The 127,666-nt window shown below is 41.3% G+C and overlaps 1 protein-coding gene across 5 annotated transcripts; it reads left to right on the top strand.

The window, feature by feature from the left end:
* Positions 1-19,794: 19,794 nt before the first annotated feature.
* On the top strand, positions 19,795-116,487 carry ADGRF5 (adhesion G protein-coupled receptor F5). Of its 5 annotated transcripts, none has more exons than XM_010333976.3 (22): positions 19,795-20,042; positions 64,646-64,771; positions 71,297-71,351; positions 82,991-83,161; positions 87,312-87,488; positions 87,924-88,030; positions 89,462-89,520; positions 89,972-90,114; positions 91,541-91,759; positions 93,161-93,364; positions 96,841-97,011; positions 99,428-99,547; positions 99,723-99,932; positions 101,956-102,168; positions 104,010-104,165; positions 105,867-106,075; positions 108,079-108,258; positions 111,034-112,431; positions 113,648-113,689; positions 113,779-113,838; positions 114,481-114,565; positions 116,217-116,487. In XM_010333976.3, the coding sequence occupies exons 2-22, from the start codon at positions 64,670-64,672 to the stop codon at positions 116,294-116,296; spliced, it is 4,161 nt and encodes a 1,386-aa protein (XP_010332278.1). In that variant the 5' UTR covers positions 19,795-20,042; positions 64,646-64,669; the 3' UTR covers positions 116,297-116,487. The 5 variants fall into 5 exon arrangements, with proteins under 5 accessions (XP_010332278.1, XP_003923135.1, XP_074253972.1 ...); XM_074397871.1 differs by lacking the exons at positions 19,795-20,042; positions 116,217-116,487 and adding exons at positions 49,068-49,671; positions 115,506-116,206; XM_010333975.3 differs by lacking the exon at positions 19,795-20,042 and adding an exon at positions 49,071-49,671.
* Positions 116,488-127,666: the final 11,179 nt, after the last annotated feature.

The following is a 127,666-nucleotide window of genomic DNA, read 5'->3' as shown; positions in this document are numbered from 1 at the left end:
CATTTGGAGGCTATACAGTAAATAATTAATCTTACCCAAAGAGAGATCTGGCCATTGCCCTTGGCTACTAGGACATGATTTCTAGGCCCTTGGACTGTCCTTCTGAGAAAACTATCTTTGTTTTCCTGGGGTTTTGAGCCACACTGAACAGCCTAACAATGTGATTTGTAGTGGGGGCTATGGACCATGTGGTATCCATTCTACCTCAAGAGGGGCTGGAGACAAAAAATTATCAGTTCAGTCTCTGGAGGGGCAGGAGACTAAAGGTCAGCTTCATGGACAGTCACTTATGTCTATGTGATCAAAACCCAATAAAAAATCTGGACTCCCAAGGATCAAGTAGCCTCCTCTGGTTGACAATACTCTGTACATATTGTCACACATCATTGCTAGAGGAGCCACATTTCTCACTCTACTGGGAGAGGACCCATGGGAATTCCATGCTGGGAACATTTCTGTATTCTGCCCTGTGTGCATCTTACTTTAGCTGATTTTATCCTTTATTCTTTCCAACAGCTTTCAGTGAGTTCTGTCATTCCTTCCAGAGAACTAATTAAAACTGAGAGGGGTCTTGAGAATCCTGCCACTCTGTAATTGTCATCAGAAATGGAGGTGGCTTTGTGGACTGTACTTCCTCACTTTGTAGGGGCATTAGTGATATTTCCCTTTATTCTAAGTCACCAATGATTTTTAAGTGAAACATGGGTTTTAAAATAGCATTTTTTAGAATGAAGAAAATTGCATTAAGTATACATCACTTGCAATATGCATGAGAAAGACTGTTAAAGTGTGACTCTTAAAGTTAAGAGATCAAGACAAATTGCTTTGATTTTTATAATATAAATCATACAGTAATATAGTGTGTGTGTGTGTGTGTGTGTATGTGTGTGTGTGTGCGTTTTCTTGATCATTTTCTTTAATTAGATTCATAAAAGTGGGATTAATGGGTTTAAAGTCCTGGTCATCAAGCTTGAAGGATGTGAAGCATTTAGATGTGTAGCTTTGGAGTGAGGAAAAAGCCTTCCAGGAGGGCCGACAAGAATAGGCAAATGCACAGAGGTGGGAAAGGATAAGATTCTTTTGGAGGTCAGTGACAAAACAATCTGGGCTGAACAAAATAAAAGTTTGGGCAGTCAAGTACTGGAGAGGACTAAGAAAATAAATCCCATTTGACAGTTAATCATCCAGGATGCTTAGAGGTCTACAAGACAGAAGATATTGAGACTCTCAGGCCTTCTAAGAGGCTAGTTGTCACTGAATCCCACTCCACAAAGGATCTGAGGGAGGCAGAGCTCCTATAAAAGTCTGTGTTTAAAGTTAATAATGCCAGACCATCTAGAGGAAATAGGTAGCAAACAGATGATGTGTCATATGGACCAAGTCTAGACTCAGGGGCTTCTTAATATAAGAATACTTACTACGGCCTCAAACACTTTAAAGTTCTTATACGAATTTTTTTCTTCTGAAAAATAATGATAAGGAAGTGTTTCTAAAACCTTGTCAGGAAAGTATCTTAACACTTTTAGTGAAGACTTCCAGCTAGCTCTCCACCTCCCATGATAAGCTCTTGCACATGGTGGGTACGTTTTCAATGTTATGCCAAAGAATAAATGGGTGAATGCACAGATGGAAGCAATTACCCAAAATTCTAGGCCTAGGATTAGAGGAAATCTATACCTTCTGAAAGTGTAAAGTGTTCAAATATTGTGAGCATTCCAAGGGTTCTTTTCTAGATAATTTTTGGAAAGACTGATGGAAATTACTGTATTTTGAGAAGAGATGCTCCGTGGGCCTAGAAAGAGATGAGAAACAGATGTGGGCTTTCCAATATGGCCTTCGTCACTGACATTGTAGCCCAGGACATAATTCTTTCTGAGTATCCCTATCAAGGACAGCTTCATGGGTGTGTGACCTGTGAGTCATACAGGCTCTCACATTCAGAATGGCCATGCTTAATGCTATACTGTTGCTGTCTTGAAATTCTTGATAATTTTTTAACAAAGGGACCACATTTTCATTTTGCATTGTGTCAGGTGCTGCTTCCTACTGAATGATGGATCCCCCAGAGGCTCCGGGAAGAGCAATTGACAAGAGCAACTGAAAAGCTGTCAACATTGGCTAAATTGATAATAAGCATTTCAAAGTTTACGTAACTCTGAAGAATATAATCAAGGGAAATACATAGCATCTTACCAAAATGATTTTCTTTATGTACATTAACAATTACTTCAAAATCTACTAAGGATTTTTTTTAGCCTTTTTTCTGTCCTGTCTCTTAATATCTGAATATTTTTCACTCTGTGGTTATCTAGGTCTGCCTTCTCTTCCTGTTCTTCTTCTTCTTCTTTTTTTTTTTTTTTTTTTTTTTTTCTGAGATAGGGTCCCTCTCTGTTGCCCAGGCTGGAGTGCAGTGGGTGTGGTCTTGGCTCACTGCAACCTTGACCTCTCCGGGCTCAGGTGATTCTCCCACCTCAGCCCCTCAAGTAGCTGGGACCACAAATGCATGTCACCACACTCAGCTAATTTTTATATATTTTTTGTAGAGATGGGGTTTCTCCATGTTGCCCATGCTGGTGTCAAATTCCTGGACTCAAGAGAAGCACCTGTCTCAGCCTCCCAAGGTGCTGAGATTACAGGTGTGTGCCACCATGCCCAGCCTTGTTTGGGACCTTTTAGTCCTCCAGTGCCATAAATGTTACTGCAAATAATAGAATTTCATTCTTTTTTATGGTCAAATACAAATAGTATTTCATTCTATGTATATACCACATTTTCTTTTTCCATTCATCTATTGATGGGCACTTACGCTGGGTGCATATCTTGGCCATGGTGAATAGTGCTGCAATTAACATGGGGTGCAGGGTATCACTCTGATATACTAATTCTTGCTTTTGATTATAATTCAAAGGATTTAAGAAATGATAGGTATATGAGAACTGCATGCAGCATGAAACTGCATCGTACAAGAAAGCAACATAACCTGTGGTTCTGGGTCTGCATGACATGACAGTACAGTTCAAATACCAGCTTCATCACTTACTAACTGTGTGGCTTTGGGCGAGTATTTAACCTCTCCAAGCCTCAATTAAAATGTACATATTCACACCCATATTGAAAAGTATTTATGAGCATTGAATAAAATAAGGCAGTCTACATGAAATGCGTAGCACAGCATCTGCTACACAATATATTATAACCATCGTAACTGTAATAATTATTGTTTAAAGTATACATGGAACATGATTTTTTCACTTATGTCCAAAAATACGCTGTTCTAGGCTGCAGGAAATGTAGTATGTTCCAAGAAAGCTAAATATGTCTCTCAATCTACTAAGAAAGTAAATAATAAACAATAATATTAACAATCGTCAAGTTAGGACTGCCCTGGACAATCCTTACATTTTCAGCAGCAGGCGGCCAGTTTTAAAGTGAAGACTCAGTTCTCTTTGAATGTGTACTACCCTGTCTTTTCAAATCTCCCTTGGATAAACTCAATTATCGGCACCGTTATCTTTCTTAAATCAATTTTGCTTTTCCCAGGCCTTGAAAATCAGCTCTTGCAGATTCAGTAACCACTGTCTTTCTCTCCAACAGTTTGTTTCCAGGACACGTGCTTAGAAGCATCAAAATAAACCACTTTTCAGCAGAAAGTGGGCCTGGACTTCAATTCAAGGCATGGGAGCTGTATCCCTGGGCTTAAGGTGGGTGCCAAGGTTTACTTGTGACTTTTTATCAAACAGCAGAGGATTCAATCTTTAAAATGGGATTTTAGAAGTCAACATTTTATTGTTTTTCTCCCTTTTATATAAATAGAATTATTCACCCTATCCTTGGAATATTTCCCTCTCTGCCCTAACCGATCGATTTAGAATTAGATAAATGAGAGGGTTGATATTGGATGCCTTCCTCATGCTCAAGAGAGTCTGTTGCCATCCCATTGTCTTTGAGCTACCAGATGAATAAAAGGTCTAAATTATTCTGCATCTTTTATTTTTCTCCCAATTGAAATCATGCCCAAATTATCCCATTTATGTTTTTTCCCTTTGTACTTCAATGATGAGCACCTTTGTCTGATAATCATTCTATATGCCTGATAATCATTTGGATCAGCATGTATATGTAACTAGAGCAAAAATAAAATACAGTCAATATTACCCTTGGCTAATCCCATAATAATACATAGATAGCAGTGCAAATGCCCATGTTACAGGCCAGATTAAAGGCTGACATGACACACTGTCAGTAAGTCCGTGAGGGCCAGTGTTTTCTCAAGGTTGGAAATGATGGCTGTCCTAGTTGGTATCAGACGAAGTAGCTGACTTGCATTTAAGGCCTATGTGAAATGAGTGGTGTGTATCTTTTTTTTTTTTTTTTTTTTTTTTGAGACGGAGTTTCGCCCTTGTTACCCAGGCTGGAGTGCAATGGCACGATCTCGGCTCACCGCAACCTCCGCCTCCTGGGGTCAGGCAATTCTCCTGCCTCAGCCTCCTGAGTAGCTGGGATTACAGGCACGTGCCACCATGCCCAGCTAATTTTTTGCACTTTTAGTAGAGACGGGGTTTCACCATGTTGACCAGGATGGTCTCGATCTCTCGACCTCGTGATCCACCCGCCTCGGCCTCCCAAAGTGCTGGGATTACAGGCTTGAGCCACCGCGCCCGGCGCAGTGTGTATCTTTTAATCCCAGAAACACATTCAGTGTGTCAACAGTCACCTTTATTGCAAGAGGAACATGGGGACTGAACCCATCAGAGGAAATAGCTGTGTCAGGTCTCTCTTCTTCAGACCTTACTCCTAATATTTGTGGAAATTGGGACAAGAATATAAATAGTGGCCACATAATGCATCTATAAATTCTGAAGCTATACATCAAGGGAACAAACTGTTAAAAGATATTTAAGACTTCTTTTTTGACCAACTGCCTTTTATAATGGGCTGAATGGCCAGATTTAAATTGGGAAATGTTCAGATTCCTTGGAATTCTGTATCAGAATGTGGCAGTGCAGGGAGGTCACCCTCCAGCCACACTCTTCCTCCTAGGGCCAATGACTCACATGCCCTATACCTCACCCCAGCAACCCAGGACTCTGAAACTCTCTGGCAAAGATCTCAATCTAGTTTTCTGGGGCCGAATTCCAGATTTTTCTGGAATAGACTGTACCATTGTTGTGTGCACCCTTAACCCTAAAGGATGACCGCAATGTGATTGTTTCCAGATGGTTGGGTAGAGTTTAGACATGCTGACCTAGGTGTCCATACCCCTACGCATGAGGCCTCCTATGGTGCAGGTAGGGGTCAGGAGTGGGCAGGTGCCCTGATCAGATCTAGAGTGGCTCCTGCTCATCTCTGACTTACTAGAAGGCCCATGTTGATTACACAGGGTGGCAGTAGAATCCCCAGAGCTTTTGAAAGAATTTTGTTCTCTTTATTCCTGTGCTGATGGTGTATAATTGAGTAAGTTTACCTTTAATAGTGAAATGTGTTGTGGTTACCCATCTGGCAAGCTGAAGGCACAAGTGTGCGTGGGCAAAGTGTGAGGTACAGGGAGACTTCCACAGTCTGAGGGGGACAGCTGAGGATCTCTGCTTACTTCCAGGTTCTGTGCTGATGTCCTCTATTCACACCCTCTGGAGGAAGCCTTGGTTAGTGAATGCAGGCATCTGTGATTCTCTCTTGGTATCAAACAACAAGCAGGATCCTCTTCTTTTTCCCTTGTCTCAGGAGACGTCTCCATCACTGATCTCCTCAGTCTACCCAGGCATCTTGAGCATTGCTTTCAGTCACTTCCTTTCACCATACTGCCTCCTGACCATCTACTAACACATTCCTTTCACCTCCGAAATATTTCTCACACGTACCTCTCCTATTTATTCTCACTTCAACCACCCGTTCAGAGAAGAACCTCGGAAAGGAAAGTAGAAAGCCCGGTATTGTTTAAGCCAAAGGCTCTCAAAGCAAGGTGATGACTGGAAGTTCCCAAGGTGGCCAAAGACTGAAGAACAATTCAAGGTTATAACACTCTTGCTTTGTTCTACTGCCCTTTACAGGTGTGTTATACTGTTGTTTCTGCAAATATTTTGTATTATGTCAGAATTTTATGGTGGACTCAGGCATAAATCACATAAGATAATAAATAATTGCAGACATTTAATTTTTTTATTTAGTATTTAAAATTATATACACGCTCTTTGAAAACTCCCTTCCCTCAAACTAAGAGAAAATAGCTTCTTATAAGAAAATAGCTTTCCATTCCAAATGTTTACCAAGTTCCCAATGTACATATCAATCTACTCTTTTATAATTTACCTTTCTGAGACTAATTTGTAGGCAAAAAATCAATTGCGTGTTGGTCACAGTCATATTTCCTGATGAGCGGGGTAAATATTTGCCTTACTGTTTCAGAGGAATAGGAACAAAGTGTTGAAATACGTGTATCATTTGCCTTCAATATGAATTGCCCTGATAAATTTCAAAATGTTTGCTTTCTTGAGGTAGGAACTTCTCAGTTTCCTTATTTGATCCACAACTTATCTGGAGGTATCTGTACTTTGGGGGCCCAGTAAGAGCATTACAGAAAACATCCACCATGTTAAAATACAGATGATCTTTGTGAAGAGGGAATTAATTATCTGCCATGAACAACGTGTCGTATTTACAGCTCTGCAAGGAGATTAGCTTTAGGGAAAAAAAAAATTACTTCCGCTTTTCCCAGGATCAAGCTTGTGATTTTCTTCCTTCTAGAGCACAGAATGTCCCTTAGCATAGAAGCAATCAGGCTGCATAGCCAAATATCTTAGAATATTCTCTTTTAAACAAGCAGGAACAAACATGCATAAAGAGAGTTTCACCTATTTGATGCTGGTACCAGTTGAGATTTTTCAAACAGAAGTTTTGAAAACAAATGAATTCCACGACCTCCCACCCCTGCAAAGCAGTAGCCACTCCTTCCTACAGGTGCTTTCACACCCATGAAAATTGACAGATCTTTCCCTGAATCAGCATTTAAATCGTGACCCCAGCTTGTGTTCTTTAGAAGTCATTTTCTCCCCAAACTGAAGATTCTAATTGTCAATGCCATCCGGCATAACTGTGCAGATGAATATCAGCATCATGAAGTAGAAATGAAAGTTCTCTATGCAGCCAAAGTTCTGGATTCTAGTAAAGATGCCCATTAAAAAAAATCTTAATTTTCAGGATCTCTGCATGGAAGTGTCTGCTCTTTTTTGTTTGTTTGTTGTTTGTTTTTTCATGGAGACAGTCTTGCTCTGTTGCACAGGTTGGAGTGCAGTGGCACCATCTTGGCTCACTGCAACCTCTGCCTCTTGCATTCAAGGGATTCTCCTACCTCAGCCTCCTGAGTAGCTGGGATTACAGGTGCCTGCCACCACACCGGGCTAATTTTCGTATTTTTGGTAGAGCCAAGGTTTCATCATGTTCGTCAGGCTAGTCTTGAACTCCCGACCTCAAGTGATCCTCCTGCCTCAGCCTCCCAAAGTGCTGGGATTAAAGGTGTGAGCCATCATGCCCAGCCTGGATGTTTTAACAAAGCAAATAAAACTTCAGCTAATAAATTCATTTTTATATTTTAAATTCAAAGACAAGATATTTTGTTACTACTGGTGTATATTTTTAAATCTATTTTCAGGATCAGTGTTGGCCAATGAAGAAAACTGTGACTGGAAACTCTAGGCTGTCAATAAGAAGAACATACAAGATGCATTAAAAAAAAAAAAAAGCAAATAGTGATTTTTATTATAACTGAAATGGTTGAATAAATGAAAAACAGTCAATAGTATTTAAAAACCGAAATAGAACATTGGGCATTAGATGAGATTTTTTCAAAAGAATAATATTATGAGCAGTATGTACCCAAGCATAATGATGTTTTCTGTGGCAATAGCAGAACAATATTTACAGAAAACAATGGAAAATTTCTAGGTTAAATAGAAACGATTTTGAAATTCGATGTTTAAATGGCCAAACACGTAAGACAGATAAAAAGAAAATGAAATAAATGATCACTCTCTAGAATGCAGAATTTTAAGAGATTGTTAATGAGTAATAAAATAATATTTAACACATAAACATTTTAGTAGTCAACTGGATTAGACCAGTGATAAAAGTCACATTGTATACCTACATTTTTCATGCGAAGTATTCAAAACTACCAGATGAAGATACAAGGAAGTTAAAAATTACAAACGTTTCGTTAGTTTTTACATCTGTTGTAAAAAGTAAGAGTTTTGACTTTTATGAAAAGATGAAGAAACAACTCTCAATTTTAGGCATTGATCTGAAAGTTTGTTAACAACTGTGCTCAGGTGGTTGTTGAAGAAAAAAACAATAAGCCAGATTACTCAACATAGTTTGAATTTGTTACCAGGAGAGAAACCCTTAGCTTCTGCATAACAGTGTCATTCTGTGGAACACTTTGAAGCTTATATATGATATAGTCTTTATCTGTAAAAAGATGAGAAACCAAAGAAACTAATATCAAATTTGGCCATGCAGTCGTCCTTTGACACATCATAGCAATGCTGACTGAATGCTGTTAAGGCAATTAGATTTAATTTAGGCAAGATGTCAGATATAGTAAGAGTTAAGTAAAACAACAGAGGAGCTTCAAGTAAACAGGAAATTATGATCTTCAACAGAAAATTAAATTAATTTTGAACATGAGTGGCTCATGTTATTTTGTTATTCATAATACATTGTTTATTTGGCAAAATCTTACAAAAATAAAAATCCAAGTTGTGTCATTTTACTTATAAAAGGGTTACAAATGTTTTTAATTTTTAAAAAGTTTGTTTCAGGAAATCACTGATTCATATATTTAGTCATCCATTTCTTCATTTATTTATTCAGTACTTACTAGGAGAGCCAAAAAGTCAGTCTATATATTCTTAAACACAGGTAAGTGGCCATAAGCAAATTACATTATCTTTCTGAATTTTAGTCTCCTATAAAAGATAGGAAATCCTCACATCCACCTTTCAGAATTGTTACCAGAATTGAGTGAAATAAAATCATTCAACCCAGCATAGTACCTTGTACAGAATATATACTCAATAAAGGATAGCAATTATTATTGTTGCAATTATTTTAGAAATTTTGTTTTTCTTAAAAATGCATTCCCAAATAAACGACTGTGTTTTGGATTTGAATTTTCCATGACTTCCAAATTGCCTTATCATAATTTCCATCAGATATGAAAATATGGGGAGGGCTGTTGAAGTAACAGCAGGTAGTAATTCTTTCCAAATGGCCTTAAAGTTGTATTCAGAATCTCAAAGAGGTCAGCACTCTGAGGTTAAAGTGTTTCTAAATTTAAAGAGTTATGAAATTGAGAAATTGCTTGGACCATGAGCTGTTTGGGTTCGGAATGTGTCTCATTTGCCTCTAGCGCTGGAATAAAACCTGGCACCAAGTATGGAAGAGACTTGTCAAATTCTTGGTGCTGTTGGTAGGTTTTCTCTCTCAGGTGCTGGGAATGATAGGGAACAAGCCATCTTAGATGGAGTCCTCGTGATTCTCAGAGAGCAATAAAGGGCGTGCTTTTGTAAATTCCAGTGAAGAATTAATAGCTGGGAAATTTACTGTTTCTGTGAGAAGAAATGACAGTTTATTGAGGCAGAGAGAGTGTGGAAGCCATCCGTTGGGAATAAACTGAAATAGCTTCAGAATCATTGTGATAACCCAGAGGAAGTGCAGCCCACACCCTGGCGGGAGGTTTGGCCCAGAGAGACTCTGAAGGCAGCTTTCTTTGCCTGTATTTCTCATTCCAGAAAAGAAGAGTCGGGGGAGAATACCTCCCATTGTTCTCTAATGTGTTCGGTATTTATGGAGTACATTTAGTAATCTAGACCCAAGCAAAGAAACAGTGCATTCTGGAAAAAGTACAGAACTTGAAAGACTTTGTCGAATTTAACTTCTGTGTGCTTTTCTATCTCCCAGCGTTTGCGTCATTTACAACTTTGAAGAAGATGCTTTCCGGGTTTCCCCAGTCATTGATAGAAACGTGTTCCCTTCTCTTCGTCCATCCTAAATGCTCACTGTCTTCATGCTCTTTCTTACTGATTTGTTTACTCGACACGTATGTGGCACAAAGAAGCATACAAATCTGGAGTCGACATGCTTAAAAATGATACGAAAAATAAGACGCATAGAAGCAAGGAAGGTAAGATATGCAAAAGCTCAGGAAGAAAAATAAAATGTTGCTGTTTAAATTGATAAACGTGTTGCGGATTTCTAAGGGAATAGCATAAAGATGGATGCTTTTTTTTTTTTTTTTTTTTTTTTTTTTTTTTTTTTTTTTAAGAAGATATCCCAATTGGGTCATTTGGAGGTGAAAGCTGAAACCCCCTGGGCATTTGGACTAAGCAAAACAGGAAGAGAGCTGAATTACTCTGCATCATGAAGTAAAGAGAAATTAACAATTTACACCACAGTGAAAGTATAGGACCCAGAAGAGAGGGAGAAAAAGGGCAGTGCCAGGAGCTTCTGAAAAGGCAGAGGAGCATACACAATATGATGTAGATGGAGACTGGAGGGGAACATTGGCCAGAAAAATTCCCTGTGGAGCGGTGGGAGAGGGACGTTAGGGCAGTAATGACCTGGGAATAATTTAAGTGGTTTTCAGCTCTGTGATGTAACCATCCTTCTTAGATCGTCAATAAAAGCCTATTCTACTTAACAGCCTGTGATAATAGGGCTTTGGGGAAATGGAGGACGTGAGGTTCAACTGCAGAAACCTAGAGTGATGGCTAGGTGGTGAATCATTCAGGGCCCATTCCAGTGCGGCCTACAGCAAGAATGGCTCAGAAGAATGCAACTCTCCCCCACACACCCTTCTCTAAGAATCCCATAGGAATGGAGCGTGGGAGGGTTGGGCTTTTGTGGATTTCCCCCAATACGTGGGATGGGACATCCAGCCATTCCTTTTTTCTTTATTAAAGGAAAGGCTGTAAGCATCCATAGGGTTGTATTTGGGGGAGAATTAAATAAGTTAGTCCATGTCAAGGGCTGGGCATATAGTAAGTACTCAATGCATTTTCGATATTATTTTTATTAATGTTTGAATAGCTGGATTATAAATTCACCAATAGATGATATGTAAGACTGAGAAGGGCTACTAAAGACAATAGTAGCAAAATACTGAAGATAATATATAAGACTGAGAAGGCCTGCTGAGAAGGGATACAGACCATCCGTGCTCTAGCATACTAATGATGGGAGAGATTACTTGCCATCGTTTATGAGAGAAGGGTTTGTGGAGGAGATGGACTTCATGCTGGGCATGTGAATCTGTTTGAGACTCAGATGTTTAACTCTAGCTCCTTGCAGAAGAGGAAAAGACAAGGTTTGCTGGAGAGAGAGGAGATTCATTTGGGTCTGGAGCTAAGGCTAAGTACAGAAGAACAGAGGAAGCTGTGTTGGAAAGATAAACTAGGCGGAGACTGGGGCAGCTTTGAATGACAATAGGCATTCAACAGGCAGAGAACCAGTGCAGCACAGGTATCATGGAAGGATTTTCAAGGAGAAAGTACAAAAATAATAGCAGTCTTATAAGGAAATTAACCTGGTAAAAAAACAGTAAATGACTGGGAAAATGGAGTTCAGGAGTCGGAAAGATGAAGAATAATTTCTCAGTGGTTTAGGCAAAAAGAAATAAAGGTAGGCGTGGAGTTGTGGTACCGGATACATAAATATAGAGACCTATGGAAAAGATCTGCCAAAGTGAGGATCAGTGGTTCCTGGAGGCTGACTTGGGCCTGAGGAAAGAATGTGGGCCTGGGAAAATAAAGGAGGAAGTAAAGCTAGTTATCACACTCTAGATTTGAACCTGCTAACTAGAAGAATGGTGGGTACCAAAAGCAGGACAAGAGGTATTAAGTACTTTGGGAAATGCTGTCAGTTAAAGAAGAATGAGGAAGAGTAGCCAGATGAGGAGGAAGAAGATGGGTAGAGGGGAGACACTTTAGGTGGTGCAGATGCAAAGAAGACGAGAGAAGAGTTTCAAGAAAAGATCGACACACATACAAAAGTTTCAGGGTGAGAAAGATGAGAACTTAGAGAAACTTTTGTTAGCCCAGAGTTGTTTAAAGAGAGTGGCTTAGGGAGAGGGAAGTTTACCAGAGTTTTGAAGAGAGGAGGAAGAGACTGGGTGATGACCAATCAGTTTTTTGGGAAGTTTGGAGGCAAATTGAAGGGGAAAATTTAGGATGGAAATCCAGGAGTGGGAAAAATTATGTAAGGTTTGTTGGTGAAGATTTTGGGGACAGAAATTTCAGGCAAAGGACTTAAGGAGTAATGAGGGAATCAAATCTCAAGAGCTAGGCCACTGAGCCCTGGAAATCTCTGTTAAGCAGCTGTGACAACCCAGGTGTGGCTTGCTCTTTATAACATTTCATGTCCTTCTCCACTGGTCTCAGAGAGAGCAGGGCAGATGGATTGCTAGGTGCTCCCAGACTGGAGTTTGCCAGTAGCATAGCAGATGTCAAGAAATAAAGATATAATAAAAAGTTGGCAAAGATTATATTTAAATAGCTATCCATGGCATCTGGGTTTGGCAGGAAGGTAAGGGTAGCTTGCAGTAGTGGGAAGGCTACAAATGAGGTATAGAAGAACTGGGCTTTCTATAAAGGCAGAGGTACCATGGCAGTGAGGAAGGATGGTAACATAGTATATGCCCTCCCTATCACCCTCGCAAATTCAGACTTAATCATCTATTTTGAAATTATAGCAGTCCCAGATGGTGACATTCTGGGACACAACAATCACTACACACAGTGATGTGCTGAAGTAGGATGGAAGTCGTTGGTATTGGGAAGCTCAGGGAAGTGAGAAACATCTTAAAAGCAAGGATCCAGAAATGATAGACAGCGATTGCAGAGCAAGGCGTAAAACTGAGCCAGGTGCCAGTATTCAGGGAACGGTGGAAGAGCAGGGATGATGGATAAAAATGAAAGGAATTGAGGGCGGACAAGGAGGGGAAAGAATTCATGCCTCAGGTGGCAGAGGCACAGTGATCAGAGGGACACCCAAGGAGAATGGAAGGGTATCTGAAGACAGAGGCTCCAAAAGGGAAGGAAGCTTGAATTCATTTTTCATTGTGCAAGCTGGTGGGGCACAGAAATGTCTCGAGAGGAAGCATTTCAGAGCTTTGACATTATTACTGCAATGTGTCTTGGATGGTGAGGCGATGTCCCACAGTCACATCTTTAAAGAGACATGGCCTCTGTTTGTTTGACTTTTCCATCTGAGACACCCAATGGCAAAGTTTAGCGTGAAGCTGAGACCAGGGCCATGCCTTCCCTCATAGGAAAGTCAGAGGTTAGAGAAATTTGGAACATTTTTCACAAAGCCACAGCTTCCTCCTCTATCCCTATAACAAAAAGAAGAAAAAGGGTTTTGGTGTATTCCCAACCCACATTGGTTTGTTGCTAAACTCTACTAACCAAACCAACCACCCAAACAAAACAAACAGAGTTTATACTCTGGTGCAGAATGCCTGAGTTGTTACGTACTCTGGTGCAGAATGCCTGAGTTGTTACATACTCTGATGCAGAATGCCTGAGTTGTCATATAGTCTGATGTAGAATACCTAAGTTTCATTGTTAAAAACAAGTTCCTCTTTACATCATCTAAATACAATTATATCCAGTTTAAAATTCCAAAGACACATAGATTTTTAAAGCAAGTTGTCTTTGGGAAATGTTTAGATGTAGTTATTGAGGTTTTGCACATTCTCTCATGAATTATAGTAAAGGGTGTTTGGAGTAGACAACCCCAAGCTGTCAGTAAATGCAGATACCAGCTTCCCTCTAACAAGCAGGATGCTTGTCCTTAACTCTAAGGACGAAAGTCTTCATTTCACGTGGGAAGAGTGAGTGAATCTAAGATGGAGCCAAGGACAGTACTCCCATTTCATCAAGGACTGAAGATAGTTGTGACTGTTCCTAGGCTTCTTTTCCTAGAAACTTTTTTCTACCTCCAGTATTAAGTATAGAGTGAAAAAGAACATGTCTACTCTATGACCCAAAATGAGTCTGTTTTTTAAAAAGAATACTTTAGTGACTGCTTTTTCTTTCTTTAAAAGACAACCCGCAGAGAACAAACATCTATTATTACATGCCATGCAGAATTAAACATTGGTATTTTGATATTTTTGTTTCTTTTTTATTTCAAAGACACAGAATACAATGAAAACCTCTTTATTTCCTGCTTAGTTTTAGTGCAGGCATTCTTCCCCCTAGACTGCATTGTGTAGTTTTTCATTATATAGCACTATGTATGCATTTTTTCTGCAACTGACCTTTTTCCCTCTGGCTTTAAAAAAAAAATTTACATGTTTTTTTATTTTTTTATTTTATTTATTTATTTATTTATTTATTTATTTATTTATTTATTTTGGAGACGGAGTTTCGCTCTTGTTACCCAGGTTGGAGTGCAATGGCACGATCTCGGCTCACCGCAACCTCCGCCTCCTGGGTTCAGGCAATTCTCCTGCCTCAGCCTCCTGAGTAGCTGGGATTACAGGCATGCGCCACCATGCCCAGCTAATTTTTTTGTGTTTTTAGTAGAGACGGGGTTTCACCATGTTGACCAGGATGGTCTCGATCTCTTGACCTCATGATCCACCCGCCTCGGCCTCCCAAAGTGCTGGGATTACAGGCTTGAGCCACCGCGCCCGGCCTACATGTATTTTTACCCATCCATGTTGATATATAAGACTTAGTTTATTATTTCTGTAATAATATCAACATTTTTCTATTAATGTTTTTATGATGCATATGTACATGTTTTGCATTCTATTTATTTTAAAGAGGGTGGCAATTGCACACTCTTGTGTTTCTCCTTGCATATATGGACAAGATTTTTCTAGAATATATGACGTGAAGAGAATTTTGAACTATTCTGGACACTGTGAAACTGCTCTCCAAAGTAATTTACTGAATGATACTCACCAAGAAGTGTGTGAGAGTTTCCAATGCTTCTTGAAACACTCAGCAGGATTTGAGAATCCCTAGTTCCTTAAAACACTCGGTTTAATCTATGTACATATGTATGTCCCCTCCCTCCCTTCCTCCCTCCTTTCTCCCTTCCTCCCTTCCTCCCTCCCTCCCTCTTTCTTCCCTCCGTCTCTCCCTTTCTTTCTTTCTTCCTCTCTTTCTTTTTCTCTTTCCTTCCTTCCTTCTCTCTCCTTCCCTCCCTCCCTTCTTTCCTCTCTTTCTCTCTCTCTCTTCTTTCTCTTTCCCCTTCCTTCCTTGTTTTCCTTCTTGTTCTCTCCTTCCTCCCTCCCTCCCTTCCTTCTTTCCTCTCTGCCTCTCCTTCCCTCTCTCCCTCTCTCTTTCTCTCTTCTCTCACTCTCTTTTCCTAACATCTCTATTTTTAAGGGAAACATATAATAGTGGTCAGTTGCCTTTCTTTAGCCCAACATTTATTTTTGTTTCACATGTGTTTTCCTTCTTTGACAGGTTTAATACTATCATTTACATACTTCCTTTTTATTTCTCAGCGAAATAATGAAAGTTATAGAGCTTCTTAATAGTACCCTCTTAGAGCTCCATCTTCAATGACAAACGTGATATTAGTATTTGGCAGAGAAAAACTACCAATGAAAGGAGAGCCTGACCTGTAACGTGGGCAAAGCCAAAGCTGGGGTGTCAATCTCTGACAGTCTCGCTTCATAAGTCTACTCATAGTTCTTGCAGAAAGAGCTACACGCTTGTGGGAAGTGATCTTTGAGCATGTAGCAGATCTCATTTGTTCTATTATTTGCCATTGATCATTTACAGTTCTCATGATTTTACTCCAAAATCAAGAATCATTGTTCTCAGGAAAACATCAAAACTTCCACACTGAGCAACATGTTAGATAAGTCATTTCCCCCCAACTAAATTAAAGAATTAACGGCAAATTCATTTTGAAAATAAAATCAAAACAAAACAAAACAAGAAGGCCTTATGTTTAGCCACTTATCTGGCCCTAAGAGCTTCAGTGAGTAAAACCAAATTGATTGGCCAGACAAATCCTTAAAGATAAATTATTTTATGTCTTTGATATTTAAAAGTACAGATTGCAAGTCATACACATTAAAAATACAACAAATATAAAAATTAAAGAGAAGCCAAATAACACAAATACATTTATCTGTTCTGGTTTCTTCCTTTCAAAATGTCCCTGTCGACTGTGTTGAAGGGTTTGCTATAGCTAATTGATCGTGGGACACTGCATGGTTGCCTATGTGGCAAGAATTCATAAAAATACTGTCTCAAATAAGAAGCTCTGAAATGTATGCCCTTTGCTTATCAAGGTTTTCTTTCCTCCAAGGTACTGATTCTAGTGAGTCCAAACGTAGGCCACTTTCACTATATTTAGCGAACCCGGGTCCAGTTACTGTTTTAAATCGTTCTGCTTTGGGCTTTGCCTGTTCTTCCACCCTCACTGAAACTCTGCACCTTCCTGATCATTCAGCTGATGCAGTTTTGTCATTTACTTTTATAATCAACACACTGAGTTTATTCCCTGTTTTTATGTTACATAACAAGGAATGTATAAAACAAGGCCAAATATTTAAGACAACAATTTTGCCATGGAACATTCCTGATACGACTTGCTGTAAGCACTGTCACCTTGCCTTCTGTTAAAAGATCATTTTCCAAAGGTGAAATTCTGACTCAAACAAATATAAAATGAATATGAGAAAGATATTTTATTTAACTCATTAATTAATGAAGGGAGTGGTAAAATATTAGAACTTGTCAAAGGAAAATCCTAAGAGCAGATATATTTATATGGAGATGATCAGGAATGCTGAACTGAATTTGCTGATAGCTACAAAAACTGGCTAATATCCTAACATGTACTAAAATTTAATGTTTGAAGTAACCATTTCTATAGGGTGGAAAACAATTATATCTCTACTGGAGAAAACTAATGTGCTTTTTTGTGGTCAAAAATAATTTGCATTACTATTAGTTTCTATATCCTTCAGAATTATTAAACACCCAGTTGAAGATCAAATATATAGACCCCTATAGATTCAGCTCCTCAGCCAAATGTTGTTTGCTAGGACACTAACATGCTGTTGACAGGACACCCAGTCATCTTTTCCTGATTTAAAGCCTTTCACTATTTTCCCTGACACTTCCATTTCTAATGGAAGTAATATCCATTACTTAGGAATCAAATTGAGACTTCACAAAGAAACTTCAAATGATCAGATTAATAAATATCTTTGCCTTATTTTAGATAGATGCATATATTAAATGACAATTAAATGCACAAAATCACCCAGGTATTCAGAATCACCCATATTTTGATTACCTTTATAGATATTAGAGTATGGGTCTTGCTACTGCAGCTTGTACTCCAATCATCCAGCCTCACCTGGGGCTTCTCACTCATCTACTGCCCTCATCAACACAAAGTGACTTCTCGATTCAGGGGAACCGTGAAAAGTAACCAAAATACATGCTCAGAAATTCCAGATGTAATATTGTCGTGGAAGTGTTCAAAATCATGAAATAAAAAATGAGTATGTGCAAACACAGTGCAGAAGCTAACTGTTGTGTTGCAAGAGCAGTAGTGGCATGTCCCTAGACATTCTCTTGCCTTTTGACTTCTAGAAAATACAGGCTTGATTCATCAGGGAGCCTGGGAAAGTGCAGGGGAGTCAGGGAGGGTGCACAGAGCCTGCTTGTGGTACACTGCTTCCAGACAAATGCTGACTTCACAGGGGTTTTCCTTCCATGCCCACCGTCTTGCTATTTTCTAAGCTTTGTTCCATTCTTATGCTTCTTTCCACTTCTCCTGTCTTTATCCCTCCTCCTGTGTCCCTCCCCGCTCTTTTCCACTTTCCTTTCCACTGCCTCTTCTTTCTCCCTCTCTCTCCCCTCACCTCCAAAAGCCATTTCCTTCGCTCGTGATAACTTTAGTCATCTTTCCTGTGGGCAAGTCTAGGACTTCACTTTTTGAATACAGGTTGTTGCCTACTTGTAATAATCTCATTGAGGCAGCAATACACAGCACATGACAAACTGCAGCATTAGTAATATTCCACAATAGCTCTACAATATCACCCAGGAAGTGGATCCACTTTGTAAACCTGTAACAACAGTCTTGTGCTTTTCCTCTCAGTCATGTATTCTCCCTTTCTCTAAGATGTAATAACTGTAATTTATTTTATTTTATTTGGTAAAGTTAGGGTCTCACCCAGGCTGGCCTCAAACTCCTGGGCTCCAGCAATCCTCCCGCCTCAGCTACCTGAGTAGCTGGGACTTGTATAGGTGCGCACCATCGTGCCCCAAAATAATATAATTGATGACGCTTCTCCTCCTAACATTCAACCCACACAAACCAGACAATACTGGGTCCTAGATGCTAGGGATAGAATGGTGAAACAGACACAGTCCTTGAACTCACAGAGAGACAACCCAGCAGGAGACAGAGACAAGTAGGCAGGCTTCCTTGCTTTAGTGTTATGAGAGAAACAAACATGGTTTGCTGGGAAGAGCACCGAAGGGGCCCAGAAATTGGAAAATGCATTCTGAAGGATGTGAGATTGAAGGAATTGGGGCTTGGAGGGGAGGACGCTTCATTAGGCGGAGAGAGGTAGGGAAGGAGGGGATGAGTAGGGTCATGGGGAGAGCACAGGTGAAGGTGGGCTTTGAAGAAAAATAGGAGAGATCAGTCATTGTGAATTAAAGGGTTCAACCTTTATCCTTAAGCTCCTGAAAGATTTTAAGCATGGGAATCCTACCATGAAGATTGCATTTGAGAGACATTGCCCTGGTTGCTGGGAAGAGAATGGATTGGAAGTGACGGAAAAGATGGACAAAGAGGCCACTGTGTGATTTTTAAATCCATGATATGTTTGTGATCTTTGCCTGTTCACACCCCCAACCCAGCATCCACCCTCCCCCTCTGCCGCCTTGGGGCAGCTTCCAAGTGTACTGCTGTTCAAGGACTGACTGTCACCCCACTGAACACTAAGGAGGTAGTCCAGGCCTCTCAACAACTCAGCTTGCGAAAATCCACACACCCCGGAATTCCCACCTCCTTTCTACAGCCAGGACTGGCTTGGTGAGTCTACGACCTGGTGCGGTTGCATAGAGCCCTGTGCTCCCGAGAGTCACCACACTTGCTTTAATGTTCTGTTTTCCTGAAATTCTTAATTTTTAAATGAGTGGTGTCACATTTTTGTATTACATGGAACCCCATAAATAACGTACAGAGTTCTACTTCTAGCAACCCATGGATGGCGGCCTCCTGATAATTCTTTACACTCTAGGGCAAAATGGCCTGAGAACTTTAGGAGTCGGTCCAAGATTAAGAAAGATCAGACTTTCCAAAGACAGAGCTTAGCGGGTCTTTCCTGAGGCTGGGAACAGACTCTTCCACGTTCTCTTCTAACCTGCCTCTCATCAGCTCTCTGTAACATGGCATCTGGACTGGGGCCAGAATATGCTTCAGCTCAGTGGAAGAGGATGAGAAGTTTCTTGACTTTTGCAGAGTTAAACACTTAGAGAAACTTCAGGAAGAAAGCACTTGGTAAAAGGTAAAGCTGGCCAGCCCAGCCCATCAGCTCCCTGTCTGGGGTCTTGCTGTTTTTTTTTTCAGTTCTCAGTGTGTTTATTCTCTTCTTTCCAGTGGCCAGAGGACAAGTTTCTTGTTTCCTCTAGGGAGCCTGGAGAGAGGCATCAGGCACCAAATACAGGAAATCATGTGGAGAAGATCTCTTATTTATTACAGTCCCCATATTACTTCCCTTCCTCAAGCCCCCGCCCCCACCTCCAGTCACTCAGTGTCTCCCAGCTTCTTCCTGCAGCAGAGAACAGAAGGCAGTTCACCTCTGCTCCCGACAGCCTGGGAACCGGCAAGAGCCCCAGCATCTGAAGTCTGCTCTTGCGAAACCCCACCCTCCTCTGGCTGTGTGATTGAATGGGAGGCCCTCAAGGTTCATCTCACCTGAGAGGTTTTTGGGCAGATCTACAGTAAGGTGTTAAATTTTAGGAGCCTGCAAACCACAGAAGAGAAAGGTAGGTACTTGCATCGTTTTGATTTGTCATATTAAATGTGAATCCAGCTGCTCTGGAATAGATGTGTATTTCCACATGGCTTTTCTAGTGGGCTGCATGCTCTCAACCTGTGTGTCTGGTGGCAATTTACTGATTTACAAGACTGTGAGGGCCAAATAGTGAGAGGAGATATGACATTTGGATTTTTCAAATCCATGCATCTTTGGATAAAGAATTCAACCACTATATAGGTCATGATGGCAATTCTTATTTTCTTTGGAGTGTAAATCTCAGAAGTTGCTTTTTTTTTTTTTTTCTTGGCTTCTGCATAAGGGGTAATTTTTACTAACTACCTTTCCTTTTTAATAGTATAGACTCCTACCATGATTTCTTTGTTATTCCTTTCTGAGTTTTTCAGTTAAGGAAGTACTAGATTTGACAGAGAATTTGCTAATAGAAATGGGAACAGATGTTCTTAATTTAAGAGTGCCTATGTGCTATAAGTAAAGAGAAAAGAGTACTTTGTTCAGGGATCTGGTGGACTTCCAGGTTATTTTCTAGAATTTGCAGTGAAACTGTTGTTATTCTGAGGTTTCCTGAAATTCAACACAAGCAGTGACAGCGTATATCCAGTGACAGCTCAGAGGCTGTGGTGGTTGCTATCTGCACGGATGGCGCTCACTCCTCAGCTGGGTACGCTTGTTGGTCACTGTTGGAGCTCAACATGATAGGTCACTGAGACTCAGGGAGCGATCAGATCTTACTTACATAGCACTACACATTTCTCTGGATTTTTTTTTTTTTTGGCCTGTCATGTTTTTATTGTTGCTTCTTGTCTTCACAACCAGCCTTTCCCTAAGAGAAATAGTTTACACAGACTTCACAGAATATCAAACAATTCATTCCTATTTATTGAACATTTTCTATTCTTTTCTAGCTTACTTAGTTCAAATGCTCATAATTTCTTACCACTTATGTATTTAACCTCAGTAGTCTCCCTCTATTCTATCTTCCATACCCTGCTACAGGGCTCTTGGGAATATGCAATTCTAATAATGCCACTCTCAGTTTATATATATATAGATATAGACATACACACATATATATACATATATATACACACATATATATATATATACATACACACACATATATACATACATACACACACACACACACACACACACACACACACACACACGTATATATATGTACACATTCTTTTTTTTTTTCTGAGACTGAGTCTCACTCTGTTGCCAAGCCGGGACTGCAGTGGTGCAATTTCGGCTCACTGCAACCTCCACTTTCCAGGTTCAAGTGATTCTTGTGTCTCAGCCTCCTAAGTAGCTGGGACTACAGGCATGCACCACGATGCCCAGCTAAATTGTGTATTTTTAGTAGAGATGGGGTTTCACCATGTTACCCAGGCTGGTCTCGAACTTCTGACCTCAGGTGATCTGCCCACCTTGGCCTCCAAAAGTGCTGGGATTACAGGTGGAAGCCACCACGTCCGACCTCAGTGAAATATTTCTGTTGCACTCTGTTGCTTACAGCCTTGCTACCTAAAGTATAGTCCAAGGATCAGTTGTATCAGGTATGAGTTGGGAGTGATAACTTGGGAACAAATTCTTTATCTCCTTCTCAGACTTCTTGAATCGGCATTCTAATCCCTGGGTGACTCATATGCACATTAAAGTTTGAGAAGCATTCACTTAAGGAGGGTAGAAAAATCAAAAATGGCTTCTTAATGTTCTGCCAGCCTTACCCTCTCACCACCTGACCTCCCAACTAAACTAAATGCTTTGCATTTCCCTAATATGTGAATGCTCTAACACCTGCCCATTTCTCTGTGCGCTGTCCTCCTTGCTTGGGATGCTTCTATTCATCTTCCCTACCCAATTGCCCATTAAGGCCTGGTTTATACACCTTCCTTCCCTTCTAACTGCCTTCTACTAAGTGGTTCTCAGGTCTGTGATTTTTCTAGTACTTGGTGGAATGTTTTGACATATCCCTAAGCACATTAAATGATGGTTGCTTTATTTATTTTCATTCTTGAGGAGCTATAGATCTTCTATGTCTAAACACATAGCACTTAGCATAGTTTTGGGCACCTAGCTTCTGCTCAATCAATTTTGTTGAATGAATAAGTGAGAGAATGAATGTGTACACTGTTTGAAAAACTCTAATTAATTATCAGATCAAGATCTACAGTTTGAATCTTCCAAGGATAGTTTTAATCCCTATAGCATTTCCCACTCTCTTCTTTCTGAAATGTTGCTGGATTTATTTACTCACGAAATATTTTGAGTACTTTCCATGGGCATGGTTTTTAGAAAATATTTCTTTATGTCTGTGTGGCTGCCTCTTTCATTAGGTGTTCCCCTATCAGTGCCCCTCATTCTCTGCCACTCTAAGTCAGGGACTCACTGAGTACCTTCCATAGGGCAGGGAGTGTGCTATGTGCCAGAGATATGATGGCAAACAATACAGATGTGTGTCCTACCTCCACACAGCTTTCATCTGGAGGAGTTACTTTTTGTCATCCTTTATGCTACTTCTCTTTATGGAAGTATTAAGGAAAACTGAAATAAACCTGATCCCTAACAAATGCTGGCACATCCAAGTAAAGGCCTTGAGAGCTTGAAGCTTGAAGTCAGTGTGATTCAGTAGAAAGCAAGCTGAACTGTGCTTTCGAACCCCTGTGCAGATTTAGTCCTGTGCCTGCAACTCTCTTGCCATGTGACCCTTGGGTGGGTCCACAACCTTTCTCTGAACATTGATGTTTTCAAGTGCTGAACAAGACAGAGAGCTACAGGGGAGAGAATCCCTGATTTCAGAGTGTACAGAGAAGACCGTATCCACATAGCCTCTGCAATGACATTCTCTCCTGCCACAGGGCAATTTGAAAGGTGGTGCTCTATAAGTCTCTGAGTCCAACCAGCTCAAAGAGAGCCATTTTATTACTACGCCCATGTGTTCAGCCACTGACATTAACATTGTTCTTTGGCACTTCCCCAAGAAGACAGTGTGCCCATGACTTCTGGGGAGCAGTGCCCTGACACTCAGAGGGATCCGCTAGGCGTTCATTGTTGGGCAAAGAGCTCTTTGAAGCAGGTAAGATGAGGAGGGAGGAAGGGCCACCATTAAGCAGTCCCTGCTTTCGGAAAGCAGCCAGGAAAAGAGAAGGAAATAGCTTTACCAAGTGGTGAAGGAAAAATCTAGAAGCAGGTAGACATATAGCCAGTTCCTGACATCATTACAGCAGCACAGCTAAAAGGATTGCCTTTCCGACTACATTTGATATTTTCCTTTTTCTACCCAAAGATTTGTGTCTTAGCCAGATTTCACTTAGAGTCAAATGTTGGAGAAGGGCATTGTCTCATTTTCCCACAAGTTTTACACTCCCATAGAGCACATGGACACTTGGGAGAAAGCGAACCACCACAACCATCAGGTTTAGGCTGAAGCAAACTGCCGAGGCGCTCTCAAGGGACCGCTGTTTCTGTCTTCCAGGCTTCCTCTCTTCCTCCTCCATTGTCCAGAACTTCCAAATGAGATGCCTCCTGCACCTCTAGAATCCCTTCTTGCTTCCTGTTGTGCCTATTCCTTTCTGCCTCCGGGCTTCTGCTATGCCCACCTTGTCTGCAGCTGCCTTTCAGCAGCTGAATGTTTTCTGCTGGTAATTTCTGCTCTACTCACGTTCACTTTTATCTCTGTCAATAAACACATGTTGCAACAACAAAAACATGTCAACCTGCATGAGAGCTTTCCAGTGGCCTGCCACAGGTCTCAGGCTATATTTGAGATCAGCCTGGACTAGATCTGGTTCAGCATTTCTTTTTAATGAGAGGCATGCTGTGGGCTAGAACGAGGAAGACCTGGTTTTTAATCTCTTGCCTTGAACAAGTAATTGTATCTTGCCAAGTCTTTCTTTTGTTTCTTATAGGAGCTAATACTTAGTGCACAAAGTTGTAAGATTAATTATCTAAGGTGTCAAATAGATTCCTTTTAAAAAAAACACCAGGTCTTAAAAGAGGAGGTTGGCCAAGAGGGTGAAAATGAGAAAACTGTCATTCACAGAATAGTTGAAGGAATGTTTAGGGGACAACCGAAGTCAGAAGCACATCTTGCAGAGCATGAAGGCTGCCTTTAGATATTTAAAGGTTGCTCTGTGTGGGAAAAGAGAAGGCCAGCAGAAGATCAATGAGTGGAAATTATAGCGTAACAGATTTCAGCTCAATGTGTGGAAGGATTTACCCACCATCAGAATCATCTGAAAATGAGTGAGCTGCCTTGTGGTGTGGTGAACGCCCTGTCCTGGGCAATATTCCAGCACCCTGGAAGACGGAGCAGTGGCCGGGGTGTTCCCAAAGGGATGCCCGCTCTGGGTTGAGTCCGGGTAATGACCTCAAAGGTCCCTTCCCGCTCAAAGCTATCAAGAGTCTCGTGATGTCAGTGCAGTGATCCAAGCCGCCAAATGAAGGTCTGCAAAAAAATCATCAGGCTAGACAGAGTGAGGATAGCTGACTTTTCACCAGCCAGCCCTACCTATCTGCTGCAATGAGTTTAAAATAGGGTCTTAGTAACAATGGAGTAGGTTGGACTTCCAGGAAAGAGTAAAAGAGAAATGAGAACAATGAGGAGGGAAAAGTTCACAGTAAACCACTCTTTTGGGTTACTCTTTAACTAAATTGTGGGTTACTTCTTGTGCTGCAGACACATTGCTATTTGACAGAAAACTGCCACATTTTGGTACATTTTCAGTCCGAGTAGAGTCAGGCAAATAACAGCACGACTCAGAGCTTTGGCCCTGACTTCTCCTCTAGCTATAAAACAGAAACACAACTACATGGATATGGGTTCCTGGCCATTCAGAAATCTAATTTTAAAATGTGAAAAAAAAAAAAACTGATTCTACCATCTTGTAAATTTCAAGGACTACGAATGGAATATCTGACTTTTGAGGAGAGAAGAGAGCTGGCTGGAGCTGCCTGCCTGCTCTGAGCCAAGTTCACGGGACTCTGCCTTCTACCCATCTTTCCTTTTCTGCTAAATGAATCACCTCAAGGGCAGTGTCTCTGCCAAGTAAGGACCTGGAAACTTTGAGAGAGGTGAGACTTTAGCTTAGGTAGGCCCTATACACATCATCAACCACTCCAGGCAGCCCCAGAGCTTTCTGTTAATACTTTATCCTGTGTGAACTCAAAGAACTTGCAGTTCTGGACCCTCAAACATTTCTGACCATGCTTGGGCAGCATCTCAGCATACTTTTGCTCTCTTCAATCTCATTTTGAGATCCTGGGGGGAAAACGCAGCAATCCTTTCCTTAGAAATAGATATCAGCAAATGCTATGTATTTTCTAACCAAAACAAAGCCGTGATATATTTTACTCTCAAGCCTTACCTAAACTAGCTTTCTTAAAAAGCACTAACTAAAAAAAAAAAAAAAATTCTTTGACATGTAATCAACTGTGCAGGAGAAGATCATAGAAACCCTTGCAGACCAGACCAGTGTGTTTATTTTTAGAGGCACATCAGCCTACCCAGCATAGCAAAGCAACTGTCTAATGTCCAAAGCATGGCCCTGGGAATTTCCTCTAACAAGGCTGTGTTTCCGCCTATTGTTAAAGCACAAAGGACAGAAGGAGGCCTGAGTAAAGGCTCATATTAACCTCGCTTAGAGTGAAATCTGGAACCTGTCATCACCTCGGTTGGATCAATGTGGTCTTGAGGACTGGGGTTAAGAGGGAGATTGCCCGCCAACTCCGGACAGATGCAAATGAGTAGTCATCCAAAAATATTCCAGAGACCAGTGGCGGCAATTCAAAAGTAGTAAAGGGTCAGCTTTCTCTTTGTAGTGAAGGATCTAAATATCGTCCGTGCCATGAAGTGGATTCTGGTCCAGACCTGAGACAGGGATGCCATTTGAGGATCTTGGCTTGAATTGCAATTAATAAAGGTATTTTAGGCATATTTTTAGTTTAAAAAGGCATAAAGGTATATACACATGGCCCCAATACACATACACACGTACACAGACACACATTCACTAGAGCAAGTATCAGATACCTGAATTGCCCAGAACTTTGTTATTTTAAGCAAGTTTCCGATCCTTGATCTATTCATTGATGAAATAGGCGTCACAGATCTCACATCCTATTAGTTTAGGGTTAAATAAGGCACAGTATTACACATAATCTCACCCAAAATAGACTTTTGCTTAAGTGTTTGTATCTTGATCTTAACATGCTTTGAGCTTCTTACAAGAAACTTCTGTGCAAATATTTACTGTCAAGTCTCCAGGGGCTTTTGTTTGTTTTGCTACTACAGAAAGAGAAGGCCAATTTGTTACTTAATTGGCACACTTTACAAACAGAGCTTTTCATGACTTTGTCAAGCTCTTTCTACTCCTAGGGAAGGCCACTGCATTATTACTCAAAGTTACAATGCTCAGGGTTATGTCTAGGGATCTCTGTAGAAGATGAAGAGGTGGGTCTCAGGTCTGCACACAACAGTCCAAACCCATCCCGTCCTGTGTTGAGTCTGTGATCTGCATTCCACAGCCCCATAACCATCCTTTGCCCAGCCAAAGGCGTAGGAAGCAAGGGGGACCAGCACGTACAAACGCCAGCCTGAGCAGGAACTGGGTTGTTGGCCTCTGCCAGCAGGTGGATGTCCAGGCTCCTGCCAGGTCCACCGATTCAGGAAAATGTGTTGTAGCCTTTTGGTGAGAATGTAAGAATGTTAGTAAAAACGCCTTTATGGATTGTTTTGTTTGCAAGTGTTTATTATCAGACACCCCTCAGGGGTTCACAGGGCAGGTTGTGAACGTCCGAAGTGGGGCCTGGGAATTTCCTTCCACAAAGCCTGTGCTTCCTCTCTTTGTTACTTCTTAAAGAACAAGTCGAAGCATTACTAGAGAGCCTTACTTAACCCTTTATCCTGCCCACTGCTTCTTCATTTATATCACAGAAACTTCATGCTACCAGCCATCTAAGGAGAAAAAAGATGTTTGGATTTTGGTTTTGGCGTGCACTGCAGATGGGCATGTGTGTGTGCATTTGTGTGCATGAATGTGCATACGTTTGTGTGTTAATGGAAAGGAAATACGTAAAGCACAAAATGTACTGCATTTTAAAAACTTTTCATTTAGTATTATAACATGCACCCAATCATCGGTCAGACCAGAGAAAACTTCTTTCTTTATCATAATATGAATTCCTGCTAAGAGTGATGACTCAATTTCAGTTCCCTGTCCCTAGGAAAGGGCTCTCTTAGAATTACAGTTGTTTCTCACTTTTGGAGTCTACTTATTGGCTAAAACTAGGGTATAATGAGTTGAGAGATATTTCAATCAACCAAGAATTATTTATGGAATATATTCTAAGTATCTTTACTCTAAGAGAAACCAGAGATTCTGTGCTGTGAAAAAATTCAAGACCGTATGATGTATTTATACAAACACACAAACTCAACGCATTGCAAGTGAGAGTGCAAAGAAGTCAGATATTTGTATGGTCTAAGGACAGGAAAGATTAGAAGAGGGACGCGGGCCCTCATCCAGCCTAGAACTCTTCAATTATCCCCAGAGACATCTTCATGGTGTCTTCACTGTCCTTAAATCTCCAAGCACCAGTGTGGCCAAGTGTGTACACTGTACACATACACATGTACTCCCGTGCACACACACTCTGCTCTCAGGAAACAGCTGCGCCTTCTTGAAGGATAACTCCATTGGCCTTCTCACCACCTACTCCATGCTAGGATCAGCTTCAATACCCACCTCTTCTGCCCTCCTGTTTTGTCCCAAGGGAAGACAGACCCTTCCCTGCATCCAGAGCTCAAATCTCCCATGTGCCTGCCATCTATTCCCACAGCCCCCTCACTAGGCTCCCCTCTTACTAGCCCTTTCCTGTTATCATTTAATTATTCTTAGGTCCTTCTCATCTTAAAACAATAGCAGCAGAAGGTCTTTCCACTCCGTATTTTTCCTCAGCTACACTTCCGTCTTCATTCCCCCTCACCACAAAATTCTTGAAAGGGTTATGGCTATTCATGTCTTCACATCATTACCGTATATTCACTTTGTGCTCTGTCTCCCCTACCCCAGGGCACCTCAGCAAATGCTTTTGCCAAGATTCTCTATGACCTCTGTATCCTCAAATCCAACTCATTTATTTTCAGCAGGACTTGACACTGTTTTTACTTCCTCTAGTCTTGTCCCTGCCTTCCAGGGCACCAAGGGTCCTGGCCTTCCTCTTTCTTCTCTGGCTGCAACTTCCCAGTTTTTTTTTTTTTTTTTTTTTTTTTTTTTTACAGGTTCCTTTCCCTCTGCTATTTCCTCAACTTCTCAATGGCCATAACTGGGGCCACCTCTTCTCCATTCATTCTGTCTCCCTACTGAGGTTCATTCCTCTGCCTGGAGTTATCTTTTCTCCCTTATCTGTTTATATGGTTTGGCTGTGTCCCCACCCAAATCAAGGATGGGGCAAGGTAGAGATAATTGAATCCTGAGAGTGGTTTCCCTTATACTGTTCTCATGGTAGAAAATACATCTCCTGAGATCTGCTGGTTTTATAAATGAGAGTTCCCCTGCACAAGCTCTCTTTCCTGCCGCTATGTAAGACATGACTTTGTTCCTCCTCACTTTAGGCCTCCCCAGTCATGTGGAACTGTGAGTCCATTAGACCTCTTTCCTTTTTAAATTATCTAGTCTTAGTTATGTCTTTATCAGCAGTGTGATAACAGACTAATACATCCCTCAAATAAACTATCCTCCAAAGCCCATTTTAAATGTCACCTAATTACTTCCATTTTACAGGTCACCCCAGCCCTGTGCAAAACTAATCTCCCTGCTAGCCCTGTGCAAAACTAATCTCCCTGCTAAGTGCTTTGCAGCACTGTCTCAAGCCTGCTTTACAGTGCCTTTTGTGTTTGAAATCTCAGTAATTGTTCACGTGCTCTTCTTTCCTAGGACACAGGGATGCCATCTTTTTTTTAAAATAAGAGACAGGGTCTAGCTATATTGCCCAGGCTGGAGTGCAGTGGCTGTTCACAGGCACGATCCCACTACTGATCAGTTCAGGAGTTTTGACCTGCTCTGTTTCTGACCTGGGTCGGTTCACCCCTCCTTAGGCAACCTGGTGGTCGCCTGCTCCCAGGAAGTCACCATATTGATGTCAAACTTGGTGTGGACACCCGATCAGCATAGCGCGCTACAGCCCAGAACTCCTGGGCTCAAGGGATCCTCCCACCTGAGCCTCCAGAGTAGCTGGGACTACAGGCACGCACCACTGTGCTCGGTGAAGGGATGCCATCTTATTCATCTTTTTACTCCTCGCCCCTAGCATAGTACCTGGCACATTAGGTTTTTAATCAGTATTTGATGTAGAGTTAGGAAGGCAAAAGTGTCACTTAAGTGAGTTATCTCTCATTAAAGTAAAATAACATCTTGTACTCTTTCAGGATGGACGTATTCATTTCATTTTAATATAATTTTTTAAACTTTACTCACATTTAGGCTAGTAACAAACTTTTATCTTTTTTAAAAATGAAAATCACAATTCTTAACACTTCTTATATGAGTTTGCAATTCCTGTTTAAAAGCAGCAATGAATGACACTTGGACATCACATTTTATTTAAATCATCAGTTAGGGAGAATTTCCAAATGCATTATGACTGACACTGCATATTCATGCACCTGAGGTGGGGTGGCCATGGCACAGCAGAAGTCATATTTTTCAAGGTCGTTACTTCACTGTGGATGTTGACGTTGCACACATTTTCTACAGCTCACCTGCAGAACTTGTCTACTCTTCCTTCAAAGCCACAAAGATTGATTTACTGACCTGTCTGAAGGGCAACCATGGTTGTCATAGAGAATGAGCCTAAGCACTGAGCCAGGACAGATTCCACCCAATCTCCTGTCTTCCAGAAGTTCATAAGACAGGGAGGCATCTTAGGGCACAAGGCCAGAGGCTCACTTAACTCTGGGTGGCAGATGGCATGCCACCTCCTCTGTTGAACTGTGAAGAGAAAGTATGTGACCTGCTTTTTATTATGAAAGATAGCATCCCTTTAAAAATCTCTATTTGGGTTTTTGTAATAATGGATGTATAATATATTAGTATAAGAGAATGGTAATTGACAAATAAAATATAACATTTACATGGAGATGCAAAGCAGTTTGTGCAAGTGTGGTCTAGAGATTAGCAGTAGATAAACTGGCGGGATACTGAACAAAATGCAGATCTCTGGGCTCTACCTGAACCTACTAAATTGAAACCTGTGTGTGTAGGAAGATGGGGGTAGAAGTAAGACAGGGAGCATTGCTGCAAAGTCTGCAGTTTCCAACCAACACCTCAGAACAGGAGTCCCCAACCCACGGGCCATGGACCAGTGCTGGTCAGTGGCCTCTCAGGAACCAGACCACACAGCAGGACATGTGCCTCAGGCGAGCCAGAATTATTGCCTGAGCTCCACCTCTTGTTGGATCAGCGGTGGCATTCGATTCTCATAGGAGTTTGAACCCTATTGTGAACTTCACATGCAAGGGATCTTGGTTGTACGCTCCTTAGGAGAGTCTAATGGCTGATGATCTGAACAGTTTTATCCTGAAATCGTGCCTCCACTTACCCCGCTTCTCCTGGTTTTCTAGAAAACTTGTCTTCCATGAAACCAGTCCCTGATGCCAAAGAGGATAGGGACCGCTGCCTTAGAAGTACTTTCAAAATATGAGGCACATTTAGTCAGGCATAAAAAACAATGTTTAGAAAATATCTACCAGCTTTGTTTAGAAAAGTGTTTACACTAGAGGCAGATGGGTCCCTCCCTGCATTTCTCTGGGTAGGTTAATGATTTTGTAGTCCAGGCTCATGTTTGCAGGGACATTCTGCTGAATTGTACCCTTTATCTGGACTACAGGTTTGGAACAGAATTTCTATATTGCTTTGTGCCATCCTTCAAAGCATTGTATGTTTAACTTTCCATTTGTTTATATTTCAGCAGCTTATCTTGAAGCATGATATAGTAGTGGCAAAAGCTGGGTTTGGGATTCAGAGTCTGCCTCAAACTCTACAATTTGATAGACTTTCAATCTATGTAGGTTTTAAACCAAGTTTGGCAAGTTGTTTAACCTTTCTGAGCCTCTTTCTCTAAAGTAGGAATAGCTAACTAGTTCATGGAGTGTTGTGAAAATTAAATGGCATTGTGCATTTTAAAAGCTTGTTAAAAAACACTCAGCAGAGACCCTGTGATGGAGGTGGTCCTCAACAAGAGATAGCAATTAAAAATAGCAGTACTATCATCATCATCAACAACAACAATAATAAATGTGCTGTGAGAAAGAAATCATCTACTAGTTTCCCAGCATTAAAATAGTATTCTGCACAAAATAGGTGCCCAGAAACATTTGTACAGTGAATCTTATTTGTGAATATGAATACATATATTGGGAAAAGGGCAGGATTTAAAAAGTGAAAATATGTAACCAAACTGCTGTGTGACTTGAGAGCGAACCTCAGATGCTTTTGATAAAGCTCAGCAACTTTCTGCAAAAATCATCCCTTTTCTCAGAGATGGTCTAAAGTTCTCCTTACTTATGTTAACAGGCAATTACACCTTATTTTTTGTATGTGTAAGTTTCATATCTGATGTAAATTACTAAATCCAGGGCTTTTTTCCCCTCTTTTCACTTGAGACCACCTTTAGTCAACAATTTCCTATGACAATTTTCAGGAACATGCAGACTTTATATATCGTAATGCATTATCCATCAAAAACAAGATCTATAATTGAAGAATTAGTTAATGCCTACAGCCTATTTACTGATATGCACTAGTTCCATTTTTAAACCCAATAACTCAAGCCACCAAACAAAATTTGCACACATGCATGAGTGCATGCATGCACACACACAGACACACATACACACACACATATATCTCTAATGGTTATGCATGTGGAATCAAATTCTTCAGCTTGCTAGGCTTTCAGTTTATGTAGGTTTTAAACCAGGTTTGGCAAGTTGTTTAGTCAGAGCTCACTGCAGCCTCAAATTAGTGGGCTCAAGTGATCCTCCCATCTCAGCCCCACAAAGAGCAAGATTACAGGTGCTTGCCACCAAACCCAGCTTTTCATTGTTTGTAGAGACAGGGTCTTGCTATGTTGCCCAGGCTGATCTGAAACTCCTGGCTTCAAGGGCTCCTCCCATCTTGAACTTCCAAAGTAATAGGATTAGAGATGTGAGCCACTGAGCAGGCCTAGAATTTACATTTTCGACAAGTTCCAAGAATGTTGGGGGCCCACGTTTTAGAACCACTGCTCTGTCTACTGAGCAGTCTCTGGATATGAAGCCAAGAACTTAGCCAAAATGATTTGGGTGATTCTTAGGTGGTACTAAAATTTGACATTTCCTGGGAGGAAGAATCACTAATCTCTTTATCTTCTTTGCTCTAAGTGCTCCTTTAACTTTTAAATATTTCTGTAGTTTAAGAAAATCCAACCCAAATATTTGATATTCTGATTCATTTTGCTCTGTAAGGGTCAAAATATAGGGTTCTTTGGAATTTAGAAAATCAGCCCTTTGAAATTTCTCTTTGCAAAGCAGGAAGTCACTTGTTGCCCAGAGCAAACACTTGAGTCAAGCGTTTGCCTCTTTAGAGGGCTTCAGAGCTGTGGCTTTTTAGCACATTTCTGTACATTTTAGAACAGTCCGAATCTGAGTCTTTACAGAATGGGTTATGCATGTGGAAATATGAGATCTGTGTCTTTGAGTGTGGCCAACTGGCTAAGGCTGAAATATATCCCGAGGGCTGTTATTTCCTCCGTGGTAGATAAGGCAGGAGGACAAAGGAGAATTGGAAGCATGGATAGTGCTTATTTTCTCCTTTGCTTACCAAACTCCAACAGAAAGCAACTATCTTCTTTAATGTCGTGGTCACGAACTAAATTTCTCAAAACAAATATTTAGAAGAAAAAGATTGATGTGAAAAATGTAATAGTACGTGGTTGAATTAATCTTTAACATGAGTGATGAATCATGATTTGTACCCCTTCACCTCAGGTTATACCAAAATCTGTGCATCCTGAGTCCCAGAGTAAGTCCTGCAGAACCTTGCATATAGAAAAAATAAAAGTCAGCCATTAGTATTGCTGGTTTAGCATCCAAGGAAAACCATATTTTTCAATCCGCGTTTGGTTTCAGATACGGAACTACAAATACCAACTGTATGTATTGAAAAAAAAAATCCACATAAAACTGGGCCTTCGAAGTTCAAACTCCTGCTATTCAAAGGTCGACTATAATTGAATATCATAAGAAAATAAGTTCTTGTGAGGGTTTTATAATCATTCTAGTGGTCTAAAGTCCTCTACTTATAGTACTAAGATGCAAATGCCATTGAGAATATCTGGAAGTAGCTGGAAATCCTCATTCATTGAAGTTGATTCAGTTCCATTTACAGTCTCTACTACATGCAGAAGCAATGAGCTAAATATGTGTTTGAAGATTTTCCAGCATACATGTTTTCTCTTTTTGTATAGCAGTAAAATTAATTAGTTGAAGCTCCCCATTCCATAATCTCACAACAAAATTCAACCTTTAGCGAAAGTCACTTTTGAATCTTGAAACAATGAGTTGAAGGGAAATTACTAAAAATAATTGAAATTAACAGTGATTGTTCAAAAAGGAAGTAAACAAAAAATTGCTTTTATAGAGCCCGAGAGACAATACATTTTAATTAACTTACTCTTTCCCCTCATTTGTTTAATTTTCACACAGGGATTTTACTTGAAGTCACATATGCTCATTTGGTTGCCTACTTATTTATTGTGTGTCGCCACAAGTCTCTACAGTCCTCCAAAATCAGTGCCCTCCAGTTTCCTGTGCCCCTTCACACCTTTGAGCCCACCTTGAGTCCACCTTAAGCTTCAGCTCTGCCTGCCCTCAAGCCAGATACCCTGAGACTGGCCACTCAACGAACCATATTAAAGCAAGATTCCTGCCCCAGAGGGTAGAAGAGAACCATAGTTAAAGGAGTAAGCAATGAGTCCCTGGGACTTTTGCTTTGATATAACCAGAAAAATCGAAAGAATGAAAAATAACGCTAGTTTTGGGGAGAAGTGAGAGCTCTTTGTGAAGGACTCTGTGGCAGAACGTGTGTGGTCATCTCTAGATTTGTGGTTTTCAGAATTTGGTTTGCACAAGAGTTACCTGGAGGGTTTGTTAATGATGAAGAACTTGGGGCTGTACCTTGAAACTCTAGGTGGGGGAACTCACGGGGGAACCCAGAAGTGCTGGTCAGGGGACACCAAAAGAGCTGATTAACCACCTTACCCATGTAAATCATTGCACCCTAGTGCAGTGCTCACTAAGGTGCTGATCCCCACCCACCAAGATGCTCCTTCATCTAGTGGGAAAAGGAGGTGGACTCCAAGATTTTAATCACAAGCTCAAAGGACCAGTCACTTCCAGTGGCCTCATCTACCAGAATCTGTTGGCTTTTTCACAGCAGCCCCAAAGCTTCTCATTCTCATTGGCTTCCAAGATGACTGACAGAGCCAAAAAATACAGAAGTAGACAAGTGCTAACATGCTAGTCAACAGTGTTTATCAAGGATTAGAGGAGTGTGGGAGGAAGACACCACACTCGGCTCTGATTTGCTGCTTATAAGATGGCAGGTGGTGGGGTCTGAGGCCAGCAGAAAGGAGGGGAAAGGGAGGAGGATGCTGTAGAAGGCATCCAGCATGTTATCATTCTTCTAGCAAAGAATTTTCAGAGGAAACACTGGAATTCGTTCTGCAGGCTTTCCAGAATTAAAGACTATGCATTTTTCCCAAACACCAAAATTAAACTGTAAATCCTGTTTATTCACAAGTTACATGTAATAGAAAACATTTTTGATTATTGATAACTTCAAATCAGTATTCCCACCCTCCTCTTATTAGTACTCTTGCCTTCTGTGGTTTCAGCCACTCATGGTAAACTGGGGTCAGAAAATATTAAATGGAAAATTCCAGAAAAAAAATTGTAAGTTTTAAATTGCATGCGTTTCATGAAATCTCATGCTGTTCATTGTGTTTTACCTGGAATGTGAATCATCCCTTTGTCCAGCATATTTCTGTCCACTGGTCACTTAGTAGCATTTTCGGTTATCAAATCGACTGCCAATGTATGTATTGAAGGACCTGGGTTCAAGTGACCTTTATCTGACTTAGTCATAGCCCCAAAACGCAAGATTAGTGATGCTGGTATGTTATATCATTGTTCTATTTTATTGTTAGTTATTGTTGTTAATCTCTTAACTGTGCCTAATTTATCAATTAAAGTTTATCATAGGTATGCATGTATAGAAAAAAAAAAACGTGGTACATATGGGGTTTAGTACTATGGATTTCTGGTATCCACTTGGGGCCTTGGAACATATATAAGGGGGACTGCTGTGTTGCCTTGCAACTAGAATGGTGACAAATGGTTGGGAGGACGTAGATACACATTTCAAGGTGGCAGCCCCAATTGGCCTGAACTGCTCTGCTTACTAAGATAAGAAAATAGACGATCCCGTAGTAAACCCAATGTCATGAAATCTGAGACAGTGAGGGGCTGGGGAAAAAATGAGGTAAGTGTCATAAGGGGAATTTCAGTGACATGGAAGAAAGAAGGGCTTGATGCCACCCATCAACACACACACACACACACACACACACACACACACACACACACACAGACACTCCTCACTGCCTGTACCTTGTTTCATGTTCTTCATAGCATTTTTGCTCATCAGACACGTAACTCATTTGTTTGTTTATTTTCTGTATTTCTGTATCAGTCAAGATCCTGGCAGAGAAGAAGTGACATTCTCAAAGGGTAGCAGAAGAGGTAAGGGCAGTTAAGTCAACATAGGACTGGCAGCCTCGAGCAGCCATGGGCTGCCTCTCATTAAGTAAAGAGGGTCAAGAAGGGTGGGGAGGTAAGAGAGGTGTCAGAGGAACCTGGCAGGATCTGTGGCTGCGGGGAGGAACAGAACCCCTGCCAAAACTACAGCCTGGCAGGAGGGGAGGGGAGAAAATGTCTGGCCCTCCTGTGCTTCCACACTACAACCTCCTCCTCCCACTGGGATCTCCCACTCTCCCTACCTTCCATCATCCTCCTGGACGACAAGGCACAGCAGAGTGCAGAGTTAGCCCCCTGGGGCACAGAGAAGGGCAAAGATGGGCCTAGAGAGTAAACAGAGGCTAACCAGCACCTCCTCCAACTAGAGTGTAGACTCCTGGCGGACAGTTATTTTTGTTACTACTTATCCCCAGGGCCTAGAACAGTGTCTGGTGTATAGATTTTCAATAGATGTTAGGTGATGGAATGAATGCGTACATGACTTGGAAAGACAAGAGATGTCGAAAGAAGTTTAAAGCAGTTTCTTAGTGTGTGTGATGTAAATCCACCTACTCTCACTATTATAGTATGCATAATATTGATTTACCCTTTCTCATAATGCTTTCACATGAAGAGATATTTTGAGGAAAGCAGGTACAGCAGGTAGATCTGGAAGAAAAGATAGGCAAGATACTGCAAGGACCTCTCTGTATGACCAACATTGAAACCACAAAGTCTGAAGGTTAATGCTGTAGAATCTACAGGTGATAGAGGTACAGGAGTGTTCAAACCCCAGCCAGCCCCCACCCCAGGCAGGAAGGCCTTGGGTATGGGGCAGCTCTGGGCTCCATCCTGACCAACTCAACCTCTCTGAGGCTGATTTTCCTCATCTGTAAAATGGAGATGAGGAGAGAATGCAGTGTTGTGAAGCTTGAGCAGGACCTGACACACTGGGCCTGGTGTGGTGTAAGCAGTAGGAACCATAAGGATTGCTTCCGGTGCAAAGCAAGGTCTCCAATTTTAAGATAGGTAGCACTGGAAACTGCTGCCGATGCTCTGCTTTCTGGGCTGAAGCCATTCATTCTGCATTCCTGATTAGGGAAAGGGTCAGGCGGTAGTAGGACACCTCCTTCCGGATGACTGCGTTACCCCATCCCCCAGCAAGGCTTCCTGCTTCCTTCCTTCAGGGTCAAGTGGAGTCAAAGCTTGTTTTCCTTCTCACTCCAGGTCAGCACCACACATCACACCCTTATTTTTTCAGGTGGCTCTGGGGGCTTTGAACTGCACTGACAGAGATCCTTGCAGCCCTTCCTTCCTCTGGGTCAGGGAGATGCTTCCAGATGGAGTTGAATTCAGGAGCAGGTGAGGGACTTGGGGAAAAGGAGAAAGGCAAGATTAGCTTCCCCTGGAGAAAACGGGAAATGCCTGAAAAAGTCAGATTCACGTGGCCTTCCTTTAACGTTAGCTCTCTCTCCACTTTTATTTGATAGTGGCAAGTTCTTCCTCTACCCTCTTTGGGTCTGTACCCCTAAAAGTACTGCTCTGAGATAAAATAGACGAGGTTAATGGGGCACCTCTAAACGAAGGTCTCCTGTGCTTGCGTGAAGAGCTCACAAGACACACTCTGGAATCTGTGACACCAGGGTGGAGTGGTAGGGGGTTCCCTCAAGTGCAGGCAATAAGATGATGCTTTGTCTGTAGAGAATTTGAAATCAACAATAAAACTGACTAAAGCATTTTTTAAATTGTATTTGGGCTCTGGGGTACATGTGCACGTCCTGCATCCTGCAGGATTGTTGCACAGGTACATACATGCCATAGTGGTTTGCTGTCCCCATGCCCCCGACCCCTGTTGCCTACATCAGGCATTTCTCCCTGTGTTATCCCTCCCCCTCCTCCCCAACCCCCCTCCGCTGTCCCCCTCCCCTCTCCATCCCTCCACCTAGCCCAGTGAGTGTTGTCCCCTTCCCTGTACCGAAGTGTTCTCATTGTTCATCACCCGCCTATAAGTGAAAACATTCGGTGTTTGGTTTTCTGCTCTTATGTTCGTTTGCTGAGAATGATGGTTTCTAGGTTCATCCATGTCTCTATAAAGGACACGAACTCATTGTTCTTTATGGCTGCATAGTATTCCATGCATTTTTTATCATTATCACCATATGGTGGTGATCCCAAACAATGTCATCGGTTAAATATTTTTCCTAGAAATATCTATTGAAGGTCTAAGTTCTAAACAATTGCTATCATCACTGGTGAGTTTCAGCAATATAAGTTGCGAATTAATATACTTTTATTACATATCTTTTAATAAATAGTGTTCTACAGAGAAGGTAATTCAGAAAACTCTCCTTTATATAGCAGCTCCTGACATAGAGGAACTCAGCTATACATGTTTGTTCCAACAGTTTCTAAGGATTTGGGACTGTTTGAGTTTGCCTCAAGTCTCCCCAGCCTCTGTAGAATGACATATCCTTGCCTTTGAACAGTAGATTAAAAACAAGTAATGTTCGTATGGTGGTTGTAAAGAAACTAAACAGGAGTATTCTGTCATTCTATGGGACCCTATAGAGTTTTGATTTGTGTTTAAAATTTAAAACAGTGAAGAAGAGTGCAAACTTCAAGGCATACTATGATTACTTGGCACGTACAAATTTTAGTTCACATTGAAACATTTTACTGAATTTTAGTAATAACATGAAGTTGAATATCTTCTTTTTTAGTCAATTGCTTTAAATTGAAAGAATTAGTTGAGCAAATAAGGATTATTGCTAAAAATAATGTTCTCATATAAAGGAGGGGAAAGTTAATAAAAGATCTGGTCCAAGTGTCAACTCTGCTAGATATCCCCATGGTCCAGAATTGTGTGCCAGCTGCTTTCGCTATTTTTTTTTTTGAGATGAAGTTTTGCTCTTGTTGCCCAGGCTGGAGTGCAATGGCACAATCTCAGCTCCCCACAACGTCTGCCTTCTGGGTTCAAGCAATCCTTCTGTCTCAGCCTCCCAAGTAGCTGGGATTATAGGCATGTGCCAACACGCCCAGCTAATTTTGTAGTTTTAGTAGAGACGGGGTTTCTCCATATGAGTCAGGATCATCTTGAACTTCCAACCTTAGGTGATCTGCCCGCCTTGGCCTCCCAAAGTGCTGGCATTACAAGCGTGAGCCATGCACCTGGCCAACTCCTTTCTAATTTTATGCAGAGAAGTGTGAGTGTGTATGTGGCATAGAGTGTGCGTGTGTGTGTGTGTGTGTGTGCATGAGAGATTAGTGGACTCAGGTGCCTCAGGGGAAAGAGGTCACTCATAAGATTGCCCATATTTAGTAAGAGCCTAGGAGGTTCAAATGAAGAGTCCCAGGCAAAGGTATGCTGTAAGCATGTGCACATACTGCTGGGTAAAACACAAAGTTTAGATCTCAATGGCTTTCAACAAAATGGAAATTTGAACAATTTGAGGAATTCCGGAAGAAACTAAAAATATATGTGGTTTTCCCTCCCTTAATATTCTAGGTCAGATGAAGCAAACCCAAGGGATATGAGCCTGGAATAATCATGTAATTGTTGATATGTAACTGTGTTTTGTGTACTGTGCTTCAGATCCAAAAATAGTTTAGTGGTCCTGAGAGGCAGACTCTGATAAATAGAAGGTGACGTAGTTATGAAAGGTCTTGAACGTGGAAACATGGACCCCTCCTTGTGCTGAGATGGGTCATGGGAGTTGTGGAGGGCTGAGCAATTTCCATGAGTCCCAATAACAATCTGTACAATGCTAGACCATTTCAAATTGCAGTAGCAGCCACTGTGAACACCTTTCTCTTTAATCACTTACCCTTTTTATTCCTTAAAAAAAGTCAGAAAGCTCAGGCTAGGATACAGGGCAACTCACCTTCAGTAGCAGCAACGTGACCACCAGGTCAACTAGAAGGTCGGTCCATCTCTCAGGGGTTGCCCTTGTGGTATGAGATGGAACAGACCAGTGAATAAAGAGGGTACCAAAGCAATGACATGTCCATGACTTGGACCTGGGGAGACAGAGAGTTCAGTGGATTTAGGGGCAAGCCACTTGAAGTGAGCAGCTAATGCTTCTCTCCAATATTAAAACAAGCAAGTTGTTTTGAACAGGAGTTACTATACTAAGCGTTATGTGTAGGAATCTGGAAAATATTTATTCTTGTATTTTCTTTAAAGATGATTCACTGTAAGTAACGTAAAAAGCGGTGCTCTCGGGTACCAAGACCTTCCTATCAAGTTGATACTTAGTTCCCCTAAACTAACTGACGAGCTCTGCCATTTTGCAGCATTCCACTTCTCTATGCTTCTCAGAGGCACATTCTTCCTTCTCCCCAGGGAACTGAACTTCAGAAAGTTTGATTAATTTTCATATATGCTGCATTTTCTGTTCCCATCACTGCTGCCTCCAACTTTGTGCTTCTCCACAGTGAGCTTATTTTTGGCCTCTTCTTGGCACTGAATTTCAGAACCATTGTTTTTTGTAGACACTGGCGTCGGCCAGTCTTTTTTCAGATTTCTTTCTCAAGCAGACGTTGTCATTGTGCATGACATATTATGTATTCTTGAAAGGGCATTTTAAAAAGAATACATCATCCCACAGAGGAATTAAGGGAAGTCTTAGTAAAGGGACATGACTATTAGCCGTGAAACAGGAGACCAGGAGCAGTGACTCTGCAGGGAGGTGGGACGCATGCTTGAGGGTGGTAGTTTTCACCACACAATGACTCTTCTATGGCTGACCAGAAGGTGTTGCTGACCTAGCGATGTCACCCTTCTATTGAAGGTCTTACGAATTATTGAGCATCTGTTATGTACTGGGAATTTCTAGCCCTTCCTCAGGAATTACTTTCACTATGGCTCTGGCAATGTGGAGACTGGGGGAGCTCCCTGAGAGCAGCTGTGATGCAGCAGTAGAGAGGGATGATTGATTTGACTGACTTTGAGGCTGGAGGAGAAGGGTAAAGAGAGGAGATGAAATCTTTAGTTAAGAGCTGTGAAGGGGAACAGAAATCTGTTGCAGTAAATGAGGGGAAAGAGAAAGACGTAATATCAAAGAGATACTCTGTGTTTGTGTGCTGGTGATGCTGAGGAAGTAGAAGAGGACAGAGCCCAGAGTCCAGTGGAAGAAGGAGCAGACCTTATCATTCCCTTAAACTGGAAAGAAGGTCAGAATGGGTAGTGCAGGTGCAAGAAGATTGAAAGTTTACATGTAAGAAGATGAATGTTTGTTATTTTTTTAAAACAGCATTTCTCTCTGTGGCCCAGGATGGGATGCAGTGGTGTGATCACAGCTCACTGCAGCCTTGACTTCTCAGGCTTAAGTGATCCTCCCACCTCAGCCTCCCTGGTAGCTGGGACTCTAGGTGTGCACCACCATGTCTGGCTAATTTTTGTACTATTTTGTAGAGATAGGCTTCCCACCATGTTGCCCAGGCTGGTTTCAAATTCCTGGACTCAGGGGATCTGCCTGCCTCAGCCTCCCAAAGTACTGGGATTAGAGGTGTGAGCTGCCAAACTAGCCAAATGTTTCACTTAATTGACTGTTTTGTCAATGAAATGAGGCAAAGATACTGCTAAGAGTGAGGAGAGAAGAGAAGGTGTGAAACGGTCCTTTTGAGGAGTGAGAAAATGAACATAAATAATAGGATTGCCAGGTTATGTGGCTATAACAATCCCATTGATGACTAGCTGAATGATTTTAATATACAAGCTGCATGCCAGCCTGTGAAGAACTGCTGTCTGAAATACCATTCCCACGTCACTTCCCACTCTTTCTACCCTCATTGTCCTCCTATTATCTCTACTGTCATCCATGTTAAATCTTTAACTGCTAGCTTAAATTAATTCACACTAATCTGGAACTCACTGGAAATGGAAATGAATAATACATCAACATTTCAAAGATATTTGAGTCAGAGTAGGGGTAGTTTCTTTACTTAAAGCAATTTGTCTCTGGCAGTATAATTTTAGGAACTAGGTACATATAAACAAGTTTTTCTGTTGCCTTCCAAATTCTGTTACAGAAGTGACAGTTTATACTTCTGATGTCCCCTGGCGTCTTATTTTTCAGCCTACTATTGTTCCAGTCGTTATACTTTCACTTAACAGCTGTATCTTAATATGTTAAAAAGAACCACTTAACATTCTTCCGTGAAAGAATGTAAGCCCTGGAGGCCGGGCGTTGTGGCTCATGCCTGTAATCCCAGCACTTTGGGAGGCCAAGGAGGGTGAATCACCTGAGGTCAGGAGTTTGAGACCAGCCTGGCCAACATGGTGAAACCCTGTCTCTACTAAAAATACAAAAATTAACTGGGCGTGGTGGCGGGCACCTGTAATCCCAGCTACTTGGGAGGCTGAGACAGGAGAATTGCTTGAACCCGGGAAGTGGAGGTTACAGTGAGCTGAGATCACACTACTGCAGTTCAGCCTGGGCAACAAAAGGGAAACTCCATCTCAGAAATAATAATAATAATAAAATAAAAAAGAAGAAGAAGAATATAGTCCCTGGAAACATTGAGCTAATTTATTTAGGTGTCATTTCTTGCTCTAATTAAATCATGAACCAAACATCACAAGGAAAAGACTGCAAGTTTAATACTGCCTCTTTCTCTGCCCAGAAATCACTACTTCATCTTAGGTATTAGGTATATGGATAACACCCCACCTGTACCTGTGAAATTGTCCCAATTTACAGGTAGGAGAAAGGGGTATCTTAATAGTCCTCCTTGGGAGGAAACTGTTTTTAGAAAAATACCCTGATAAGCACCTAGAAAGCAATTGTAACTCTGAGACCTCTAAGAGAGCAGAGGGTCTCATACGTAAAGTGAGGAGTGGAATATGTTTGTTACCCCCATAGAAAGAGCCAACAGGAAGAGAGTGGAGACTGCAGGGAAGAAGGGAAGAGAGGTCAGCGAGATGGTGGGAAGCTGGCACTAGACGAGGTGGGATCTCGATAGAATGGTAACATCCCCTCTTCCAATCACAACTTTGTTATTTTTCTTGTTGTAAATATGACTTTAGCTGCTCCTTTGCCCCCATATTTTACGTTCACATTTACTGGGCCTGTGTTTAGTAAAGTTCAAAAAAGAGGCTGTTTTTCTTTTATACCACCCTTGAGCAACACAGACAGAACGTACTAGGAGTGTGGCAGTTCTATGGTTTGAGCTGGCCAGGAGAATTTAAACATCCTCAGGAATTCCCAGGCACGCTGAGGAAGACTCTGAGCTTCCACAAGCTGGAGTAAAGCAATTTTATCTAGAATTTTGACAGACCAGGATTCACAGCCAGCATTTGGGTTATGTGCATCATTCTGGGACCCCATCCGACATGGGTTCTTCTGTCCCCTTATGCGTTCCTCTGGTTGTCACTCCACTTTTCAGTATCTCCCTGGTTAGAGTCAGTAAGAATCAAATTGAAGCATTTTAGCCAGAGTGTAGCCTATGCTTCTGTCTCAGGAGGGAAATATAGCTATTCAGCATGACATGAGCTTAATTCTAGCCTGGGGAGGTATAACGTGGAGAAAGTTTTGCAATCAAGTTTGTTGACTTGTTGATGACGAAGCTTTGTTTATGGGTGTTGTCTGAGAAGGAGGTTTCATGCCTTTACCACCTGTTATGATGCTGTTCTGAGTACTCCATGAAAGCTGGGACCTAGGTAAGTGGGTGGGGACTTGGGGGTTCTGGATGGAAAAGACACTGCTTTGACTGGTGCTGGTCTACTTCTGCGATAATGATGCTAACGAGGAAATTCTGTCGCTGGCTTGCATCGGAAGTGTTATCTGTGTTGAATACATAAAGAGGGGATAAATGCTGACAGATTTTTTATTGCTCTCATCAGCACAGAGGTGTAACAGGACTTTACCTCTGTGTGTACTTATTCTACTTTGAACCATTATTTTTTCCTACCAGAAAACTGGGGATGGGAATGCATGTGTTGATGGAGGCTGGCGGTCACCAGTCATAAGGAAACAGCACTGCATGCAGAGACAGAACATCTAACTTCCAAGTCTGGCTCTAACACTAATGCTGCTTGTGACCTTGGTTAAGCCTTTCAACTTGAATATGAGAAAGTTAGAACAAATGATCACTAGCCCCCCTGCCCTTTGCTTTAACATTATTGGATTCTGATTTTCTCCTGTCATGGATGGTTCTTCCACACATATTTGTCTAGTGGTTTGGGCATTGTGGCTGTTCACTAATCAACTTGAAAAATTCTGAGGAAATTATTTCCATAATCAGAGGCAAAAGTGAAGGAAACTTTCTTGGGAGTCAAAGGAAATGTCAAAGCACTGAAAATAGCATAGAGTGATGGAATTTGGATGGGAGATGCTGTTGTGAAGACAGGGTTTCGCAGTCCCAAACCAAGATTCTGCCTGATGTTTGCAGATCAGCCTCACTGTTACTGTAGTACATGGTAACCGTCAGTGTGGAGTGCTTGAACCCAGGATGCATGGTAAAGAAGCGGAGGTTAAAATAGGAGTGACTGCCCAGTGTGCATGGACAAAAGGACATGTGTACACTGAGAGGAAAAGTGTAGCTTCCTTCTAAATAGATTCCCTCCTAGGCCAAGACAAGAAGGAAAGCCATATCCTCAGACAACTGCTCTTCTCCATGGGACTAGGTTGGAGGGGCCTGAAGGAGGAAGAGTCAGTGACAACTTCAGTCGATGACTCTGATATGTGCATCACCTCTGAGTTGGCATATGTCATGCCATGGGCATCAGAAATGACTTCCTGCTACATAAATGGCATGTCAGCTCTAAGAACTGAAAGTGGAATGTGAAGGCTGTGGATGACTCACAGGCCATTGGCAGTCAGGATTCCCCAAGAACAGGTTAATAAGGGTCCAGAGAAAAGCGTGGATGACACCTCAATGAGCCACACCTCAAATCTGCCCCCCCACCCCAAGATGCTATCTCTCCCTCTTCAAGGAAAAGGCAGAGAGGGTAGTTCTAGGAGTAGAGTTCAGAAAAAGGTTCCACTTGGATGGTGATTTGGATTTCTGGCAGAAGCTTTGCCATTACTGCAGGCATAAGAAGTGCTGGAAGGGAGCTGTTAAGTGTGTCCAGTTGGCTCAAAAGATGGGAGCTTTGCAATCTTCCACAGTAAAATAACATCATTGTCTGTGAGACGCATACACAAAGAAGGTGTAATAACACGGTCTATTGGTAGAATGGGTGCAGGAGCAGTAAGTGAAAATAAAATCTGAGCGGCTGCAGCTAAGCACAAATATGACCAATTCCATTAGCGGAGGCTCTGCCAAAATATACACACATGAGATAAGAATAAGACCATTTGTATACTATAAAACTGCCCAATTATTTGCCGGTTCCTTCCTTGCATAAGGACAGGTCAGGGCCAAAGGAGAATTTTCCTGACCTCAGTATAGAAGCACCAAAAGAGAGCTGACCTTAGGCCAAAAGGGTTACCAACATCTGGTTATGGATTAAAAATAAAAGAATATTAAAAAAGCAGAGCCTACCCTGCCAAGATGTGGAGGTAGGAGAATTTTGCAAGTTGAACTATTATGTACTTTAGCTGTGCTGTCCGGGCCTGTGGCATTAATAACTTTGCTGTGCATTACACTTTCAAATACTCCTTTGCAATGAATCTGTTAAACAGGCATCTCTTCCCTTCCCTTGGGAAGCTTACCTTTTTTTTTTTTTTTTTTTTTTTTAGATAGTTTTGCTCTTGTAGCTCAGGTTGGAGTGCAATGGCATGATCTTGGCTCACTGAAACCTCTGCCTCCCGGGTTCAAGCAATTGTCCTGCCTCAGCCTCCCAAGTATCTGGGATTACAGGCACCTGTCACCATGTCCTGCTAATTTTAGCATAGAGACGGGGTTTCACCGCATTGGCCAGGCTGGTTTTGAACTCCTGACCTCAGGTGATCCACTCACCTTAGCCTGCCAAAATGTTGGGATTACAGGCATGAGCCACTGCATTGGACTTGGGAGCTTAACTCCTAGTGCAGGGATGGTTGGAGCTTAACTCCAACTTGCGAAATGGAACATGCTGGAAAATTCAGCAAAATTTAAAAGTGCATTATAGTGTACCAGAGATGACATATGATATGGACAAGTAGAGCAAGTAGAGGGGATGTGGAGAGATGAAATGTAAGATATGGCTGTCAATGAAGGCCTCACTAAGAAAGCAGTGTTTGGGCAAAAGTGAGAATGAGGTGATGGAGGGATTCTTGAGGAAATCTGTGCAAAGAGCATCCCCAGGAGACAGAGAGAACAACAAGTATGAAGACCCTGAAATGCAAGTCTGCCTGGTCCACGAGGAGGCCAGTGTGCCTGGAGCAACATGAGTGATGGAAGAGAAGGTGGTTCAGATCATGTGGGGCTCACCTGCTACTGAAAGGGCTTGTGCTCTGACTGCGGGGGATGAGTTGAGCACAGACGGATTTTATATGACTTGCATTTTCTAAGGACTATTCCAACTACAGTATTCAAAACAGACTAAAAAGGGGCAAGAGGAGATGCACAGAGACAGGTTAGAGACTGATAATTATCCAGTCAAGATACAGTGATATCTTGGATGAGAATGATAGTGGCAGAAGAGGTAAGAAGTGCCAGACTGTACATGTATTTTAAAATGTGATGACAAATTAAATGTAAAGTGTGCAAGGGAAGACTCAAGGATGACTCTTGAGTTTTGATTGGGTAACTGGAAGGATGGAGATGCCCTTTGCCAAAACGGAAGAGACTGATGGTATAGCTAATTTGGGAGGGAAGATCAGGTGTTTAGTTTGGGACACATTCTGTTTGAAGGCCTATTGAACAACTGAGTGGAGATGTCAAGTAGGCAGTTGGATACATGGGTCAGGAATTCAGGTGAGAGGTCTGTGATAGAGATAGACATTTGGAAGTCGTCAGCACAAAGATTTAAGCCAAAACTAGTAGAGATCACCTGGGAAATAATTGTCAACAGAGGAGGGTTTCAAAGACTGAGCTATGAGACACACATATGTTAAAAGGAGGAACCAGCAATGGAAAATGAGATGGAAAGTTTAATTTTGCTTGCTTTTATAGATAACCCAGTATATACCAGCACTGTAATAGGAATGGGCATAACACAAATCAGACTAGTGCCTGTCCTCACGTTGCTTAAGGTCAATGCATTAAATGGATTGTTTGAATGCAATGTGGTAACTTTAAAAAGACATACATTTGGCAGTGTGGGATCAGGGAAAGGAAATACTTGGCTCAGGCTGAGAGAAATAAGAGGGTCCTTGGAAGAAATAACACATGGAACTTAAAAAGAGACTAAACGTTATCCGAGTGAAGAAAGGAGAAAGACAGAGCAGTGAAACAGCTTGGAACATGCTGGAAAATACGTATTTATTTGGTACTGAAATTTCTTCCTGAGAAAGCAGGAGCTTTGTCTCTAATGAGACTGTACCCTACAGTCACGAGAGACCTTCCTATTAACAAACACAGATAACGTGACTGATGAATTCATTACTCTGGCTACATTTGCAGTTTGGTTGAAGAGGTTTGAGTTCAGCCAGCAACATCAGTGTTTTAGAATTCAGGAAAACGACCCCTGTGACAGTCAATTCCAGCCGGTTGCTGTGACAGGGCAGGGTCTCTCCATCCACAGTTCATTCTGGGTTGCTGCCAAGGCCATATGGTGGTTCCATTTTTTTTTTTTTTTTTTTTTTTGCTTTTGTTTTCATTGTAATGTGTGTGCAGCAAGCACAGAGTGTTCCTAACAACAAGCGGGGAACTGTGGGCGAGAAGAATTGCTCCTCTGGGAAGGAAAGGGACAGCCACTTTGACAACGCCCATTCCATGTTAGAGAGCCTGCTGCACCCAACAACCAAAATGCAAGCAGGAAAAAAGGCAGTATTTGCCAGGAGCTGCGTCCCTCAGCAGGCTGTTTCTTAAGTCAGGGTGTATCCAATTCAAGGTGTAGACTAGAGTTGAGAATCAGTACCTAGAAGTGAAATAACAACATTTTGAAGTTCATCCTCTTTTTGCCCAAATACTCTGATCTCAAGCCTAAGTCCTGCTGGTGGTTGCTGACTTGCCCCAGGCTGATAGCACGACAAGAAGGGAAAGCAGCTGGAGGAGGAGAGAGGACCAGCTTGGAGGCACTGGAGCCCAGGGCTCCAGAGAACAATGAACAGTTGCTAAACTCTTCCTCTTGAGTTTCAGCAGAGTCTATAAACTCAGCACTATTAATATCTCACTTTCACACATAATAAAACAGAATCTCAGGGCCAGAAGCAGTGGCTTACCCTGTAATATCAGTACTTTGGGAGGCTGAGGCAGGGGATCACCTGAGGTCAGGGGTTTGAGACCAGCTTGGCCAACGTGGAAAACCCCGTTTCTACTAAAAACACAAAAAGCTAGTCAGATGTGCTGGCGGGCACCTATAGTCCCAGCTACTTGGGAGGCTGAAAGAGGGGAATTGCTTGAACCCGGGAGGGAGAGGTTGTAGTGAGCCAAGATCACGCAACTGCACTCCAGGCTGGCCACAGAGCAAGACTCCGTCTCAAAACAAAACAAAACAAAATTGAATCTCAATAGGATCAAGTAATGTGTACGTGCCCACGTAAAACTGGTGATACTAAAGCGTCAATTCCTACAGCCTGACTCCAGAGTCCTTTCTTTGATACTCTGAGGAATTCTCTGAAGATACTCAGAGAATTCTGAGTATACTCTCACGTGAAGCACTCATTTCCAATGCAGATTGCAGGCCAGGCCTCATTCATTACACTTTCTGTGGGCAGAGCTCCAGAGTAGGCAGTGGCACAGCATTCCCCAACTGTATTCTGATCTTGGGAAGGTTTCTCCTTGGGTCTTAGTTTTCTCTATTGTAAAATGAGGATCAGTGGGGTCAATTCCAGTTCAAAAATTAGCTGACTATAATTCATCTTTAAACCGACAACCTGAATGCAGCCTGCCAACCAGGCCTTTGCCATGTATCTCCTTATCTTTAAATATCTGTGTTATCGAGTGGTATTTTAAGTACCACTAAACTGATAGTTTGATACACAAATACTCACAGAGTTTCCCTGGAAACCTAAGAGAACTGGACATGCCTCCAATGTGGCATTTTTGAGGTACAGCCCTCCCGCAGGGGGAGGACTAAGCAACTTCTATAGGTCTCTCCTCTTCTAGGGATTCTTTTATTCTCTGCTTTCTTGGCACTGCTAAAGACAAAGAATTCATCGAGAGTCTTAATTTTCCTTCTACTCTGAAATTACTATCTAATTTGGTGGTCATCTTTTAAAAGTTGAAACCAGGCATCTTGCACTTCCCATTAGCTCTAACCCATGTTTGGTTGGCTCTGGTTTTGCTTTTCTGATATTTTTCTCTTTGGAGAAAGGAAAGTGAGAACTAGGGGCATTGGCCAAACAAGTCTGTCCACTTAGTGGAGAGGTTTCCAGATAAGAAGGATCTGAAGGACTTCCCATGGGCGTGAGGGAAATTGCACACGCCATCCGGGGAAGAGGACCAGGAAGTCACTTTTTGTTTTTAAAATAGCAGCGCGGCTCTCAGGGATGACTCTGTGAGGCTCGGAGGATCACAGCTGGGGGAGGATCACAGCTGGGGGAGGCCCCAGTGAGGCTGAGTGTGGGAGCGGAACTGCCAGTCCTGCCTGAAAACTCGAAATGAGTCTTGCTTGGTTCTCCCTCCGCTGGGCGTGAGGCCCCCTGCCCAGGAGGCTGCAGGACAAATGGCCCTGTAGTGGAAACTGGGAAGATTTTAGGCATCTGATCAGAGTGGGAGCCAGCAGGGGGACCACAGTGCTGGACAGGTAAGACACTTCTCCTACTACGGTCTGTCTTTCTGTCTCTGCATTCCCTTTGTAGCAAGATCGCAGGGGCTCCTATGTCACTTATCTTAAGGCATCGTCCGCTTAAGATCCTCTCTGCCTGCTTTTCTTTTGCGTAGCTGTGACATGTACATTAGGAAGATAAAGTATGTCCAATCAAGAGCATTGTGCAGACTGTTGGTCTAGTTGATGAGACTATGTTAAAGAAAATTGAGTATCAAGCACCTAGCTAGGATCCTTTAGGACTTTCTTTATAACAGACTTTTTTTTTTTTTTTTTTTTTTTTTTCCCGAACAAGTTCTCTCATCCTTAAACAAGGAAATACTATGAAAACCAGTGCATTCATGAGCTACTGAGCTGCTGCTCTTGCCAAGAGGAGCCCTGGATATTCACTCAGCTCTGGGAGAGTCCTTCTGAAGGGCAAGGGGTGACCTTAGAAATATAAAATGTAGGCTGCAGCCTCACACCCAGGACTGAGAGAAAAGGAGTTTGTAGTCAGCATTACAAAGGAGGTCAGTCAAAGTGCTGGGGCTTCATGGCCAGACAGACTTGTTTTGAAAGGAGGAACTCTGTGATGTATGACTTGCTTAAACCATGTTTTCTCATACTTCAGAAAGCCAGGCCATCCCACTTCACTATAGCTTTTTTCTTCCTTTCGTAAAGGACTAATGTAGTTGTTTTTCAATGCAGTTTAGTTTTGAAACACACAAATAATACTTTAATATATTCTTGTTGTAAAAGAATATCTCTAAACAGAGAGACAGAGAGAGAGAGAGAGAGAGAGAGAGAGAGTGTGTGTGTGTGTGTGTGTGTGTGTGTGTGTGTGTGTTTTGAGACGGAGTCTTGCTCTATCACCCAGGCTGGAGTGCAGCGGCACAATATCGGCTCACTGCAACATCCACCTCCTGAATTCAAGCAATTCTCCTGCCTCAGCATCCTGAGTAGCTGGGACTACAGGCACCCACCACCACGCCCTGCTAATTTTTGTATTTTTAGTAGACTTGGAGTCTTACCATGTTAGCCAGGTTGGTATTGAACCCCTGACCTCAGGTGATCCACCAGCCTCAGCCTCCCAAAATGCTGGAATTACAGGTGTGAGCCACTGCAGGCGGCCTTCTCTTAACTATTTTTCAAGCCCTGCACCCCCAATATACACTCTCTTGCTCCCTGCCCAAAGATTATTCTATCAATTGTTTTTTTTTGTTACCAGTTAAAGGCTTTATTTTCTGTTCTTCTGAGTTCTTAGGATAAGCCGGGGCACAGGACCATAAATTCTCATGGTCAAGTTCATGTGATGATCCTAAACTCCTTCCTTTCAGTGAAAGAATAAAATGATACATGGGAAACATGAATAGCTCTTTTAACTCTTAGAAAAGTCTAAAAGAATTTTACTTATTTTTACCATTATTACTTTGTGTTGGTTTTGGCTTTGACAATTAATCATATTAATAACCTCTTAAGGATTAAATTCTAGATTTGCCAATTAGCAATTTGGACTTTTCCCTTGAAGGCTTTCTTATTATAGAAATGAAAGAAGAGAAAATAAAATAACAGAAAATTAACTAGATGGATAATAGCTAGATTGACAGATAAAGTGATTGGCCCAGAGAAGATAGAGTGAGGGTGGGAGAGATTATCCTTCTATTCAGTTGATAATAAATGCGTTTAACAGATGGGTTCATTTTCCTTCTCTTTTAGTCTTCTGTAGAAAGGTGGCCTTCCCCTTCCCACCAACTATGTTAAGAGACAAGCAAATAAGGCAAACATCACTATGAACAAGTTAATACACCTTATGGAGAGAGTCTTTGGGAAGAAGGTATAAATAGCCAATGTCTAATCCAAAGATAATTACAAACACTTTCATTAGCTATTTTATATTTTTTTGTTTTTCCCAAGGTTTCTCCACCCCAAACTATAGGGCCATTAGGCCTTGCTGATTTTGGACATTCTGTAAAATTTGCCTGCCTTTGTCCCTTCTCCACATCCCTGGCCGCTCTGATTGATCATTTAGCCCTAATGCACAGTGTTAGCCACATGACAGACTTCCACTGAGGCCCTGTAGACTAGCACTGCCTTACTCACTGAGTGTGGCTTCAATGACTGCAATATAGCTACCTCATTCACTGTGCTTGGGGTACTTGGGGACATTTTGGAGCAATTAAAAATATCCCACATGGGTTCCCACCTCCTCTGCTTAATGAGAATAATCTGTCTCCTCTAAATATTATGCATTCAATCTCTTGTATTTATCTGCAACTCTTTTTATTATCAAAAGACTTTTATGCCTCTTCTTTCACCATGTCACCATAAAGCAGGTAACTTATTCTCATCTAATGGAATACACAAGCAAGAGGTTCACAGGTTAATATATTTGCCTTACATCGCACAATGAATCTTTTTGGGGGACTGAGATGAGAAGAAGCCCAGATTGCTGTCTTTGCAGCCCCATTATTCTTTTTTCTTTTTTCTTTTTCTTTTTTTTTTTCTTTTTTGAGATGGAGTTTTGCTCTTACTGCCCAGGCTGGAGTGCAATGTCACAATCTCTGCTCACTTCAACCTCTGCCTCCTGGGTTCAAGTGATTCTCCTGCCTCAGCCTCTCGAGTAGTTGAGATTACAGGCATGTGCCACCATGCCTGGCTAATTTTGTATTTTTTAGTAGAGACGAGGTGTCTCTATGTTGATCTGGTTGGTCTCGAACTCCCAACCTCGGGTGATCCACCTGCCTCAGCCTCCCAAAGTGCTGGGATTACAGGGGTGAGCCACCGTGCCCAGCTGAGCCCCATTTTTTTGTCAGTATTGTGAGGATAAAAATAATGTGGAATAGAGAATTAATGTGATTGCCTGGATTCTGTCAGCTTTGTAGCTACTGGTAGATATTTTGCTGGGAATCTAAAGGTGAACTAAACTATTGCCTTGTCCAGATATTAGTAGGTTCTCTCACCTGCTGTCCATCGGCGTCACCCTAGGAACTTAACAGAAAGAAAACAATGTCCAGACACTTTGCCAGAGTAACTGAATCAGAATCTCTGAGGATAGGGCCAGGGCATGGTTGGTTTTTTTGTTTGTTTGTTGTTTTTAATCTCCAACGTGATGCTATAATGCAGCTGGGGTTGAGAATCACAAAGTCTTGGCTATGTGAGATACAGTGGCTAAATTGAGTAGCAGAAGCAATGCTTGTTTATGAAGCCAAGAAATTAGGGCCAAAAGTACCAGCAGTAGTGCAGATCATTAGAATTCTGGCTGCTGCTGTTTATCAGAACAGACACATCTGCATGTGAGAATGAAGGGGAGATTTCCGACACCTCCAACAATGGCACTGACTTTCCCGTTTAAATTGGAACAACCCCACTGACTTCACTGTAGATACGTTGGCTTCCTGGGACTTGCAGATTTTACGAAGTCAGATTAAATGTTCTAGGTAAACAGGATGTGCTCTTCTAATGCCAGATGACTATCAGATCATACTTTTTACTCAAGGTCACTTTGCCATGTTGTATCCCAATCCCAAGAAAGAGAGGAAAAAAGAAATACTAATTATCCTTTGCATGAGCTGCCACTTTCTGGGTTGAACTAAATATGAATAGACAATAAGTCATGGCTGTTTTTAAATTATAACGTATTTCCCTACAGCCTTTTCCACACTGACATTTCTGGATATAGTTCAAGTTAGTATATCTCATCAGTGCAGTGTTTGTCTTCTTGAGAGAGAGGACTACAGGGCCTGTTCAGGATTTATCTCAGTTTCCCCAGGACCTGCAAGTTTCTGCACAGAGTAGGTGCTCTGATAAGGATGGTTGAGTTAAATATACATATTAGCTAAGGGCACACCGTGATTCATAAGTTACTCACCAGCTCAGCATTTCAGATCACATGGGGTGACTCTGGTCATGATGGTTAAAATAATTGGAATCTTCCCTATTCCCTGAAAGATAATCACCAATCTGAAATCTTTAAAACTACAGCCTAGTGGAATCAGCTACTCTGGAGTGACTTGCTAAGTGCTGAGGAATTGCAAAGGCAGAAAATCTTTCCCCTTAATCAGCTTAGACTCTTAATGGAAAGCAATTCATTGAGAATTTTAAAAACAAACAGTATTTATCAAGTACCTCCTATGTGGCAGGTACCATACTCAGTGATTTATAAAGATGATTGTTAATCCATTTAGTTATTCCAAAAATTCTATGCCTCAGATAAAATTACAATCCCTATATTATAGATGGGGCAATCCAGAAAAGTTAAGTACATTGCTGAGACAAAAAGCTGGGAAATAGTGGCATGTTAGGATTCCATCTCAGGCAGTGTGACTTCAGAGTCCATATGCCTAATTACTGTGCTATGCACAAAAAACACGCAGTGCTGAAAAGTGATCCACATGGCAGGACCAGATGACTAGCTGAGCAGAGAAATGCAGTGCATGCAGTGGAAAGATATATCTTTGGGGAGGACAAGAAAAGAAGCAATATTCCGGAAAGGTCAGAATTGAGACTTTGGAGGCAAACTTGACCACTTGGCAAGTGTGTTTATTTAGCCAAGGTTCACTTTCCTCATCTATAAAATGAAGATGGTGCTAGTTCTCATGATACGGGGTTATAATGATTAAATGAGTCCAGTCATGTGTTGTGCTTAACCTAATGCCTGCCATATAACAAGTGTCTGGCACACAGTAAGTGCTTGGTAAGTGATGCAACTGTTGTTACCAAATAAATAAGCAAGATGTGAAATGATGAGTAAAGCTCAGGAAATAAAAATAGAGCATATCAGTTGCCAAGAATAATGTGAGAAGAAGCTGCAAGGTAGCAATCATTCCACCAATATTTTCTACTAATTTTTGTGGCAATACTTTGCGAAAGAAAGTACAATAAAAGCTGGAAGCAGGCCAGTTTGTTCTATACCCAAGTGTTACGGGAGAAAAATTGACAGAGTTCATTTTACATGAGGTCATGGTGATCATGCTTGCCTGGTGAATTAGCTTAAATATCCTCTGGGCATTTGCAAATGTTTTAAGTATTTAAATATGATACAGCCACAATTTAGGAAGAATAGTGTTCTGGGCAAATAAATTCCCTGCTGTTGTGTTGGATTATTGGTCAGGGAAGAAAGGAGGGAGGGGCCCATTCAGGAGATTATTGTAACCATCTAGAGGTAAGATGATAATGTCCAAACCAATGTGGTGGCCCAGCGTGCAAGCCAGTGTGGTGAGATGACAATATCCAAACCAATGAGGGGCTCTCAGCATATCAGCAGCAGGTAACAAGACTTAGTGCCTGGTCAAATTGCTGCTCCTACTCCTGCACTTCTTGTATGTCCAAGGACACCTGTGAGGGAGAATGAAGCCAGCAATTGGCAAATCTGGGAAGAAACAGGTTAGCAGAGAGCAGTGGAAGAGGAGACAAGTTCAGTTTTCAATGATCTGAATTTACATTGAAGTGGAAATAACATAGTTGGAAAGACATGCCTAATATCTATCAAAGAGGGGAAATAGGTATGCAGAGAAAAGAGATACCTTTGGGGACAAGAAAAGGGGCAATACGCCATAAAGGTCAGAGGGTGGAAGCACAGTTTGGAAAATTCACAAATAAATTGATAATTAAAACTACAGAAGTGGAAGAGCTCACTATGAGAAAGTGTCAAGAGAGAGGAGCTGTAGACTCAGGAGAGGTATTTGGCAGGACGCACAGTGAGGAGGTTGCAGGATGATGAGGATGGGAGGATAGAAGGAGAAATGGTATAAGCTCAGGAGCCGTGGGAACCAGGAAAGGGAAAGGGGGCTCTGCAGAAGAGGAGGCCATGTACAAGTTGAGCAGGTGCCCACTGCAGGCCAGGGAGAGTGAGGACTGCAGCAAGTGTTATGGGTTTGCCTTTACAGAACACTTTTCATAATGAGGTGAGGACTAAAGCCAAACTGTCCAGAGCAAGGAAATATTGATTTAGGAAGGACTTCTCAGAGTACTGTATTTCTTGAGGTTGGGGAAGGCGGGATAAAGTAATACTTTCTTTGTTTTTTTTTTTTTTTTTTTCATCTAGAGTAGTGCACACATTATATGTTCAAAGTCTAACAGAATCCCTAGAGAAGGAAATGAAGATTTAGCAGAGAAGTCACCGGCCAAGGACAGCAAAGCCTTTTCTTAGAGACAAGTAATGGATGGGGGCCAAATAGGGAGGAAGAGTAGGCTAAGATGGCCCTGCCAATTACTGTGATGTTGGAATATTTTTTGCCACGTGGCAAATAACTGCTTCCTCCACCCCCTGGGGTTCCTCCCCACCTCTGCTTTAGCCATCTAACGCCTTTCCTGGGATCCTCCACAGACTTCACTACTATCCAGCAGTGACACCGCTAAGATCTGGCCCAGCAGGAGACCCCCCACTTTCTGCTCCTGCACTGTGGACAGAGACTGTTATGATTGGTCCATTATTTTTATTATTATTAAAATATTCAAGTATTATTTTAGATCTTACCTAATACGTGGTAGAACCAGAGAACTGTAAGGCTTGAGAAAGACTGATATAAACAACCTAATATAAAATGAGCTGTGCAAAGTTTTCTCCAGTAACACTTGGGTATGGAACACACTGGGCTGAGTGCGGTGGCTCATGCCTGTAATCCCAGCATTTTGGGAGGCCAAGACGGGCTGATCACTTGAGGTCAAGAGTTTGAGACCAGCCTGACCAATATGGTGAAACCCTGTCTCTACTAAAAATACAAAAATCAGCTAGCATAGTGGTGCACGTGCCTGTAGTCCCGCTACTCGGGAGGCTGGGGCAGGAGAATCACTTGAGCCTGGGAGGTGGAGGTTGCAGTGAGCTGAGATCACACCATTGCCCTCCAGCATCAGCACTGCAGTGAGACTCCCTCTAAAAAAAAAAAAAAAAAAAAAAAAAATTGACCCACTCCACAGGGCTTCCCTCCATCTGCAATTGGAATGCACGCCTGGCATTGTTTTTCCAGGGCTTAGGGAAACCCCTCCACATGGTGAATTAATGCAAGATACACTCGATAAGAGCAGAGTTAGGAACTCAATGTTTTCATACAGATGGCAATCTCTTGCTTAAAGGCTAAGCTCCTCAGTGACCTACAACAAGGAAAGATGGATAAAAGGTTATCAACACTGCCCACATGTGCAGTGTGTTTTGGAAAACTTGATCCCATTGTATACAAACAAATGTTCCCCTGTAATCTGATAGTACTGAGCTTCCCTGATACAATGCTTCTGCAGGGCCTGATTTCAAGGCAATGGAAAATTAAATAGAAAAAAAAATGTCTTCAAGGCAGTTCTTTAATTGGTATTGTGTCCCATGTTTGTGTTAAATAAATATTTAGCTTATAGTTCTACATGTGCAAGAGATGAATCATCTAATCAAATAAGGTCAGCAAAGATAAGTCTTACCACCTCTGCAGCTGAAAATACAGATTTATGAAGGCAGGCTCTTAAAGTTACACTTAAGGGTTTTTAATTTGTGCTTCTACAGTTCTGGGAGGAGGCTTCTGATGACATTCCATCCTTATTGCAACTTTATGCCTCATAGAGATGAGCAGAGGAATAATCACAGTAAAATTTGCAATGATAGATCTCCTGAAAGTTGGCATTGCCAACTATCATCCTCCATTAAGAGAAACTGTTCTTTAGGATTAGAATGCTTATATGTGTTCATCTATTTTCAGACTCATTTAGTCTCTATTTTGATAAGTATATGTTTCCAAAAGGGCTGCCTGAGCATAGTCTGTATCCCAGAACACAGGGTTTGGGGGACACTAGTTTATATGCCCTTGGCTTTTTTCAAAGGTTACAATATTGTGTCCAGTTAGCTAGCTACAGGCCAAGGTTTAGTAAGAAGCATGAGTTCCCTTGCTATTGTACTAATACAATTAGTTCCTTTCTTAAAGAGAAAGCTATGTGTATAACATCACCTTCTGCAAGAACATGAAAGCTCAGCAGTTTACATGTGGACAGAACCTCCACCCTCTCCTTCATTTTGCAAACAAATTTCTTGGGTTTCATGTACTCACCATCTCCAAGTCCTTACCCCTCAGACACTCTATAACTATTCCCCATATAATTTCCATCTAACCATCCCAATGGGATTATCTTTGCTAAGAGCATATTATGTCTCCAAATCCAATGGGCAATATCAATCTCCTCCTTAATGCACTTCTCGGCACCACTGGACATAGTTGACCATCCCCTTCTTTTTTTGGGGGGGGGGTGGATGGAATTTCAACCTTTTTGCCCAGGCTGGAGTGCAATGGTGTGATCTCAGCTCACTGCAACCTCCACCTCCTGGATTGAAGCAATTTTCCTGCGTCAGCCTCCTGAGTAGCTGGGATTACATGTGTCCGCCACCACACTCAGCTGATTTTTGTATCTTAGTAGAGATGGGGTTTTACCACGTTGACCAGGCTGGTCTCAAACTCCTGACCTCGGGTGATGCACCCACCTCAGCCTCCCAAGGTGCTGGGATTATAGGCATAAGCCACCGCACTTGGCCCCCTTCTTAAAACTTGACTTTCCCTAGTTTCCTTGACTCTCCACTAGCCTTGTTTGCCTCCTGTTCACACCTCTCTGATTTCCTTCCTGCCTCAGGTGATTAGCGACTTTTTAGACCTGGTGACAGGAGCACTAAGAAAAATTTACTGAGGCAGTTGTCGGAAAAGAAAGGCAGATTTATTAGAAAAAGTATAAAAACATGTTGCAAGGATGCAATGGGCAGGCCAGCAGAAAGGAGCTGACTGCAAGGAGACGCAGCCTTGCAGGGGGTTTTATAGAATGTTGCTTCTATTGTGTGTTGAAGAAGGCTTTATGTAGTACTGATAATGCCAAGGTTGCAGGGAGCTAACTTGCATTATTTTTAAACAGGCAAGGGTCTAATCATAAGTTAGACACAGGAAGATTATGAGTTATTTGCACTGGAAGGCTATGTGTTCTGGACCATGAAGAAAGGCAGATTTATAGCTTATCTGCTTTATATTTTTGCTTTCACCTGATCCTGCCAGTCTGACTCTTTTCCCCTAATTAGGACTCCATAATTTCCAATAGTCTTGGCCTGGTCGTCTTTCTCAACTGGACCTTTGATTGTTAGAATTCTGGGGGATTTGCTCCTAGGCTACCTTCTCTACTCTCTCTATTGCCTCCCTAATAAATCTTATCTAATCCTTTCGTTGCAATGACAAGTCCTCCCCACCTTGGCCTCTGCTCACCTCACCAGCTCTGCCTTGTACCATTCACCTGCTCCCTTTTCATGTTCCAGCCACTCTGGCCTGATTGTAGCTCTTCAAATGTGTCATGCTCTTTCTTCACCTCAGGGCCTTTGCACATGATCCTTTTTTCCACTTAGAATCATCTTCCCCTTCTTTCAAACTCCCCTGTTGTTTTTAGCCAACTCCAACTTATGCTTCAGGTTTTGGCTCAATTAAATACTCCCCCTGGGATATCTTCCACAAATCTCTAAGACTAAGTCATGTCATTTTGGTACAGGCTTTTGTAAACAGTTCAGCATAATGATTCAGGAGATAAGCTCTGGAGTTAGCGACTTTCTAGGTTAAAATCCTGGCTCTGGCACTCACCAGCTGTATGATCACAGGCAAATTATTTAACCACTCAGTGGCTCAGTTAATTTATATCATACTAGATCTGTGCCCTTTAATTAGATATCATGCTAGAACCACCCCATTAGGATCATAAAGATTAAGTGATTTAATGTCGTCAGTGCTAAGTTTATTGCCTGGCACATAGTAAGTCCTCAACAAATGTTAATATTATGATTATTTTTCTTGGTAGCACTTTCACAGCCACAGTTAAACAATGAATTGAGTAATTTATTCTTCAATAATGTTCATCTACTTCATTAGACTTCAAGCTTCATGGAGACAGGGTCCATTATCTTGTTTACTGCTACTTCCCCTTCACTTAGTAGAATTCTTAACATGTAACAGGACTTCATAAATGTTTTTCCAGTAAAGGAATACACAAACGAATAGATGAGTAAAGGAATAAATAGTTTTACTTCATGGAATATTTATAACCATAAATATAATACAGGCAGGAAGGCTAAGGGCCTAGACTAAGTGTGTGTAGGTATTCAGGGGAAGTACAGACTATTTATAACTGGACAGATAGGAATCCTTCGTCTGCGAGGAAGCCCTTTGCCTGGACACTGGAGGACGCATAGAATCTGAATATGTAGTGATTGTGCTGGGGCTAAGGGACAGAAAAAGATGGAGATTCATAAAACAAATAAATGGCAGGATTATTCTGATTTCCCCAAACACAAAAAAATTGTTTGACAGTAATTACTCCTGTCCACCCCCAAAATTAATTCTCAAAGATTGACTTGGCATTTTTACTTTTGCATGAGCACTGGAAAATCTCTTGCACTATTTTAGCTTATGAAAAAGCAACTGACTTTCGTAGTGAAAATATTATAGATGTTTATTACATATGCTCACTCTTATAAATAAAGTCCAGGTCATGGAGAACCTTAAGGGTCAGTGAAAGTGATTTCTTTTATTCTGAAAGCAGTGAAAAATTGAAAAGGGAATGTTGTGATAAGAGTGTCTAAGGAAAATCAATTTTGCATCTCTGTAGAGAGAGAGCAGAGAAATGAAGAAAGGGAGCCATTGCTATGGTGTAAACGAGGGGCAGTGAAAGCCTAGATTGTGTAGTAAGTTAGAGGTAGGGGGATAAATGCAAGATAGTTACAGTCAGTCTCAGAAGTTAACCTGAGTGAGGCTGCATTTGAGTCGAAATGACTGGAGAATTTTAGACTTTTAGAATAGTAATAGGACTTTAAGAAACCAACTCCTGCATCCGAATTTTGAAATCATTGAGTGCAGTCAAATCCCTGAATTTTGTGATAAGAAAACAGGCTCAGAGAGATAAAGTGACTTGCCCCACGTTACACAGCTAATTAGTGGCAAAGTGAGGCTAGAAGTTTCTTTCCAGTTGCCTGGTCAGGTGTCTATAAAGTTTTTCTTTGAGTTTTGCAGATGGCGTTTCACTCGTTGCCCAGGCTGGAGTGTAATGGCGCAATCTCGACTCACTGCAACCTCTGCCTCCTGGATTCAAGCGATTCTCCTGCTTCAGCCTCTCAAGTAGCTGGGTTTGCAGGCACCTGCCACCATGCCCAGCTAATTTTTTGTATATTTTTTAGTAGACACAGGGTTTCACTATGTTTGTCAGGCTGGTCTCAAACTCCTGACCTCAGGTGATCCACCCGCATGGGCCTCCCAAAGTGCTGGTTGATTTTCCACCAGGAAGATCTCTTAGCTCAAATGGCTCCTTGTTCTCAGAGGAATAGACTGCTTTGTTTCTAATTTTGCCACTGCCATATATCAGCTATGTGGTCTCAGTGAATTAGTCATCCCTCTAAGCTTCTGTTTTCCATATCTGAAAAGTGTGGGTAATTTAGTAGTATCAGAGGCTTCTTGAGAGGTTTAGACGGCATAACCCTTGCAGAGAGCTCAGCAGCAGGCCTAGAACATAGCGAGCACCCCTTAAGACTGGGCTCCTACAGTCATTCTCACACCAGCAGTTATTACCCACAATCCTATGATACGTGGTTGCTCCAATTGGCTAAAATTTGGAGAATCATTGGTAGATCTCTTGGAGTTCTGACTGATTCAGCTCCTAGCTACCTACTCTTTCTGGGCCGAGTTATCTGATCTCAGGGCTGATGAAGGATTTCTAAGAGAAGAGTTGATCTTAAGCACTGATTGTTTCCTTATTGTTTATTTATTTATTATTTTTTTCTTTTAGAGAGATAGGGTCTTTCTCTGTTATGCAGGCTGAACTAGAATGGTAAAATCATAGCTCACTGCAGGCTTGAACTTCACAGCTCATGGATTCAAGCCATCTTTCCACCCCAACCCCTGAGTAGCTAGGTGCATGCCTCTGCACTAGGCTAATTTAATTTTTTTTTTTTTTTCCACAATACAGGGTCTCACTTTGTTGCTCAGGCTGGTCTTGAACTCCTGGCTTCAAGTGATCCTCCCTCCTTGGGCTCTGAAAATGCTGGGATTGTAAGGCATGAGTTACCATACCCAGACAGCACTGGTTGTTTCTAAGAGTTGTGAGAACAGGCCAGTTCCACAGTGAAGGTTCCTGGTGCATAAATCACTCTGGAAGAGAACGTCATTAATGGTAGCTTCAAGGAACCCAGACCAATCATCCTCCAGCTGCAGTGTTGCTGAGAACCTTGATGACTTATTCCTGGCATATGATGTCAGGCTGTGCTTTATTTTCCTCTCCCTCTCTTCTAACTTCACAGACAGGAAAATAGAGTCAGAAGACACCAGGAAGTTGCTCACAGCTGCAAGGTTAATACTGAGGGCTAGGTCATATTTCCCAGCTTTTCTAAGAAATAGCTGGCTCACACAGGTTGGTGAGTTTTAGTAGAGGGTGTCTTAGATTTTAATTTAAAAAGAGAGGGAGATTGGGAATGACATCTGTTAATGTTCTTTCTCTCTCTGTCCCTGTTTCTCGCTTTGTCTCACAGTCTTTGCCTGCCATTTACTCCAGGATTTAGAAGAAGTATGACCTTTTAGGGAATTTAGTATTAAAGGGGCCCCACTGAAGACAAATTGCCTTGAATATAGGCTTTTTCCCCCCATTGCCTAAGTTACACTGTTTTTACTTGCTTCCTTGCAAGTACAGATGCCTGTGAGCTGGAAGGTTTGTACGATTAATGTTGTGGGTTAAAGAAAAGTTCGTCTTCAGGTCTCTATCCAAGTATGGCAGCAACCCCTAAAGCTGAAGTGAATTTCAGCTGGTATCCCTGTTCCCATTATTCAGGTCCATGCCATACTGGTTCTCAAATATGTTGACTATGTTCTTTCTTTCAAAGTAGTGGCTTTCTCCTTTCTTTTGACTGAAGAATCCCTGACCTTTGCTGTGTAACTGATGACTGTATGTCATCTTCTGCATCCAGAGAACACACTCCTTCCCGTGGTGGGGTCCTTCCTACATCTCCATTTCTTTTGGCTTGCGATCTTGTTGTTAACAAATGAGTCAACATAGATAAGAATGTTAATTTATCCAAAATTGTCTCAGCAGAGGCAGAGGGTGGGGAAAGATGGGGACGGTATTGGCCAATGGCCTATACAAAGGGCCAGACGTGACTATTTGGGAACATTGGAATTCTTGCTAACTCTGACCAAACAAAAGGATGTACGGCTGACATTGGGAAACTGTAGAAAGATATGGAGCCAGCTCTAGTCCTTCTAGTATGTGAGTCTTTCCTCTGTTATCAGATTCGAAGGGAGGCTTGTTAACTATTCAGTTACTAAGTCTCTTCTCCTTGATTAACTGCCTAGGTAGGGACCCAATTAGTATGATGTACTACGTTGGAGCCTGAAAAAACTATTTTGCCTCCCAAATACCTGATTCATTCTATATTAGCCTGTTCAATACCCACAAAGGCACACCATCTTTCAATAAGGGAGAGAAAACTTCCAATAGAAAATTAAGCAGGGCATTGCTATGATTTCCCCACAGCAGAGGCATCTGGTCTTAAACAATTGCTATAACCCAAATTGCAAAGCATTTCTCCCAAACCATTGAGTTTCAGAATTTAAAAAATGTGTTTGACTGTCAAATTTGCAAATTGGATCGGTTTTCTAGTTTTCCACTGAGGAAGAGGAAAAGGTGGCCGTTGGCAGCTGGCGACTGAAATATGATTTTCCCTGGCATGTAAACCTTGCCTATCATCAATGTGTTATCCTGGCCATGCTTTCCTGGTGCTCCCTGCAAGACTGCAGCCAAAGCCTTCCCTTCTAGATGGTTGCTTTCTGGATTATATTGATAATCAGAATAATAATTATTGCAGCCTGCGTTTCTAGAGTTCTTCATGGCCTTTAATCTCATCTGAGTCTCAGAAAAGTATGAGAGAGAATTAGCGGTGGTACAATTATTTCCATTTTAGAGATGGGCAAACTTGGACTCAGAGAAGACAATAACTTACACAAGGACACAGTTTCTAGTAATCCTGGATCCTAACCCATACACTGTGTCCCTTAGTCTACCATTCTTTTGACAACAACACATGGGCATAGAAAAGTCATTAGGAGAGGAGGGTGCACAAAGTAGATTGCCTTGGTCCCCAGACCTTCTAGGGTGGAGATTATTCCATGTTACCCCATACTTTTTAAATGCAAGAATGATTAATCTGGTCACCAAAAAGCTATTATCATCAGCATTATAAAGGAAATTTTCAAAAATCAATACCTAAGGCCAGGTATGATGACTCACATCTGTAATTTTGGCATTTCGGGAGGCTGAGGCAGGAGGAGTGCTTGAGGCCAGGAGTTCAAGACCAGCCTGGGCAATAGAGTGAGACCCTGTCTCAAAAAATAGAAATAAAATAAAATGAAAATTTTTAAAAAAATCAATGAATAAGATGAGACATATAATGATACTAATATTCCATAGTATGCACTATAATATGAAATGATACTATAAGGTACAACGTACATTTTTATAACCAAGTCCATCAGTTTTCATGCTAATGGGTCATAGTCCATTAATATGGGTCATGAAGTCCATTCAGTGGGTTGCTACCAGAATTAAACTAAAAATGGGGTAAGATACTTTATGATAGAATTGAAAATACCAAAAGTACATTGCATGTAGCAAAACTGAAGTGTTCCCTATTCAGTTTTTTTTTGTTCATAAATTATGTGAACTAGATCACAGTGTTTAAAATATTTCTTACACATATATCTGCTACCTTTGTCCTGTTTACATGTACCATTCTCAGCCTCTCAACCCCCATTCCCCTAATATGATCGTCACCCAAAGGTCTGGGCAGAAAATGCTAAGATATTTTCTTAGTGCTCCTCCTTTCTTTTCTCTCTCTGTTGAAAAGGTTCTTGTGTAGGATGACCTTCAAGACAGGGCTTGAGAGTTCTTTCCTTGTTTAAGAAATAAATTGCTGTATTTCTAAACCATCATATTTCCATTTCAGCCCAACCACCTCAAGCTTGAAGACATGAAATCCCCAAGGAGAACCACCTTGTGCCTCATGTTTATTGTGATTTATTCTTCCAAAGCTACACTGAACTGGAATTCTGAATCTACTATTCATCCTTTGGTGAGTATACCCATATCTGCTATAACTTTTCTGGTCACATTTCTCAGTTTATTGGGAATGTTACAGAATGACAGTGGTTCTTTTAAAAAGTTTAGGGAGAAAAACGTTTAGGGAGAGTAGAAAATTCTTCCCATAATTGCAACATAAGAAAAAAAGTTGCAAATGAGGAGAAGGGGTGAATATAAACCTAGGTCAGTGTATTTGCTGGGCGACAACTTGCTATGCTCTGAAATAAGTGGTGGTATCAAGGGAACATCAATGTAGCTTCAAGAGAAACCTCCCAGGCTTCCTTCCCTCACTAGATTGCAACCACTAGGCGTGAGGTGTCCAGTCTGTGAAACTGACAATAACAACAAAACAGATTTGAAAGATTGAGCAGAATGTATGTTCTCAAAGGATTCATTCTAACTGGGTTATCAGACTAGAACACGCTCCAAAAGACATTAATCTCTGTGTGTATCACAATCACAGACTGATATAGCTGAAGGGACCATAGACATCATCTAAGACCTTTGCTGACAAATGATCCAGTGTTTCTGTCTTTGGAAAGTCAATGAGAGTTTAGCTTAAGTAAAGGGAAGGACAAGTATCCCCTTATTCCTTATGGAAAACTTCAGGCTATTCCTTACTTAGACTTCTCCTTGCATCAAAGGCATGTTCCTCACTGGAAATCTTTGGAGACTGATGTAATTCTCTGTCTCAATTTCTTCATCTGTAAAATGATGCTAATAGTAGTACTGATTTTCTTTGATCCTTATGAAAATTGAATTAGTTTGTACTCTAAGATGCCCTAGAACAGTGTCTGGCACATAATAAATGTGTTATGTAAGTGTTTGCTGTTATTATTTCTCTTATTGTAATAGTATTTTCCACTTTTTTGTTTTAGATGTTTCAGTTCTATTTTTTTGTCAGTCACTGTTGTTAGAGCTTCACTGGTACACTTTTAACATTATAAAATGTCCCTCTTTGCCCTACTTTGTATGTTACAATTTAATTATTTGTCTTCTATTCCAGTTGTCATGTCTGCTTTTCTTTGTGTGCTTGACTTTTGTCCTTTATTTTTTTAAGCCTTTATATCCCACTTTATTATTCCCTTGTAAACAATGTATGTTTGATTTTTTTCTTTTAAATCAAACTTGAGCAAGTAAATTTGCATAATTTATTCCCATTTGATATCATTTTCAAAATGCTTGATCTTGCCTTTAGAATTTTGTTTCCTGACTATGCGCTTTCTTCCTATTTCCATTTTTAGTTCTTTCATTGTTTGATCTAGGTTATCTTTGTCTTTTCTTTATTTCTCTCAGGACTTGACGGATATATATGGTGTCCCATCTCTTCCAACTCCAGTTTGCAGGGTACAGCCTATACACTCACACACAATAATCTGCCCATCTAAATAGAGGAGGGAAACATTAAAGCTTCTCACGAATTCATGTAGTAGTGCAGAGCTCTGGCTATCCAAGGTAGGTGAGGTAAAAGCTAGAGCCTGAGATTATCTCAGCAATGGGGTGAACTTTGCTCTGTTCTGGTGTTTCTTAGTGCTACTGGCTGTAGCAGTGCCTGCCCTCTATGCCACATCTGTCCTCCTAGTGATGGCCCTGGCAAAGCCCCTTCAACTAACTCGTGGCGATGGCTGGTCAGGGGAAAAGCTGACCTCCGAGGGCTCTTGGTGGAATGTGAACTCCATCTTCCTGGAAGCTCCTACCACTCACCCCAAAGGACCGCACTTTTCTTTGCTAGATCTACCCTTCAAGGTATAATGCCTTCATATAACCCAAAGGCTGAGGACTCCCATTGGAAAAGTGTGCTTGAGGCTGCCTGATCAGTTTACACTGCCCTAAGCTGCCACCCAGTTACCGTGATTGACCTTCTACCATCTTAAATGCAACATGTATGCAATGTGTAGTGATGGGCTTGGTTTTTCAAATCATAGTAACCACCTAACATAAAATCTAACATTTTAAAACCATTTTCAAACATACAGTTCAGTAGTATTAAGTATATTCACATTATCGTACAACTAATTTCCATAATTTTTTTATTTTGCAAAACTCAAACTTTATACCCATTTGACAGTAACTCCTCATTTCCTCTTCCACTGACAGCTGCTGGTTACCACTATTCTAATTTCTGTCTCTACGAATTTGGTGATTCTAGATACCTCATGTGGGTGGAATCATAGAGTATTTGTCTTTTTGTGGCTGGCTTGTTTCACTTAGCATATTGTCCTCAGGGTTTATCCATTATAGCATTTCTTTCCTTTTTAAGGCTGAATAATGTCCTGTTGTACATATGTACTATATTTTGTTTGTCCATTCATCCATCCATGGACATGAATTGCTTCTACCTCTTGGCTGTTGTGAATAATATGCCTATGAACATGAATATACACATGTGGGGTGAAGGCCTTTTAAAGGGTGATGATGTAGCCCAGTGATTCTCAAACTTTCATGTGTGCACAGATCTGCCCAGAGACCTTGTTAAAGTGCAGATTTTAGCTCAGTATGCCTGGGTGGGGCCTAGGATGTTGGTTTTCACGCATGCTGCCCTGGCTCATGCTCCAGTGACCACTCTTAGAGTTACAGGCTGTAGATACTCAACTTTTAAATCAGGCCTGAGTGGAAGCCCAGCTTTGACTCTCATTAGCTTTTGAAACTTTGTCAACATTCTTCATTTCCCTGAGCCTGTTTCCTTCACATAAAATAAGACTAAATCATATCTCCTTCATCTGTTTGTTGTGAGGCTTACATGTCTTACATGTAAGTCGCAGCACAGTGACTAACACAGAGCCCAAGTGCTTATGAATTTGCAGTTATTTTTAATATTCTAGTATCAGGCTGGTACACAAGTAATTACAGCTTTTGCAATTACTTTGAATATAAATAAACCCCTCTGAATATATTTACGTGAGGAGACATTGCTAGAGGACTCTTGCTCAGACAGTTTTCTAACACAGCAGCGAAGATGTTAAATTGGAGGTTTCAGGTGTGTGGCAGGGCTCGGGTGAGTAGGGGTAAGATTTGGGAAAGCAGGATCCTTTGCTTACCACCTCGTTTGCCATCCTGTTCCCTGGGAATTTTTTTCTTCATGAATAAAAAGCCATCTCTCATTCCTGATTGACTCCACTCCAGGCCGCCCTGCCCCACCGCCACAACAATTACGTGTGAAGTCATCATGTCCGACAGGTGGGGCACTTCCTGGAATTGGTGACCTTGTCTTTTCCGGCCGAAGCTTGGCCTTCAGGAAATTCCCTGGACAGCACTGTCCACTGTGGATCAGACAGTCCTCTGGACACCTCTACACAGATGGAGCAGGCAGGGGGAGGTCCAATTGGAAGCTCTGTTTTCTTGTCTGTAGTAAATACACTGCCGAGCACTGGGACTATGCTCCCTTGTGAGTTCTACCCAGCACCCAAAGTGTGAGAGGAAAGGCAAGTGCTGGAGTACCACAGTTCCCCAAAGTGGGATGACATGAGGACTCAGGATGGTAAGGCTGGTCCCCAGTGAGTCCAGGTCAGCAGAATACACGGCATACACCACTACCAGAGACTGCACTGAGCACCTGACGTGCCTCAGCACTTAGTATTGTTCACAATGTAAGAAACAGAGGATTAGAGGGAGTGAACGACTTCTGAAAATCTGAGACTGTGGGATTCAGTTCTTGGTGTGACCATTTGCTCCATTCAAATCCAGGACTTGGCAGCCAGCTCTTTGTACCTCCTTGAATCTGGGGATGGTTAAGGGCTTTTGACCCCATCTCCACACCAGCTCCTCAGAGGGCTTTCTTGCCATCACTGTGCTTTTTCCTCCATCATCTCCGATGTTTGCAGGGCTTAAAATAGGAAGTAGGTTGTTCTCACTGGACAGCAAAGAGGCTGTAGGTGACAGAGCTGTGGAAGCAGCACTTTGCAAAGATGTGCCCTGAAAGTTCCAGATGATCACTATAAAGATTCAGGAAATCTTCAAAAAGTAGTATTTCCAAAAGATGGCCTAATGTCAATGGATGCACTGGTTGAAAAGGTAGTTTCCTGCACCTCACCCCGGACCTACTGAATCATGCTGGAGGCAGGGGAGACAAGTGATCCTATTCTCACAGAGAGATGAGAGAATTGCTGCATGAGAGAACTGAAATATACCTTGATTTTAACACATGACTGACAAGACAGGAGGCAAGACCTCAATGCTTTAGTCCTATTGAAAGCAGAGAGAATGAAAATTCGACCTGGGAGAGCTGCCCAAAGGTGACCACTGGCGGTCATATTCTCCTGTGCTATCTGAGTCCTGTAACTGCTGCCTTGAAGTGAGAACAGAGAAAGCTACCAGTGGCCACTCCCTCCTGCCTACCAGGCACCAGAGAGGATGGAGGTGGGAAAACAGGGAAAATCTTCCTTTTGCCTGGGAACAAAGCCAAAGCATTCTCCAGGGGAAGCTGGGCCAGAATCAGCCCTATACATTGACTTTGCACCTTCAGTTCCTGCATATTCAAGTACATCTAAAATAACTTCCCTGCAAATAAAGCAGCAACTGGGCTTTTGAAATTCCAATCATCATCCGTCATTCCTCTGTTAATTTCTTCAAGAACATTTATGAACTATCAAGTGCACAGGCCCTCCCCATTTCCTACTGACTTTAATACATTCTTCAACCAGTACCTCCTAAGGGCATCAGCAAGGGGAACAGGTGAACCTAACATTGAGTGGTAAATTGCTGACATCTGATCTTTTCCTAAAAATGTAACTTAGTAAGTGGAGGGAGACCAGCCAAGGGAACTATTAACTGGAAAGGAGGGAATAGGAAGAGGTTATAGAGACAGAGAGAGAAACAGTGCTGGGTAGAGAGACCGGCTTGCTGAGACAAAGCCAGTTGCCCAGGTCTCTGCTGATAAGGTGATGCAGGGCCTACCTCGACAAGTGCAGACTCTGGAGCCGGCTGGGTTTGAATTCTGGCTCTGCCATTGAAGTCTGTGTGACCATAGGCAAGTTACTGGACCTCTCTGTGCCTGTACTTTCTTATTAGTGGAAGGTAGATAATAACAACATCTACCTCTTAGAGTATCCCGGCACAGGATGTTAAATACATCTTAGGAAGTATTATGTTTGTCATTGTGATGATGTGAGATACCTAGAAAATAGTGGAATAGTGGTAGATAACCCTGATGGCAGAATGGCATGACTGCCCCAAGTGGCGGTCATGGACGTGTGGAGTTTGTGGTAAAGCACAGATCTCAGTGAGCAGGGGTTATCTGGGAGACTTCAGAGAGGTGGGGCTTTTCTATTGAGTGTGAAGGGAGTTTGAGGTGGAAAGTACATCACAGGAAAACTTGCAAGCAGGCAGGGACGAGCTAGGAAATCCATGTCAGATCAAGGTATGGGATAGGCTCTGTTACCAGCTGCAGAACTGGTGGTGAGCCCGTGACTGAAACTGATCAATGCTTATTCTTTAACAAAAAAGCTACGTGATGAAGGAGATGAACTTCACAAAATGCACCAGGTGGCAGGTGCAGCATGATGCCCCAGAACACCTTGATGACCCCTCCAACTGCATTTGCCATATAACCAAAATTACTGTCAGTGCTTTGCATTAATTAAACATTTGGTTCTCGCAACAATGTTCTAAGATAAGCTATGTTCATCCCCATTCTGTAGGTAAGGACTGAGGCACAGAAAGGTTAGCTGATTTGCCCAAGGTCACACAGCCATTTTATGACGGAGCTAGGATTTGAACTCAATGTCTGCAGAGTCCTTACTTTTAGTCACGGCATGGTGTCATAACAGCTAATCTGTATTAAGAGCTTACTGTATGCCATACTATAGTTTGCTTAGTTCTCATAACAATCCTATAAAGTTGATACTGTTATTATTCCCATGGTACAGGAAAAAAAAATCCTAAAGCTCAGCAAGGATATGTAACTTCTTCAAGGTCCCAAAGCCATAGAATAAGTGGCACAGTGTTGTACCCAGGCAGTCTGACTCCAGAGCAGGCTCTCTTAGTTCCTACTACAGAAACCAGCAATAGAACCATCCAGGAGAAAAAGGATCAGAAGCAGAAGAAATAATTTCTAAGCATGCACAATGGTTAAGGAGCCCGAATTCAGCAGAAAAATTGAGGTGGGGACAGGCTGAGTGCTGAGAAGGAGGTTGTGAGACTTGTCTTGAAGGTCACTGGGATGATTCACAGTTCAAGTCAGGCAGAAAGTACAAGTTTAGAACATTAAAATCATTTCTATTTCTTGACAGGATTCAATCTACAGGAACTCTTGAGAAAGTCAGATATGGTGATTTCTTCTTTTCCTGCTCTAAAGACAGGTCTAAAAAAAAAAAATGAATTCCTAGGTCACACTACAGTAGTAACTCTACTTCATTTTCCAAACCATTTCATTGCTGTTGCCTGGCATCCACTGGGCACATGGTGCTGACCCAAAATCTGCAGCCTTAAGCTCAGCTCCAACATTTAGGGGTATCTAAGCAGGGAACCACGGTGAAAAGACTTCTCTGGCATTAACAACTTTCTCAAATGTTCTTTTCAGAGTCTTCATGAACAGGAACTAGCTGGTGAAGAGGCACTGAGGCAAAAACGAGCCGGTATGTAAACTCTGGCTTGGCGATCTCTTCTATAAATCTACTCAAATGATGTGTGTTGCAACGTTTTAAAACATTGTAGCTTACATAATTCAGTCTCCAAGGATATCAGGGTCATATAATACAGTGTGATTTGCAAAAGTAACTACTAGGAAGCTCCATTCTCTACCAGATGACAGTAACCGGGTCATAGCAACATGTAAGAACCTCCTTCCCTCCCCATCACCATCACTGTTCCTCACATTCCTAGGATTTTCCTGTGGCTCTCTCCTCAGCTGCCCTCCTGTGTCACCAAATGGCCTACTTCTCTGCCCACCATCCAGAAGCCTTTCTTTTTGCCTTTACAAGAAAAGTTATTTCACTCAGGACTTTTGAAGCAATCTAACCACAAGGCTCAAGTCCTCCTCCCCTGTCTCCCACTCCAATTTTCCCACTCGCCTCTGAAGCAGTGGTCTGGAAAATACAAGTCTCAGCCCTTTGGAGAGTTAGAGGAAGGCGAAGAGCTGCAAATACTGACACGCCCACCTTCGACTCCCATCCTGGGTGGATCCTGCGCAGATGTCAGGGAACAACTGCAGGCTAGGTGTTCCCAGGACTGGTACTCACGCTCCCAGCACAGCAGCCCTTCAGAAGCACAGATCGGATCCTGTAATTTCCCTCCCTAGAACTCTTTATCATCTCCCTTGGCCTTGGAACTAAAAGCCAGTCATCTGCTCGCGACTCACCAGGCCTTCCATGCATTTCCCACCTGATCTCCTGTTCCCTTTCACTGCATCAATGCCCTGCCCGTCGTCACCTTTGTTTACCTGGGAGACTCCCACCGAAGTCTGAAGTTCTGTGAACTCCTGCCCTGTTAAGCCTCCCATCCATTCCCCAGAGCGTCAGGGACTGCTTTTCCTGGGTTCCCATTTCCCTTGACACATTTCCATTCACAACATTTGTCCCAAAGCACTGTAATTATTTTACTTCCTATTTGCCACCCCCAGCAGAGGAGCGCTCACTTGAGTTCTCTTTATCTCTGTAGCCTGGCATTAGGCCCAGTTTCTTTCTCAACCAGTGAGCAAACAGATGAAGCACTTGAACGTTCACGTTACAGCTACACCTTTCTGAATTCCTATGGGGAAGGGTCTGCTGGCTGAGAGGCCATACTAACCTTCTAGAAAGAAAAATGTTTTACCCTATCACATTATGATGGAATCATTTCTTCAGGCATGTGTGACTTCATCTAGTCAGTCTAAAAGAGATAGTAGGTTGCCCAAGAAGGCAGGGTTACCCTGAAGTCGGAGTGGAGGCATCTGTTAGAGCCTTTCACAGTGCAGTGTCCAGTGCTTGAAATAAGAATTTGACCACATTTTATTAAGCTCTTAAAATACTGACAGGAAGATCATACCACTGTTGGTTTTCCTCTCTCCCTTTCTCTTCCCCTTCTTTTCTTTTCTATTTCAGCCTTCTTTTTCTTAGCCCTGTGGGATCTACCCTCTGTTTCTCCCTCCTTCCCTGAAGTGGACTACAGCACAATCTGTATGTTCTATGCCCTAAAACAGGTATCATTATCTCTACTCCATCTTGACAACCCCTTAAACTTTTCTGCACCCTGTGACAGGAACAGAGCCAGGAATGTGCTTATTTGCTATTTGGAAAGACTTTTGACTTTTAAAATCAAACTACTAGCCAGTGAATTGAAGCTCCAGGCTTCTGCCAGGTACTTCTAGGGCTCAGGCTGCCAGCTTCCTCAGGAGCAGTGGGCGACTACAGATGTAAAAGGAATGTCTTCCTGTTCTTCTGAGCCAGGCTGTTTATGGCCCATGGTGACATTGTGAGAGGGTAGCCCTTGGGGAGGAAGCCATTTCTACATCTAAGGATTTGATATTCCAAAATTTTTCCAGGTGTGCTTTCATTAAAAACAAACATGATGACCTTAATTCACCATGAAAACATGAAAACATGTTTTTTATTTATTATACATGGCTCTCTGTGTTCTCGGGCCACTAGAGTCATTTGGGAAGTGTTAATGAATCAACCCTTCGTCTGCAGAAGATGGATTGACCTTGGTACTTTTACAAAATCGCGGAAATAAGAAATGGCCATAGGCCCAGGCACTAGGCCCCAGATATTTAGAATGTTAGTTACAATTAAGAAGATGACTCTCCAGGAAAATGATGAAAGGAAGCCACAGGAAACGTTACCTTCAGCAGGACGCCACATGGTGTGCCTTCTGCTCCATGTGTTCGTGAAGTGAGGTGTTAGAACTGAGCTCTGATTTTCACGGTGCGATTCCCTTTCATGTACACATACCTCTCCCTTTCTGAAGCCTGGATGTCACAAGGAGACAAAGGTTCTAAAAGAAAAACAATTAGGTCAGGAATTTTTTTTTGAGTCACTGGACCAAATCTTTAGCATTTGGAATAGAATCATCTTTAAAGATGGGATCAATATTTATATTTGTTCTCAGCACACCATGAATTTCTACCCAAGTGACTGGTCAGTTATGTAACCTAACTGACCCTTTGAATTTATATGTGTGTATATATACACACATACATATATGTATGTGTATACATGCATTTGTGTGTATATATGTATACGTGTGTGAGTGTGTGTGTGTGTGTATACTGTTGTCCTTCTTTTGACATCTAAGGGGTTGGTACCAGGAACCCCTCAGATACCAAAATGTGCATATGCTGAAGTGTCTGATATTAAGTTGTGTAAATCTGCATATAACCTATGCACATCCTCACATATATTTAAAATTATCTCTAGATTATTTATAATACCTAGTGCAATGTAAATGCTATGTAAATAGTTGTACTGTACTTTTTAAGTAATAGTGACAAGAAAAAAAGGCTGTACATGTTCGATATGGACAAAATATTATATTACACATATATGTATTACATATGTATGCCACATTTACATACACACACATATCTCAGAGTTATTACCTTATTGGGTTGTTAGAAAGATTAAATAAGGTTATGTTAATATTACTTTTAAATTGTTAATTGGATTATCTGGTGTTTTTTTCTTTTAATAGTTTTTTAAAATAAATTTAAAACAAAGAAAATCAGTTTATTTATAAAATAGTATTGCATTTGAAAGGGCCTGATCTACCTCCAGTCCAGCAAAGGTATTCTGTACCAGTCACATACAACTACTTGAAAGCAGGGGCACAGATACTGTGATATAGGAGTTAGCATTTTAGGAAATTTTTGTCAAAATTCTGTTGGGAAAAAGGTATGCACAATACCCAGAGGCAAGGAAAAGCATGGAGCTGCCTGTTAGGACAATGAGTGGCTGTAACGGAGCAGGAGCAGAGGGAAATAAGAATGTGGGAAAGGTCCTGAGTCATGTCAGGATTCCATCAGGAAGTGGATTCTGGATCAGCTGATGGGCTGGCACAGAGAGGTGACTGATGAATGCACCTAAGTGAAGTATCCCAAAGGTTATGGTTAAATAAATTACATGAAGAAATTAGTGCCTGGGAAACCAGCCAGGAAGCTTGGCAGTCTGGATGGGCAACCCTGGCCATGGAGTAAGATAGAAAAGAAGCAGCAGAAGAAAGGCTCACCAAAGACATTTTGAAAAACACAGCAAAAGGGTTTGGACAGATGTCACTTGAGAATGAAGGACCGCAATAATCCCTGTGGCTCTTCAGGAGAGCACAAACCTGGAAGATGGTGCTTTTGGAAGGTCAGAGGTAAAGACCAGTGTTCAAAATAAAAGCTTGTTCTGGAGGTTTGCAGATAAGCTCCAAACGCAGTCTTAAGGGGACTTTTCACAGGTGGCTGAAAGTGGATGTTTCTTAATGGTTAGAAGTAACACAGATGTCAACTGACCGAGTTCTCCACTCCAGGTTTCTCAGAGTAATTGGGAAAGGGTTGTGTCTTGGAGCCTGGTGCTCCAAGAAGAGTCCCAATTGATTATTCTTTGGCTTCAAAGGAATAACTAATGAGAGACAAAACAGCAAGAGAGGGAGATTCAGGATGTCCAAACGCTGCACTGGATACACTCAAATTTTCACATCTATTTAGTCAGAGTAAGGTTCCTCCCAGATTGGGTCTCTGGCTGCCAGAGTGGAAATCCTGCCCTTTCTGCAGGCCTAGTAGCCTGGGTGTGCTGGCCCTTTTTGGTCTGGGTCCAGGAAATGCCGTGCATTTCCCAGGTTGAGGAACAGATTTTTGGATTGTCATGGCTGTAGTCTTTCTGGTGATGACATGTGGCCCTGAGTGCTCTGAGCCAGCAGTGGTGGTGGTGGAGTGAGATAAAAGACCTGGTGCTCTCAGCTGGTGTGTAGGGTAGGTTTTAAGCTTGACATTTAATGTTGGGAGTGTTCTGCTTTTTAAAAAATTTTCCGATTAATGTTTTTCTTTTTTATTTGTTTGTTTAACTATCCCAAAGGTGAAGCCTGATGTGAATAATGTGAGCACTTCTTGACCTATCAGCACACAGCTACATAGAACATAATCATTATATTTATGATAATCAGAATTACTATTTTACTGGCAACTATATGCCAGACACTGTTTTCACATACAATTCCAGCTCTTTAACAATAATCCTGCAGAGAAAATACTACCTTTCATTTGCAGATAAGCCAAGTGTGGCTCACAGAGTTAAATGACATGTGCAGGTCAGAAGGCATTTCTCCCCCATTCTCTCTGGCTCCAAAGTCCATGCTCATAGCTATGACTTACGGTTTTCAACATGTGATCCTGGTTGACTCATGAAGTCCCATTTTACAATTCTTGGAGCAGCTGTGAAGAGTAAGAAAGACTGGTTTATCTGCCTTCATCTTACTAGGTAAAATGGGACTAGCTTTGATGATTTGGGTATATGGATAGCTAGTAGAATAAATTCTCTTCCCTGGGCTTCACAGTCTGGTATTTGACGACACAGTGCTGCCTACTTTCTCCTCAATCCACACCTGCCACGTAGCCCATAGCCTTGGGTTCTGATGATTTTCTCCTTTGCGAATGACTCTTTCTGAAACCTGAAGAGAGAATAAGATCCCTTCACTGCATCTGCAGAGCAATTGCACAGCAATATACAGACAATGCTGCCAAATTGCCACCTTCTAGAATATGTCAAGAAACAAGCAAAATAGTAGGTATCTTTTGACGTTTACTTGCTTAGACCAACAGGGAGAAACCAGGGAACGAAACCCAATGGTAAAATTGCATTGACCCCTTTAGTCAAGAGGAAGCCACACCAACCAATCTCTTTTCTCCCGGGTGAGGTTAGCAGGCAAGAAGTTAATTTATACATCTACTTAAGCTCTGACGCTGACAAACCATACTTCCCATTAGTGTTTCCAGGCAAAAGTGGAATTGTTTGCTTAAACAGCTGTGATTAAGACCCAAATATGTTGGTTGCAGCTTGTGGCCAACTTTCCAGAAATGTCCCTGTAAGATAAGTGCTGTGGGGCTGGCAGTGATTTATGGGAAAGGAGAAGGGAAATCCTGGTTGTCTTGTGCCTCCTGGGCCTGCTGATAGGCCTCTGTCTGTGACACTGATGACACCTGGAATTGGCTACCTTCCACAAAGTGCATCAGTGAGCCAGAAAAATCCAGACTAACAATGCCAGGGGCAAAGAAAACACATTAAACTCTCAGGAGTCAGACATCCCGAGGAGCAGAAAAGGACGGGAGTGTATCCAAAACACATACACACAGAAGCTGAGGAACTGTCTTTGTTCCTCCTGATCCCTGGTAGTCATTGGGGGAAAGACAAGGAATGTCACTTTCCAGGCTCTGAAGTCCTCAGGCTGAGAGGGGCAGGCATTTCTAACCCTCAACTCTGGGCCTTCTGAGGGAGCAAGGTGAGCGAGCCTCTAACCCTACCTCTATGTGGGTAATACTGATACCTGAGCATCTAAGCTGCTCCTGAGGTGCTGATCCTGTTGCCCTGCGACATTACAGGGGAAGAAGGCTCAGTCACAGCCTCTATATGCTATTTGCCTATGGGATCATGATACTGTTCTAGGCTTCAGAAAAGAAGAAATGACCAATTGCAAGTGTGTACGGGGGGATTGAGGGCATCTTCTTGCTGTTCCTCAAGAAGCCAAGAGGGTTGCTATCTCAGGGCTTTCATACCTGTTTACTGTTCCTAAAGTGACATTCTCCAGATAGCTTCCTGGTTCACCCCTTACTGCACCTGAGTCTCTGCTTACAGTTCACTGCTTAAGACAGGTCTTTTGTAACCATTCAAAACCAGAACAAAACAAAAACTCTCCCTGTTGTCCTGTCACTGTTTCCTTACCTTCCTTCATTAAATTAAAATGTAAACGTACCTTTAGCCTCCAGCATAAGGATGAAAGATCCTGGAAGACAGGGCTTTGCTCCTTTTATTCACCCTGTATCTCTAGCTCCAAGTGCAGTACCTAGAAAATAGACATTCAATAAATAGTAACATTACAGGTAAATCATTAAATCAAGGAACAAACAAATGAGGCTAGCAAGGCTTAAAATCAAAATACACAAGTGTCAATGACAATGAGTCGCAATGCGTTTTTAGTAGATTTGGGGTTTCACTGTGTCGCCAGTCTGGCCTTGAACTCCTGACTTCATGATCTGCCTGCCTTGGCCTTCCAAAGTGTTGGGATTACAAGTGAGAGTCACTGTGCCCAGATCTGAATGTGAATTTTTAAGACATTTATGATATTGAATAGAATTAAACAAAGGTTTACGTAATTCTTTGATTTATTATCAATCATTTTTGCCTTCGAACTTGATTTTATTTTAGAATTTGCTTTAGGAATTGTACACCAAGTTCTAAAGACACATTTAACAATGATAACTCATATATTTAATAGTACTTTAAGGTTTACAAAGTGTTCCCATTTGGCAATGATAGACTGGATAAAGAAAATGTGGCACATAAACACCATGGAATACTGTGCAGCCATAAGAAGGCTGAGTTCATGTCCTTTCCAGGGACATGGATGAAGCCGGAAACCATCATTCTCAGCAAACTAACACAGGAACAGAAAACTGAACACCACATGTTCTCACTTATAACTGGGAGTTGAACAACGAGAACACATGGACACAGGGAGGGGAACATCACACACCAGGGCCTGTCAGTGGCTGAGGTCTAGGGGAGGGAGAGCATTAGAAGAAATAGCTAATATAGATGACGGGTTGATGGGTGCAGCAAACCACCACGGCATGTGTACAGCTGTGTAACAAACCTGCCAGTCCTGCATATGTATCCCAGAACTTAAAGTGTTAAAAAAAAAAAAAGTGGTCTCATTCATAATCTTCTTCCATCTGAGGCGTGTCAGGGTATGATGAAAAGAAAATGGACTTTGGAGTCAGAAAAATGTTTCGAATCCCAGCACTGACACTGTCAATGTGACTTCAACTCTTTGAACCTTATTTTGCCATCTGCCAAACAGATGTATGCATACTGTTCTCCTGGCCCTAGAACCTAACAGATGATGAATAAATGCAGCTGCTGCTGTTATTGTTACATTTGCGATAGTCACTGATTTATCCAGTATCATTGAAGAGAGGGAATGAGCAAGTATCATCTCCCTTGAGGCAAGAAAGGGAAAATGCGTGAACAAATACGCTTAGAGGCTGTCTGAGTGTTTGCCTCCATAGGAGAAGCAGCAGGAGGTGTCTGGAAACAGAAAGCAAAGCCAAACACAAGTTTAGTTGCCGATATTGGCTCTCCAAAATTCTCTTCTGGGTTTCTTTATTTGGATTAGAACGTTAGACCTCAAACCTATTCGATCATCAAAATCATCAGTAGAAATTGAAAAAACAAAACAAAACAGAAATACAGGATTCTGGTCCTAATCCATAAATACTGTACTTTGGTTCACATGGGCTGAGCCTCCAAAATCTCTCTCTCTCTCTCTCTCTCTGTGTGTGTGTGTGTGTGTGTGTGTGTGTGTGTGTGTGTGTATGTGTGTGTGTGTGTGTGTGTGTATGTGTGTGCGTGTGTGTGTGTGTGTGTGTGTGTGTGTATTCCCTAGGTATGCATAATCCTCAGTCAGGTTTGGGGATCACTGGAATAGAGGATTTCCAAGGGCAAGCTAACAGTCTGCTAAATTACAATGCTGTTTTTGAGCCTGTTTTGAATAATTGAGTATTTTCAAGGAGAAGGTATTTTCTTCTCTATTCAAGGTTCCCCATCCATACCAGTCTCTAGAGAGAGGTGATGCTCAGGCTAAGGATGATTCTGAAACTCTTTTTAGAAGCTATTGGAGAACATAAAAGGTAGGTAAGGGAAAGAGACCCTTAGAGGCTGGGTGCCCACATTAACAGCTGCAGGAATGCTATAGACTGAAAATTGCTAAGGTCACAGGAGGCTTTCCTCTTAGTTCTTGATGTTTTTGACTCGGTTCCTTGTAAAATGTGAGCAGAACTGCCTTGGTTTCAATGGGGAGTGATGACATCCTTGAATCACGATGTGCTTTCTAGGCACGCACTGGTGCTTCAGCTGTGACTGAAAAGAGCACAGGGAGTAGGGAGTCGGCTCAGGTCCAGGTGTGACTCTCAGGCAGCCATCAATATTTTGTGGGATCAGATCCTGGGATGCAACAAAGCAATGAAGTGGGAGATACAGATTTGTTACTGACCTCGCCCATCCACAAGGCAGCTGCCATCCAGGAAATCCTGTTTATAGCTGTGGGGGGAGAGTAGACTGGCATGGCAAAGAGGATCCTGGGGGTAGTGAACCCTCTGGAGGATACAAACACTGCTGCATCGCTTTTCAGGAAAAAGCACGTACTGTAAGGCAGGCCTTGTAAATATCGTGCAGCCTCTGTCCTCACAAATATTCCCAGTGGACAACATAATGTGTCCAGAGTTAGAATCACATAAATTAAGATTAACCATTCTTCCAGGAAGCTTGTTTTCATCACAGAACCATTTGAGGATCAGAAAGTAAACAGGAAATTTCAGGCAATGCCATACTATCACGACAGAGTTTCTGCATTTCTTATAAAAGTCACTTTATTCTGTTTGCTAAGTACATTTTTATAAAGAGAAAATAGACCTTAACATGCATTCTTAATTTAAGGAAATCTGCACAGACCTTTTTAATAGGCTGAGTTAACTGTGGAAGCTGAATGATGCCAGGATGAAATAATTCTCAACAAGATTGATGGGTAAAACCAACTACCTAAGACAAACGGTTTACAAAACTAAGTGAACAAATGTTATAGCTTTCTGAAATAAACATTCAACAATTAGAATTTCCCAGGATAAACTTACTCTATTTTAGTGTTTCACACCAAGAGTTCTTGAAATATATAAATCTTGCAATATTATGGGAAAATTTTGTGCCCTTTTAAAACAGAATTTTAACTTTATGGTATAGTATACTTTATCTTTTCAAATAGAATGTATATTTTGAAGTAATCATTTTATAAGTATTCACTAATTTTTTTTTCTTATTTAACTGACAAGATAAAATATTCTCAATGGCCAGGCACAGCAACTCATGACCTCAGCACTTTGGGAGGCTGAGGCAGGCAGATCACTTGAGCCCAGGAGTTCAAAACAAGACTAGGCAACATGGTGAAATTTCATCGATACAAAAAGCACAGAAATTAGCTAGGCCTGATGAGATAAGCTTGTGGACCCAGCTCCTCAGGAGGCTGGGGCCAAAGGATCACTTGGGCCCAGGAAGTAGAGGTCAAGGTGAGCCAAGATCGTGCCACTACACTACAGCCTGGGTGACAGAGAGACCCTGTCTCAAAAAAAGGAAAACATTCTCAATGTGTCTGTGTAAAACATTCTTATTCATTGAAGGTTCTTTATTAAGTATTAACTGTGTCCATGACTTCAGTTATATATTCTAGCCAAGATTTGGTCAAAGATTCTGTCAGTGACAGAGAGGTGAATTTGTGACTTGACTCTGAGAATTTAAGGTTTAACAAGAATTGATTGGTCACATATTTATAATGTGGTGAGCTCTATGCCGGATGGAGTAAGTTAGGCTAAAAGAAGTGAAAGAAACACGAAATAAACAGTTCCTGCTCTTAGGAAGCTTAAAACTAATGGCCCAGACATGACATGATATAGAAAACTATGAAAGAACAATTCCCAAAGTATGTGTGTATATGTGTGTGTGTGGTGTATATGTATGTGTGTCTCACACACACATATAAATTTAGTGTGTATAAATAGTATATAATGTTTGTATAGACTATGTATATATAGACTAGACTAGACATATTTGAGACTAGACTATATAGCTCATATATATATAGTAGTCTATGGAGACTCCTATAGCCAAGGTGGATCTGTTCCCCAACACACACCTACGTCAGGCAGGCTAGAAACATATTTAGCATACTATATACAGAAACTACTATGTATGTAGGATATAGTATTATACGTATATCGTCTAGACTATATATTATTACATATATATCTATGTATATCTAGGTTATATATTTAGCATACTATGTATAGACTACTATATATAGTATCTGTAGTATTGTAGAATATGTAGTATTTATAGTATAGTATATATATAGTATATGTAGTATATATAATATATATAAAGTCTATATATTTAGTCTCTCTCTATAATATATACATAGTCTACACATATATATAGTCTGGACTATACAGATGGCATAGTACATATAATTATATATAGTATACTAGTATATGTATAGTATATATAATACAGTATATACATAGTATATATAGTCTATATATAATAGTCTACTACTATATATAGTCTATATAAAGTGTAGTCTATATAGACTACTATATGGTAGTCTATATATACATAGTATAGTAGTCTGTATATATATAGTATGCCATATATGGTCTAGTCTATATATATAGTCTATATATAGTATATTAGTATATATAGTATAGTATGTAAATAGTATATATAGTCTATATAGAGTAGTCTATAGACTATAGAGTAGTCAATATAATATATACATCGCCTATATACAGTAATCTCATAGACTACTAGTATTAATATACTATATATATATATATGTGTGTGTGTGTGTGTGTGTGTGTGTATAATCTAGCCTGCCTGATGTAGGTGTGTGTTGGGGAACAGATACACCTTGAATGTCAATCAGTTAACCACCTGGAGACAATTTGGAAAAATAATGAAGATCTGAAAATCTTTTGTTTTACTTTCCAATTTGCCAAACTTCTATGGAGAACCTATTGTTTCTTAACACAGGAGATACAGAGGAAGAACAAAGAATATGTGCTCTTTCCATAGGCTAAGGGCAAAGGGAATTAACTGTGTGACTTTTCCTAGATGTCTTCAAGTCATGCATGGTTCAGCTCTTAGAATATGCATCTATTGACTGAAAGTTGCTGGAAACAGTGACTCACTCACTCCTATGAGTCCTGACTGTGACATATTTTCCCTGAACCATTTCCAGACCCTCCCTGCTATTCTCTCTGCTTCCACTCTTGCCTCATTACAGTCCATAATTCACACAGCAGTCCTTGGCCTTGGACACCAAGGTGGTGAGTAGATAAACTCTTCCTTTTCTCTGAAAGGTTTCATTAGAAATTCCTAAGGGTTGATGGACCAACCATTCACGTGTACCTGTCGTTACCTTTAACTGTTGAAATATCCATCATGATCTTGCTCCATCTCCCATGGTAAGTTCTCACAGCCTTCATGTGCTTTCATTGTAGTTGCCACAAAAAGTCCTGAAGCTGAAGAATACACTGTTAATATTGAGATCAGTTTTGAAAATGCATCCTTCCTGGATCCTGTCAAAGCCTACTTGAACAGCCTCAGTTTTCCAATCCAAGGGAATAACACTGACCAAATTACCGACATTGTGAGCATAAATGTGACAACAGGTGAGTGAGAGACCCATTGTTTCAGAATAAATGATCGGACATCATGATAAAGACTGAGCTCCTGACTATCACAGCAATCTTTTACTCAGTAGGCAAGTGAAATGACTCACCAGGACTGATGTGTGAGTCTATGACTTCATAGCCTTCCTGAAAGAAGCTTCTATGAGTAAACTCTGCAGCCAGAGGTTTCTTATGTTAAGGGGTGGCCAAGGGTTTGCTTGGTAGTTTGTATGATGCTTGTCATAAAGTGGTCCCAAGATATGGCCAGGTCCTTTGTGATAAACTACTGGGTCCTCTTCCCTGGATCCTCTTCCCTTGCTATGTCAATGGAATATATTCCATTGACATAGAATCTATAATGCCAAAGAGAAGGGCATTTGGTACTTAATAATATCTTGAATATATATTACTAATATCTTGACTATTACTAAGTACCAAATGCCCTTCTCTTTGTCATTATAGGTCAGGAAATAGGAAACAAGTATATGCCTGCATCAGAAGTAAGGCATTAAGTAGAACCTCTCAGGCCATAGATTGGATTTTCTGGTTGCTGACTTTTTTCCCAGGTCATGCTAGCTTCCCTATGTCTCCAGAGACCATCACCCAAGATTTGGCTTACAGTAGATGCTGTGAGATAGGGCTTCCACTTGTCTGATAATAGGGTATTGCTTTTTAAATTGGAAAGATGTTGGGTTTTATTATTCTACAATGAGGTTAAGAAAAATAGATTTTGGGTTTTATTATTCTAAAATGAGGGCAAGAAAAAAATCTTGTTTTTGAAATTCTTCTTGAATTTGCATATTTCAAATAGTTCATCCCAATGTCAGTACATGCATTTTAATTTTTGATTCTTAATATATGCTACTTGAAGTCATAGCTCCCTTATCACTCCTTTTGGGTGCTATTTCCTACTGAATTCTACCATTAGTACTAATTTCCTTGGATTAGTAGTTTTCCACAAACTGAGGGTGATTCTCAGTCACCAATGTGCAGTTATAAGTCCTTCAGGAGCAGTGAGCTTCTGCTATGTTTCCCGTTCTCTATCCATAGAACATCTCACAAAACTAGGGTACTTTGGAACATACATAGGAAACACCGTTCTATGTTCCCACCCAGCACAGATCTGTTACATTTAGAATAAATTATTGGATAGATTTTTAGTCAATTTTGCTTCCCAATTTTTTGATGGAAACCTTTTGGTGTCTTTGTACGTGCTAGTAGGTGAATCCAGTAAACGCAACAGACCAACAAGTATAAAAAATTGTTTTTCGTTGAACAACTTTTAATTATTGACATTTGAGCTTTAGTTGTGAGTTTATCTTACATACGTTCAGTATAAACATATTAACAAACTTTCTCTGATTTTTTTCTGCTAGAGGTGGGATGACTTCAAGAGGCATCACTGTTTAACCATCTGAAAAACTTGGGTTAACAAGCTTCTGAATTAGAATGCATTTGACCTTGGAAGGTTTAATTTATCCTTCCAGAAAGACTGGTTATTCACACATAGAGTGGATGAATCCTTTCTGATGGCGAACTATGAAACAGATTTGACAAAAGTGGATGCTTCAACATGGCAGAGAGAGCCTGAGGCTTGTGGACCTCAGGATCTGCAGGGAACAGCTAAGAGGAATTGTCCTCTTTGAGGATGTGAATGGGATGGGTGGGCAATGCAGGTTAGGCCTACTGACCATGTCTAAGCATCCAAACTTTCACCATCTTCCTCTTTCCATCCTTCCCTCACCTCATTCTTCCAACAGCTTACCTTATGAACCTTTGTCGGTAATGACAAATAAAAAACTGAGGATATTTAAAATCGGACAATGTACTTAAAGCACCAATCAATACCTGAGATATGGCAGGTGGTCTGGAGGTGGTAACTTTTTCCATTCTTCTATGGCATGTTTGCATTTTATGTGGAACTCAAAAGTTCTTCAACTACTCCTCCCATAATCCTCACTCACAAAACAGAACACAACAACAAAATTGCTTTAGCAATGGAATTTCATGTCAGTAAGAGAGAGATTTCAACAAGTGGGATCCTGTTGGCTATCCTCATATTGCCTCCAGTGGACACGTAACTTCTTTGTTAGCACCTCCAGTTTCTTCTGTTCCTAATTCTTCTGCCCAAGAGCCACCCACTTCTGGGACATGGAATTAGTGTCCAAGGAATTAACTGGAATGTGTTGTCCCTCCTATTTCAGAAACAACTATTTGATAACTTCCCTTTGGGTAGTTACTCTGTGGGACTTTGCCTGGGCACCCATCTGCAGAACAAACAGCTCTCAAAGATGTAGCTTTAATCCAGCTTTGGAAATTGATTCAAAACACTCTTATTTCAGAGCTCCAACGAGAGCAGAGTTCATGTAGGCTGTTCACATATGACTTGATATGCAGAAAGCACAAATTTACTTGCACGCTATATTTGTTGTCTATTGATGCATAACAAAGTCTAAAACCTAGCATCATAAATTAGCATTTATTATCTGAGAGTTTTAAAAATCATTTTATTCATATTTGCTAAGAATTAAGATGTAGAAGGTGGAAGTACTGATGAGTATTGGTACTAACAGTAATATAAAAATAAACTTCCATATATATATATATATAAACTTATTTTCCCTATAAACTATACCTACAGTAGTCTACAAATAGAGGTATGCGTTACATACATCCTGCTGCATTTGACATATAGAAAGAAAGCATTGGTCCTTGTTGCTCACTTCTGGGAGATGAAAATTCACTAAAGCCATGAAAGTCACTCATTGCCAGGCCAAGGTTGACCCTTCCTTTTATACAATACATAGGCATAGAGATGAACCAGCCCCAATCCAAAGGCTCTCACCTAAATTTGAGAATGCTTATTCTTTCTCACTGAAGTTTCCATCAAGACAGGACTTCTTGTTTTCCTCCACAAGTGTGTGACATAAAAGGACACTTTTTTATTTTTGTTTTTGTGTTCTAAGTGAGGTTTTTATCGTACTGGAAAAAAAAGTTTAGTTTTCTTATTAGAAGATAGACTGTTTCAGTGTTTTTTGAGGGTGAGAAATCTTAGAGCAGCTCAGCTGGGTGGTTCTGGCTCAAGGTCTCTCATAAGGTTGTAAGTAATCTATCAACCATTGCTGTTGTTGTATGAAAGCTCAACTGGGGCCAGAAGTCCATTTCTTTGTTTTTCTTTTTCTTTTTTTGAGACAGGTCTCACTTTGTTGCCCAGGCTGGAGGTAATGGTTGCAATCTCAACTCACTGCAACCTCTACCTCCCAGGCTCAAGCAATCCTCCCACCTCAGCCTCTTGAGTTGCTGGCACTATAGGTACACACCACCATTCCCAGCTTTTATATATATATATATATATATATATATATATATATATATATATATATAGTAGAGATGGGGTTTTGCCATGTTTACCAGGCTGGTCTAAAACTCCTGGGCTCAAGTGATCCACCTACCTCAGCCTCCCAAGTTCTGGGATTACAGGAGTGAGCCACTGTGCCTGGACTGGAAAAGTTATTTCTAAGCTCACTCATGTGGTTGTCGACAGGCTCCAGTTTCTCACTAGCTATTGGCTGCAGACCTCAGTTCCTTGCCATGTGAACCTCTCCATGATGTGTCTTCATGCCACAGCAGTCAATTCCCTCAGAGTAAAGGGAGAGAGAGAAAGAGAGAGCAACCGAGAGGAAAGCTATAGTGTTTTTAATAACCTGATCTTAGAAGTGCTATACCATCATTTCTGCCAATTTCTGTTGATTACATAGACTAATCTTAGTACAGTAGAAGAAGGTACTACAAAAGAGTGTGAATACCTAGTGGTAGGGATGGTCAAAGGCCATATTGGAAGTTGGATACCTTATGCTTATCATCATAGACATCTGGTGGCTATTAACTATTAGGCATGACTATCTCAAAGGTGACCTAGTCATTCGTCACTCAACTATCACAGCAGTCGTCTTTCAGATTGTCGTGGCTAATAGCATGGTGATGGATACATGCAAACATCAATTTCATGCAGTGCTATTGAACTTCTCAGAAAGGTAATATAAAGTCAGGTTAGGATTTTCTTGGAGAATGAATACCTGCAGGGTATAAATGCAAATATGGTGACCACCTTTTCCACCTTCTCTCTCCTTGCTGTTATGGTTAACGATAGTTTGCAGACTTGCTGGAAATGAAATCTGGTGCTCCTGTGAGAGAGGCTATGGGTGGCCTCGGGAAAGGTGTCTTCACAATCTCACTTGTCAAGAGCATGATGTCTTCCTCCCAGGGCACCAGTGCAGTTGCCTTAAAGAACTCCCTCCCAAAGGACCTTTTTGTGAGCTTCAGGAAGGTAAGTAACTGCTCATTAAATGCTCTTTGAGTGGCTATTGAACATCAGTGTATGGCCAGGTGTGGTGGCTCATGCCTGTAATCCCAGCACTTTGGGAGGCTGATGTGGGTGGATCACATGAGGTCAGGAGTTCGAGAGCAGCCTGGCCAATATAGAGCAGCCCTGTTTCCACTAAAATGCAAAAATTAGCCAGACTGTGGTGGTGCATGCCTGTAGTCCCAGCTACTCAGAAGGCTGAGGCAGGATAATTGCTTGAACTTGGGAAGCCGAGGTTGCAGCAAGCTGAGATCATGCCAAACACTGCAGCCTGGGAGACAGGGAGAGACTCCATCTCAGACAAACAAACAAATAAAAACAGCATACAAATGTTTCTGCTTTATGTATACTCAAACACTAACATGATATTTTTAAATATTGCCCTATGTTTTTCAACAGACATTACCCTGAACATGAGTGTCAGACTAAATGTAGGCTTTCAAGAAGACCTCATGAATACTTCCTCTGCCCTCTATAGGTCCTACAAGACCGACTTGGAAACAGCGGTAGGTTTTGGCCCCAAGAGCCTCTTAGCCAACAAACTTTGGCCTGAACTGAGTCTGTTGCATTCACAGTGAACAGTTGCTTGGATCTGTCAGAATTTACTGATGGGAATTTGTTATTTTTTGTATCTGAGATGGCAAATTAATATGTGCTCAAATCAAATCATGTTTAGGGGACAGTGTGGCATCACCTTAACCCGTAAGTAGAAGTTTTTCTCAGGGTGGAACTGGTTCGGGTAAGATTTGGTGGCGTCAATTCACTAAAACTTATTCAGAGCCCCAAGAACCTAGCCTACAAGCACCAGTTAATGCATTTCTAGTCTGCACGTATCACATGAATGAAACCTCTAACAACTTTTGGGCAGACCAACTCGTGGCTGGGCACAGAGGGTTTCAAACCACTTTACACCAGAGGTCACTAGACATTCATACCTATGACAGATGTAAATTTATTTGCACAAAAATAGAGACTATTTTACCAGTGTTAACTGTTTGCCAGCCACTGTCTTAAGTGCTTTACACTGAGTTGATTCATCTAAACCTAAACACTTTGCTGGAGTTAACCTATTTCAAACAGAGCTTCCCAACAATGTGGCACAGATTATTATAGGTGGGCTGAGAAAATGACTTCCATTAACTTTCCTGGCAGCCAAGCCCTGCCTTAGGCTGTCAGCAGCTTCCTGCTCATCCCAGTGTGTCACCCAAATATTCTTATTTCCCATGAGTGCCTTGATGAAGTGCTGCTTCAGAAGAGCTCTAGGATATTTGATTTTACATTTCTGGCATATAATATTTCTGCACAGCAGGATAATCCTCCTCACACACATGCTATACTAAATTATGTGCTTTGCAAGAAAGAGAAAGTTACATAGCAACCACCCAGGTATCTGGCACACCAATCGATGTTGAAGTATGGCAGCCATAAGGATGCCTCCCACAGACCTCCAACTACAGGTCATGTCATGGAGCAAGGGCTGCAACTACTGCCTCTGAAATCCATTACATCATTGCTGCACAGCATGTCTGTGTCTGGCAGACACTGGGACTCCTTGGAAGGCTTTAGTGAACCTTTCAGGCTCAGGCTAAGTTGCTATTATCCAACCTCCCTTCCCTCTCTCTTTCGTTTATGGGTCTGGTGGCTCTCTCTGTCTTCCCTGCTCCCTCCACATTTTCTTTCCTAGGCATTTCCCTGAGCAAATTTGTTTGCACGTTTCATCTAGTTTGCTACAAGGGGTCTACTTCTTGGAGGACCTAGGCTGACATCGATGGTTAGAAATTACTTTTTCAGAAATCTAATGCCCACAAAATTAACAAAATGGACAGAAGATATTTTGCGCAGTGTGATTAAGAATATGTGGTTTTTACTCTACTTCAAATCTTTTCTACCTCTCTCTAGACTTTGATGTATGACACTCACCTTGCTTTATTTTTCAGTTCCGGAAGGGTTATGGAATTTTACCAGGCTTCAAGGGCGTGACTGTGACAGGGTTCAAGTAAGACTATTGTAATTTGGTCATTTCTACTTTATGGCTGGGATCCATATGGTAGTGAAGGAAGAAAACCCCCTACAGAGGCATTATTCCCATGAAATGCTCAGCAGGACCAGTTTGGTAGAGGTGAAAAGAGTGGTTCACCCCTTACAGATGTACCTGTTTAAAAGGAAGAAAGAAGACTTGTGTTCATTCTATAAACATGCAAATATTTTTGCAAGCCGAGATAAGGGATAAAAGTTTGTAGTCCAGATAGTTCAGAAATATAAAAATAACATAATGCCATGTAATAATGTCTCTCTACCAGAAGATCCTACTGGCCAGTCAGGACCATAGATTTGCATGCTGCAACAGGCAGTTCTTGCTATTTTGTTTTGCTAAGCAAGTAAGCCATAAATATCTAGACTCTTCCAGGTCAGCTATTGTTTTACTGAACTGCGTGGTCTCTGTCCAGGTCTGGAAGTGTGATTGTGACATATGAACTCCAGACTACAGCGCCATCACTTGACTTAATTCATAAAGCCAATGAGCGAGTGGTACAGAGCCTCAATCAGACCTACAGAATGGACGACAACTCCTTTCAAGCATTTACTGGCAGTAAGTGAAATTGTTTAGAGATGGTCATGGTATTTACGGTTATGCGTAAACCTAGGAAATCTAGCTTATGTTACAATGTCCTCTGTGAAGCTAGGCACTCCAGTACCTGGCACAGGGGATTCTGTACCATCTCCTCTTATGTCAGTGCCTCCTACTAATGCCACTGTATCTGGGGTGTGTGGAAGAGGGGCACAGGGATTTTACAAGGGGGTCACAGAGCCATCTAGGTTTGTGGATTTTCTAAATTAACAGATCCAAAACATCCAAAAAAATAAAGCTAATGTCATAGTAGAGATTTAAGTATCCACAAAATGCACCAATAGGAAATAGAGGGCCACTGCTTTAGAGCAGTGAGCCTCAGTGGAGCGCTCTGTCATCCAGGCTGGAGTGCAGTAGTGCCATCATGGCTCTCTGTAGCCTCTACCTTCCTTACTCAAGTGATCCTCCTACCTCAGCCTCTGGAGTAGCTGGGACCACAGGTGCATACCCCCATACTCGGCTAACAGTTATTATTTATTATTTTTATTTTTTGTACAGATGGGAATCTCACTATTTTGCCCAGTCTGGTCTCATACTCCTGGCTCCAAGCAATCCTCCCACCTTAGTCTCCCAAAGTGTTGGGATTACAAGCATGAGCCACCATGCCTGGCTGTGTTTTCACTTTTATCTGTGAAATGTCAAGGGAGTGATCTCATCGATTTTTACTGCCAAAACAAGAATAATAGTTACAGTTTCTCCAAGTCACCTCGAAAATGTAGCTCTCTTTCACTGCTCCTATTTTCCAGACAAGGGTACTAAGGCTCAGCCAGGCTAAGCAAGTTCCCCAGGGTCATACACTTACAGGTGGAAGAGAACCAGGACTCAGATCCAAACTTACTGTCTGTAAAGTTCTAAATCTTTAAGAGGTCCAATGTATTAGGAAATTCTTATTTTTCAAGTAGACTTTATTATAGTTAATTAATTTGTTTTTACATTTCTAAATCATTCAAGACTTAGGTCAGAGCTTTTAATAAGCATGAGGTATCAGTTGTTGATAAGAAGTAGTTGGTATTATTCCAGTCAGTAGCAGAGAAACTTGATGTTTAAGTTAGTTTGTATGTGTTTTTCCTAAGCAAATGTGCAATTTTCTACCACACTTTTTGAAGTATTGAAACTAGCTTTAAAATCTTGATTACTGCCATTAAGGAGCCAAAGGGCAAGGACCCCAATCTGGAAACCCTGTCCCCGGTATACAGCAGGCTGCACCTCCTCAGGGCTCAGGCACCAGATGCATGGGGATGGAGTTAGGAGACACATTGCCTCAGCCTGTTCAGCACCACAGATGCTGTCAAGACCTCCGAGAGCCTTGTGGTGGCTGTGTCTGGTGAGTAGGATCAATGACATTTATTTACTTTGGGATCTTAGTACCTTTTCCTTGGGTTTCCAGATGATATTACGTTATCTGTCACACCAGAAATCATCTTCGAAGGGGACACAGTCAGTCTGGTGTGTGAAAACGACATTTTGTCCTCCAATGTGTCTTGGCGCTATAAAGAAAAGGAGTTGGAAATTCGGAACAGCAGCAGATTCTCGATTTACACTGCCATGTTCAACATGACTTCGGTATCCAAGCTCACCATCCACAACATCACTCTGGGAGATGCAGGTAGGTCTCTGTTCAATAACTGATGTGAGGAATGAAATGAAGAGCTTGTAAAGATGCAAATATGTAATAGTGTGTTATGTAGATATGTAAATATTGTTTTTGTCTTTAAAGAGAAGTCTCCTGGTTCAACCTGTCAAAACTGAAAATTAATCACATATGTATTAGTTCATTTTCACACTACCATCAAGAACTACCTGAGGCTGGGTAATTTACTGAGAAAAAAGGTTTAATTGACTCACAGTTCTGCATGGCTAAGAAGGCCTCAGGAAACTTACAATCATGACAGAAGGAGAAGGGGAAGCAAGGCACGTCACGTCTTACATGGCAGCAGGAGAGGGAGAGAAAGTCAGTGAGGAATTGTGAATTGTCAAACATCTGATTTTAAACCATCAGATCTCATGAGAACTCACTCGCTATCCTAAGAACAGCATGAGAAAACTGCCCGTATGAGCCAATCACCTACCACCAGGGCCCTCCATGGACATGTAGGGATTACAATTTGACATGAGATTTGGGTGGAGACATAGAGCCAAACCATATCACCATGGTATTAATTGTTAATTAATTTTAAAATTAATTATTTTCATTATTTGCTCTATTACAGTACATAGTATATTTTCATTATTTTGTTTTGGAATATAGTATCACTTTATTTTTAATTTTCAACTGATTTTTAAAAAAATTTTAAATAGCTTTGTTGAGGACAGAATTGATATATAATAAACTACATATTTTAAAAGTTTTGACGCATGTACACCTGTGAAGTCATTACAATTAAGAAAGTGAACATATTCATCATTCTCCCTGCCCTCACCAAATTTTCTGGTTCTCCGCTACTATCCCTCCCTTCTGCTTTCTCTTGTCCTCTTGCCCACCCCAAACAACTACGGAAGCATAAGGCTTAATTCTTCACTAAGACTAGTGGTGAACCTGACACATTCTGGAATGCAATAACCCCTTAAAAGGAGAAGGGGCCATCTCCTTTTCTCTGCATCAGGAGGTAAGCTGTAGACATATGGGTCCTAGCACATAGTTGTTGATTTTGATTTTACCACATGGTTAAATACTGTGGCAATATTATCCATCTTCTTCTAATTCTCCAAGTCTTTTCAATTTTTCTTTCCTACTTCTTCTATTGTTACATTTCTTTCCTTATTAGCAAAGTCCCTGAGATTTCTACCATTTCCTCAGAACATTTCTGTACCCTACTTTGTGGCATCAGAAATATCTGCACTTCCTGAATTCCTGAATGGTTTTCTAGGCATTTTTAGATCAAGTCTCAGATGCTTTTGAACATGATGCTTCATGAAGTACTGCCATGATCCATGACATGAGGGTACCATTCCTCTATGAAAATACACATATGTTGTAATAATACATGATTTTGTGTATTGTATGCAGGTGAATATGTTTGCAAACTGATATTAGACATTTTTGAATATGAGTCCAAGAAGAAAATAGATGTTATACCTATCCAAATTTGGGCAAGTGAAGAAATGAAGGTGATATGCGACAACAATCCTATATCTGTGTCCTGCTGCAGTGACAGTAACATTGATTGGATGAAAACAGAATGGAAGCAGGAAGGAAACATCAATATTTCCGGTGAGAATGTTAAATAAGCCCTTTTGCAAATAGGTTTTCGCCTCTTGGCCAAGTAAAAATGGGAGATACGGTGTGTGGAAGGGGAAATGTCAGATGGCTGCTATTTTCTGGACTTTGAACTGTGAAAAGGCATTAGGTTTAATGCCAGCTCCAGCTTAGCCACTCTAGAGAAAGACTCCAAAAATATATGCACACAAGTGTCATGCTTTGGTTGTAGATGAGATCTCAGCGGCAAAAGGCACAAGAGGGAAGGATCCTGATGACTGAGGTCCATGGCATTTTGCATTAAAAAAAAAAAAGACAAGAAAACTTGTGCTCACCTTCCTTTCCATCTTCAACAAAGAGCTAAGGATGAGGTCACTTGTCATTGAGGTCTGACTTGGAGCTTCTCATTTCTGTGTCTCTTCTCCTGGTGTCTGGTCCTTCTCACTTCTCTGTCTTTGTGTTTATGCATACCTCAATATTTTCTTTCTCTGTGTTTCCAGCTTTATCCCCTTCTCTCTCTATAGATCTGTTTGTCTCCCAGTCATTTCAGATCAAGTCTGACCCTGTTAGCTTTTGTTTTCAGTCAGAAATCTTACCTAAAGTTCTGTATCCTCCAGTTTATATCGATGAATTATAATAATAGTAATAAATTAAAACACTATCTCTGTTTTGTTTAACAGTTTAGAACACTTTAAAATTATGTTACTGCTTTTTAATTGCTTGACCACAAATTAGAAGCATTTTACTTCTGATTTGCAAATAAGGAAATTGAGGTTTAGATTATATGGCTTATCCAAGGTTTTCAAAATATGAAAAGAAAGAAAGAAGAAAGAAAAACAAAGAAGAAAAGAAGGAAAGAAGGAAGGAAGGAAGGAAGGATGGTAGAGAGAACTCAGCAAAGGTCTTGTTTCACAAAATCAGTATTTGTCTTGGCCAAACTATATGACACATGCCTGGTGGGCCAGCACTGGAATGAGCTAGTCAGGCAAAGTTAGGACAGTGTTCTACCTAGAAACTGCATAGAGCAAGATCCAGCTCTTTTCTTAAGAAACAACAGTATAATGTGCTGATCTGTAAAGAATAAGTCTTTAAAGTAAAATGTGGCTTTACACATGAAAGACGTTAGTGGGCTGAATCTTCCTTTTACAAAGCCTTAGTGATGGAACTATATTACCTTTTTTTTTGAATTATCAGAAAAAGAGCAGTGGCTCATGACTATATTACTTATTTTTATTTATTTATTTTTTTGAATTATCTGAAAAAGAGCAGTGGATCACGCTTGTAATCCCAGCACTTTGGGAGGCCAACTCAGGTGGATCACCTGAGGGTGGGAGTTTGAGACCAGCCTGGCCAACACGGTGAAACCCCATCTCTACTAAAAATACAAAAAATTAGCAAGGTGTGGTGATGTGCACCTGTAGTCCCAGTTACTCAGGAGGCTGAAGCAGAAGAATCACTTGAACCCAAGAGGCCAAGGTTGCAGTGAGCAGAGATTGCGCCACACTGCACTCCAGCTTGAGTGACAGAGTGAGACTCTGTCTCAAACAAAACAAACAAAAGAAACCCCATCAATATACAGGCAAATTTTCCTAAGCACATGTATTTTGCAAAGCATGTTTCATCGGCAGGCATTTGTATTAGACTTCAAAGTACTCAGAAGAAGGTATGTGGTAACTGCTGAAAATATTGACACATGATACATGGAGTGACTTTCCTGATTTCTAAGGAAGACGAGGTGTAGATATCCTGAAGAAACTGCCAGATGAAAGGAAGACTTACACAATTCCTGTGGTAATGGCTTAGAAGATTTCAAACCCTAAAGGTGAAAAACTTGCCTTCTGGCAAAGGAACCAGGAAGTCTGTGGCACAGATGCATAGAGCGGGACAAATGACTGCAGAACAATGGATTTCCTGCCTCAGGGCTGGCCACCTGGGGACCTGCTCCGTGGCTTCTCTGATGAATTTAGCCTCTGCCCTGGCATCCTGCCCTTCTTTCTCCTGCCCTTGCTGCTTCCTCTCTGCAGCTCTCTTTTCCAAATTCCACAAGCTCAACTAACAATCATTTTTCCAGGTCTGTAAAATGCAAAAAAGCAAAATAATTTACCTAAAGCATTTGGAAGTGAATAAATGACCTCCTCTCAGAAATGGTTGCATATTCAAAGCACTTTGGGAAAGGATAAGACAGAAAGAAAATAATCAGCAATGGCAGAATTTCTAACATTAAGAGACTAAAATTCAGTGAAGATTTCCTCCCACATGGGAAAAAAGTGAAGATGTCTTCTTTAAGGGGATCATCATGATCACAAAATAGTGATTGTGGCAGATTCAATATACTCAACTCTTTTTTTTTTTTTTTTTTTTTTTTTGAGATGGAGTCTCACTTTTGTCACCCAGGCTGGAGTGCAGTAGTGCAATCTTGGCTCATGGCAACCTCCACCAACTGGGTTCAAGTGATTCTCCTACCTCAGCCTTCTGAGTAGCTAGGATTACAGACATGTGCCATCATGCTCAACTAATTTTGTACTTTTAGTAGAGATGGGGTTTCTCCATGTTGGTCAGGCTGGTCTCAAACTCCTGACCTCAGGTGATCTGCCCAGCTAATTTTTTTATTTTTAGTAGAGACGGTTTCAACTATGTTTGCCAGGCTGGTCTTGAACCCCTGACTTCCGCCTACCTTGGCCTCCCAAAGTGCTGGGATTGCAGGCAAGAATCATCTCACCTGGCCTCAACTCTGTTCTCAATGTTTACATTTATCACCTTGGTTTTTCGCCACTCCTCACCCAAAGTCTTGCAAAGTAGGTACCATCACCACCATTTTATAGAGGAAGGTCTGGGATGTCATCTAACTTTGAAAAACAAAATTGTAATTGCATACCTGCTCTTCTCCAGAAAGCAAGGTACCAGCTTATTACCTGCATTCAGTATCTTCTGTGAAGGGCACCTGTTTGCACAGCCCCAGGGGTATGGTAGGAAACACGATGTAATGATGCCAGTTTGGATGTCTTGCTTGTGGTTTCTGAGTTTGCCATCTCTTTGGAGCCTTTTCTCCACTCTTTCTCTGAATCTCAGCCTAACAGAAGTAGTTATTGTTCTCTGAACAAGACCTGCATTCCAATAACCATCACTAATGGTCTTTGTTGGGGCAGGCCCTAGTCGGGTACTTTTCTAAGAGTTTATGTATATTATCTCATTTAACCTTATAGTGGTCCTGGGAAGTAACTGCTATTACTAATCCCCAATACATCAGGAGAACTGAAGCACAGAGTGGTTAAGTGACTGTCTCAACAAGTAAGTGGTGGAGTTTGGGATCCAAAGCCAGGCAACCTGGGTACAGAGTCTGTAGATCTAATTACCACACACCATTCCTCTCCATTCAGAGAAGAAATCTGTTTAAATAGTAACTCCTTTTAATAAAAAAAAAAATGATTTGGCCACTCTGCTACTAAATAAAAGAGACAGCTAGGATGGCAACCATATGCTTCTCATTACAGGATCTGCTGAGATACACAATGATTCTATCTGCAGCAAATACGTCTTCAGGGTTGATAGAACCCAATGCCCAAGTGGATCATCTGGAACAACAGTCGTCTACACCTGTGAGTTCATCAGTGGCTATGGCGCCAGAGGCAGTGCAGACACAAAAGTGACATTCACGTCTGTGGGTAAGGACTCTCCCTAGAATTTTTAGCCATAAATAGGTTGCACCCTAAATAAGTGCTGCCAATGAACTATGAGCAAAATAATGTGTGGTTAGGACAAATCGCAAAACGGGAGATAGAAATGGATTTCCCTCTCTGCCATTTAAATTCAGAGGGAGTCTTTGTAAAATTGGGAATGGTTGTGGTAGGACACAGCGGCTGCCAGGAAGGAAGCCAGGGCATTCTGTGAGTAAGGCAGGAGGTGGAGTGGAAAGTAGGGTTTCATACTCAGGTTAGCCCTATTGTCATTGAGTAATGTGTGATGAGGATAATGTCCCTAATTTTCCCCTTTTTCCCCATTACCTCATTCTCCCATTCTTGAATTTCAACAGCCTGGCTCACTCCCCCACTACCCTCAACACTCTCCTTCACCCCTCTTCTCCCATTTCACCTGTTCCAGAGACAGTGCTGCAGAAAGCCTTAATACTCTGATTCTTTGTGGTTATTTTATGGTTGGAATGAGTGATGTTTTAGTCTCTCAATTAATTGTTTAGTTAGGCTTCTTAAAAGCATCATAAGCATTATAATTTCACCCCATGTGTAAAAGGAGGACATTCAAACTTGTTTTTTCACCTGTCTTACAAAAATGAGCAATTTAGATTAATTATTAGGCCTTTTCTGAACAAGTTTAGAGAAAGGACTGATATAAGCAATACTTGTTAACTGTTCACATTTTCTGCTGTTGTGACTTAGCAATTTTACAAAGATCAAGATTATGTTTATGTGGGCATAATCTTTCTATTATATATCTATAATATATAATACATAGCTATAGTATATAATACATAACTATATAATAATCACGTATCTACAGGGTAAACTGTTTTGCATTCCCAGTTTTAACACCAAGAGTTGTGTTATGTTCACGTAATCAAAACTGTTCTCACTATAAAAAACTGCAAATTGCTCAAAGTACCCATGAGCTCTTCTAGGGAAAAAATGCTTTCAGATAAACCTAATCTTTCTCCAAATTACTTAGCATAACTTTACCCCTATCTGCAAAACTGGGACCTGTCTTAGGGACATGTTTAGCCTTTGCTGAAAATCATTGGTCAGGTAGTTTGGAATCTCATCAGAGAATTAAGAGAACCAAATTCTTAGTTCCATGAGCCTTTTTCTTTTTACTCACAGAAATAGCTAAGCCTCAGAGAGCCATCTCAAGATGCCTGCAGCTGGGGAGGGTAATACAGGGACATATTACACCTTGCTAAAGTGGCTTTGGGCTGTAGCTGAACATTTGAATCCCAGCTTCCAAATGGTAACTATGAAAAGCTCTGATATCGTTGGATTATGATTAAGAATAAGATTTTTAGGCCAGCATGGTAGCTCATGCCTGTAATCCCAGCACTTTGGGAGGCCGAGGTGAGCAGATGGCTTGAGCCTAGGAGTTTGAGACCAGCCAGAGCAACATGGCAAAGCCCTGTCTCCACCAATAAAAATAAAAATAAAGTTAGTCAGGCATGGTGGTGTGTCCCTGAAGTCCCAGCTTCTTGAGAGGCGAAGGCAGGACGATCAATTAAGCCCAGAAGGTTGAGGCTGCAGTGAGGCATGATTGTGCAAGCTGGGGTGACAGAAAGCAATCCTGTCTCAAGAAAGGCAAAAAGGGATAAGATTTCACACTGACTGGGAAAGTAGGCCAGCATCAGTGGGCTCACAAAATGAAGCTATTCAGTTATAGAAGACTGAAGTAATGGTGTTTTGAACTATCAACCATGTAAAAATAGGCTCAAAGAGAAGTAGAGAGTTAGATGAAAATAGTGGGAGGCTCATAGAAGCTTTTAAATTTGTAATAGTCTTATTAAATTTTTGATTAATAATTTTTCATGAACCTGTGAGAAGCTTATTAGAGGAATAAATATATAGTGTAATTAATTGCATATAAATACTTCTATTACTGTAGTTATAGAGTTATAATTATAATTAACGTGCCCATACATTGCAGTTTACCTGAGACAGTACAGGTATAATTACTAGGTTAGTGCAAAAGTAATTGCGTTTTTTGTCATTACTTTTGAATCACCCTGTATTTGGGCGATACATGCTGACTCTTGGACTTAAAATGTAGTTCCAGGATTCACTCTTTCACTTAGTAAGCACTGACTGTGTACTAGACACAGCGCTGAGTGCTGGGGATGCAAAGACACAGAGGTCACATTTCTGCCCCTGAGGGCTCACATTTTTATGGAGGAGAGATATGAAAAGAGAGAAAATAATACACCATGTGGTATTATTAAAAAGTATTTTAACAGAGTAGAGAATGAGATTGTGAGAGGAACCCGGCCATTTGTTCTCCCTTGAGGTATTACAGAGGAGGTTGGAGGGGAGCTTGGGATAAGCTGACACTCCTAAGTTTGCAACCTTTTACCCTGCTGATCATCAGGAGATAATTCCAGCCAGAAAAGTGAAGTGCCCGAGGTCCTAAGGCATGAGATGGAAATGAGTACAGTGCAGAGCACCACCAGGAACAGCCTAGAAACGAGTAAAGCCTGGGAGCAGCAAGGTACCAATCCTACCTTGACGCGAATAGAGTCAGGATGCTTCGGGTTTTGTTTTTTGTTTGTTTTTTTTCCCTGCCCCTCTCTGAAGTTTCACTCATGTGTCAATGTCCCCAGAGATACTACACATTGGACTTGTTGTCAGTTTTCCTTTGTCTGTTTTGTTTGCCTTTTTTTCAGCCAATCTAACAATAACCCTGGACCCGATTTCTGTTTCTGAGGGACAAAACTTTTCTATAAAATGCATCAGTGATGTGAGTAACTTTCATGAGGTTTATTGGAACACTTCTACTGGAATTAAAATACACCAAAGGTTTTATACCACGAGGAGGTATCCCAACAGAGCAGAATCAGTACTGACAGTCAAGACCTCGACCAGGGAGTGGAATGGTGAGTGAAGGGCCGGACACCATACTGTACTCCCTGGATCCTTGAAAACATGCAATAATAGTTGCCATCCGTGTAGGGTCTGTTCTGAGACATGCCTATGCCAGCCACTTTAAATTCAATATGTCCTCACAGTCAATGCAACAGTCCTTTGAGGGAAGAGGCCATTATTTCCATATTTACAGATGAAGTAACTGTGCTTAAACAACTTAAGTTGTGGCTGGGTGCGGTGGCTCAAACCTGTAATCCCAGCACTTTGGGAAGCTGAGGCGGGCGGATCACGAGGTCAAGAGATCGAGACCATCTTGGCCAACATGGTGAAACCCCATCTCTACTAAAAATACAAAACTTAGCTGGGGGTGGTGGCGAGCGCCTGTAGTCCCAGCTACTTGGGAGGCTGCGGCAGCGAGAATCGCTTGAACCTGCAAGGTGCAGGTTGCAGCCTGGCGCCTGGCGACAAAACAAAACTCTGTCTCAAAACAAAACAAAAAACTTAAGTTGTAGAGCCAGGAATGGAACTCGTGTCTCTAATTCCAGACCCTGTGCTCTTGCCATTAAGTTATGAGGATTGTTTTGGAAAGTACTTTCACTACACACTTGGGAGTGTTTAACCCAATCATGCTTTAGAACAGCTAGGTAAAGATTTTATAAGCCTGGTTCCAAAACAAGAAACATCTTTTAGTTTCCTGTTTACCTCTATCCATTGTTTGTGTTGTGAGGAAATGCAAATCTCTGAAAGCAAAGAGAACTTGGTAGACAGAACTGCTACAATAAGAGCTCGTATTTATGGAGCCCTTAACTATGTGATAGGCACTATGCAAAGCATTTAAATGTATTAATTGATGTAAAACAATAAGCCTAGAGGATACTGTTATTATTAGCCCCATTTTACAGATGAGGAAACTGAGACTCAGTAAAGTAAATTACCCAAGGTTATACATCCGGCAAATGGCAGACCCAGGATTCAAACTTAGATTGACTGGCTCCAGCAGCCAACTCTTAGCCACTCCACTCTGAAACCTTTAATTAACTATGAGGTTAGTAAGTCTAGATTCCATGAGTCCCATGTTGTCTTTATATTTTTAACTAGGGCCTAGGAAACATTGTAGAAATATCTAGATATTATTTGGGCTGTACTTGGTAGTATATGTTTAGGAAATGGAAGTTTTTTTCTTCCAGACTGACCTCAATCCTGCTCTGTCCAATTACTCCTTCCTACTACAGGTCAATAACCTAGAAAGAATTTTAGCTTTTCCAGTCACATTAATCTGTTAAATTGTCCCATAATCAGTTGTTGAAAAAACATATTATCATCTAAATTTACTACACTGTTGTTTTATATTCAATTTAAATTCCCTCTTCCCCACAACAGGAATTAAAAGGAGTTTCCTTTTTCCCCTCGTTTTCTGCTCATTTGCCTTCTGGTTAGCTGCTGCTTCTGACTTTTCCAGAGCTGGGGCAAAGGGAGACAATGTAAAGAAAATTGAAGGGTCTTACTTAACTGTAGGTGCCGTTGTGATCTTGCTGTATGTCTTCACAGCAGCTGCCCAAATAATGACTTGTCCTCTGGGGCCATGATGAGCAGGCGCCTGCTCACTTAGAGATAGGCGTCATAACACCGCAGTGTTCCATCAGGTTAAAAATTATCTTCAAAAAACTTCCCCACCTCTACGCACGCGAAATTTCCCATTTATTCCTTGGGTTGGTAGAAAAGCCTTGGAGTAGAAATTGAAATCCTGGTTTAAAATCCAATTTTGCCACTAACAGGCTGTTTGGCCTTGAATAAGCCACTTAATTTTATTTGAAAGTAAGTGCATATTTACGTGGTCATAGGTTAGTCCTTCTAATACATGGAGAACCCAGGAGAGGAGTCAATCAAGCAATTTTTCCTCTAGTGTCCGGGAAGGTGTGGTATTCCTTTACTAATGCTTGAGAGGTAAAATTAAACCTCTCCTTAACCTTCCCAGAAAATGCCTTTGAAGGGCAATTATTTCATTCCATCTCATTTTTGCTGTCTTCTACTCAGGAACCTATCACTGCATATTTAGATATAAGAATTCATACAGTATTGCAACCAAAGACGTCATTGTTCACCCACTGCCTCTAGAGCTGAACATCATGGTTGATCCCTTGGAAGCTACTGTTTCATGCGGTGGTTCCCATCACATCAAATGCTGCATTGAGGAGGACGGAGACTACAAAGTTACTTTCCAGATAGGTTCCTTGTCCCTTCCTGCTGGTAAGATGCTCGCTGCTGAATTGTTAGGGTATATTATTTCACGTATGTGGAGTCTAAAAATTTACTCTTAAAATAGGGATCAAGAGACATAGGACTGTATCAGAGACAGAATGAACAGAATAGAATCCCATGAGTCTATGTTACCTTCTATTTTGCTATGTGGCTGATGGTTCACTGGTTTGTGGCAAAATCTTGGGAGTTTGCAATGGTGGAGTGAGTCCCTTTTTTTGTGTGTTTTTAGTTGGGAGAAGTTGAAGAAACTATTGACATACCTTCTAAGGAATATGGCAGACTAGATACTCTGACAGTCCTTTCTTCCATGCTATAAAGTTGCATGCCACAAAAGCACCATGAAAATCCTTTTAAATGCATAATTGAGCATGTAAGAAGGTATGAGAAATAACCAAGTGCCAAAAAAAGTAGAGGAAAATAAAATAGAAATGATGCTTTAATGCCGGAGCTTCCCTGTGGGCATTTGCCAATAGCAGAAACCCAGAACCTTGGGTTTTAAGGCCCCTTTGGGCATAAAAGTAAAAACTGTGCCCCCCAGACAGTACCTGGGGCACTCCCATCCCATTGACACAAGTTAATACCTTCAAAAAGTGACATGTTCAGTAAAATAAGCTAGGAAAACAAACTTCATCTGCCAGAGTTGAGGCCTTGGCCTCATCTCTGGGTGGACAAAAGGTTCCCTCCGAGAATTATTATTGTCCTGCTATCACCGAGGTTTGGTCTTTGAATTTATATTTCCTGTGTGGTTCAGGAGCTCCAACCTAAGTTTAAAGTTGTCCATTGGTAGCATGCTATGTCAACTAGCAAAAAAAGAAAAAAAAAATCAAAGTCTCTCTGGTAGATGTAATCCAGATCCTTAGGGATTCCCAGAGATTAAGGTCAACCAACATGAGCTCAAAATCCAAAATCTCAAAACACAGACACCTTCATGAGGGATTTACAAGCTCATTTGCTCTTGCAGTAACTATTCTGGAAGACTTCCTCAATGCAAGACACCATAGTAGGCAATGAAAGGGAGATAATATACTTACTGAGTACCAGCATTTACTTACTGGATACTTACTATGTGCTGAATTATATGACTTGTACTATGTTAGGAATTATGGGATATGAGAAGAATGTAAAGAAATGTAGAAAAGAAGTGGGGTACATATTTTAATATCTAGAAGGGTTCATGCCACAAAAGGCAATGCCTATAATATAAAATATCCAAAAGGAAGAATACAGACTGAAAAAACAGAGGATGTTCAGAAAAGTGGGGACTTAGTAAACACTGTAGCCTTTAAAGAAGACTTCATGGTAGAGGGATATAATCAACCTGGATTTTGACATCTGCAACATTTCAATATTTTGTGTCTAACATGCATACATGCAGTGCTTTCTATGTGCCAAATATTGAGCTGAGCATCAGGAAATGGAAAAATAAATGACAAGGTACTTTCTCTCCAGGACCTTATGGTCTAGTAGAGAAGACAAACTTATAAAGAGATGTCTATAGACCCATATGGTAATGGCAGAATAGGATAAATGCTCAGAGCATGATGAAATTTAGATAGGGAGAGGGATTTGTGGGATGCTGAAAAGGCATCCTGAATGTCAAAAATGTGTGACTTAGAGTCATGAATGGCAGAGGAGAAGTTTTGGCCATCATACATGCAAATGTGGGCTTACATACGTCTAAGAGCCAGAGGCAAAAACCTATTAAAAATGAATGTGGCACATTCCTGGGGAAAGCTTAGATAGGTTTATTCATATTAGGTCATCTTAACACAATTCGTGCATTAGAGACTTATGTTGTGACTTAATTCTTTCAATAATTCTATCTTTAGCGAAAGAAGTTAAAGAAAAACAAGTGTGCTATAAACACAATTTCAATGCAAACTCAGTTTCCTGGTGTTCAAAAACTGTTGATGTGTTTTGTCACTTTACCAATGCTATCAATAATTCAGTCTGGAGCCCACCTATGAAGCTGAATCTGGTACCTGGTAAGAGCGTTTTAAATTACTTTAAGATATTATAGTCAGCAGCAGGGACTTATTTATTCATTCACTCCCTCATTCATCCACATTCAATAAACATGTGTTAAATATCCTCACTGTGGTAGGCCCTGGGCTCACTGTGGGGTATTTAAAAGAACAGAAATAAGCCATGTCCCCTGGTCTCAAGCTTAGGGGAGAAATACATGTGATAAAAAAATGTTATTACATGTAATGCGGCAAGAGCTCAATAGAAATGTTGTGGGTGGCTTAGCTCTGCTGAAAGCAGGTGGGGAAAATGTGATCAGGAAAGCCTTCCAGGTGAAATGAGAACTCACCTGAGTCTGGGGGCTAAGGAGTTCACCAGGCAGACAGGAGTCGACAAGTATCTGGGCATGGTTGAGATCCTTTGAGGTTTCAGCAAAGGAAGGGTGTCCACACTGCACTGTTTTTCTGAGACAGGGCTACATGAAAACAATTGATCTCAAGAGTAGACCTCTGCCTTTCCCATCTGTTGTCATCACTGAGTCAATTTTCCATTGCATGGTGTCTTTGAGGTGGAAGGTCATAATTATGGAATCATTGCTATGCTAGCCCATGCTGGGGAGCTCCCCTAGGCAGCAGAGAGGGATAGATCATCCTAATAGGTCATCTTAAGGGAAGATCTTATGTTAAGGCAAGAGATAAATGATAACCCTGGGCTTCTATTATAAGCAACACCTCATCCTCCTAAATCTTCTCAGCAACAGGACTTGTGATAGACAAAGGATCCATGGCTTGTTTTAGTTTACTGAATAACTTGTAGTCATTCTCACATGTTGGCAACTAGCCCCTGGGCACCAAAACAGGAAACAATTTAGAGTCACTGTCTTCTGACCTTGCCACGCACAAGCACAACCCCACTGGGGTGCAGCAAAGGTCACCTTTTCTTGGCCCCCTCACTCATCTTAGCCAACACATTTTATTCACATATCTTTGTTCTTCTCTTTCTTTATACCAAATATGGTTTCACATCTTTTTTTCCCAGTAGAATATTACTTATTTAAGATTTGTATATAGTGGTTGAGATCTTAATTAATGTTAAAAAAATTTGGTGACGGAGGGGTCTCATCAGAATCAGGGTCCACTGGACATGAGAGATTCCGCAGCAATTGCCATTTTCCTATCCTTGTCTGGTTATGAGAAAAGGTGACATATAATCACCTTTAAGGGAAACTAGAAGGAACAAAGGCTTAAACGTATTTATTAGAATATTCAGGTCATGGGTACCCAGAATTGCTACTACCAATTACGTCTTTGGGTAGTGGCAATGATTCTCAACCTTGAAAGCACATTGGAATCACCAGGGAGGCTTAAAAACCTCCTGATGCCTAAATCCCAGCCCTGAAGATTTCTATACGCTTATCCTGGCCACTGGTGTTTTCAAAAGCTCCCCAGCTGATTCTCATATGACACAGTTGAGAATCTCCAGATTAAGGTAGAAAACTGTTAGGAAAAGCAAGTTCAGATTACAGAAGTCAGGTTCATGTGGAAAATAGTGAGGGGCTTTGGAAAATTGGGGACAAAATTAAGACATCGGGTAGCTCTGAAAAGTTCACTGGAAGTAAAGAAAAAGAGGAATTCAAACATCACAATTCTACCTAGGCCTGACCGTATTTCTCTTGTCTCTTCCTTGCAATGATCCCTTTTATTTCAATGTTTCCAACACAGGGGAAAACATCACATGCCAAGATCCCATCTTAGGTGTCGGAGAGCCCGGAAAAGTCATCCAGAAGCTATGCCAGTTCTCTAACGTTCTCAGCAGCCCTGGCAGTCCTGTTGGCGGGATCATCACTTACAAATGTGTAGGCTCCCAGTGGGAGGAGAAGAGAAACGATTGCATCTCTGCCCCAATAAATAGTCTGCTCCAGCTGGCTAAGGTGATTCTTAAAGCTTCCACTCTGAACTCTTGGTGCGGAGATCTGTCTGACTTAACATATTTCTCAGCACTTAGAAAATGGGTTTGGGGTTGCTTTGTATTGCTCCAAAACTACTTTTATTTGTGTATTTCCAAACGAGATGCAACCATAGAGCTGTATGAAATGCCTACACTCAGATATTAAGACAACTAAGTATGTGTTCTCTCAGACCAGCAGGATACCTTAACCTTGACTTCTCAGTACCATGTGTTCAGTACCTCCAGGTGGCAGCGGTATTATCCTCTGTCTTATTGCTCTCCTTTGAGTAATTTTAATATCAAGAAAATAGCTGCAACCCTTTCAGAAAAAGGAGCAATACAAAAAATGAGGTTCATCAATTTCTTTTAAAAAATAGCTGGGCTTGATGCTTTTATAGTTGTGAGATTTTCCTCACTACTTGGAAGTAACTTGTACTTCTGAAGAAGCGACCACCCGCCTCTCTTACCTGCAATAGAGGTTACCACTGTGTAACAGGGGAAAAGTTCCTTTCCTTCTCTTAATGTAAATAAGTGGTACCTCCATACTTGATTTGTTGTAAGCTAGACTCCTAAAATTCCATGAGTTACATTAAAAAATTCTGGTGATGCAACTAGTGAGGTTATAGCCAATGATGACATTGGCTGTAACCAATTCAGACAACCCGGTCCAAATCCTCTCACCACTGGGAGAAGAATTGAAAAAAAAAATTAGGGTAATACTTATTTATGTTTTGTCAAATTAACTTCTATCTCTCCTCTTGTCTCACACCAAATTTATTAAAATATCTATTATGCGTAAAGCATTATTATAGGTGCTGTCAAGGTAAATGGGCCAAATCAGATCTTGGTCTCTGATTTGATAAAGAATATAATCTAACTGGGTAGTTACATACACATTAATTTGGCTAAGATCAATTAAGAAGATCTTCTTGGGAAAAAAAAAAAAGGATCTGAGCTAGACCTTCATGGATGAGGCATGAGGGCTATAAATTATCCTAATGAAGAAAGATAGAAATTGTAATCTGAACTCGGTGTGGGACCAAGTCCCAATTCTGGATACCTACATACATTTTCAATGGAAAAGGATCATGTTGGTCTATCATGCTTCATTTGATTTATCCATTCAGCATATACTTACTGGATACTTACCATATGCTGAGTTATATGATTCATACTATCTTAGGAATTATGGGATATGAGAAGGATGTAAAGAAATGTAGCACATGGTCCATGTTGTTAAGGAGCTTATAATTTAATTAGAGCAATATTGAAATTAGAACAAAAGATGACATTACTGGAGATGCCACAAATGAAAAGTATGTCATATAAAACCAATACTTATGCATTCAAAGGAAGGAACTTTCCTGGGTTGGAACATTCATCAAATTATTTTCCTAGAAGATAGAATATGATCTATTCTATGCATATAAATAAGAGAGTGTTAGAAAGTAGAAGTGTAATCATTATAGGTAGAGTAACCATGTAATCTATCATCCAAGAGGGGACATATTTTGAGAATATCAGAGGGCACTCTTAATCATTATACTAAGAGAAAAGGTAGAAACCAGACCTGTCCCTGGAAAACTGGAAGGGACAGTCACTTTAATGATTGGAAGGGTAAGTAATATGAGGAAAACCAAAGAGTGGCAGCTGTGCTTCCATACTGACTATCCAAGTGACTGTTGTACTGAACTTTAAGCTACTTCTCAGGCAATCACATCTAGCTTCCCTTTTGTTTTTTGTTCCAGTTAAATACCAGGTTGACATATGTTCGTTCCCCTTCTGTGTGCAGTCTTGTGTCATATTCTATTCTAAAGAGCACACATGGAGTGCTTAAGGGATACATGCATTATCTTATGGGAAATACTTATGGAAATGAAGCAAAAAGGAAACTACAGGTGTGAGAGATTTTGCCAGGAATGGATCACTGGATTTGATAGCTGAACTGATCAGTAAAATTTTTTGTTTTGGCTTTTGTTTTACTAGGCTTTGGTCAAGAGCCCCTTTCAGGATGAGAAGCTCCCTACATACCTGAAGAATCTTTCTATTAGCATAGACAAAGTGGAACATGAAATCAGCTCTTCTCCTGGGAGTCTGGGAGCTGTTATTAACATCCTTGATCTGCTCTCAACAGTTCCAACCCAAGTAAATTCAGAAATGATGATGGTGAGTTTGCTTAACCTTTGCAGGAGTTTGGGTCTTACCATTTTGCACCTCAGAATTTGTGTTCAAGAAACATTAATTTCTCCCCATTGCGGCTTCTCTGTCTTTTCCAGAGCAATGCTCAGGATATTAGAGTCACACATTCTGCCAGCTACAGCTTTTAGGATATTAGGAAATATTTCCAGTATTCATTCCGAGACCTTAAGAATATTTTTTAGTGGCCGGGTGCGGTGGCTCATGCCTATAATCTCAGCACTTTGGGAGGCCGAGGTGGGTGGATCACGAGCTCAAGAGATCGAGGCCATCCTAGTCAATATGGTGAAACCCTGTCTCTACTGAAAGTACAAAAATTAGCTGGGCATGGTGGCGCACGCCTGTAGTTCCAGCTACTCGGGAGGCTGAGGCAGGAGAATTGCTTGCTTGAACCCAGGAGGCAGAGGTTGCGGTGAGCCGAGATTGCACCATTGCACTCCAGCCTGGGTAACAAGAGTGAAACTCCATCTCAAACAAAAAAAAAAAAAAAAAAGAAGAATATTTCTTAGTGAATTTCTGCTTTATTTTCTTCATAAAATGGAATGAATTCTTACTTGCTTTCTGGGAAACTAGGAGTTAAAGTTTCTCAGAATATACAAGATGAGACTCTCAAAGTTCTAGCACTAAACATGAACTTTATTTATTTTTTTTATTTTTTTTTAAATGTAAGCATCAAATTCCTTTATTGCTTAATACTTTCCAATATCTTCCTTCTTTCTCTCAAAAGAAAAGAAAATAAAATAAAAGAAACACCTCAATCTATATAGTGGGCTGTGGAGCCCTACATGATCTTTTTTTTTTTTATTGCATTTTAGGTTTTGGGGTACATGTGATGAACATGCAAGATTGTTGCATAGGTACACACATGGCAGTGTGCTTTGCTTCCTTCCGTCCCCTCACCTGTATCTGTCATTTCTCCCCATGCTGTCTCTTCCCACCTCCCCACCCCCCGCCCCTCCCCCATTTCCCCCCAACGGACCCCAGTGTGTAGTGCTCCCCTCCCTGCTAAACATGAACTTTAAAGTAATTGTGGTAGGATAGGTTCTGGAAGCACAGAGAATTCTCCCGCCAGAGTTCAAATGAAGATACTTTAATGAAGGGATACCTACAGAGGTAAAGACAGGGTTAACAAACAAACAAACCAGGGGTGGTGAGGCACTCAGAGACCAGCAACATTTAGATGACATTATCACCCCCTAGGAAAAAGAGAAAACAAGGCAAACAGAGCCCAGTGAGAGCTGAAGTCTTGAAGGAGGGACCAGTCAGCAGAAGCGATAGTCTTGGAAGGCCGTAGGTGTAACCAGACATGTGCTGAGGAGAAAGGGGATTGGAGCAGGGAAAGCAGTGGGCAGCAGGAAAAATGTATGCCAGTGTGCCTCTTCTCCCACCTTCACATCTCTTGCCAGTGCCTCCCACTGGCCAAACCCAACCTAAACCAACTGTATACAAGCTTAGTAACAGAGTCCAAAGAGGTCATATAAGTGTCCTAGGGCTGACAGCATAAATTACCACAAACTGGGTAGCTTAATGAGACATTTTTTCTCTTACAATTGTGGAGGCTAGGACTCTAAAATCAAGGTGTCTGCAGGGAAGCATTGCTTCCAAAGGCTCTAGAGGAAAGTCCTTCCTTGCCACTTCCAGTTTCTGGTACCCCAGACCTTCTTTGACTTGTGATTGCAGCACTCTAATCTCAGCCTCCGTCTTCATATGACCTTCTTCTCTTCCCCACTTCTCTTCCCCTCTTCTGTCTCTGCAAGGATGCTTGCCATTAGATCTAAGACCCACACCAGTAATTCAGGATGGATCCTTAACTTCATTAGATCTACAAAAACCATTTTTCCAAATAGAGTCACATTCACAGGATTCATGTATTATGTTATTTGGGGGGCCTTCATTTTAACCTGCTCTAGGGGTCACGTTTCCAAAGGATATAACAGGGCAATAAAGGGCAGATAAATTATTTGGATTGAATGAAAAATGTCAATCCCATGACAATGGGAGAGAGAATCAAATTGTTCAGCAGAAAAGGAAGATGCCTTTTACCATACTTACATAGCTCAGGTGGTTTTCTGACACTTCCTCACCATTGCTGGTGAATACCACCCACCAAAAAGCCTTTACAAGCTTGAGATTTTCTTTCTTTCTTTTTTTTTTTTTTTTTGAGATGGAGTTTCCCTCTTGTTGCCCAGACTGGAGTGCAATGGCACCATCTTGGCTCACTGCAACCTCCACCTCCCGGGTTCAAGCGATTCTCTTGCCTCAGGCTCCCAAGTAGCTGGGATTACAGGTGGCTGCCTGTAATCCCAGCACTTTGGGAGCCCGAGGCAGCCAGATCACCTGAAGTCAGAAGTTCAAGACCAGCCTGGCCAACATGGTGAAACCCCGTCTCTAAAAATACAGGCTTGAGATTTAAAATAAAATAAAATCGTAAATATCCCCGCCAGCCTGCTGAATTGGCCTCTGCTAGCCTAATGAATTGGCCTTAGTGAGTGGTGTGTGTAGTGGGTGTGCCTCTCACTGTCACCATTGCTAAATGGTTACTGACATCCTTGCATTCTTGGGGACCTATCCTCTGCTAAACTCGGCCATAAGAAGGTCATAAATCCCCACTGCCTGTGATGTCTCATTTCTGTCTTCTCCTTTCCTCTTATCTTTATTCAATCAGTTTCTAGGAAGATGTTGTTTTTCTCTTTATTATGATAGAAATAATTTGGTTGGTTTGACCCCAGACCATTTCACTTTCAGCATGTGCTTTCTACGGTTAATGTCATCCTCGGCAAACCCGTCTTGAACACCTGGAAGATTTTACAACAGCAACGGACCAATCAGAGTTCACAGCTACTGCATTCAGTGGAAAGATTCTCGCAAGCATTACGGCCGGGAGATAGCCCTCCTTTGTCCTTCTCCCAAACTAATGTGCAGATGAGCAGCATGGTAATCAAGTCACCAGAAAACCTAAAAACCTATCAACAGAAATTTGTTTTCTCAGATTCTGACCTCTGGGGCAATGTGGTCATTGACAAGAGCCATCTAGAAAACTTGCAGCCGGATTCATCTGTTGTCACCATGGCTTTCCCAACTCTCCAAGCCATCCTTGCCAAGGATATCCAGGAAAATAACTTTGCAGAGAGCTTAGTGATGACAACCACTGTCAGCCACAATATAACCATGCCATTCAGGATTTCAATGACTTTTAAGAACAGCAGCCCTTCGGGTGGGGAAACAAAATGTGTCTTCTGGAACTTCAGCCTTGCCAACAGCACAGGAGGGTGGGACAGCAGTGGATGCTATGCTGAAGAAGGTGATGGGGACAATGTCACCTGTGTCTGTGACCACCTAACTTCATTCTCCATCCTCATGTCCGCTGACACCCCAGACCCTAGTTCTCTCCTGGGAATACTACTGGATATTATTTCTTATGTTGGGGTGGGTTTTTCCATCTTGAGCTTGGCAGCCTGTCTAGTTGTGGAAGCCGTGGTGTGGAAATCAGTGACCAAGAACCGGACTTCCTATATGCGCCACACCTGCATAGTAAATATTGCTGCCTCCCTTCTGATTGCCAACACCTGGTTCATCGTGGTCGCTGCCATCCAGGACAATCGCTACATACTATTCAAGACAGCCTGTGTGGCTGCCACCTTCTTCATCCACTTCTTCTACCTCAGCGTCTTCTTCTGGATGCTGACGCTGGGCCTCATGCTATTTTATCGCCTGGTTTTCATTCTGCATGAAACAAGCAGGTCCACTCAGAAAGCTATTGCCTTCTGTCTTGGCTACGGCTGCCCACTTGCCATCTCAGTCATCACTCTGGCAGCCACCCAGCCCCGGGAAGTCTACACGAGGAAGAATGTCTGTTGGCTCAACTGGGAGGACACCAAGGCTCTGCTGGCTTTCGCCATCCCAGCACTGATCATTGTGGTGGTGAACATAACCATCACTGTTGTGGTCATCACCAAGATCCTGAGGCCTTCCGTTGGAGATAAACCATGCAAGCAAGAGAAGAGCAGCCTGTTTCAGATCAGCAAGAGCATTGGGGTCCTCACGCCACTCTTGGGTCTCACTTGGGGTTTTGGTCTCACCACTGTGTTCCCAGGGACCAACCTTGCATTCCATATCATATTTGCCATCCTCAATGTCTTCCAGGTGAGTTTTACAGTGTGGGGTTTTCAGGAAGATTTTATTCCTGTAGAACAAATTAGTGATAGAAACACAAACAAGAGTAGGAATGGGGAAGAATTTCAGTCCAGAGGAAGCCTCAGCTCTAAAGAGCAGTAATAATGAGAACTCAGTGAGATGGAAAGGACACATTCTTCTGGTCCTATGGAACCTCATGCTTTTTATCACCTACATTATAATTTAGTGGCATTTGCCAGCCTCTGCTTAATGCCCTGATTACACTAGTAAAGGGAAAATCTCCATTCGTGTAAGATTATCTTGATGCGGTCTACTGTCTCTTAAATGAAAATCCTATCTTTGAGAGGACAGGGATCACCCCTTTCTTGTTCATCAATATACCCCTAGTGCCAGATAGGGACCTTGGTACAGAGTAAGTTCTCAATAATCGTTTGAATGAAATAAATGCTATGTACTACTCAGCAGGTTCTCTGGAAACATCAAAAATCAAAGAATGAATGACCTGTGAATGCCAATCTGCTTGATTATACTACAATGAAAAAAAACATCTTCTTTGCTCTCCTGCAGCACATAACTAATTACAATGCAGGCCAGTTTGTTAGAAGAACTATAACAGAGGTATAGACAGCAAGCCTTTAAAGCACAAGGAAGGGATGATTAATTCTGTTTCACCCGATGGAGAGGTGGTAAGGATAGAAAAACACCTGCCCAAGGATTGAGGCCACTATGAGCTTGTGGAGAGGCAGAGGCTGGAGGTGCACTTAAGATACTGCTTTTAGGATGCTTGTGTGAAGGACATGTGAACCCTGATTTCCGCTACTGAGTCTGTGCCTCCAAGCTATGAAGTTTATATGTAATAACCTTCATAATATGCCTCACTTGGAAGTAACTAGTTATCCCACCCCATACCCCAAATTCCCATCACAACCATGTGAGGAATGTTGAAGACACAAGAGCTATATTAACAGCATAACCAACAGGACTTCCAGTTCTCAACTGAAGGAAAATGGGAAAATAGAAAATATCCTTCTAACGTTATAACATTCAGAGTCCCTTGGTGTGGACCATCTCCTCCCCTTGAACAGTATCGTGTACTGGACTCATTCCATAAACACAGATGGGGAAAGAAACAGTACAAATTTAACACCAGCTTAACAATACTTTCTCTTTTGCTGGACAATAGACTATAGTTAAAATGCACTTCTTTTTAATCTTTTTTTCTCAGGGATTATTCATTTTACTCTTTGGATGCCTCTGGGATCTGAAGGTAAGAACAATGACAGTTTTATTTTTCTAGAAAAGCCTAAAGTGCTTGTGGCACGTTGAAGTTACGAAAGCTTCTTTTAAATGATGCAGGTACAGGAAGCTTTGCTGAGTAGGTTTTCATTGTCGAGATGGTCTTCACAGCACTCAAAGGTAAACCTTTTCTCTGCAGAGACTTTTCATTCTATAACCTCCTATATTCCACTAGCATTCTGAAGTACAGAGTACTAAATGTTTTCTTTGGGATTTTGATCAGTTAGGTTAAATATATTGCACCCTCAAACCTCTCCCTCAACAGTTCTATTTGGCATAGATCATTCCATTGTTTTTGCTTCTCAAGTCTTTCTGTTAAACAGAGCCATGGAGTTGTCATTGAGATGCTACTCCACATATTTAAATAGGGTTTAAAATCATATGTAATATAAATGTAAGGGTGAAATCAAACATTCAATGAGAAGCAATCTTCTGGGGGATTCAAGGCATTAAAGAAAATAAGTTGAAGAATAATAATGGATAGAATTTTCTATAGTTCATTTTGAAACATAATTATCGCCCTTTGAGATATCTGACTGACTGAGAAAATACTAGAAGCCTAATGAACAATAATACTTGCTCTGAAAGTTATTTTTCTAATACAGATGACAAGATTCCAGTGTTTTAATGTGACCTCTGAGAGTGGCACTAGAGATGCCAGCAGTGACAGCTAGAGGGTGGAAAATCAGTCTTCCTAGAGATAGAAACAACTTTCATCCCAGAAATTTGCTTTGTGATTGTCCTTGATTTTCTCTCTTCTAGTCAACATCCCTGGGTTCATCCACACCTGTGTTTTCTATGAGTTCTCCAATATCAAGAAGATTTAACAATTTGTTTGGTAAAACAGGTGAGTAGTGACCTCTGGGTTCTCCCTGGTTGCCCAGAGCACATTTGCTCAAACGGGGAGTCTCAACACCCCAACTCTTTCACCCCGCTCATGGCATTTACCTGAAATGTCCTCTTTTGGGGTAGAGGTTAAATAGAGGAACTTACATGTTCACAAAGCACCAAAAAGCAGGTACAGAGGGCAACCAACTGCCTTCGCTGGGCAACTCATGATAACTCATGAAGAATAAGATTTGGAGAATCTGGACAATAATTTGGAGAGCCATCTGTCAAAATATCATCCATGAAAATAAGAACTGTAAATTGCTGGCCTTGTCAAACACAGAGTTCTTTTCAATTTATGTTAAATAAGAGTAGATAAGTCATGTTTCTGGGTTATGGGGCAGCAAAGAATACATTTAGAAAATCTTACTACAGGATCTCACTGTGTAAGTTCATTTTCTTTTTTGTTCTTTTTTATAAAGTGTGCTTGTGTTACACATAGAAGTGTACAGAACTTCATTGTGTAAGGGATCACCCAAGTTAACTGTTGGAAATATTCACAGTTAAATTTCTACCTTGGAGATACGAAATGAATGTAATGAAGAACTTTAGGCTATGGATCTCAGCTATCCTGGCAAATTGAAACCCCTGTCCCATGCCACCATCCCTCCCCGACAGGAAAATGAGCCCCAGGATTTCTTCTGGCTTTTTGAAACTGAACAGATCTCACAAATGCAGAGTTGAGAAATCTGTCGATATTCCAGATGAAGGTTTTTCATGTACAAGCAAATTCTGAGAATGCCTATAACTGTTAAAACTCCAGAGGACTTGGAGTTTTTTCTGCTTCAATTTGATGAATTACTCATGAAACTGATGGCCCTTCACTTCTGATTATGAAAGTCCCACGTGGGCCTGTTTTGGGTCCCCATAAGCACTGTAACTTTGATTTATGTTGTCAGCAGCCCCTAAGGTACCCCCAGGCCATGATGGAAACCTTGTTAGCGGTGGCAGTTCAGCAATCTGATGGTAGGGTGGGCACTTCAACCCTTTTCTTGCCCGACACACACTCTCCACCCAATCCCCGTGCACAGACCTCATCTCCCCGCAGACACAAGCCTGTGCAGTTGCTCCGAGGCTGCCTTCCTTGCTGCTCTGATTCTCAGCACTTCCGTTGGAATTCCTGACTCCTGCTTCTTTTCTGGCCCCGCCTTTTCTCCCCCTATAATTTTCTCTCTTTTTTTTTTTTTTACTATCTTTACAAGCCTCCACCTTCAGTAGTGCCTCCAGGGCCCTCCCAAGAGTTTCCCCAAGTCACCACAACCCAAGGGGTCCAGGGAGATTCCCTCATGCAGCTGTTCCCAGGCCATGCATGTGATGGCATGTGGAGGGCTTCCCACCTTGAGATCCTCCTCTCCTCTGTAGAAACCTGGCTGCTGGTGTGACGTGAGGTAGTGACTGCTTGTTGGCTGCCATGCGTGCATGAGAACAATAGCTCTGATAGTTCTCTGGCATTTCTGGGTCTTGGGAGGAGGGCAGGTATGGGTTGGTTTTCAGGCATGGCCGAGCTTACCTGGCGATTGGACCACTTCTTCCCTGGGTCCCCTAGATGTTCACACCCGAAAGTTCATGATGGCTTGTCTTCAAGGCTGAGATGCTGCTTTGTTTTTCAGGAACGTATAATGTTTCCACCCCGGAAACAACCAGCTCATCTGTGGAAAACTCATCCAGTGCTTATTCTCTGCTCAACTAAGAACAGGGAAATCCAATCTACGTGACCTCCGGGGGACAGTGGATGTGCTTTTAAAAAGAGACTTTTTTGCAAAGCAATGGGGAACATGTTCTCTGGGCAGGTTTCTGGGAGCAAATGCAGAAAAGACTTTTTTTTTTAATAGAGAAGAGGTGTTTTTTGGTAAGACAGAATAAAAGTAATTGTTACGTTTATGTTTGTCTCTTCCCCCTCCGCCTTGTGTGATACCACATATGTATAGTATTTAAGTGAAACTCAAGCCCTCAAGGCCCAACTTCTCTGTCTATATTGTAACATAGAATTTTCAAGAGACATTTTCACTTTGTACATATTGGGCACAAAGATAAGCTTCGATTAAAACAATAAGTAAAAGGCTAGTACGTCGGAAATAGTTCAGTGAGTTGTAAGAAGGAAGGAAGGAAGGGAGGGAGGGAGGGAAAGAAGGAGAAAGGAAAAAAGAAAAAGAGAAAGATGAAAATAGGAACAAATAAAGGGAAACAACATTAAGGGCCACATTTTAAGATTTCTGTGTTAATGATCTGGTATAATCACTGAGATAGTACAATACTGATAATTATTTTTTAATGGCTCAAAAATGGAAACTGAAAGTCAGCATAGGGAAGGAATACTTTGGGAAATACCTTTCTGACGTCTTCTTAGCTAAGAGTAGGGCAAAAAAAGGCTGAAAAATAGGGAGGAAATTCCTTCATCAGAACGACTTCAAGAGGATAATAATATTTATAAGAAATGAATGAAAGGAAATATGATTCTCCTGATGCTAAACACATGCATACATTTTATGTTAAGGTTTGAACTAAGTAGAATGTATCTGCAGAGGAAGTGTGGTAAAGATACGTCATTAGATCCAAGTGCTGATTAAATTTGTATAGTTTATCAAAATCTATAAAACACATTTTAGTGTGTTCCACATTTTAAAAGCAAAAAACATACATTTTATACACACTTCAATTGCCAAATTTGAGACATTGCACTGAAAACAGACCTTAACTGTCATATATTTCACGGCTTTAAGCAGGTACTTCTCTGTGCATTGTAGAATAGATTTTAATAATCTTATAACATTGTACATTACTATTGCTCTTGTCACCATCATTGTTACTGTGGATAATGGCCGTTGGTGTGTTGTATAGCTCCCTATGTATTCTCTCTTTCCACCTTTAAGTTCCCAGACCAATACACATTAAGAGTTTTGCGTGGTCTAAGTTGTGTTTATTCCAACCACTTGGAAAGCTTCTGGAAAGAAATTTTACATTTGGCTGTTCCATGCTCCTAATGACACTTGACTTTGATGAACAAATGGTAGAGTTTCCCAAGGATTTGATTGTGAATTTTCTACATGTGTGATTTTTTTTGGTGTGTATGTATTTCATTAAAAATATAAGTATTTATGAAAATTGCATCCATGTGCCAGCAATACAGCAACCCTGCATTGCAAATAAAAGTCTGATCCCAAAAGGAGAATGAGACAGAACAGAGATGTGGAAATGTGGAACTACTCAGGATATGTGGGCGAGATGGCAACATAAATGGGCCCAGCCATCAGGAAGAGGGGGCAAAAGAGGCTGAGATTCAACAGCCATTTTTTAAAATTGAGGTTCAAAGAAGTTTTCTTTTAATGTTTTAACCCTTTAAAATATCTTTCTTTAATTTTTATTTTTTAATTCTACTTAAATTCTACTTCTGTCTCTTTTCTTCATGGGGAAGAAGAGGTATGGGGCAGAGGTGGGACAGACAGTTAATGTAAATGAACTCTTTATTTCTACATATTCACAAATGACATAGATATCTACTGTCACATTTGCCTAAGAAGTGTCACATCCCTGTCCCAAATGAATAGTGTGTTAAAGTCCCTAAAAGAAATCATTGTTATGCTTTAAGTACATGGCAAGGTCTTCAGGAAGGATAAACTTTGGGCAGAGCTTGGTTCTAGGAAGATGGAGTCAGAGGTTGAGTTGGGGGAAATCCTTTGAATTAGAATTAGAGAAAAAAGGCCTTTGACTGATTTGGTTCCTGGAGTGACATCAAGAAGAATTGAGGCAGGCTTGGAGCACAGGGTGAGCAAGGCTATCTTGACATGATCAGTCAAGGAAAGCACACAGTATCGGGAGCAGGATGTGGTTGTCATGTTCAAAAAATCAGTGGGACAAGAAATGCTGAGCTTCCACCCACTGCAGCTGGGATCCCTTGGGGAATCACCATGTTCAACCTGTGAAGGGAACTTCCATTGTAGCAGGAGCCTCTGGGGAGTTGTACAGGATGTGGATCCGGCCCTCTGCTCATCATTAACTGGGGCATGTTCCCTTATCCCCAACATACACATGCGCACATACACGCGTGCAGGTGCCTTCACCCTTTCAAGCCACACCACTGGTCCAAATTCCAGAAAAGCTATGAGAGCAAATAACTGGAGAAACATTTGCTGGTTTTCTGCCCACTGTGATACACATTAGCCCAGCCACTACCCTTTCCCAAGAAAATCCTAAAATGAACAGTAGAATTCAAAATTGTAGAAGAGCACTTCATGAGGCTGAGAATTTTATGGATGTAGGAGCCTCACTCAGCCTTGAGTTTTCCATCTCTCAATCAGCAGTGACTGCAAGGCTATTGGCAGCAGACTGAGAATGAAGGCACACTGGGTTGTGCGATCTACTTTGTTTGCAAGGCACCCCGTGCTTCCCTGTGTTCCTGACCTCTCTCAGTGTATAAAGTCCATTCCCTGGGCCTAAACTCTCTTGCATTAGGAGCTTTCCATTAAGTCGGTTTCTTGCAAACAGCTCTGTGCTAATGCATCAAAGGCCGTGAGGTTAGAACACTCATGAACGAGCAGTTAATGCAGATGACAGAAATATTCTCTGGGAATACTCTAAGTCCAGACTAACATATCATTTCTTGATCCTCCTCCCCCTTATTCTTTCTGTAGGGAAATGATTAAATAAATGTCCATGGGGTTTTCAGAATGTAGGTTGGTAAGGCCAGAAATTAAGAAAGAATGTGGGAAGTCACAGCCTTTCGTGGTTTGTATAGAGAACTTCAAAGAGGTCCGTGTTGGAATGCTTCAGAAAAAAAAGTTACATGGATATGAGAATGATTACAGCACTTAGTAAATACAGAAAGGAGGTATAGGCAAGTAATTGAGATGAATGAAGCAGAAAGTCATAGTCATTTGAAGACAAAAGGAAATAGCTGGTCCTAGAAATGCCAGGTAGGTGGAATGCATTTATTTTGTGCCACGTGATGATGAAGTTAAATAAAGTCTCTGCATCCCAAAATGGGTGACCCAGGCCAATAAGAGTCTGATTCTCCAAGTGTCTAAAATGAATGTGGAACTTACAGGGAACATACCTTTTGAATGTGTTTTTAAAAGGGCAATGGAAATAGTGTCTCATCATTTCAAGAGGACAGTAGTTTAGCTTTGATATTAGGTAGTATTGGTTTCTAACATTATGACTTGGGATTTAAAATCCCATCATGCATGCCAGCACATAGCTATGCTTCCTTTCCATACTATAACAATGAAATATCTAATAAGATCTCCTGAGCTGTCTTTGCAGTAATTGTCTGCCTTCTTACAACACACTGCTGCGGCGGCTCAGGCTTCCCCAGTCACCCAGAATGCAGCTCCGTTCACCAAACAACCATTGATCTTGTCCATCTTCCAGACATGGGGGAGGCTGGCAAAGTCACAGGTGAACTCAACTGGCTGGCAGGGCTGATGACTTCCCTCACACCATCTGCGCTCCCAAGCTCTGTGCAAAGATCCAGCAGGTTCTAGAAAGTTTAAACAAGGGTCCTTGAAGTAAAGTGTTTAGAACCAAATTGTCTGGTAAACAAACAGATGCCTGTTCCAACATTTGTGTGTGGATTGCTTGGAATGTTCATTGATGGCTGAAAACAGAGCCCTCATGTCCTATAGATGGATATACAGGGTGTGAGGGCTCTGTTTATCCTACAGCACATTCTAGACGGAAACCAAGTTTCCCATTCTTAGTGAATATAGAGTGGACAGAGGAAGAAAAGAGAGGCGATGGGCCAACTCTCGAAACCTGCTCTGTGCCAGACACCAGTTCTTATTTTCAAATGCCATCTGTGTTAGGGGTGGGCGTGGGGGCCTCTGTCGCGGTGCCCTACAATTCAGACACAGCATTCCTGCCTATTCTTAAATAATTTTATACACACCCATTCTTCCCTTTCTACCTGTAAACTTTGCAATGAAGTTGAAAGGCTATCAGTGTTCATGACAGGTCCCTCTGCACACATGGGGCATGGTTAGGAGATACATAGCCTGTTCCCACCCCAGGGATTTATTCTCTCATGCAGAGCCAAGTGAAGGATGCCAATGACTATTAAAGCCTAAACGGAACAAACCCAGGAGCCTGGTAAAACAAACAAACAAACAACAATAAAAACGTGGCTTTATTCTCAGCATGAAAGGCAAGAGGACCCGACTGGGCAAGTGGTGGACAGATTGCCGTCACGGCTCACTTCCGATGACTTTAAACAACGAAACCCAGGAAAGATTTGGGGCCCTGCCTTTTTCGGATTTTGATTGGTGCCATCCTGGGTTTTCCATCCTGCCAGCCAGCCCGCACCCCAGCAGTTGTGGGAAGAGGAATTTGACTGTGATTAACCGAGAAAAACAGCGCACACGTTCTCTGACTTTTCTGGAACTGTGAGTGTTTCCCCATGCCCCAGGGGCTCCCTCGCAGGTGTCCCATCCCAAGCAGTCCCGACCGGAATCTCCAGCTGGGCCGGAGTGACAGCTGGTCAGGCCACGCGGCTCCTCAACCACCACCGGCCTTTCCTGAGGCTCGCGCGCCCCCTGGTGGGCACGAGAGGAGGCTTCCCTCGTGCGTCCGACCTCCTGAAGCGCGTGGGAGGCAGCGTTTGTCACGCGGGAGACGCGCCCAGTGGGCTACATCCACGAAGTTAATTTGGGTCATATGGACAGAGCGAAGGTCAAGGCATAGCAGAAAACAGAAACCAAAAATGAAAAAAAAATGTCTTTCCGGCTCTTCTCCTAACACTTTGATATTAGGATCCTTGCCGGGGAAAGGATAGTCAGAAAGCCACGTGGGTCTGTGGCGGGAGGGAACATCCCAGTCACATAGTTTCAGTGTGTGAAAGGCAAAGGAAATTTCGGGCCCCCGATTCACTATGCAAAAAGGAAAAAAAGTATGGAAGCTGAGTAATGCAAGAAACGGCCTTTCCTTCTGTCGCTAAGCAAATAACTAACAGATGAAAGGCCAGATATCTCCACAGCTAGCCACACTAGGTTCACCTTCTTTAATGGAAGGTGCCGATTTACTGAGATGAATACATCACTGACTATTCCCCCACCTGCTCCTTTTCTCTTGCAATGCATGGATTCAGCAATGTGACCACACCCTCCCTCTTTTCCCCCAGCCCACACTTCCCATTTAAACATTGAAGCCCTCAAAGTCATCTTTGCCGAAGGACACAGACCACAGACTGTCTCTGTGATTCTGTGTTCCTTTCTTCCAGGCATATTCTTAATCTTGGCAAAATAAACTTCTAAGTTGAGTGAGACCTGTCTCAGAGACTGTTTGCTTTACAAGTGTGCATAGCACATCTGCAGGCAGGCATACATTTCTGAGGCATACTTGCTGGGAAAGCTCCTTCCTTCCTGTGTCCCCGCTCACTGACCGAATCTCATTTACGGCACTGACAGCAAAGCTGAAAGCCCCAGAAGTGATCTGGCCCACCCATTCCAGATAGGCTGCTGGAAGGTCGTTTGAGAAAGAAAAATGGATGCCTTCCATGTTTCACAGGAAGCTACTACTTTCTTCATCAAGACAAAGGATTAAATTTTGCCTTGCCATCCTGCAAAAGTGAATGTATTCCGTTTTCTAATTCATCCATTGAAAGCTACTGCTGGCCTGGATTTTCATTTTCAATCCATAAAGAATCTGCAGATGAATCTGCAGCTATCTCAGGGCTGTATGACTGTCCAGCCAGCAGCTGAGGCCGGATGGCAAGTTCCTAGGCTAGCCTCTGAGCACACATTGCCAATGTATGATACAAGAAGACCCAGGAGAAGTAAACAGGGCCACCTGCTGGCAGGGCTGGTCCCTGGAGTAGAGAGACAAGTTGAACTGGCCTTTACTAATGAGGCAGACAGCTTTCCAGTTTGGAGGGATGTTACATGACTTGGCCTGCTGCTCCTATCTCTTTGGAATAGCTCTCACACCTTTATGTTGGGCATTTCTTTTACAAAAACTGAACTCTCAAGGACAGGTAAGGTTAACAAGGTTAATCTCAAGGACAGAAAAGTTATGCAAATATATATCTGGGTGAGAAACACAGTAACTTCAATTTACCTTGCAATGAAAATGGCTGGGAACTAGGTAACTATGTTAACCAACGTCTTTTGAGCTCTTGCTGTGTACCTGGTGCCGTTCTAAGATTTTTATGCATATAATCTCATTTAAACTCTGTAGCAAACCAAAGCTGCCGAAATATTCTTTTTCTCTGCATTTTTTCAGAGGAAAAAACTAAGCACAGAGAGGTAAATAACTTGTCCACAGTCACACAGCTGAGGACCAGTAGAACCAGGTTTTGAATGCAGTGTTTGACCTAGAACATGGGCTTGTATCTACCTCCCTATATTGCTTCTCTATGCAACCCGATACCAGTTACTTTCTTAAAAGTAGGCCTCCATAGCAGGAAGAGCTTCAAATGTACAAAATGAGAGGGAGAACAATGGTAACAGAGAGGGTGGAGGAGTTGGGGCTTCTCCAAGCTTCATATCACTTTATAATTCTAACTTGGGGTAGTCCAAGACATAATGACCAATGTTCTGGGCAAACGTCAGAATCCGCCTACTTCCCTTTTAAGTCTCTGATGAAGCATCAAAGAATTCCTGCTGTGCTGCTTTATTGAAAGTAGATCTCAATTTAGCTACTAAGTGGACTCCCCAGCTTGAGTCTTCATTCAAGTGAGCTTCCTGCAAGCTTTCAATCACCAGTGTTGTTGTTTTTATTTTTGTCTCAGATCTATCAAGAATTCTCAAAGTGTTGGATGGCATTCAGACACGTAGGAAGATCCCAGAATGCAGAGTGATTCTGAGGCTGTGTTCAAACACATCAAGTGCAGAATTGAGACATTTGCCCTAATAAATTTAGCTAAGTCATGCTTTTCCTTATGATATGCAGACTGACACAGCAGCTGATTTGCTACTTGAATGCTTTGCATTCTTTGCTTCATTGTGCATGGATAGTGTGTTGGACATTGATTGACAACCAGTTTGGCAAATACAGTATGGTGGTTAAGAGCATGTGTTCTAGAGCCAAACTGTGTGCTTTTCAATTGTAGGTCCACCACGTCTTAGTTTGACCTTTAGTAAAATAACTCTTTCTGCCTCAATTTCCTTTATGTGAAAGAAGATAATAATGCCACAGCCTTCATGGGTTGTTGTAAAATTCTTATAAAGCCTACAAATCATATCTGGCATGGAATTATTGCTGAATGAAGTTAGCCTTTATAATTTTGTATCATACTGTGTAGGCATAAATATTACAATAGATATGTATCATACACATACATATGCATCATGCGTCATGATTTAGCCAAATTTATTAGGACAAATGTCTCAATTCTCCACTTGATATGTTTAAACACAGCCTCAGAATCACACTTAATTTCTGAGAAGTCATATTTTCTTCCTGTGTGCCTAAATCATATTCAACACTCAGAATTTTGATGGATCTTGAGAGAAATCAGATTTAGACTCCAGCTCTACTCAGAATCAAACTACGTATGACTTTTACATTGTTACATTTAATTCATGGTTAAGAGCTTTTAAGAGTAATGTCAATGGTACGTGACATCCTAAATCATAACTTTACCAAGGTTTGAGTTTAAATCATGCTTATTATGAGGCCAGAATGGGTGAAAAATTCACATAACAAGTGTGTGAGCCTGGTTAACTTCCCCATGTCTGCATTTCAAATCAGTTTTGGTAATCTTACATATTACATAATTTTATTTAATCCTGAGACTAATTGCATTATCTATTTTCTTTACAGATGAGCCCATTACAAGCCATAACAGTGGTGTTAATTAAGGCTCTCTCAGTTACAGGTAACAGAACCATACTCAAACTAGTTTAAGCAAAAATGGGCACTTACCATATAACTGGGAAAGATACTAGATTGGTACACTTTCAGGTGCAGTTGGATTCAGGTGCTCAAACAGTGTTCTCAGAGTTCTGGCTCTGCCTTTTGTATTGTTGCCTCTCTTTGTGTGTTTATTTCATTCCAAGATAGATCTTCAAGGAGAGAAATTTATGAGTTCCACAGACCCATAGATTGGGATTTAAAAAGAAGACGAACCCTTTTCTTCTCCAAATGTACATGTATATATGGCAGTACAGGGTATCATGACTGGCTTAGTCTGAGCCATATACTGGCCCCATAGAAATAATTGTATCCATTAGGATTATGTTTTCTGTGTGTGCCAGACATTCAAAATAACAGTAGCTTAAAGAAGAAGTTTATTTCTCTAACACAGATAAGCAGCCCAACACTGGAGTGGCAGCCTGGCTCAATGCAGTTCTCAGAAATTCCGATACTTTCAGTTTTTTATAAAAACAATCTAATACAGAATCATTCATATTCAGGACACTCTGAATGCAAATACTTCTTTCATAATCCAGTTTTACAGTTTAATGGACATTAATATGGCACCTCTCAGATCTGATATATCTTGTGCTTAAAGTTTGCCTTACACTTTCATTTAAAAGTTACCCTGTTCCCCAGTTACCACATGTATAAAATATTCTATTTTTCTCTTAATGTTTTACAAGCTGATAATTTCCACTATCAGTAGTGGATCTTTTTGTAACTCACCCTATGTCCCCCAAAATATACCAATTAGCATGATGAGATTTGGAAACTTGGCACACTTCTCACGAGAACTCACGTACGATCACAAGAACAGCATGGTGGAAACCACCTCCATGATCCAATAACCTCTCACCAGGTCCTTCCCTCCACACATGGAGATTACAGTTCAAGATGAGACTTGGGTGGGGACACAGAGACAAACCATATCACCCATTTACCTGCAAAAAGCAGGTGAATGTAAACTAGACTCTGAGTAGCCATTTGACCAGCTGGAGTTTGGGGATTCTGTTACTGAGAAAAGAAGAATGGATGTTGGTGAGCTTTTTTGTTGGGGAATGGTCATCTGAACATCTCCTCTGCCTCCTGGTCTCTTCTCATACCTTTCTTATGACCCCATTTTTCTATTCTTTTATTCTCTTGACCAGATAGGATCTTTAAAGGTTTTTAATAATTTTCATTGAGCTGGTGAGCTACACATGGGTCAATTTGTCCTAAATTTGTCTTAGCCCTAAGTGATGCTGTGACCCAGATGAGACCATGTCTCTATCTATTCTGGGATTCTAGGACTAGTCCTTGGCAAAATTGTGGAAGGCAAAGAGTGATGGGTCTTCTTTTTACTCCAGTATGACTGTTAGCTGCAACTCACACACACACACACACACACACACACACACACACACACACACCCTGTTGGGCTGCTCTACCCATATCAAATCTTTTGCATCATATTTTTTCACATCAGTACTCATTAGAGATCACTGGCACCTGACTCCATTTCAAGAGTTTGCTAAATGGTACTCACAGCTACAGGATAACTATAGATCTTTTCAAACTTTTCTTTGCTTAGATATTTTTGAAAAACACATTTATATTAAAACCAACATAAGAAAGATGTTTTAGCTGTATTTATAAAGACATAGAAATTTGAGTAGTGACTAATCATCCATAAAACTGATATCCCTAATAAGGAAAAACAGCTAAAATAGACTTTTTCATAGTGTTAGATATAGAATAGCCTATATTTGATAGCACCTTCCAAATCTCTGATCTTATTAAGACTTTCTGTAGTCAAACAAGATTATTAGATTCTGCTATTAAGTGGCTCTGCAATTTGCCTAAGGCACTTAACCTCTCTAGAATTGTCTCAGTTTACCAAAATATAAGAGGTGGATTTCAGAATCTCTAAAATTTCTTTAAGCCATAAGACAGATGATATAATTCATGAGAAAGAAGGAGCTCAAGAAGGGAAGGTGTGAAGTCATCTGTAATTTGCTTGTAAATGCTTCCATATGGGTATCACACTGTATACAGCCTTCAGGAGGACTATAATCCACACCCTGAGGGAGGGTAAATAGTATGCAAAGTACTCTGAAAAGGAATACACACTCCAATAGCAGTTAGTTAGTATCTGAAGGATGCTAATCAAAAGTCTCTACAGGAGAAATATCTGCTGCAAAACTTCAAAACTTTATGTATTTCTATAACAAGCTACAACAAAGGATTTGTTACTTGCATAAAGGTTACTAGAAGTAATTTTTTCATTGGTTAAACAGAATTATCAAGATAGCTGTAGGTACAATATTCTGGCAGGCCCAGTGAGCGAACTTGGGGTAGAACCTTAGACTAGAACTCTATTCGGTCCCAGGTTTCCCTCACTTAATACAAGGTTTCATGGGCTGATCTAACTAGACAAGTGATTCCCAATCGGTGATGATTTTGTCCCTCAGGGGGACGTTTGTCAATGTCCAAGAGATTTGGGGTTGTCGCTACTCGGGAAGTGTGCTATGAGCATACAGTAAGTAGAGGCCAGGGATGCTGCTAAACATATTGGAATGCACAGAGCAGCCCTCACAGAAAATAATATCCAGCTCAAAATGTCACCAGGGCTGAGTTTCAGAAACCTTGGGGTAGGTAAGTGACTGATCCTGGACTTCAGATTATTTGACTGCCTGTGTCTAGAATGAACCTTTAATCCAAGAGGCTTGGTGGAGCACTTAAAAGGACAGAGTAGAGACTTCACTACACATACAAAACAGGTTGGATGGCTATTTGGGGACTTGATGGTTAACAAATATGAATGTGTAGCAGAATTTAGTTTGAATCTTGATTCATTTTAACACCGTCAGAGAGAGGATTATAATTCCCATCCACTTCTAAATGTCAGAGGCTCCAGATATTACTGAAAGAACCTGGCATTTGTGAATGACCAGATTGGCTCAGGTCAGTTTACAGAAGAAGAAGAAACAGATGGGGATATGTCAGGGAGAGGGTGGAGGAAGCATGAGACGTTTTCAAAATTTTGAGCCACTATGACTTATTCCCACTATGTAAGGTTAAAGAAGTCAGTCACTCAGATGCAGGGAGGATTTCCCATATTTTTCATGTTGTCCATCTAAATCCCAAATTCCACACTGCCTAGACATGATGAAATGCTTATTTCTCTATCTACTCCCCATCCTACATGCCAATTCTGCCATTACCACCCCAA

Source organism: Saimiri boliviensis, chromosome 4 (assembly GCF_048565385.1).
Source record: "Saimiri boliviensis isolate mSaiBol1 chromosome 4, mSaiBol1.pri, whole genome shotgun sequence".
NCBI classification, from domain to species: Eukaryota; Metazoa; Chordata; class Mammalia; order Primates; family Cebidae; genus Saimiri; species Saimiri boliviensis.
This window is presented reverse-complemented; position numbering and strand designations above follow the sequence as displayed.

What these genes read in the sequence shown, in the direction of transcription:
- ADGRF5 (XM_010333976.3), top strand. Translation starts at nt 64,670, where the DNA reads ATGAAATCCCCAAGGAGAACCACCTTGTGCCTCATGTTTATTGTGATT. An exon ending in GTGACTGTGACAGGGTTCAA is followed by an intron (nt 89,521 to 89,971) that starts GTAAGACTATTG and finishes GTCTCTGTCCAG; the next exon opens with GTCTGGAAGTGTGATTGTGA. An exon ending in CTCGACCAGGGAGTGGAATG is followed by an intron (nt 99,933 to 101,955) that starts GTGAGTGAAGGG and finishes TCTTCTACTCAG; the next exon opens with GAACCTATCACTGCATATTT.